Source organism: Drosophila serrata, unplaced genomic scaffold (assembly GCF_035046125.1).
Source record: "Drosophila serrata isolate PLE 108 unplaced genomic scaffold, ASM3504612v1 contig_320, whole genome shotgun sequence".
Taxonomy (NCBI): Eukaryota; Metazoa; Arthropoda; class Insecta; order Diptera; family Drosophilidae; genus Drosophila; species Drosophila serrata.
The window spans coordinates 98,646-220,279 of NW_028257218.1; the positions used below are offsets into that span (position 1 = coordinate 98,646).

Consider the following 121,634-nt stretch of genomic DNA (forward strand, 5'->3'; position numbering starts at 1 on the left):
AAGTGAATTACTGCAAAAATATGCAAAATATTTAAATTGCCAAAATATTCCCCCTTTTTGCGGAGCACATAAATAAGCGTTCACAGATGTCAAGGGAGGCCAAGGGAATACCATAGATATTCAGATGCAAAAGCCAAACAAATGTAAACTCGCTTTGTAGTTTATTAAAAATTTAATAAAGTGCAGTCCACAAAGCGATGATTGAGGGAAAATGGCAATGAAGGCGGAGAGGAGAGAGTCCATCGAACAAGTAATATCCAAATAAATATGCTATTGGCCTTTATTGCATTTCAATTTTGCTATCAAAGCATCATCATCCTTAGACTCACCAATGGCCATGAACACAGAGATTCGAAGTTATGTTTACTGCCGATTGTCGAGGGAACTCCGTCGGCAACACGGTATTTTGTAGCATTTAAATGGAATTTAAAAAGCATTCCTGCTCGGCATGGAAGTCCAGAATGTGCTCAGGTATGCTGACACAAATCCTGTCGCAGGCAAGGAGCAGGTCGAGACTGTGACCTGCAGCTGCCTTCTGTCATCTGATTTCTTTGCTCATTTTTCAGATCAATAAAAGGGCATAGAGGCTGCAGGAATTAGTATAGAATGGCAAAGATTGTTTAAATGCATTTTTAAGTGAATTTTTCAATCTATAAGGGTTAGTTATAAGCGACTTGGGGAAACTGTTTGCTAATTGTTTAAGCCTATTTGGTTGCCTTTCCATTGCAAGTCAAGGGAATAGTACAGTTTAAATCGCTACAAATTATTACAGATTCAGGGTAAGCATAAAGAAAAGTCTCTAGCCCGAATTCAACATTTTTCAGATATTTTAAGGATTGTTTTTATAAGAATTTTAGTTCTGATGAAGTTAGTATAGTATTTACAAGATATTTAAGCCTGTCATGGTTTGATCGTAACCTTATAACTAAGATATCTCATTATATTTCACCTAATACCTAGGATTATCTATGAATTTCTGTATTAAACTCCAATATAAACCTATCTAAAACAGTCATGTTTTGATCTATACATTATATTTTTAAGATATCTCATTGTATTCCACCTAAGATTTTCTACAAATTACTGAATTAAACTCCAATATAAACCTACCAAAAACCAAGCAAGTTTTACTTTAAAAAAGTAGACCAAGTTCCTTGCACATAGAAACCTACCATGACAATGCAATCCTGCAGATAATTGAACTTCACAGCAAGGAGCCACCAGGAAACTCATAGACAGAATCAAAATACAGATCCCGAGACGGGAACCCATTTTCATTGTTGTTCCAAAGACAAAATCAAAATCCAACAATATGGCAATAAACGTATTTTCGTTATAACAATGCAGTTGACCTCTCCGTCGATCCTTGGCCACCAGCCCATGCAAACTGTGTCCGACCGCATGCAATTTTGTTCGGTTGTCGATACCCAGGGCCTGGCCAATAGACCCTGGGACCCCTAATGGCCAATGGGGCCGGGACACGATAGCCACAGCCACAGCCTCGGCCCAGGCACAGCCACAGCTAGAATTGTGGGGGTAAAGGGAAGAAGGATCCAAAATGGGACAGAGGAACAGTGGGCGGCGCCCAAAAATGTCCCTAGGTGTTGGCCACATGGGAGCCAACTGGACGCATCTATTTGTATTTTGTTGCAGGACCTGCTCTCAATGGGCATATCCCTTACATTTCCGCCCGACGACGGGGGCCCAAAGGGTGTGTGTGTGGGTTAGGTGTCACGCAGGACATCGAAAAGGGACTTTTATTGAAAATTTGCAATGGCAAAAATTCATAACTGCAACAGAAATTGTGCACTGAAGAAAAATTACATCTATAACATTGAAAAGAAAATAAATAAAACAAAATTGCTTTATTCTTCAACTCATCAAAATTTAAAATTTGTTTTAAAAATAACTTGAAATTTTCTTATAGCAATCCTACAGCTTTCCCTTGTTTTTTGTTTTGTGTAACATTTGGGTTTTCATTTTGAAATCAAAAATGGAAAGGCCCCCAGGCCTCGAGCCGGATATACTCGTTGAGTGGGACTCTGACTCCGCTTTTGCAAAACACACAGAATTATTGAGTTTTTGCGAAATCCCAAGCAATACGATTGCGGTGCTAATTTTGGCTGCCAATGCTTCAGTTTCAATCACTCCCGACTATATAGTCTCTGCCTCTGCCTCCGTCTCTTATATCCGGCACTTGGTTGCCTCGTCATTGACTTGCTTCGATTACCGCCCGGGGAATCTAATCAATGGCCAGTTGGCCAAGTGGCCAGCCGGCCGGTGGCTCTTCACTGAGACCCACTGAGAAATCAGTTAGTTTCAGCATGTCGTCGTGGGTTGTCTCCACCACCGAGCTAAGGGATTGCGGCACCACTGGTGCATCCACCTCATATCCGCGTCGTCGCCACCAGCGTTTGATCCTTATGGTGTGGCACAACCTGGCGGAGAAGTGTCAAAAGTTCGGGAACCTTCTCAGACGCGAGACGAACAAACCGTTGCCCAAAGAGCTGCGACGATCGTTACGTCTCAATAAATCGGCGCGTCGAAAAGGCTATAACAGCTGCGAAAGCGAGGCAGATAAAAGGTATTATAGAAGTCAAGAATAAGTATATTCGTAGAATACAGAAGAGTGGCTAGATAAGCCCCAATATTTCCATTGTTATTGTTTACCTCAAGGTTCGCCTATGTACACAAAGCTAGAGTGGACCTCTATGAACTAAGGTGTATGGTCTTTAGGAGATAAAGCATTAGGAAGGCGATTTTTATATGGGAATAAGGCGAAGAAACTTAAAATTTTCCTTATTTTTATTTTAATCCTTTCAAAAATATACTTCATATCAGATTTACTTAATAACTAACCTATTTTAATAAGAAATAAATACCATTTAAAGTAAATGTCCACACTGCGTATGAGTAATAAAACTATATCTTTAATTTAAATTATTGTAGGGGAAAAAAATAGGTAGAACAGTTCAAAGTTTTTAATTTTAAAATATATCCGTTTTAGTTGATAACTAACACAATTCAATATAAAGAAAATACCTTTTAAAGTCTTTAAAGTAAATGTTCACACTGCGTATGAGTAATAAAACTATGTATTACAGTTTTACTAAGTATTAAGTCTAAATCAAAAATATAACTTTTATACAAAGCTAATACTTAGTTTTTTCTTTATTTTAGAATAGTTAAAATATAAAAAAAACATATTTTATTGAAGTTTAATCCAAAAACAACTTAATACTAATTTTATTCATTATTTCAGATTAATGAAAGAGCGTCTTAATGACCCCGCCTACATATCCGTTCGCATGGGACCTGCCTACGACTATAGACCCTCCAACTATTGATTGATCAAGGAATATATGTGCATTTATATATAATGCTATAAGGAAACGTCGAACTTCGAATTTAAAATGCAAAGCATTTATCTGTAATGTTAAACGCTCGCTGTTATTGTTAAGTTTCTGTTGTAAACTCGTTTATTAAATTTGTGCTTTTTTACATATTTTACAAGCATGTCGTAAGCTCTGTCACAGCTGATAAAATCCAAGAGCTTTCTTAGCTTAATTTTTCTCTTTGGTCAGCTTATGATAAACCTGCTCTCTTTAGCCTCTAGTTCACAGCCGGTTCTCTTTGCTACGCCCACACAAAAGTTTATTGCCCCGCTCACAACAAGTGGACGTGTCTGTATACCCTACCAGAGCGAGTATATAGTTTAAGCCTTAAATATATTTGGTTGTTACTTCAAATTAATTAATTTTTTTTTCAGGTTCATTTAATTATATACATTTATTTAACTCAAAAACTGGAATATTTTTCGAAATAAGAACTATAATAGTAAAACTTTTTGGGGCCGTTATTTGAAGTATTTCTGTAAGTTAGGAGATATTTCTTACATATTAAATTAAAAATAGCTGATTTAAAAATGTAGACTTATAATAGGAATAGGAAGCCTAAACACAAGTAGCAAACATATTTATTTGAGTTTTAATTGAGTTTTTAAATAATCAACAAATTATTACATAGTTTTACGTCCGTTATTCTTTTTCTATTGCTTTCTTCTGTAAATTTCACCTTGGTCTAAACATATAAAGCTTTATATACAAATTACAAAACAACGTTTAACAATTCGAAATGTGTAGAGCATTTAGTTTTTGTCGTGACCTTTGCACCAATACTAATTCAATCCGTCTGTCACTCTCACTCTCAGCTGAACACTCTCTCTCTCTCATACACTCTCTCTTTGGCTCTTACTCAGTTGTCTTCTACGTCACGGAAAGCGTTATCTTCGCGGTGTTTTTTGTGTGGCGGCCGCTTAGAGTGAAAAACGTGTTCGACGCGGAAATGACATTGATAGTGAAATTTTAACCGAATTTTACGGGAGCGTGGTTACTTTTTATTCGGCCAGCAATCGAACCTGTTACAAAAATTCCAAAATTTTAAATTTTTGTTTCGATGCAAAGTGAACTTTGATTGGAGCAGCATTTTCGATCCGCCTCTAATTAGTTAATTTTAACCGCGGTATCCACGGCAATTAATACAATTAACATAAACAAAGAGAGCAGTTCACAATGAAGCTCATTTCCACAATTGTTTATTTACTGGTCGCTTTCTACAAGTTCTTCAAGAAATTCCTGTAAGTGGATCTAATTATCTAATAATATCAAGGGAGTGCCTTTGTTTTTTTTCGTCTGGGTGTGCCGTATCCTTTGTCCTTTTTTGCCTTTCATTTTGCAACAACAACAAATCTTTAAGCTTATTGATAAAACAACAACGGAGGCAGGTCGCTTTTCGATGTTTTTCATGAGTAAAATTTCCTTTGTTTAGCTTTTCCGTCTTGGTCTTTGGTTTTTGTGTTTCTTTTCCTTAGTCTTTCTTCTTTTCTTTTTGTTTATTTGGTTTGTGTTTGGACTTGCAGTTTATAACACAAAAATACAAATTTGCTCCAAGCCGCCGATGAGTGCGAGCGAGAGAGATAGATAAGTCAAACCCGCCATTGTGCGCTCTTTTCTTCTCCCCTTCTCAGTATTTCTGACTCTCATTGCTCTCTCTTTCACTTCCTATCCCTTGTTCTCTTCCCCCCTGTTGACGCCATCGCATGTTTTTGTTTGGGTTTGAGGTCGCTAGGAAATTGGCTGTGCTTGGTTTTTGTTCCATATGGGGAGACTGGGGTCTTTTGCATGTAATTTACTCAAGTGCCCTATGTGTTTCCTTGTGAGTGTGCCAGGGTGTGTGCCTGTTTGTGGGCTGATGACAACAGAAATGGTTTTTTAATTACTATAACTGTTCTTTGTGTACCCGAGCTCCGAGGGCGTTGTGTATATAATTCTCAACAATCACAAAAGATCTGTTCTGATTAAAGTAAAAAGCTCTTGTCAGAGAAAGAAAGCCCGTAATATAATCACAAACAACCGGAATTTACCGATTTTAAAAGATTCCACTTCTTGATAGTAATAATAAGGATTGGAATATAACTTGGTGAATGAATGCTTATAAGATGTGTTGCCTTTTTAAATTATTATTATATCTCTTCCTCTTCCAATCAAATATTAGGTTTTAACACAGCGGGATCTTTAAAGTTTTAAATCTATAAAATAGGTTTTACGTTAACTGCGGTAGTTTTAATATCTCTTTGGAATGCCCTTTACGAATCCCCAAAAAGTAGGCAATAGTTTTCGATATGCAAGTTTAGCAGGACGGAAAGTTGATTAAGTTTTTGTGACTATAATTACGTTTTAAGTTTAAGCAAAACAACCCAAAGTTATTATTTTTAATGTATAACTTACTATTTTATAGTCTATTAAAAAAAAAATTTTAAGTGAACACTAACATAGAAATAGCATTTAAACGTGTCTGTTCCATACCGTGTTAAAGTCCATATCATTTTTAAATCTTAAATTTAGGGAAATTGCCAGAGAATAATATAATCCTAAATTTGTACTTCAAACATAGCTTCTCTTAAATCATTAAGTTTTAGCATCGTCCTTAATTATAAAAATTATCATGATAGTAAAAAACATTAACTGTTCATTAACCATTCAAAAATTAAATAATTAATAAATAATCATCTTTCAAAAATAGTATATCTTAGAAAATTAGAGTTTTTAGAACTACCTTAGAACTACCATGATAAGTACAGCTTTTCAAATTGATCATGATTGATTGCCGAAACCTACCCCAAAGTTGATTAAGTTCCGAACACCACCGGAATGACTCAATCATAGACTTCTTATTTATAAAATCATCAAGCCGTATTATGTTTGTTTGCTATGAATTATTTGAAAAATCCCACTGTGCTAAGAATATAAACAAGCATGAATTTAAAAACAGTTCAAATTCCAAAATTAATAACATTTAAATGTTGTCCATGGATTTATATATATTATCTGTATGTAACTTACTTATTCATACTTTGAGTGAACGGCACGCGTATTTCGTTTTTACTGCCCATTTTGATAAGATCCCTAAATAAAGTCTGGCCAGAAGTGAACACATGATATTCAGAATATTTATATTTGTACATACATAGATTGCTCATTATAACTATGTATATAATATAGAAGATGATAAATGTAAAAGCGAACTTTATACCGAAGCACTTGTAGAAGGCCGTCGTTGGTCCACTCGAAATCCTTATCTAATCGGAATGGCTAGACCACTGGCTGCGAGTAATAAAAATATTATATGCCATGGAACTAAATAGTTATATTCCCTACCTCCTAATCTCCAGTGACCTTGACAGGCCAACTGGAAGCGGGTTTTGCGAGAACTACGCAAATGCAACTGCCGCAAACTAATTGAAACCAACTGGATCCAGGAGACGTCACTTATTTCTGCATTCCCCCGCATTCTTATCAACACTCTGTAAATAAAAAGAACCCGTGTGAAGGAATTATGCTGAGAGAAATGTTTTCAAGTGACACCTGCTAATAGCTTCTGTTCTTGATAAGATATATGCACACATGCACACACCTTAAACCAGACACAAGACCAGACACACACGATCCCCTGTGTCATTGGCATTGTTATCAGCGCCAATTTACAAGTTGTTCCCGGTTGACCCACTCAGGCTTCACAAAGTATGTGTGTTGGCATATCAAGTGAGTCACTTGATTGACGTCTTCAAGTCTTTGTTTTGGGCGAAAGTGTTTGGGAAGCGCCTTTGAGTAGTGGCAAAGGTTGCTTTGACATCAAATAGAATTTTAAGTAATAGAGGAAGAACCATTTGGAATTAGAAGGTCAGAGAATTTATTTAAGGGATTTAAAACGAATAGAATTCGGAAGATAAGCTATAGACAAGACCTTAATCATTTTATTCCTTTATATGAATATTATATTTATTTATTTAGTAAAAGTTGTGCAAATTAAAAACCAAAAGAAAACAAAAATTAGGCGAGGGAGACAAAAACCTGATACTTAATAATCCAATGGCTCCGATATTTACCATTGTACTCAATTATATATGTTTGAAATTTTATTAACTTTATCTCCTATAGTTTCTGCTTTTTCTGTTTCTATTCAATACGGAAAGACATATTTGAGACTCTACGGTACCTAAAAATCCTATTAACCCTTCACTTGTTACATATATAATATATAACATACATATATAATATAATGGTACCATTGGGCACCAGGTATAGTAAAATAAATTTGTCTAGGTATAGTAACAGGGAACCTTATAGATACCAAGAAAAAAAAAACTTATTATCTACAAGTAACTTAAGAAAATATTTATAGAACCAAAAACCTAATGAGACCTTATTTATTATAAATGATATAATGTATACTAGGTACATTATTGGTTCTACGTATAGTAACCTGCTACCTTTTGAATACCTAGTAAAACTAAAATAAATTTTAAACTACAAATGGCGTAAATTAAGAAAATATTTTTAGCAATGAACCCTATTGAAACATTATTTATTAGCTTTCCTTTAAATCATGTCCTTTAATCATGTTTTCATCTACTTACAAGCTAATGCTAAGCGAAACTAAAATCCAAAAGACCCCCAAAAACCCCAACTATACAACCAAATCTCACATATTTACACTCGTGTTACATAGACCCTGAGAGAGCTTGAGCCATTGAACTTATTTCGATAATGAGGTGGCGAGCGTGAGAGTGAGAGGGTTTCTCCCTCATCGATTGTGCAACTGTGCCCAGACAGAGAAGCGTCTACAGAGAGGGGGATCTGGGGGGAGATGAGGGGTTCTCTTGGCGTTATCCTTATCAGTAGCTGGCGAGAGCGAAGAACTGAGAGCGGTGTTGGTATAAATGGCGCAAAGCACGTACCATCGAGTTTAGTTCTTTGCAACTCGCCGGAGCATTTGAATCGCTTTGAATTTCGCGCGCAGCAGATCCCATTCGATCTCGATCCGGGACAGGCCTCCGTGGGCAATTTGGACTACTTTCCATCATAGAGATCGATACTTAACCATGTGTGGTAGTGCCTAGTGCCGGCTGCAAAATGGTGAGTGTATCATCCAAAACCATTTGCCCCACTGAACCACTTGCAAAATGCTACACAAAAACCTTTGGGGGCCACAAAGAACGGAGGCGAGAAGTTCCAGCATTTTCGTGTCCAGATGGAATCAGCTTCTGCCGGCGTGGAACCAGTTATTTCCGAAGCCAAGCCGACGCGATATTCTTCCATATACATATAGTGGCGCATATTGTGTCCCAATCTGTCGCTAGGCAGTTGTATAACAACAACAAAAAAAAATAATCGCAAAGCTCTAGCAAAAAGTGTTTAATATATGTGCATACCCTGTAATGGGTGAGATAGTGCCCTAAGGAAAGCGGATATATTTGAAAGGCGAGGGTGTTAGAGGATAATGTTTGCCAGTGTCAGAGTTCTTACAATAAGGGTTTCTTAAAACAGAAAATATATATATTTAAAACAAAAACGAAAACACAGGAATATTCTTAAAATAAAGAATAAGTGTTTTTTTTAATGAACTTTATACTTAACATTTGAGATTAAGAAATAAGGAAATGCACCCTTAAAATAGTACTGGATATTACCTTAAAATCTATTTAAAAAGGCAAATAATATGGTGTTATTAAACCTATAGTTTAAAATACTATTGTTTATGCAATTGATTTGTGAAAACTTATAAGAAAAAACCTTAAGTCATAGAGTTTAGGTCAATGATCGATTTTTCACAATTATTTCAATCAGTTAAACCCTTTTATTACTTTGTATACCAAATGGTTCATGCAGGTCATCTGATAGTCGAGCATTCCAAATGTTTGAGTGTGAAGTCTACTGATAAGCTTATCAATTTGCAGGCGTCTCTCCCTTTCTTTTTCGTTTATTATTATTATTATATTTTTTTTCGAACTTAATCTATATCAGATGCTCGATCGATGCCCGATCAGCCAGCGAGAGCAGGTGTCAGGCAGCTATAGCTGTAGCTGAATATAATTACAATGTATATTAATATATATATTGGAATATATACCTTTTATCTCTCCCACGAGGGTTATGCCTGTCATAAATTCAACAGACCTGTTGCCAAGTTCATGCTCTCCTCAGAGCATCACACTCACGTACATATAGCCATATAAATATAACTCAATGTCGGACGCTGCTCTTGTTGATTCCGCTCGACTTTCCGCAGTGCATTGCCAAAAAAAAAATAAAATAGAATAGAATAGAAAACAGATTCGTAGACGCGTTGGTAGAATAGTCACACCCGCGGAAGGGGAAGTAAATATAATACTCAATTAGTGACATATCGAAAATTGATTCTGGTATGTACCTACATATCTAAATAAATAAACACTAAAGTAGAGCAAGTTCAATATGAGCTAAGATCAGCTAAGCAAAGATCAAGAGAGTATATTGTTATACATTGGTATTTATTGGTTAAAATGAGTTAATATAAATCTGGTGATTTATATGGTTCAAGTATAACTTATTTACTTAATTGTTTGTTGTAGATTGTTTTCTGGTAATTTATTATTATTAAAACATATAAATATTATAGATGGTATTTTAAGCAGAGTTTCCATCGTGTAAATTTAAAGTAAAAATACAAATCCATTGCCTACTTTTAGGCAGTTGCTTAAGAACAATAAATTAATTTAAAAGTAAGAATTCCTTTCTGTTGTATAAATTTATCAAAAAAATCAACAAATTAAAAGGTTAATTCAATTAAAATGCAACGCAAGCCTTCCCAACTCATATTCCCATTTTGCGGAAATGAATAAAAGTCAATAGGAAGGTTCATTCAATTCTCTTTTTGTTTATTAGCCAAATGAAGTGCAATCAATTTGTTCTTGAATTAATGCAAATCATGAAAGTGCATAATAATTTATTAGCTACAAATTAGCATTGGCTGTGTTTTCTCTTCCCCTCCTGTTGGGGAACAAACTGAGGCGTAAAATTAATTATGTCTGTGCGAATGCCAAGTGACAGGCAGCTGACATACTGTGTAATTAATCAATCGTGGCTGATTGGAAATTGTTCTTTATTTATCTGTAATTGCTTGTTTGCGGAATAAGGAATTTCTTAGCTATTTTATAGAGAGAGGGAGAGAGAGAGAGAGTTTGAGGTCGACAAACATTTTCTTAAATGATTAAAAATTGACTAATTTACAGGAAGTACTTGCTTTAATTTATATTATTTGTAAACATCATTTTTGAAATATTTGCAATTATTTGAGTCTTATTTTAACCTTACAACAGCTGCAAGTTCAACTGAAATCGTGTTCGTTTGTTACGCTTTCGAAATAATAACAACTCGCATTATGTTCTGATTCATCGGGTCAAGTTTAAAGTCAATTTGAGTCGATGAAAGTATAACTGGAATATATAGCTTATAGTAGTAGGTAGTATAAGTCACAGCCTCTATTTGGCTAATAATAAATTTGACATTTTGGAAAGTAATCAAACAAAATGTGGTTTGCCTTTATGCGAGTGATTGAATCCAACACAGCCGAGAGAAGCGGACGAGAGGAATGTTTTAAATTTTGTATATTTCACTAGTCTACAGAATTTGCATTATTTTTTTACAGAATATTCTACAATTGTATCTAAAAAATACTGCATTTGTTATTGCATTTTTATGATATAGAAAAAGCAAAAGCAAATCTAAGAAATAATTTAATTTGAAAGTCCAAGATGTAGTGCTTAAATTATAGGTAGCACACTTTCCAAAAAGTATACAATCTTCAAGCTTAAATAAATATTCCTATGACAAGGAATTGTTTGTAGAAATATCTCTTGTAACTAAGATTAAATATTATGTTTTATTAAACAAACATTTCTTGTGTAAACCTGTGTTTACCTATGACTATGAACAGCGGCAATCTGTCTGCTCGCTTAATGAGAAATGGAGAGCGCCGCGGATCAGGGAACTGAGCGGCAGCTGGCACTTGATTGCCTCGATCTCGGCTAGAGTCGGCCAGAAAAGATATAAATAAGGAAAAGCAACGCACGCGCGTATTAATTGTTCGCTATTCTAAACGGCTGCAAGTGCGCTCGGGTAATAATTGCAAAAAGAAAAATACAAAAACATTACGCATACGCCGCGTGGTCAATGAACAGTTCAAGTTTTCTAAATCGAAATAAATGTCAAGTGAAATGGATAAAAAGAGCGGGATACAGGAAAACTATGGCCATCGTCGGCAACCAGCCTTGGGCAAGGCCATGCCAGTAACAGCTCTCCTCCTTAATCTTCAGCTGGATAATGTCGATCCAAAGGATTACAGGCGTAGTGGCGATGGTGGTTCCGAGTTACTCCAGGAAGAGGATGAGAATCCACCGCAATTCTTTAGGGTAACCAATGACCCACCTTCGCCCAATGGTGGGGATTCCCCGCCACCCAATCATTACTTGGACAACCACCAATTGGCCGGAAATACACAGGCAGAGGATGTTCCCTGCCGGAATTGCCTGCAATTAGGTCCGGATCATTTGACCGACAACGGTTCGGCCATTAATGAGATGTGCCAGCGCTTGTGTGGTCCCCAATGCAGGCAACCACAAGGCCTCACGCTCGCCGGTTCTCGCCAGGATTTCCTCAGGCAATTTGAGATCGCGGAAGCTGTGGCCAAGACCTCGGCCATGACCTCCACCGTTCAGATGAAGCAGCGTCTGGCTGTGCGTAAACTGGAAATCGAGAAGGAAATGGATGTGGAGGGGGATGTAGATGTAGATGTAGCTGTAGATGGGGGCGTGGCCAATAGCAATCTTGACCAGAGTTCCGCTGCAGCTGGAGACAAGGTGCCGCCTGCGATCGTTGAGTTTGAGCCGCCCCGCGATCTGCTCTTGTATCTGGTGAGGTGAGAGACTGGTATACGTACATATTGCGTAGTTGTACCTGAAATCTGGCACATACAAAAGCCGACCGGACTGCCTGTCGTGCTTATAAATCAAGTTCATGGCTGGCAGCGTGTCAAGTGTTCTTAGCCGAAAACCTCAAAGCCTCAAAGCCATTTAGCGGCAATCTGAAAAGCAACAACAAAAACTACAACAAACAACGACGTGCTCACTGAAAGCGACAAAACCTAACCTTGCACAATTTTCGCGAAAGTGATCATGGCAAAATGTACAGGGTTGTCGCTATAGTTTTGTTTCAGTGAAAGGAGAAAAATGAATTAGTGTCGGAAATTGCATAAAATATTATAGTATATAAAGTGTTTCTGAAGATGAAATATAAAATAATCAACTGGAAAAGAAAAGCCAAGAGATGGACTAAGGGATTAATATTTATTTATGTGCATTCGGTGCATTTTCTTTTACAAGTAAGATAACTAATTTGGTTGGGAAGTATATATTTCAATTTTATATTTCGTTTTTAAAATTACCACATATTGAAGCGTGAAAGTAAAGGACCATAAATGGGGAAAAATGGTCTAAAAATACTTTTAACTTTTTTATTGTTTAGTGTTGAATTAAAATTCCCAACAGGGTCTAGCTCAAAAGAGGTTATAACAATGTTATTAAGCAAAAGAGCTACTGATCACAATCCTTCAAGGCTCAGAAACAGATGTGTTTGGATGTGTTTTTCATTGACTGTCGCTTTTTAATGAATTTTGAATGAATTTTTATGAGATCTAGATAAAAACAGCAAACAATTTTTCGATATATGTATATTACATAAAAATCTATGGCTAAAAAGAAAGGTTATTTATTAGACTTCAAATTATAAGTTATTAGCTCTGTTTCAGTATTTACATTCTTTACATACTGTTCTTGTTTTAAAAAAGGTCAGTCAGACAAAAAAAAATTTTTTTTCAAATCAAAATAAGAATAGATTTTATATTTTCAAGTAAATATTTATTTAAAAAGATTAGTAGTTAAGCCCTGTGATAAATAATAAAAATAAATACACCGAAATTGTATAATTATCCCTTTTTAGGGACATTTACAAGTTGCAAAGGTAATAAATTTTAGCAAATTATGATGTTTGCTAAAATATTATTCAAAATAAATAAATACATTAGAAAAAGCAGTGTATAATTAGTGTTACTTTAGTTGAGCTCAAGAAAAGTAGAGATATATGAACATAGTTCACCGGATGACTCGATTTTGTATTATTTTTGTTGCCAATTTGGTAAGCTTATCTAACACACACAGCTGGGAACTTAATGACTTTCCATTAAGTGCGAGCCCCTTCATAAGTGATAATTAAGTTTCAATCGTATTAGCGTAAATGAAGTGAAAAGATCCTATCAATGAATATATATATGTACTATATATGGAATAATTGCATTTGGGTCACGAACGCGTCTGATAAGAGCCCCGAAAAGTGACACGTGCCTAATGATTGCATCAAGTTTGAACATTCCATAACGAGATTTTGTGTACATTTTGCAAGTGAAGTTCAGTTTGAACTAAACCCAATACTTTTCTAACCCTATTATAATATAAAATTCATTTGCTTTTCTAGGAAACACAGATGGGGCCGCGTCTCTTTGACATTGCCATACTGACACTTAATATAAAACATTTTAAACTATCGTAATACCTAAACAAAGAGTTTTCGCGGAAAAACTAAACAAAGAATCCCAGAAAAAGGGAAAAGCTGAAATCGTTCTAAAACTGAAAGTGATACTTTAAAGATACATTTCAAAATGGAGTTTCTAATGAAAACATCGCGTCTGATCGTCACATCGAAGACGTTCGCTCGACGTGTGGCCGTGCCGATTCCCAGGTAACAATCTTCCCCCAAAAAAAAAATCGGATGCAGATATATAGATACAGATACAGATACAGATACCATACCGCAGACGGGCGCAGAACTCATTACGCATGTAACTGCGTTGCTGTATAAATTCTGCAGATACAATTGTATCTTTTGTCTGTCACATTTGCATTTGAGAACATTTGGGATTCTGTTTAGTGAAACAGCACAGCGGTTCATTATCTAAGGATGCTGCTGGCTGTATTTCCCTTTCTTTTTTACTCGTTTGGAAGGTATTATAGGTTTCTCCAGCCTTTTAACATTATTAAGTGAATTAATTATTAGTATTACCAGTGAATATATAAACTTTACATTGTGTATTAAGTAATTGAATTGAAAAACTAATAAAAATTGAACTAATCAGGGGAGTAGATGTAATATTTCTATAAAATACCTCGCAAAATTAGTTAATTTTGAGTCAGTCATATATACTTTGGTCTACCGAAATTTCCCTACTCTCTCCCCCGAGGCAAACACTTTTGTTTTCATTAAACTAAAATCCCCCATCTTCAAGCATATTCTCCATACTTTCGCATAAATGTTTAACAAGCTGTCAGAATGAGAATCGGAATCGGAATCAGAATCCGAATCGTTCTTCTGCTTAGCATTTTTCGCGCTCTCGCACGCACGTGAGCCGTACTGATCTTGTTCTGTTGTATCTTGCAGATACATCTCGTATGCGAAATACTCGTTTGTGCGTGCTCTGCCTCTCTGTCACACTCACCCCTGTGGGGGGTTCTTTCTCCTTCTCTCTTTCGCCCGTTCTCTGCCCGGCAATGATCTCTCTAATAAAACCCCGCACTTCGTTTGGCATTCAGTTTCGCCAAAGTCGCTTGCAAGCGCACCTCGTTCCGACACATTTCGGCTTCTCCCAAGATCCCCCCAAGAAAAAAATTTCCCATCAAAGTTTTTGAAAAAAATCATTCCCAAAGATCCTTTCGGTCCTGCTGCAATGGAGCAAGCCCTGCAGATGAAGCGTGCCAATAAGGCTCCCTGCAAGAACGACCGCAAGGCCTTCCTGCAGAAGGTGATGCTGACCAGGTGAGAGAGAGAATGATCCAAGATCCGAGCCAAATGCGAGGTGATTGATTGCGGTGACAGGCCGACGAAACCCGTAAGCCCCAAATCCAGTCTCCATTCGCGAATCGCGATCCCCAACGGGAACTGGTTTCGATCTGATTCGACTTCGATCCGATTCAACTTCGATTTGATACGATTCTCGCGGGAGCAAACCAGACCAGAACAGCTGCGAAGCTATTGACCGAGCGACATTTTTCACCTTTGTTTTTATTTCGATGGATATTCGCGTGGGCGGGCATCTCCCAGCATCTGCCAGTACTTCCCCCTCCAATCTCTCCTATATCTTCTATATCTCCCCTTACCCATCAGTGATCTTCTTGGAATGGATGCATAAATGTAGATAGTTTTCGATTCTTAATCAAAATATAAAATTTAATAAGCGATTTGGAAGCTACTCATCTTAATTAAATCGGTTATAGATATGTTATGTAATAAAAATAGGCTTAAGGAGAACTTTAATGAGTATTCAAGACTGCTTTCTTTGGTTGTTTTAGTATCATTTATTAAATATTTATTCATATATATTAAATAAAAATATTTCAATTTATTAATTTATCGCAGTAACTCACAGTTATGTGTCACAAATTCGTTATATTTTACATTTCGTTTATTAAAACCAGATTTCTCTTTATTTTCAAAGTACTTAAACATATTTTAATGTTGTAACCAAAGTAAAGAATAATTTCTTTATTTTTTGTAAATAAAGAAAATGAACATTGTTGAGAATTTGACTTACAATTTATTAATTTAATTTGGTTCAATAATTTGAAAACCTTATAATTAACATATTGTTGAGGTACTTTTAACCCTTGCAAGGTGCCATAAAGTACATATATATTTATGTATATTTGATGACTAATTTTAAAACCTAAAAATATAAAAAAAATCCCTAACAATTTTAAAACATTTTTCTCCCTTACACAAAACACAAAATGAAACAAAACAAATTAATAATTTATTGCAGCCTAGTGAAAATGGGAAAATTTTATACCAGTCAGCGTCATAGTCATAGCCTATTCATTTTCAGCATTATACTGAGAAAAATTCTTTATAGAAAACCAAATGCGTTGTGAGTACCTTAAAAAACGTTGTATATTGAAATGTTTTTGCTGTTGTTATTTTGGTGTTGTGTTGCTGAAAGTTGTTTGTTTGTTGCAAGAAGCTTTAAGTTGTTTTTTTTTAATCGATTGAAATGCCAAATGAAAACATGGATAATAGCAATATATAATATATAGCAGATATCTTTGGTATGGCAATATAATCGAAATGTGGCAATAAGCACGTTTGCTTAGCTGAGTTTTCTCCACTATTATATACAATTCAAAGCTAATTGAATTTCTTGATCGATTCCAGAATGGGCTCATTCAACTCGGCGCCAAAGATCAACAACGTTGACTCGCAGGACGATGGTCTGGAGTTGCCCACAGGATTGAGCACAGCCGCCCTACTGCAGCATGTCCAACAGTTGAGGAACAATGGAGGCCTAGAGCAATCATCGCTCCTTACCCGTGGTTTCCTGAAACCGCTCCAAACGAGCGAAGATGTCACCGATGGACTGCGATGCCTGAAACTCAACTCTGTGTCGAGGGGTAAGGTTGCATCCTTGTGTCCTATGGTGGATAAATTTCAATATATTTCTGCAGTTTGCAGTGCACCAGTTGAGGGCGAGGCCTCGCAAATTATCCGATTGCTGCAGTGGAACATTCTCTCACAGAGTAAGTATCAATTAGAAATTATTTTAATTATTTATACTAATTAAAGATGTATCCCAACAGCTCTTGGCCAGCACAACGATGGCTTTGTGCGTTGTCCTGAGGAGGCGCTCACCTGGGAGCATCGCAAGTACCTGATCGTCCAGGAGATCCTGCAGAATCAGCCCGATGTGATTTGTCTGCAAGTACATTCATCCCCCCACATTGATATCTTAAAAACAGTAGTGCTTTAACCCAACTTTTATATTTCCAAAATCAGGAAGTAGATCACTTCAAGTTCCTGCAGACCGTCCTGGGTACTCAGAACTATGCAGGAATCTTCTTCCCCAAACCGGATTCTCCTTGTCTGTACATCGAGCAGAACAATGGACCAGATGGCTGCGCAATTTTCTACAAGAGCGACAAGCTTCAGCTTCAGGGCTACGATACCCGCATCCTTGAGGTGTGGCGGGTTCAAAGCAACCAGGTGGCCATCGCTGCTCGGCTGCGATTGCGCTCCAGTGGTCGCGAGTTCTGCGTATGCACCACCCACCTGAAGGCCCGCCATGGCGCTCTTCTTGCCAAGCTACGGAACGAACAGGGCCGGGATCTGATCCGGTTTGTGAAACAGTTTGCCGGCGATACGCCACTCCTGCTATGCGGTGACTTTAATGCGGAACCAGTGGAGCCTATTTACGCCACCATCCTCGGATGCGATATGCTCCGACTGGGCAGTGCCTATGCGGATGTGAAGGTTGATCGCGAGAAGATCCTTGCACAGCCCAGTGAGGAAGTCGGCGAGTTTGTAGCAGAATCAATGAAGCGGGAGCCACCCTACACTACCTGGAAGATACGCGAGGAGGGTGAGGAATGCCACACCATCGATTATGTCTTCTACACACCCGAACGCCTTAAGGTAGGACTCCAAATCCATTATATATCTTTTAGAAGAATTATTTTCTAATTTATTTCAACTCTATATCATCTTTTAGATCAAAAACTGTCTGGATTTCCCAGCCGGCGAGCAGATTGGCAAGAATCGCACGCCCAGCTTTCAGTATCCTTCGGATCACTTTTCCCTGGTCTGCGACTTCGAGTTGCTCCCATCGATGGACAACGGAAAGGGCAGCGAAAGTGAAGGTGAAAACGGAACGGAATCGGAGGTCAGCAAACATGGATCCATTCAGTAGGAGCTTCCAGTTTCGAAATTCATCAGATTAGAAGTTTCAATTACATTACATCGATTGTGATATTAGTTGTTAGATACATTTTAGCGTCATAAACGAGCGTTGCACTGCAATTTGCAGCTTTTACAAATGATAATCCAAAATTCACAATAAATAAAATATATAAGATGGATGAAAGTAAACAAATTTGCTTTTAGTGGGCTTTGTTCGAAAAAACGGCTTAACCTTCGATTAACAAACTGAGGTAAGTCATAGAGATGACTTATTTATTTATTAACAATTACATTTAATTCAAATTTCATTTTATACAAAAATTATGAAAAGATATTTAGATTCATCCTTTTTTACGGCAAATTGGTGCACCTTATTTTCCCGTTGTGAAATATTTAATCTCTAACGTGGCCTACTTTCAGGCGAAATGTGAAGAACTAATCCGTTTTACGTTAGCTAATGCCACAGGGCGTATACATGATTTCTCAGCATTATAAATGCCCAGAAAAACAACACAATCTGAAATCGTGCTATAAATTACCCAAAATCGTCACAAAATAACGCCGTGCTTATAAATGACATCCAGGAACGAACAAATGCAGAGCATTTAACCCACCCAGATTGGTTACGTAACACAACAAAATATCATTATAAATATATACTTTACATGTATTTAGCATAAAACGATTTCTCACACCATGTTCACACTAGGTTTTAATAGGTATAGCTGCCCCGCGGAGAACTTAGAGCAGGGCCAAGATAGCGGTCAGCACGAACGAGGTGGCAACCATTGCATAACCGGTGGAGTATACCTCCTTGATCTTGAGGAAGCGCCCGGTGTCCCACAACAGGTGACGGATGCCGTTGGCCGTGTGGTAGCCCAACGGATAGGCAATGATGAACTTAATGGCGGTCAGTGAGGCGGCGCTCAGCTGCAGACCCTCCACCATGGTCACGTAGTGATTGATGTCGTGCGATGAGATCAGGGCACCCAATCCCAGCGCCCAGACACCAGCGCCCAGGGCCAAGCCAGTACCGCGATGCATGACCGACAGCAAGGAGGTCAGCTGTGGCTGGTAGATGCTCAGATGCGGCGACAGCTTCCTGCCCAGGCGCTCGTTCTTCTCAAAGAAGCTCTCATCCTTCTGGGTCGATCCCACGGAGACCACTTTCAACGACACCTGCCGGTTGGCAGCGGCCATCTGGAGGCCCTTGCGCAGCGCCGGCGAGCGGATGAGCGAGCTGGAGAGTGCATACCTGCCAAATCGGTTTTAAAGTCAATGTTTTGGTAATGCTAGTGCAGAAATTACGTACATTTCCCTGTTTTTCACTCTAACTTGTATGGGTGAGACCGTATTTTAATTGAGCGAAATGGCCACAACTGGTGCTGCCACTCCTCGATGTTTAACCGCCGGAACTGCCAGACTACCCAACAGTTATTTATATATTTTGTATTGAAATTTTTTAAAAGTACGGTACGGTGAATGTAACACATTTTTTTAAATCAGTCTGAAAGATATAGAATCAAATAGTTTAAAACGACTGCGCTTGTATGGAGACACGAAATCTAAAATACTAGAAACGTTCTGATGGTTCCTGACCACACAGTTTTAGTATTTTCAGAGCAGCGTGCGACTACAAAAGAATACAACATTTAATAAAACAAGTTGTTCTCGACTATTTATATAATTATAGAACCCGCCATGAACAAAAATGTGTGAAGAAATGAAATCAAAAGTTTAGGAGAGGTTATACATTTTATATAATTAAATCAGTAAAAGCAAATACAATACAAATATTACAAATGCAATTTTGCTTGAATATGCTAAAATTAATACTAAAGAAAAAATATTTTTAAGGCTATAAGCTGGTTGGAAATTTCAAAAGCTTTTCCATATTTAATAATGCCAGATATAGCCTGAAAAAAGCTAAACTGGCTGGAATTAAAGTGAACTTCTACTGATATTTTTGTTATCCAACACTGTAATTTTGAAGAGCCGCAATCAACAAGTGTAAGGAAAGTAATGCGTTAAATCTTTATCTTTGTTTAATTTACTGTAACCAGAACCATGAGCGTCCCAACACTTGATTCTGAAGACGACGATTGGTTTAACCAGGATGAGGATGAGCTCGTCCAGGGTTTGGAGAACAAGGTAAAGCAGCAGCAGCGGGAGGAGAATGAAGAGCACATAGAATGTCATGAGCCCAAAGGTTGGTACTTCCCCGTTTTTTAATATCGGCGCTTGCTCTCACTTTGTCCATTTTCAGTGGGGAATTACCTAAAGAAGCTGAATCTGGAGGCCAGTGCTACGGATGGGGGCATCAAAGTTGCCGCCGATCGGTTCTCCCTGACTGACTTCACCAAAGGCCTAAAGATGTCCCCCATTGATATGTTCTTATACTTCTTCTCCGAAGATAAAGACTTGTTTATCAACCAACTGGCGGCCAATGATAGCTTGAAGCGTGTCTCCCTCTTTGTGGAGGTTTTGAAGTCGCTCTGCCAACTGGAATTGGGCGGCTTCGATTATGTATTCCTCTCGACTTTCGCCCGGCAGTCAGTGCTGTTGGACAAGATCAAGCGTCTGCTCCTGACCCTGCTGGCAAAGGCTTCTGGAGGGAAATGCGATGCCGAATCGGAACCGATCTTGTTGGGAAACATGAAGTGGTTGCTCTTGCGGGCCCATAAACAAGGGGTTCTTGGCCCTGGAGGGTACGAACTGGTGGATCTCTACAAGAAGCTGGCAACTCTCTCAAAATGCGAAGCGTTCGATGATCTTGAAGCCTTTGATGGCACTCTGTCGGCAAAAGGTGTAAAGGAAGAGATCTACCCAACGTTGGACCAGTTCCTGGGGAAAGAAGACACCAAAGAATATTCTGCTGTGTCCAACAATGTGGAGCAATACATAAGAAGGCAGCGGCAGTTGCTGTGTCAAGACTTTTTAGCTCCATTACTGGAGTTTGTGCAGCGGCTACGGTCTGGAGATGATAACAAAGAGCTGGAGCGCCAAGGCCTTCTGTGGCCCGGGACGACTTTAGTCCTTAATCCCGAGTTTGCCGAGTCGCAGCGTCACAGCCTGGTATTTATAAGACTAGAATCTCCAAAGGACCGCAAGAATATAATGATAAACTTCATAAAAAATATAAAATCGGGCGCCTTGCTTTGCCTTACAACGAGTCTGGACTTCGAAGATCTCATCCTGGTCAGTGTGGGCTACACAGAGCCGAATATGCTTAACAAAGGACGCGTAAGTAATTGAAATATAGTTCGTGTAACCATATTTCGATTTTATCAATTTTTCCTTTCTCAGCTGAGTGTCGAAATTATCAGGCAGTACAACATCGGCAAAATCTACGATCGACCCCTAATTATGTTTCAGACGCCAGTGTTTTTTGAGCCATACCTTAGGGTTCACAATTACCTGAGCACCTGCAGCACAGAACACTTTCCCATGCGTCGCTATATTGTGGAAGGAGAGGTTTGTAGCTCAGATCCTCCTGAAATAATTTATTTTATTATTATATTATTAATTATTTAGACGGACATACGACCGCCAGTGTATATTAAGTCAGGAGCTAAGCTTACCCTTAATGGGAAACCCTTTACACTGAATAACCTTCCGAAGGATTTGCCATTCAATGAGGGGCAGCAAACAGCATTTACTGATGCTCTACAGAGAGAATTCTGTATTATACAAGGACCTCCAGGCACTGGAAAAACGCACCTCTCCGTCGAGTTGGTCAATTGTCTGATACAGAACGCGAGGGCTTTGGGCACCGGTCCCATAATAGTGGTCACTTACACCAATGACTCGCTGGACAAATTGTTGGTAAAAATATCGCGATACACGACGGAAGTTCTTCGCTTTGGCAGTCAGTCGCGAGACCCGCAAATAGCCAAGTTTAACGTGCGTACCATGGTCAATGTGGAGTTGGTGCCACCACGCCTGAAACGGATTTGGTGGGTATTAAACTGTGAGTACAAGGAGAAGTTCCATAGATTGCAAGACCTCCTTACCAACTTCGATGGCAGCGAGGAGAGCTACCAACAGACTTTGGTGGCCCAGCACGAGCTGCAACAGGTGACCGAGCGTATTGAGACACTGCGCACTGTGTTTCAGTACTTTTTGGCCAGGAACAAAGATCTGCTAGCCATGACCACCACATGTGCTGCTCGCCTTAACTTCCTGTTCCGACTCCTGCAGGCCAAGTGCGTGGTCTTCGAGGAGGCGGCTGAAATCCAGGAGGCACACATCCTGGCCTGCCTAACGCCGCACACGGAGCACGTGATTCTCGTCGGCGACCACAAGCAGCTGCAACCCTACAGCGGCAGCAATCAGGTGCCTCAGATCTCCCTCTTCGAACGCCTAATTGTGACCGGTATGCCCTTCAGCGTGCTTAATACGCAGTACCGAATGCGTCCGTGCATTGCCCAGCTTCTGGTTCCGACCATTTATGACAAGCTTATCAGCGCGAACTCTGTAAATGACTACGAAAATGTTCGTCTCATGGAGCAGAACTTATTCTTTGTGCAGCACAGCCAACCGGAGATGCAAACAACAGACATGTCCTTTGAAAATCCATACGAAGCTGAGATGATGGCAAAGCTGGCTGTGTTTCTTGTCGCAGAGGCCGACTACCAGCCCAGAGACATTGTGATCCTAACACCTTATAATGCACAAATAGAGTGCATAGTGAAAAAGGTTCGTAAAACGCCAAAGTTGTATCGCTTTTACATAATGATTTTAATCCGTTACAGCTTCCACGAATATATCGCACGGGTGTCAAAGTAGCCAGCGTTGACAGTTTCCAAGGTCTGGAGGCCAATATTGTGCTGCTCTCCCTGGTCCGCAGCAACAAATCCGGTCAAATCGGATTCCTGCGTCAACCTAATCGAGTGTGTGTAGCTCTTTCCCGAGCACGCCGGGGACTGTACATCATCGGAAATCTGAAGATATTGCAGCAAAGCTGCAAAAATCTTTGGACACCAATAGCAAATCGTTTGACGGAGAATATGGCCATTGGCGAGGCATTTCCCACAATAACCAGTGCCTAAATTGAAAATGAAAAAATAAAAGTTATGTACATTTGATTCTCTCTTTACTTTATTTACTTTATGGTGAGTGGGTTTCGATGAATGATGATCGCCTCCCGCCGATGTGCGGCGCATCGTTTAAATCAGTTTACATAATTATCATGTATACCATGTGTCCATGGATACTTATTTATACTTTTCTTTACGACATTTATTTTGTATTTGCTGCACGCATATATGTACATAGCTTATATTTATATAAGATCTCTTTTTAGGTCTACATATGCACAATAGTGGTGGGTGTTATTTAATTAATTTGCCATAGTATCCGAGGGGCGGAAAGTTAGGTAAGAATAATCTCTTCTGTTCTCCTTACAAGTCTCCCAAGTAAAGCTTCTCAGTTTTTGCTGGAAATTAAATACAATTTTAACTTAAGGTCAGGTGACTTCTGGTTAAACCTCAAGTCGGTATCAATTTCGCGATATATTATCACTTTCGGCCCCAAAAAGATATTAATTTGATTTTGTAACATCCATACAGACGTACCCTCACGTGAAGGCCAGTCTATCAGTATTAAGTGCTATATTTAATGTTTTACATTACAAGAATCGGCGCTGTATTATCAACTAGTTACAGGATCTACTTTACTTTGCACATCCGGACAGTATCCGGGACGATAATTGTGTGAGTTCTGTTGTGTGGCTCGAATAGTATCTTCTGTACACATGTTGTAGGTTGTGTTCCTTTCTATCGGCTTACACAGTATTTAGTTTGCTTGTTTAGGTTTCTTGTTTAATTTTTACACATTCTATTTTTACTTTTCACTTAATGCTTAGTGGGTTTTGGGACACTTTTGGATATTCCTCTGGCTGCTAAACGATTTATGTATGCAAGTGTGCAGATTATATGTATATGTACGGATTTATTATTCGATGAAAACGTAAAGTTGATAAAATTAAAATGAGAAGAAGCGCGGAAGAATGAGTGCAGCAAGTAAATGATATATTCCTTCCTATTACGATTACGATCCTAGCGAATGAATGGGTGGTTGCATCGGTGAACGCACTTTGCGATCCAGCGCACAAAGCAGCGAAGCCTCCACAACGTCGTCAGCTTATAACTTAGGGTTCTGAGGGGGACAATGGTTGTTTGGATTGGTTTGCTTGGTAAATGGACTTGGAGGACCAGGGGGTTCGAATTCGTATCTAACTCTAAAACTGAATCTTGATGCGAGCAGAGCGCCACGTCAGTTGGGAGAGGGATGTGTGGCGGATGCCGGTTTGTCGTTCGGCGGTTGAGTAGGATTGCCTGTCTTTCTCGCTGGTCCGAGTGCGGCTGCCAGACGCTGGCTTCCGCTATTGCTGCAGCTGCGTCCCCTGTAGCCGCCTGGTATCATGAGGCCTCCTAAGCCGCCGCTGCTTCCGCTTCCAGTCCCACTCCCGCTCCCAGTTCCAGGCCCACTGCCGCCGCTCCCCCCACCGCTGGCGACCGGTGTCCGAGAGGACGTCGGCGCCGTCGTCGTCGTCGTCATCAGGGTGGTGGTGCTGGTGGTGGTGGTACTGTTGCTGGAGGTGGGTCTGCCGCGCCGATTCTATTGCTACCGGCGATTGATCAGCCCGTTGGGGGGCGCCTGCTGGCTGGCCGTGTGCATCAGCTCCAGCTCAACGAGGAGCGGAAAGTGATCCGAGGGTATGTGCGGATGGGGGCACCCTACTACCTTGTTTTCGCGTAGCCAGTCGTTAGAGACGGGTCCGAGCAAACCCAACGGCACCATTCCCGTCTTCGTATAGAAGATGTAGTCGATGATGCCCTTAAAGTCAAACGTGTAGTTGGTGTGCGGCATGATGTCCTCGCTGTAGGCGGAGGCCAGCTTGAACGAGTGCGTGAACTCGTTGGTGTCGTTCGAGAGCAGCCGCTGCAGGCACGACTTGTAGCCCATGTCCTTAAAATCCAAGTGATCCATATTGACGCGCCCCTTACCGAGGAACTCCACCACGCCCGAGTCCGGCAGCGAGTTAAAGTCGCCGCACAACAGCAGCTGGACGGCGTTCGAGTCGTTCTTGTGCCCGGGCCGGAAGCTGTGACTTGCCTCGTCGATGATCGTCTTCAGCTCATTGCTCAGCATCATCGTCTGGATCAGCTTAACGTCACAGAACTCCGGGTCCCAGTGAATGTGTGCCGTGCAGACGAGCAGCGGCTGCGAGATCTGCGTCACCTCGGACATCGGTTCCCAGGCGTTCTCCTTAACCTTGAGTAAAGCAGCCAGGCCTATGTTGTCCTTGGGCATCACGCGGTTCAGCATGTTGTCGGAGCCCTCGGCATTTGCCATCGCCAGCTGGTTAAACTCGATCAGGTGCTCCTTGATCAACGTAAACCTGCATACGAGGAACATTCAGCGTTAGCTCACCTACTTTTTATTAAATGAACATTAATGTGACGACTTACTTTGACGCCCTGAAGAATATCGCACAGCCGTCGACATACTTCCGCTCTAGCTCGGACATCGTCTTCGCTCTCGACTTGGGGGAGAAGATGCCCTCATAGCCATCGTTTTTAAGCTCCGGCAGGAAAAAGTGATAGAACTGTTCCGTCTCGATCTCCTGAAGACTAATGATATCCGCCGCGTAGTGCCGAATTTCGTCGATGATGGACTTTTTCCGATACTCCCAGCACAGCGCCCACGATGGACAGTATCCGTACATCTGCCGCGTCGCGTACTTGTCGCAGAGTACATTATAGCACATGACCGTAAAAATGCCTGAAAATTGATAAAATTAGTTCAATGTCTGTCGATTTTATGGCGTTAAATGATCGAAATGTTTTTAATATATCGAATTTACTTAGTTTCATGAAAATCTGGGTATAAATTGAAAAGTATTGATAATAAATAATTAAAATTAAAACAATAAATTAAGTAAAACTCTTCCTAGTTTATTACTTTAGTCGATTATTTCGATTACTTAAAGATAAAAACCAAAGAATGATAAAATCGATAAAGATGTGACAGAAAATATTATTAATGAAAAAGTCCTAAAAACTAATATTGAAAAGTAACTAAAACTCTCTGCAATTGTATATTTTAAAAGATTTATAACTTTTTGTTATAATTTTAATCAAATATAAACTTTGGCAAAAATTATTGAATTGAATTGAATTATTGATTATTGAAATAAGTTTTCAAAATTAATGTACATAAGAAACGAAAACTCCCACTAAAGTAAATATTTCTACCAAATCACTTATCACTTATGGAAGCTAACTGGGGCACAACTACAAATGGCTAATAGTAATTTCTTAATTCTAAATATAATTTCAATCAAATATAAACTTTGACCAAAACCCTGAGTATGGAAATAAGTTTTCAAAAATAATGTTCATAAGAAACGAAAACTCCCACTAAGATAAGTAAATATTTCTACCAAATCACTTATCGATGGAAATAAAATGGGATTAGTTTGTCAAGCTAACTGGGGCACAACTACAAATGGCTAATAGAAAATTCTTGTTGCTGCCGGCTCGTTGGGGCCACTAAGAGTCTTAATTACAACTTACAGGCTGGTCGCGTTTTGTTGGGCTTGGCCAGTGGCAGCCAGGGCCTCTGGGGCGGTGGATTGACGGTAACTGCAAATAGAAGAGAAGTCACGGATGCACGGTTAGTAATAGACCAGTGAAGGCGAGATATTATGAAATTATCACTTGGAACACACAAAGTCACACACAAGCACACACGCATACCGAAAGCCGGGTTTAATCTCCTATAGCCCAGTGACACACTGCGATGGCTCCCCATCCGTCCATCCACGTTCTCCCACAACCACTTTTACCCCCGATTCACCCGAACCACTCCCCGCTGGCGGGTGCTAAAAGTTTGCAAGCGGTGAAAGTGACATGCACAAGCAATCAAATCGCTTCCGCCTTTGGCTATGCCCCACCGCAATAGCACCACCACCAGTCGGTCAGGTGTTGCTCCGGCCTTTGCATATGCCAAAGAGCAGTGTCAGTCAACTAGCGATGTGGGGTAAATGTGGGTACAAGCATAGATAGCATTTAAATAATAAGTAAACTGGGGGGATCTTGGGCATGAAACCAGAATCAGAGGCGTATGCGTACCTTTCTGAATCCAGTACCTTGGCACTGGCAAGAGATCTGGTAAAGTGTACCTTACCTTCACTGGTGGCGAGGTAACCACTTACGGGCACACTGGCTCCTCCAATTTGCTACGGGCTCGGAGGCAGGGAAGAAGCTGCGGTTGACTTGAGACGTCTGGGAGTAGAACGTGCGACACTGCTGATGGCCCGGATTGGGCAGGAACTGCGGGTGCAATTGCATATACGGGTGTGGGAGCAGGGACGGCAGCAAGTGCGTGCGGGACTGCTGGTACGGATGGGGGTGCGGATGCTGGTGCTGTTGGAAGATCTTGCGAACCACCCCCCCGCCATTCATCGTGTTGGTAGCCGTCGTGTTGGAAGCTTTCCAGCCTGCGCCTATAGCAACATATTTCCGCAGAGAGGCGACTTGGCGCCACAATGTGAATTTGAATTTTCAACTCTTCGCTCTCCCTTGCTCTCTTGCCACTCTCGCTCTCTTCTAGCCAGGTCCCTCTCTTCTCGCTCTCGGGTCACAAAGCAGCGCTCTCCGCGGGTCTTTCGCTGATTTGTTTTGTTTTGCTTCGCAGACTTGTTGATTGTTTTTGCATTTCTTTTTCCCTCTGGTAATTTTGTGCAAACGGACGGACGGCAACGTCGTCGACTAAAAACTTTCACTTTTTAATAAATTTTGTGATTTTTGTTCATAATTTTGTTGTTGCTGTCGCTGATGTTACTGTCTGCGTCTTGTTTTGTTTTCGGTTGTTGCTGTTTTGTTTCGTTTTTATTTGTTTTTGTTTTTTTCGCTGACAGCCTTTTTAATGACTACATTAACACAGCTTTGATTGCATTTTAATTGTACAATTCGTTTTTTAGGACCCACTCCACCTATTACCACTCTATGGCTGCTCTTTAATTATGCAAAATGGTTATTTAATTGGCACGGGCGCAACAAAAATTGCAGAAAACTGAGTCACCGCAACATGCAAAGCAACGGTAAAAGGATGAAAAGAAGATCAACGTAACGTGTATGCGTGTGTGTATGTGTGTGTGTGTGTGTCGATGGGAGTAAGTATTAACTAAAGTGGGAGAATTAAAAAACAGACAGAAAGACTTCGACAACGAACTCAATGCCAACTATTGTGGGCAAAATAATACCCTTACCCCCCATCACAGGTACATATTAGTGGTGGTTGCTGGCGACAGTGGGGCAAATGTCATCGCTATATAAGCCAAAAAAAAATGAAGCAATTAAAAAATAAGAGACCCGTGATTGTGTCGATGACACACACGTCATCCCTAAATTACGAATTGCAAACTTTAAAGCAGATTCTAAAATGTTTAGAACTAGAAGGTTTTACGTTTTATTTTACATAAAACAGAATATTTAATCTCAAAGCCTTCGAGGTTTTTTTTCCCCCACTGTAAGTGTAGGTTAAAGGTGTTTGGGGCGCACTTAAAAGTGGTAATGGTGAATTATGAAACTTTTACCCAATTGAGTACGCCCACGCATCCACTTAAAACTTCCGTCCGTAGAGTGGGCTGCCGGCTGGTAAATAATTTCACCAAATTTGTGAGTGATTACCCCATTCGACAGGTGTGTAACAAAAGACGACACACACATCAAACACTTTGGGAAAACAAAGCGATCAACGAAATTTTAAAGCAAATTTGTACAGCCAGCGAAGCGTGCCACACTTTCGAAGGTGCCGGAGGAGGTGGCAAGATATGGATTTCGGAGCTTGTGGTTACTCCAGAGGGCAGTTGAATGGAAAGTTAACGACTTAAAAACTAATCAAATACAACTAAAACTAAAACTGCATTTAGTTAATAGATTTTTCGATTTTCACTCATAAATGGAATAGACTATACGACGTTTTTTTTAAATATCTATTAGAATCACTATCAATAAAAGTATTTCGTAAACTCATAGGAATTACTAGGATAAGCCTTATTACGGCAATCATGTTTAGTTTTCTATTACTTAAAAGTGTATTTAGTAAAGTATTTGTAAATCACTTTACCATAAGGATTATGTTAAGACGAAGGCTTTTGAGTCTCAAAGTAATATAATTATTATGAAATTAGAAAGATCAGCTTTATATACTGACTCCAGATATAGCAGTTTACAAAGCTACTTTAAATAATAGCTGAGTTAAATATTGTATCTAATTTAAATATTTTGGTTATCTCTTAGAACATTTAAACCTTTCTATTTTTTACAATGTCTTGATCCCGATCCCAGCCTCAATTCTACCTCCGATCTCAATCAATTGTTTAGTTCCACCGACACACAATCAAGATTATTAATGGCCTAATGGATGCATATCAATTATGTTTACTCTCTCTTGACACGGTTAAGTCAAAGTTGTGCCATTGTGGATGATGGTTCAATATTCCTGATGTCACGCCATGTCGTGTCGCGGCCTATGTGCCTCCCACTCTCCAGATTATGGAGAGATTATAGCCCCCCTTTCTCTTGATTTTTGGTTCACATTCCCCCCCTCAGGGGGCACCACTAGAAACCCCTTTCTTTCCAAAAGTTTTCATGGTCGCTGCTTGCTAGCTGCATTTGAAAACAAAAAGAAACGAAATGAAATACAATAGCGATAGCAAAAAAAAAAATAAATAAAAAAAGAGAAAAAAACAACTCTCAGAGACAAAGACAACAAACAAAAGTTCGAAAGGCAAAAACCCAAGTGAGCGTATCGAAAAAGAAAGTGAAATTCAAATTGAAATTTGGTGCGATTAAAAACGCCAAGAGGCCAGGCCGATGCAGAGGGAGCCTGTTTGTTGTGTGTGTTTGTGTGTGTGTATTTGTGTGTGTTGGTGTTGGCCAACAATTTCGTATGCACAACATGCTTGAAGATCGAGGAGGAGGTTTCGGTGTGGAGCGCAGAGTGAAGTGGAGGCCTGCTCCGAATAGAAAACAAAAGTCAACTCGCCACTTGCCACACTTCTTCGAGCACAGCAATTAGATAACTTGTTTCATTGCACCAGTTTTTTTTCCTAACAACAACACCACCAGCGATTGACTGCCAATGTTCAATGGCGTTCAGCAGCAATCGCAAGTTGCAAGTTGCAGGTTGCTGTTTTCTGTTTTCTGGCCGCGATGACTGGTATTGCCTGTCAGTCCACTTTGATCGCCATTGCCATCGTCGTCGCCGTCGTTGCGATGCTTCCACTTTAAGACAATCTGGCATTAAAATCATAATAATGAAAGACAATTTAAGGTGCACTTCAGGCACTCCAAACACACACGCACGAGACAGATGCGATCAAAATATTAGCACAAAAAAATATAGTTCAAAGTAATGGATAATATTTAATATATATTGGAAAAATTGATGCTGTAGATTTAAGTTTTCATATATTCATAAGTTACAAAAAGCACCGATTGATGTGTTGCCAGAAGCAATATGTGTTGCTCAACATTTTCCCAGCAACATTTGTCTAGAAACATTTGTTTATAGATTTTTCCAATGTAAATTACAGTTTTCATACACCGTGCCCAATAAAAAAAAAAACAAAACAGTTAGATATTGAGTCAGTTCTTTATAAGAAAATGATGAAATAAAAGATTAATATGGGTAAACAAAGGAATACCAACATGTATGTGTTGGCAACACCAATAAATGTTGCTCAACAGATTCCCAGCAACACTAATCTAGAAACATTTGTCTTGTCATTCCGCAATGTTAATTTATAGGATTCAATTCTTTTACATTTGCTTCCATATTCTAAACATTAATTGCAGTTTTTCTTATCAATCTATACTGATTTATGAATTCCCTTTTGCTTACTATGAAGTTAGAATCTTGTAAAACTTTGACAAAGTGAAAACCCCTTGAAATCTCTAAAGTTTTGACCGAAACTGTGGGGTCCATGTCCATGCATATGGATATATGGATGTGTCTGCGTGTGGGAAACCAGTTGGACGGCATTTGCCGATGCATTTCTTGCACTGGCTCCACACACCAATATCGCGGCTGATCGTGAGCGCCATATATATTCAAAAGACTCCAATTGTGCTGCGTCACATGGAAAATCAATTGAAAATGTGCGCGCACAGTGATTATGCACAGGCGAACGGATGACGAGTGGCAACAGCCGAGGTAGCTCCGGCATCGATAGAGCACCAAACATCCCAGCGCCACCACCGGTACGTACCATCGACAGTCGAAGTCGAAGTTGGAGTTGCAGACTCTGGCGTGGGCTTTCTTTCCACAGAGCTATGTATGTGGTAGGAACACACAGAAAAATCGTTTTTATGAAGTAAAATTAATTATTTCTTATCGTATTAGTTGAAGAGGTCACTAAAATGTAGTTAAATTTAAGCAAGGTTTGATATTAGAATTCTGTACAATTCTTTAAAATCAATCTTGAAATGCTGGGTACATTTTTCCGGGTGCAGGCTGCCAAGCAGGCAGGCATGGGCAGCATCTTCGTTGGAGGCGGCAGGGGCAAGCTCACGCGATCGTCCGACAATGCCGCACGCTGCTCGGTTACGTTTATTTTTCTTTCGCTGATCCACTTTTAAATCTTTGCGCGCACTCGCGTCGCCGTCGCAGTGGGTACTTTCTCTCTTCCGCAGATGGAAAGCGGCGACGAGACAACTGCCTACTGCCTTCTGCCTGCCGCCTGCTGACATTGACACAGCCTGTAATGGGCCATCCAACTATGCATCCAATCCAACCAAGGGGCGTCCAGCCAAGACCCACAGCCCGAAAGAAATTATCCAGCAAAGCTCCACACACTCGCACAAAGGGAGTAAAATCGAATGCATCTCGCTCTCTATAGATCATGATTTTCAAAATTCCAAGCTTAAAGCAATTCTTGGTTATCAAATGTATCAATTTTTATAACTTCGAAATTCGAAATTCTTCAACAAATTATTTAAAGAAATACGCTGCCTTACATTGAGTGAAATTTGTATATTTTATAGATTGTATAATGTTATAAATAATGTTCCTTCATATTTCAAGCAGCTATAAAAGGCCCAAAAAATGTTTTCTCTTGAGTTTCGCTTTTATCAATTGGACATATTCGGTTATAACTGTCTGGTGTTTTTTTTAACGATCATTTTTGGCGAAATTGGAATTATTCAAGTTTCACTTTTTGAGGAACTAATAAATTATACATTTCGAACTTTTTACCTTAGTAACACGATGGTTTTTTTAACTGCATTTTTGCAATAGAACTTGGAGAAATTATTCGTTTTTTGGTTACTTAAGCAGGAAATACTTTTTTTCCCCCGGTGCAGTTCCCTGGCCATAAAACTTTCTAACCATTTGCACTTCCTTTTACGCAACAACAACCTTGATAAGCTCCAGTCAGCCCCAAAAAAAATAAAAAAAAAACAGAGAGAAGAAAAAAAAACACGAAAATGAAACGAAAACGAAACGAAAACAGGCTGTAAGCTCACTTCCGCATTTAAAACAATAATAAAGGCGAGACGAGACGATAACATTTCCGATTTCTGTTGCATATTTATAAGAAATATGGGCCAATTATGCGAATTACTCCACAAAAGGCACACACAAAATAAAAACGGAAAAAGCTGTGCCATGACAAAGCACAAAATAATACGAGGCATAAAGCCAACAAAAAAAAAAACAAAAAGAGAAGAAAAAAGTTCACATTTCGTAACCGAAATAACAGTTAACATTCACAAAAGGCGGACAAACGAGGTGGAGCTCCAAATCGTCAGCTGTTTTTTGTTGCTGTTGCCCTGCCTATTATAATTTTTGGCACTAATATCATCATCATCATCATCGCGTCGGCCACTTCTTCACTCCCAATTGCAGTTATAAATACCGGTTTCGCTATATAAATAAACCATTTCAGCTTTTTTAACCTTTTTGGCCGTTTTGTCATCCTCAGCAATACTTAAATGGAGGCGAAAGCCGGGTATATTGGGCCAGAAGGGCCCAAAAATAGAGAAGACTTCATTATAACAAATTCTCATTATTCATTGATAAAATTAATCATACATTTTAAAATAGGTTTTAAAATAGGTTTTGGAAAGTCGGTTCTTTGTAAAATAGTAAAGTTTTATTAAAGAAAGAGTCTTTGGCTGAAAATTATATTATAAATACTTTAAAATAACTCAAAAATAGTTTTCATATAATCTAGATTTTTTTTATATTTTTAAAAACAATTTTGGTTTTCAAAAAAAGTTACAATTAGCCATTTATGTATTTATAATAATTTCATTAATAAACAACCGATATCAAAGTGAAACAAAGTCAAGAACGCACATGAGGATCCCCTCCCTGAGATTCAACGCACTTAACGTTAATGTTGCATTATAATTCCCAATAAGGTCTAGCTGAAAACTGGTTAAATTTAGAGTTGGATCAGTAAAAGGTTACTGACATTAATGTTAATGTTAATTAACCAGGTCAAAAATCTTATATACAGAAATATTTTTAATCTTTAAAGATAACAGAAAATTATCTTTAATTGACTAATATTTGATATTATTAAGATGACAGAAAATTATCTTTAATTGACTAATATTTGATATTATTAAGATGACAGAAAATTATCTTTAATTGAGTAATATTTGATATTAAGATGGAAATATTTTATTAGTGATTATTTTTCTGTTCCTAATTTTTTATACAAAGTTTCTTCAACTTTTAAAGGGTAACCCTAGAGTCGCAATCTTTAAACATTTTCCTGACACTTCCTCATTCCACTCTTAAATTCGGCATGCTCCACTAAATCGGCAAACGTTGTGGGAATCGATGACTCCGCGATGCGTTTAAAATGCATTACAAAGCACAAAGTGTTGTCATAAAAATTAAATTAAGTAAAAGCCGAAAAAATGAGAAAAGGGCTGACGAGAGGTGGGGAAGGAGATCAACTGACTTAAGCCAATTAAACGATTAGGTAACAGCAGCAGCAGCATCGTCGTCATATGCAGCACACACAACAACAACTACAAGAAGAAAAAACTCGTCATGAGGCAGAAAAGCGGCAATAACAATATAAAGCCCAGACGAGTCGAGTTATAAACCTACATAGAGCCACAAAATTTGTACAGACAACGGTGGCCACTCTGTATGCTCCGGAGTGGCGAACGGAAAAAACTAAGAAACAGAAACAAAAAAAAAATTAATTCATGTTGTGCTCATTTCGTGAGCGGACACAAAAAAGGCAGAAGAATATGTTACAACAACATAGTAAAGTTGGCTATAAAGTCCTACAATCTGAATACCCTTTACAATTTATCGGGGTTTATATTAAACATAATTGTAACATTTATATGATATAGTGGTCCAAGTTGGGATAAAGTGTCTTTTATAATAAAAGAATAACAGATTCTTGTATGCTTAAAAGGGATAGAAGAAAGTGGCTAGATCGACTCTACTGTTGACGCAAATAATTAATACAACATTATAAAGAAGAAAATGACTCTTTGACTGCTTTGAAAAATTTAAAATAAAATTACGATACCCTAAAAGGGTATAAAAATATATTTAATTCACATTAAAAATTGGAATAATTAATATTTTTAAATTTCAATGCTAGTCTTAACAATTCTAGCATAAAATTAAATTAAAAAACAAAGGGTTTAGAATATAATATAAAAACTACTACCTACTATACAAAACAAAAACAAAATATATTGATTGTGGAAAATAGCCAATTTTCTTGCTTCAAAATGGCTCCCACTTTTGACACCGCTGCCCATCTATGCTTTTAATTCATATTTTAAAGATTCCTCATCTTGTACAACATATACCCCACTCTGAAAGGGTATAATAGGTTACAACGACAGCACAATCCGCTCAGAAAGGCCAGAAAGACATAGGCATTAACACGGCCAGCCATAGCCCTTTGGCTGCACTCCGTCCACTTGATTTATGGGTCCAGATGTCCAGCGTTCGCGCAGCTTCTTTCTTTCCAAGGAAGTTTACGTCACAGGCGACATTAGACCCCGCCTCTCCCGTTCATCAAATGATTTCATCATTTGAGGCTGCAGCCACGCATTGCGAGAGAGATCTTGTGGCACTGGTAAATGTGGATAAATGTGGATGTTCTAATGATCGACTGACCATTCTCGTAACATGTGACCTAATCAAGATCGATAGTCTTACAAAGGCATTGGAAAAAAATGCAACCCAATTAAATGGTTCTGTAATTCTGACCTAACTAAGTTTTTGCATCAACTGAGCGTTAAATAATCAAAGAACGCTATGACTGGCTTTCTTAGGCAGTAAATCGTCAAGGTGTTAACTTAATAGGAACATCAAAATCATTGTTGCATCAACATAATAATTTTGAGAAAGAATTGGACCGAAATCTTCACCCAAAAGGGGAACAAAAATTTTAATGAATTCTTCTTCTGTATCTTTTATCTTCACAGACAATCAAATTTACACATTGCTCAACATGAACTCTTATTTGCTGCCACCGAAATGATTCAAAAAGCAGAGACTGTGGCCCTTCATCTCGTGAATAGTGTTGATATACTACAGCTAATGGCCCAGACAAGTAGCAACCCGGCGATTGTCTGTGAAAATCTTAAATCCGAGTCAGCACGAGAATGGCTGAAAAGAAAATCAACCAACAAAAAAAAAAATAGAAGGAGAGAAAAAAGCAAACCAACTAAGACGACCCAGCGAACGAGTAGACGGCATTAAAAGTGGAAAATAAATGTAATAATGACATTTGTGGCCGTTAGGAAGTTGGATTCTTAACTGTTTGACATTTTGCGTAACCTTTTTCGTAGACATTTGGCCTTTATTCGGATTAACCGCTTTTTTTTTGGGTCTGTGTACGGAGGAAGTTGAGATAGGAACTTGGGCAACGCAGAGGGACGACGACAACGATGATGATGATGATGAACTACTGCCGGTGCTGGTGCTCATGCTGAGGTGTGTGTGTGTGTTTTTGTGGCCCACTGAACTGGCCAAGTTAATTGGAAAATAAAACTTTCAATTTCATGGCGAAATGCTAATTTCTAGCCAAAGAAAAGTCTACTGAAAAGACAGTAATTCGTTAGGGAAAAAGGGGGACAGTAAGCAAAAGTAGCAAAGTCAGTTTTCCTTCATTTCGTAAGCAAGTGAATACCCTAAACAATAAATATTAAAACAGTCTAATAATAATAGTAAAACTTGTTAAGGTTTTTACAAGTAAGAAATCTATAATGTAATTGATAAATTAAAATTAAAAAGCAGATTCTTTGTCAATCTTCCTGAAATCCTCTTTTAAGAATATTAGGCAGCATAATGTGAACGAAAATAGGGAGTATACAGCAGAATATGACTGAATGGAAGATGCCCATATTATTATTATTATTATTCTGATTCTTTTAGTTTAATTATGCTTAAATTAATAAAAAAAAAACTTGAATAAAACAGATGAAAAAACAATGTTGCAAGGAACATGCTGCACAGCAACCAAACAAAGGCAATGTTGCTAGAAATTTGTTGAGCAACACCCATTGATGTTGCCAAAAGAAATTGAATATGTTGCAGAAGTTCAACATACAAAGGAATTTAAATTATCTGAAAACTTTATGTTATCCGATTTTAGTGATATTTTTTACATTATTCTATAGTAATTTTTACTTTGCAGAAATTTGAGTGATAAAACTTAAAAAACAAACTTGGTCTGCATGCAACAAATATGAAAGAAGTTTGGTATTCTTAGTTTTTATAATCTCTGTGAAATGCTGCTTTATATGGATCCATACACGGGCTTGGCTAAATCAACACTGATGGTGATGATATATTCAAGAATATATTCTTTATGGGGTCAGAGATGCTTCCTTCTGCCTGTTACATACACTAAAAACTAAGCTATTATACCATTGTAGGTTAACATGTATTCAAATTATCATTCAAATAAAATAAATTAAATAAAATCAAATAAAAACCCAAAGTATACTGATGTTGAATATTAGTTTCTATGCAAAAGCCGGCACAAATAGAACGACAAATTTGGAATACCCAGGCATCAGCGAGGGAAGGTGAGGAAAAACAATTAAATTTCAGACGCTAGAAGGAAAAGAGAGAGAGAGAAAAGGCTGACAACGCTAAGAAAGATGGCCCGCTTCGTTGGCCAGCGGCAAATATCTATGGTCTATGGTCTATGGCTGCAGCAACAACCAGGCAGCGAGAACAACAACGCGACGCATTTATTGACGTAGCCAAAACACATTAGCCACCGTTGTTGTTGCTGTTGCTCCCCTGGTGGTGCTAGCTGTGATGGCTGATGGCGCAAACAGTGTTGCAAATGACCCAATTGTCCACTGACCCACTCAACGCCGAACGCTCCTCTCGTCCGCTGTCCGGGTCCGGAGTGGTCCGAGTTCGGACCTCCAGAGCTTTGCCGTTTGTTGTTGGGAAAGAAGAGCACTGCAGAGCAGAGGCGAGCTGAAATCGAGCCGGAAAACTGGCGTCTTTAGAGAAGTCAACTTAACAAGCAGTTAGACCTCGCTCAGAACTCCAACTCCAAGCAAAATGAGGCCCTAAAATGGAGACATTAATTAGCCTAATGACGGGCACAAAATGCCCAGAAATTAATTTGCCGGTTACGGTTATGACAGCGGTTAATCTTTTTGCGAAAGCCGGCAACTAGAAGCAACCACCAGAAGATTCATCCAGGTGAAAGGTGGTCAGCCAGCAGAGAGGTTCCCACTTGGCATTTGCTATTTGAAATCTCGGTGCAGTGGCAAGTTCAAGTGCCGCGGCTAATGTTTGGAAAGTTCATTTTCGAGTAGTGCATCCATCGAAAGGGAGCCGGGGGTATCCGAGGTGTCCAAGTGCTTTTGGGCCTACCTCGATTCTGTTTGCTTTTCCGGCTCAAAAGTCGACTCAAACGTGCCTCATTAGAAGATGCGAGTTGTGGGCCTTTTCGACAATAGTATATCTTTGTGTGTGTCTTTTTTTTGGGGCTATCAAAACAGCAATCAAGTTCTTTTTGTTTGACATTTTTGTTTACACTTTTTATTGAGTTCTCGTTCGGGCTTAATCAAAATAAATAAGTTACCCATATTGTGTTTGGTGTGTGCATGGGTTACAAGCGATGAGAGAGGGGTGTTATCTTTATAGACTATATTTATTGTTATTTGTGCAAAAACGATTTATGCTTACACTATACGAGAGAGCGCACACAACAATACCAACTAGTGAAAATATATATTAATTAAATAAATTAACTTTGAGTGGTAATTTCTATCTGGGGAATGGTAACACAAACTGCCTGCCTCTCTGCCTGACTGCCGGAACCTGCTGCCAATGGAAAATCTGTGACATTTTCCACAGCAGCAATAGCAGAAAATGCTGATGCCGAGATGCTGAGACCAAGACTCTGAGCCAACAACACACGATTCCAGCCAAGTCAGAGTCGAGCAGAGCGGAAAACTTCAAGCAATTTCTGTGCGCGCGTTGTTCGTGAGTTTCTTTTAATTAAAAAGAAAAGAGAAAAAAGGCGAAAACTTTTACTCGCCAACTCCACAACACAACTAAGCTAAGCAGGTAACTAGGGCTGCTCTCGATTTTCAGATTTAGATTTTATGCTTGGCGATCATCTCAGTTGAAATTAATTGTGCACCAGATTTTGCTACTCTCCTTCGGCTGTTTTGGGCGCAATGAGTATCTTAACTCGGAAACATAACGCGATAGATAAACCCCATGAATCTAACTAAAAACTGATGAATAATTCTATGGGAAACAGATGAGTGTTAGTTCTCTGCTGCAATGCATTTCAGAAAGACTTTATATATAAATGATTATTGAATTCACTTTACTCTGAACAAAGATTGATTACTGTTCAGTTCTGAAACGCATTGCATATACAATTTTGTAACAGACATTTAAGAATCTAATAAAACCACCAGAGATCCTTTCTATGTGCTCCTAAGGTTATCCTAGACCCTAGCCAAACTTATCAACTAATAAAAGTTCACGTTGTAGCGCTTCGATTACATACTAGGTAAAAAAACCAAACCGACTAAACCAAGTTAAGGAGAACCCAAAAACTATATAAAAATACACACAACTAACATGTAGGAACGTGGCTTAAACTCAAAAGATACCAGCTAACACATGGACAAGCCAAGTCCCAAGACCCTTGGGTAGGTTTCTTTCTCTCCTGGCTCCTATGGGAGAGATTACGTTAATGCACAAATAACAACGGCAATTAAATGTATGTGTAGGGGCAGATAGAGATACATAGATATAGTTATAGGTTCGCACACGATTTCTACAGTTTCTTCTTCTTTTTGCGCCACTAAATCTGCATAAGAGTCGCACCACTACCCCGTAACCCCCAATCTCATACTCCTCCTCCGCATCTGATGTGGTCTTTGGCAAAAAGAAAAAGAAAAGAAAAATGTGTCTTAAAAAATACAGAAATACAAAACGCCGCCACCGCCGCGCGCAGTGAAAGTGAAAGTTGAAGTGGAAGTGGAAGTGGGATTCGTAGACGGAATCGGAGTCGGAGTGTGTATGTGGTATGTACAGGGTTTCCAAGTCCCAAGTCCCCAGTCCCAGCCTGTCTTCATAAGGTTCCCATTTAGTTGGGATCGCTTCCATCCATCCGCCTGCCTGCCTGGGCCCATTTGGTCAACTCGTTGGCCTTTTGTTTTTCGCTCTGATGATCGGTGTTCGTAGCGGCGTCGGAGTTGATGATGATGATGTGATGATCGTCTCACATGTGCTTTGTGCCCATTTAATGGATTTTCTTCTTTCTTCGCTCGCTTCGCTGGGATTATGCAACTTGGGCTTGGGTTTGGTTATTGGTTTTGGTAGAAACTCCCAAGTGCTTTCGGTAGACTCAAATTTCCCAATCAAAATCCGCCCACGCGCTGGAACCTGGGACTTGGGCCGTTTTCATTCTTCTTCGGCTTCGATTTGATTTTCCATTGTCGTCGTCGTCGTCACGAGATGGTGGAAAATGCGGGCTTCAGCTTACCCACCGTGCCCAGTATTAGCCTGGCGGGTGTGGCCCGACTGTCTGGGCCCAGTTTGGCAGCTGCCACTTGGCTGTCATCGTGGCTGCCACCTCCGCTTGCATTTGGATGCCTTCCTCCGCGCCACACCAAGCCCAGGCAGTTGTTGTTGCTGCCGGAGCTGCTGCAGCTCTTGGTGGTGCTGGTATTATTGTTGCAATCCACGAGAAAATCCAAGGCTGTGGGCGTCACATCCGTCAGATTCAAATGCTCAAAGTTAAAGACGAGACCCGAATCGCAGCTGTGGCTGCCAGCACTATCCAAGCCACTGTCACTGGCTGCTCCCGATCCCGATCCCGAGACAGAGCCAGATCCCAGCACCGCCTGATCGGCCGCATTACAAGTCTCGATCAGCTTGCGCGATATCTCATTGAGGCTTTCGTCCAGCAGGGTCTCCGCCTGGGCGGAAATCGAGGAGGAGGAGGCGTTGCCCAGTTTCCCGCCTCTGAAGCAATTGCCAAACAGATCGTTGGCTATGTTGATCCCACTCAGGATATCGCCGTAGCCGGAATCATCGCTCAGGCACTGTGAGGGCGTGGTCACCGCATTCGGGTGGCTCCGCTGGGATCCAATCACGCCCACTATATCCGCCCGACTGCTATCCCCGGTGATGGGTGAAAATTCCTCCGTGGTCTCCTCCTGCAAGGCCAAAGACGACGATCTAGGCAGGCTTTGGCTGCAGATGGAGCTGTCACAGGAGCTATCCGAACTGTGCGTGGATGATGTAGAGGAAGTGGAAGTGGAGGACTCCTTGCTGCTGCCACCGCCCTGTTCGCTGGACGAGGCATCAGACAGCGAACGCCGGAGCGGATAATCCCACAGAGAACGCAGCGGATCACATTCGCGGCAGAAACAAACGCCGTGCGTGTGATCGTGCTGCAATATCCCAGGCGGCAGGTGATAGGATCCTCCTGATCCTCCTGCTCCAACTAAATATCCCTCGCTCTGATTGTTAATCTTGGTTTGCATATCCGACTCCATCTTGAGTAGCAATCCGTTGCCCGGCTTGCGATCCTTCTTGCGTCGCTTTCGCGGCTTGATAATCCTGGGCAAACAGGTCTCCGAAGGTGAATTGCCCTGATCCTGGCAGCTGGCACCACTACTTTGTGGCTTCTCCTGGCTGCTGCTACTGCTGCTGCTACTAAGCACTGGCGGTGCCGAGTTTTGGTAGCGCAGAACTCGGGATTTATCTGCCATCTTGAAGCTGGGACTGCTCATTGCTTGGTAGGCACTCCAATTGGGCGGCCCAGGATGCGTATGTGGGTGGTGCGGATGATGATGATGGTGATGCTGCTGCTGCTGCTGCTGCTGCTGGATGTGTTGATGTTGCTTTCCATTCTGCTGTAGCAGTGGCATTCCCTGGGCATGCACTGCCAGCTGGGACATAGAGGCTCCGCCCGGTGGCCATGCTTGCGGTGATTTGGGTACGGATTTTCTTAAAAGACGCTGACGCTGGGCAGGCGACAAGTGAGTGGAGGCATTCGAGATGAGCGGTATGCCGGCACACTCATTGATCCGCTGCTGGTTGACCACGCCGCCGTAACCACCTGGTTGGGCTTGCCCCGTTGCCGCAGGAGCTGAAGGCCAGCTGGGCGCCTGGTGACCATGGTGTAGTCTGTAGGCCGGAGCTTGGGAAGGATTGGGTGTTGGTGCTACTGTCTGGACTCCGGGCCAGTGACTCAGCGGATGATGCTGCTGCTGCGGCTGCGGTGGCGGTGGCTGATGGTGGTGATGGTATCGCAGGGGAGCGTAGTTAGATGCTGGTGGTGGTGGTGGCGGTGCAGTGTCTGGTGCCCTGTAAACGGCCACATGCGATCTCATGCTCCGGCCGGTGGCTGCTGTTGTCTTAATCCCAAACTGAATCCTGTCGGCGGATCGAGTCGATTGCACATCACTTGGCCGCTTAATTCGGTTGGCTTTGCGGCGCTCTGGGCTTTGGCTACTTGACTCAATGGTGCATTTTGGTTGGCCAACAAGCGAGCGGCGGCGACTCCAGCGCAACGAAATGAAAAGCGAACGCCGAAGCGAAACTGGGACACGAGTTACGAAACAACACACTCTGCGCAGAAATCAGAGGTGGCGGCGCATGCGCGAACGGAATACGAGTCCGAGTCCGAATCGAGAGCGACGGTCGCGAACGGGTTTCGTGGCTTGGAAAGCGGCTGGAGAGCACAACAGTGGAGCTAGTGCGTCCGCCTTGAAGCCAAGCGAGCGGCAGACTGAAGTCAGCTGCTGCTCCGATCGACAGCTTGGCCCGGCTAACAGTAAAAGCAGTTATGCTCCCTCACGAAAGCTAAGCCGGCTCTCTCTCTCTCTCGAACGCTCGCTCGATCTCTCGCTCTCCAATGTTTGAGGCTTTGCATGTCGAGGTCGTGCCGTTCTTTCGACCGCCGCTGCCAATTGTTGTAATTGTAATTGTTGCATTCAATTAAATATTTTTAATTGTTGCCTCTGCACATTATGTTTTTTTGGCATTAATCGGCAGCCGTGAGTTTGAACTTTAATTATGTCTCTGCAGTGACTGGTTTTCAGACTGGATAAGCCTGGGAAACACCATTATTTTTAATAATAGCTTAAACACTAAACACCTAAGGTCAAAATCTGCATTTACGGTTTTTTATGGTTTTAAAAACAAATCAGAGACATGTTCTTACAAGAAAAATAAACTAAAGCCACGTCCTGACTCTAAAAGTCATTAAATCTCTGCCCGACGTCTGCCTGCACTGACACAGAATGTCAACAATAAACAAGTGCTTTGAAATTGTAATTTCGTAGCAAATTGCGGATATTCCTTTTGGGTTATTACTTAGAGAAATGCATTTTTATTATTTCAATGTTTTATCTGTCCCCGAATGCATTATATCTACAAAAAGTATCCTAATTTTAAGGTCTTTTTCATGTTAAAAAACCTTTCTCATTTCATGGTTTATTATATTTTATCTCTTTGTAAAAATTAAATAGAAGTTAGCGACGCTTTATATTTGGTTAATTTCTAATACAAAATAATAATGTTAACACAAGGTTAAAGAGATAAAATATTAATGATTTCTGTAGATTAATATTTCAAAATTGAAGTTTACAAAATGATAATGAATTTTGAGAACACTTTTTAAACAAGTTTTAGTGTTTTTACTACAAATATAATTTATTAATAAAACAAATTTTTCCTGACGACCTATATATTTAAAATCCCAAATATTAAAATAGATCCAAATTGTTTAACTATATCCTTCTATATCACACAGGTTTCACAGAAGTTATCCCTAGAATAAAACCTAAATAGACAATTTCTTCAGAAAACTAAAGCTAAAATCCTATTTGTCTGAATGTCATGCTATAATCAAATGCTGGGATCAAAAATTCACTAAGTTATTAAATTAATGAACTTGATCAGTTGATAACAGAACGATTTCGATGATTCTTTGGCCTGCTATGTTGAGATACTATAACAAAGTAGAACGTCAACGTTAAATTTGTGCAATTCCGATAACGTCCCAGTAAATCGAGGAGCACCAACCCGGAGTGCAGTGTACCCACCAAAACCCATCACATAGTTAACGCTCCCAAGCCCACCCGAAGATTCAACGTACAACTTTCTCTTTTCGGAAGCCTTTTTCGCGTGCTTTCCTTTTTACCCCACACTAGTGCACACACATACACACGCATATATATCTGGTGTTCAGGAGATGCTCACGCACAAGCAAACACAGACACTAGAGGCAAAAGATATTGGCGGGGGGTGGTACTCACATGACAAGTTGTCCAGCATGTAAGTGAGCAGTTTCTGCGTGCCATTCGGCTCGTTGTAGATGTTCATGAACTCCTTTTGCAGTGGATTGCCCATGAGGCCCAGTATGACGAGGTGAAACAGCTTGCCGATCTCGTAAGGCAGCACGCGCAGAAAGTTGTTGTTCAGCAGCAGTTCCCTAAAAAGGAGAATACATCGATGGAGTGAGGGCGAGTGTGAAAATCTGGATTGAATTTGCAGTGGTCATTAGCGGGGTTACGTCTAGACAATTGACAATTTGTATTTCTTCACAGACATGATAGACAATGTCTTAGGCTTTAAGGATGTGTTCTAAAAACACAAAGCATTTAGATGATTTCTAGAGACCTCGGCAAAACGTAACCCGGCTACCGCTAGCACACTCACCGCAGCTGGATGAGTTCGCCAAGCTCGGCGGGAAGACTCCTCAGCTTATTGCCGGACAGATCCAAGGTTCTTAAGCTGATGAGCATGCCAACATCGGCGGGCAATCGTAACAGCTGGTTGTCATTCAGATAGAGGGCGGTCAGGTGCTCGAACTCCCACAGTGAGGGACTGATATTCCGTACGCACCCTGCACAAAAGACGAGGGTATAAATGTATCAATGCAATCTTATCTTTGGTCAAATGGTACACTTACCCGTAATTTCCAGACCGCTCCAATTCGTCTTCTTGCCAGCGGCTATATCCTCCTGCGACAGAAAGATCTGCTGCCTCCGATTCGCGCTGTCGTATTTGTCTTTGTTACGAGACATTTTATAGTGATTGCCTGTTCAGGATATATGTACGTTCGAAAGGCATTATTAGTACGACTCTACTTGGTGCGAGGGAGGTAAAAGCTGGATTGTATCAAGGAAGTTAGGGCTCATGTTAGGAGACAAAACCTCGCTTAGTCTTTAGCTTATATATGTAAGTATTTATATAGTTAGGAGAATTGGAATCAAATCATAACCTTTCATAATAACCGCCTGATGATAAGCGTCTCTGCAAAATATTAATAAAGTGGTTTCAATTATTATTATTCATATTAGTAAACAAACGTGGATGGGGGGTTGGTGGTTTTTGGGGATCGTAAAACATAAATCATAATTAACCCTTCAAATGGAAGAAAGCAAACAGTTTGTTTTATGTATAGCTGAGAAACAAAAATTGTCAAAATAATAGATTTTTACTATACAAAAAAGTTGTATTAAAAATTTAGTTAGTAATTTCCAGAAATCCTTCATTAGATCTTCCGGTCTTTAAAATTTTAACTTTATGCTTTTAAGCCAAACTAAATGCCAAAAAAAGTAAATAGGAAAAGCCATCTCAGGGCTCTGTTCTCCGATTCATAATTCAAAAATCAAACAAAATTAAATATAAATATTTCCATTGAAGGGTTAAATGCAACCGAAAAGGACTTTTTGCAAGCGCGCGCAAAGTGCAAGCACACATACACACAACACAGACACACGCGGAAAGAGAAAACACAGAGGACGTACACACACAGGCAGTGTCCGGATACAGTTAGAAAAGGAGAGCGATTTGGCGAATGGCGTAGGCGGGCTAAAGAAGAAGAGCAGCAAATGCGTTGGCGGATGTCGCATATTGGACAATGGACAATGTCAGGCATTCGGCCGGACGTCTGAGCTACAACACCTGGTATTACCTGGCTGAGCTTAACCTTTGGAGTCACTTCCGATCGTCTTAGTTCACCTTTGGCAGGAAGTCACCGCACTCGGATTTAAATTTACTTGCCGCCTCTCCTCCTTCACGCGCTCTGCCTCTCTCTCTCTCTGATATCTGCACGTAAATTACTCAATAATTTCGAGAAAATAAAGGCAATCCGCAATTGCTATTGACCAATGCGTATCGTTGGAGTGAAGCCGACTGTCCGACACACTGCAAATTTTTGTGATTTTCTAACGCTTTTTTGTTTTCGGTGCCTTTTTGTTTTTTGTGTGTTTGTCGAAACAGAGGCGACGACGATTCTTGTGCTATTCCCCTACTCGTTTTTGGGCGCTCTTTCTTCTGCTGCGCCTCTCCGCTCCGCTTTCCATTTATTTATCGCGCGACTCGTTTTCATCGTTGTTTCTTGTTTTTGTATACATGGTGGGCCGCGGAGTTGCCACTCGGTTTATCAGTGGATGCGTATCACGGGTACTGAGTAATTTACAGCCGAAACTCGGTGCTTATTTTGGAATCTCAGCTGTGGCTTGATTTTGAAATAAATTGCCAGGTATCCGTTGTGTGTACATCCGATTGAATGTGCTTTTAGTCAAAACAAAACAAGCGCCCACCCATACACGTACGCCAATCGCACACACACACTCACACACACACAAGCACGCACAGACGGCCACAGGAGCTGGGTTAAAAACACGTAGATTTCGTACTGTTTGCTTTGCTAGCCACTTTTTTACGTCAACGCTCTTTGTGGTGTTAACTTTGCTTCAATCGCGATATATTTGCCAAATTTTCGGTGGATTTGCGAATTTGTGATCCGCTGCTGCAGCTATGTGTAAACTCTCGTTCTCCGCTTTCCTTCGTTTTCCATTTCTCTTTTGTGCGCTTGTTCTGCATACGCGGAATGCCCACTCGCTGTCTATCGGATATCGCGAAATTTTGCTTTCAGGGCTGGCAACAATCGGCTAGAAAATAACTGTAGGGAAAAAGCCAAGGAAAAAATACAAGTTTGAGAAGATCGACAGTGAATATCATAGTTAGCCATTTTAAAATGTCTGAAAGGGGAGATCCTGGGTAAATTGTTTTATTGAACTGTATTTAAGAAAATAAGTTGTATGTTTAGTTTTTTGCCCCATTTTCCGTTCATGTATTTTGTGGCCTACAACTTCATTTGGAATTCATGCCAGTTTGGGTTTCATTAAACAAATAAATATATGTTATCCCTGTTGCGACCTATCTTTAAAAATAATCGCCAAAAAGTGTTTTCACTGTTGCGACCTATCGTTAAAAATTATCGCCAAAAAGTGTTTTCACTGTTGCGACCTATCGACAACAAGTTTGGCCGCGAAAGAAAGAAAATCTTAATATTATTAATTTGGTTTTTTAATTAATCCTATGTGGGAATGTCTAGAACGGTTATTTCGCAGCATCTTATCAAATTCCTCAAAGATGAGGAGCAAATGGTATTGCACGCCACCACCGACTCAGACAGGGAGGACGTGATGAGTATGTACCACAAATCGGTAAGAGCTCTTTTGACTTTTTGGAATTACTGATTCGATTCCTCTACTTACGCACAGAAAATCACAGTAGATGACATAATGCGGGAGTACACCCCGGAGGAAGTGCGGATGCTGTGCGAGCGCACCAAATTACGGGTACAGATGTACAGAATGAATAGCGTGTGGGACGCCAAGAAGAGGTTCGACAAGAAGAAACGGTTGGAGAACAAGTCGGAGAGGTTTGTGAACCGAATGCTTGTAAAGGCCCATAATAGGAAGATGGTTACACCGTATTCGGATCTGGAAAGGGAGAAATACAAGGAACTAGCCGCCTGCCACACGAAGAAGGATAACAATGTGCGTCTAGACCGTTGGCAGCGCCAGCGCTTAAAAGCGCTAGACCGGTTCAGTAAAGCGCCTCCTGCTCCTGTAAATGTCTTGAGCAATAGCAGCTCGGAGTCGGAACCCGAAGCAGAAATGGCCACGCAGTCGCCAATAAGCTCTTCCGAGCCTGCTCCAGCTCCTGTAAATGTCTCGATCAATAACAGCTCAGAGTTGAAACACGAAGCAGAAATGCTCACGCAGTCGCCAATAGGCTCTTTCGAGCCTGCCCCAGCTCCGTTAGAATCCCAATCGCAATCCCAGTCGGATGAGACTACTATGAACGATTTCATCCAGCCAGTCATTCCGCCGCCTGCTCGTCAACCCTTGCCGGGCCAAGACAGCGACCAAAACCTGTGGGGCATAGGCGACTTTGATGAAATGGAAGAATCAGAAGACAAGGGAGGCCCACCCGCTGCAGTGGCAGAAACACAAATGGACATATTTGATTGGAAGGCAGCGGCACAACATATTAACTCGGAGAGTCTTTCGATGCAGAGCATTGTGTGTACACAAAACACGGAGCCCGATTACGATACATTTGGCACCCAGGTGGTGGCCGCATCTACCCAAGATACTGTGGAGAGCCAGCCATTCTATAAGTAAAAATATTAGCATTGTTCTTTTCCTATATTTTAAGTTACTAATATTACTCTTTGTAAAATTTAAGTTTTTGTTTATTTATCGTGCGTTTGTTACGTGAAGAAATATATAAAAATTGCGTTAAAAACATGTCTTAATGTAGAGAAAATGATAAAATGATTAATAATAAAACCTTAAGCTAAAATACGAGGCTCAATTCTAGACTATATACAACTACTAAATCTAGGACGACACGACATTACGCAGCCGGAACTGTACACGGAGTTGGAGTTACAACATTTAAAATGCTCGATTTTACATAATTACGCTATGTACATCTATACAGTTAAAAACTAGCTCTAAACATGGTCCCACGGGGCGACGACGTGGCCGGGCAGTGGCAGGATCGGTAGCGGTAGCGCTAGCGGTGGGTGCTATGGGAAGTGATCAAACAGGAACTGTTCCATGAACAGCGACTCCGAATGCTAGTTGGACGAGTTTTCGCCCGGCTCGCTAACAGCAATGGTCATCTTGGTCTCATCACTGCTGTCCGCCTCAGGCTCCTCACCGTCGTCCATCTCATCCTCGAGATCCTCCAGATCTTCGTCCTCGTCCAACTCTTCGTCTAGTTCCTCTTCGTCGTCCTCTTCGGTCATTTCACCATCCTCCTCATCTTCATCCTCACCGAAACTGTCGCCGCCTCCGCCACCGCCGGTGCTGGCCTCCACAGCTGGCAGTTGAACGATTGTGGCACCGCCAGGCGTCACAGTTGAGCCCGCAACCGTGGCCGCTACGCTGGAGGCTCCACTGCCCGTGGCGCCCGCTCCCCCGCCGCCGCCGCCGCCCGGAATCTCGATCGTCATAATGCCGGTCATTGTGCTAATGCTTTTGGGCACATTGGAACTCTTTCCCTCCTGCTTGATGCTCAGCTCGATTAGCTCGACGCCGGTGCGGCTCTTGAAGTGCGTCTTGATGTGCTTGGAGAGGTGATCGCTGCGCATGAATTTCTTGTTGCATTCGCGGCACTGGAACCGCTTCTCGCCCGTGTGCGTCCGCCGGTGGCGCTGTAGCTCATCGGAGCGGGTGAAGCGTTTGCCGCAGAACACCCAGGAACAGACGAACGGTCGCTCGCCGGTGTGCCACCGCAGGTGCGCCCGTAAGTGGGATGTCTTGCCATACACCTTCTGGCAGCCAGGGATATGGCAAATGTGCTGCCGCTTTTTGTCCGAATGCTTCTCACCGTCAGTGCAGTTGGGACAGGTGCAGGCCACTCGCTTCAGCCGGGGCTTGGGGTCTCCAGTGGCGGCTACTCCACCGCCGCCTGTTGTTCCTCCACTTCCACCTCCAGTCGCCGCACTGACGTTTACATTTAGATTCGAGGCAGGCGTTGGTATCGCGGTTGTGACACTATTAGTGCTTCGTATGCTGGCTGTCCCACCTCTAGCCGGTGTGGCAACAGTGACTACCTGGCCACCGGTCACAGGCGCTATCGAAATCTGTGAGCTGGGAGCGGTCACCAGATTGCCTTTACTCCGCGTGGGCAACGCCACAGGGATGGGTGGCGGAGCGGCAGGCGCCGGCTGAGGCAGGGCTGTGATCTGAATGGAGGCTGGTATGCTCAAGTTGGACAGAGTATTGCCTTCCGCGTGAAGGAACTTGATCTGTTGCGGTGAGGAGGTGTTGTTGTTTGGCGTGGATGCGGCTGATGGGCGATTAACACTAGCCGTGGTGTTGGTGGCGGTGGTGGTGGGTCCAAAGGTGTCCGGTGGCTCTTGCTTTATACTGGTTATCATTTGCGTGGGACTCTGCGGTTCCTGCTTTGGCATCACCTGTGCCTGACTCTGTCCCTGCGCGTTCTGCACATGGCCTTGTACCTGCGCCTGGGCCATTGGCAGTTGGGTCAGTACCTGCTGGAAGTTGGCCGGCAGATTAGGCGGCAGTTGGTTCGCCTGAATGATCTGAACTTGGCCTAATCCGGGGATATTCTGAATCGGCAGCGCTTGCAGATTAGGCAGCTGCATCTGCGCCGGTACGGCAGCGGGTGTGGGGGTCGGTGCCGGGTGTGCCGCCTGGCGGAGCTGGGCAGGAATCACAGTCAATTGCTGGCCCTGGGCATTGGTGATGGTTATGGGCTGGTTAGCAGGAATTTGTCCTCCTGCTGACGCTTCATTGATGGCCTGCAAGAGTTGCTGATGTTGCGCCTGGACCTGTTGTTGCTGCTGAGCCTGTTGCTGTTGCTGGGCCTGCTGCTGTTGCTGCGCCTGCTGCTGCTGTTGTTGCTGCTGCGCCTGCTGCTGCTGGACTTGTTGTTGTTGCTGCTGGTGGGGATTCTGGATATGTATGATATTGGCGTTGGGCGGCAGCTGAGGATATGGCATGGCCAACTGCACTTGCTGAATCTGCCCGTTGGGCGTCACAATTTGTGCGATCTGGGCAAACTGCGGTATGATCTGCATCTGGGAGGCGGCGGGCACTTGCAGAGATTGGGCCTGCAACAGGTTCTGCAGTCCTCCACCCGCCGCCGCTGTGGCGGCTGCCTGGACGGGCACGTGAACCGTCTGGTAAACGGTCTGTCCGCCGGCGGTCTGGACGGGTATTTGCACCGCCACCGTTTGCTGCTGCTGGGGCACGGCCTGCGCCGGAAACTGGACCAGTTGCGGACGCAGCTGCAGCTGTCCATTCTCCAGCTTAATGGATTGGCCACCGCCGCCCAGGAGATTGGAAATGTTGCCTAGCAAACCGTTGGCCGCTGCCACCGACGTTGGGATTTGCAGATTCGTGCCCGGAATGGTGATGCTCCCAGGTAGCTGGCCAGTTGTCGCGCTATTAGCACCCCCTGCTCCCGCTGCTCCAGTTCCAGAAGCTGTCGCCGCAGTCGCCTGTGTCTGCTGCTGCACCACCTGCTGCTGTTGCTGCTGGATGAGATTGGTGACGGGTATTTGAATGTTCGTGCCCGGGATGCTGATCAGCTGCGTCTGTTCTTGCCCCAGACCGTTGAGTTGCTGCAACTGGATGCAGTTGGGTGCAGCAGGATTGGCAGCTGCCATCTGAGGGGCGCGCAGTATCTGTCCGCTGGGGGTGATGAAGGCCTGCTGGCCGTTGATATTCACCGCCTGCGCCGTGGCCAACTGTGCGTTCAGGTTAGGTATGAAGATGGCTTCCTGGCCATCGATATTCACCGTTTGCATAGGCATCGGCTGAACGATCTGGAACATGTTCTGTGGCATTCCGCCCGCCTGACCGCCGCCGCCGGCAAACTGGTGCGGCATCTGATGGATGTTGATTATTTGTTGCATGGTGGGCGCCCCTCCGGGAACACCCGTCTGGGCCTGAGCGGCTACATTGGACACTGCATTCGAGGGCGCCGCCGCTTTGCCAGTAATGTTCGTCACCGCGGGCGTGGCTTGGGGCGCACTGGTTGTGGCCGCTCCGGCGGCACTCTTGTACTGTAGCATGGCAGCGCTTTTAATTGAGATTTCAGCAGTCACCAGTGCCTCTGGCGAATCATCTTCACTTTTATAGTTGGTCCTCAGACGCGCAAGGCTCCGCGGCGATTGGGCGGCATTTTAAGGGAAACCTTACAAATAGGGACATGTGCACAGAAGCCCGGGGGCCGACGTTAACAGACAAACACACAAATATTACGAATTTCGGTAACAATTTCGCGTTGCGGCCGAAATAGCGAGATTTTATTTAACTTTGTTTTGACAAACACAAACGCAGAAGAAGAAGTGAGAGCCAGGGCAGGGCTGCAATGCGCACTTTATCGATAACATCGGACTATCGATAGGGCCACCACGATAGCAATAACAAACAAAAGAAGAAGGTGGAAGAGAGAAAGAGGAAGAGCGCTGGAAAACATAAGCCAGAAGAAGATTGTATTTTCCTGGCAAAAAGCTTTACGCATTTAGCCCAAGGATCACCCTTGCATCATGGAGGTCGACCAGATGCCCCTGGCCGATGTGGTCTTTGTCATCGAGGGCAGCGCCATCAATGGCGCCTACATCAACGAGCTAAAGACCAACTACATCCTGCCCACCTTGGAGCACTTCACCACTGGCTCTATTGACGAGCGCGAGTATTTGATTGCAGAGCGTTTTGCCACGCTATACGGGATCGTTGTGTACCGAACCGCCGCCAATCTGCTGGAACCCGTCTGCACCACCTACGGACCATTCCTGCAGCCCCAGAAGGTAATGGAGACGATCGAACGGCTGCCGCTGGTGGGCGGCGGCATGGAGTCGTGTGCCCACATGGCCGAGGGATTTGCTGCGGCCCACGGCTGCTTCGATGACATTGGCGAGCGACGGCAGATGCTGGACCAGACCAGCGTCCAACGGCACTGCATCCTCATCTGCAACAGTCCCCCGTATCAGATGCCCACCACCGAGTCGTGGAAATACCCCGGCAAATCCTGTGAGCAGCTAGCGGCTCTTTTCAACGAGCGCAAGATCAATCTCTCGATTATTGCGCCGCGAAAGATGCCGGTGCTCTTCAAGCTCTTCATGAAGGCGGACGGCGATCAGCCGATAACCAGCAAGAACTACGCCAAGAATATCCGTCATTTGGTGTTGCTCAAGGGCTACAGCCTCAAGGAGCGGGCTCCTAGTCCCAATAGCATGGCAGCCCAAATGGCAGCCCCCAATGCTGCCCAGGCTGCAGTGCAGCAGCATCAGCAACAACAGAATCCGACGGGACAGCAGCAAGCTGGTCCAGGCATTCCCATGGACACTGCGCCCGTCCAACAACAGCAGCAGGGCAACCCCCAGCAGCAGCAGCAGGTGATGAACATGAACATGCAACAGCAGCCAGGTCCGAATTCCCAAGCGGGCCTGCTCAATCCCCAGCAGCAGCAACAGCTTATGCAGCAACAGCAGCAGCAGCAGCAACAGCAGAATCAGTTCGTGCCGAATCAGATGCAGAATCCCAACTTCCAGCCAAACGTGGGACCGGGACAAAACCGATGGATGTATCCCAACCAGCCGGGGCAGGCCCGACCGCCCTTTATGCAAGGCCCAGGCAATGTGGGCGGCGTTCAGGGTCAAAGTGGTGGCATGCAGCTGCAGCAGCAACAGAATCCCAATTCTGCGTTGATCTCGCGTATTACTGCGCCTCCGCCCAACCAGACGGTCAGCTCACTGCAGCAGCAACAACAGGCACAGGCGCAACAGCAGCAGCAGCAGAGGATGCAGATGCTCAACCAGCAGCAGATGCTAAATCATCAGCAGCTGCAGCAGCAACAACAATTAGCCCAGCAGCAACAACAGCAGGGCAATCCCAATGCTGGGAACAACATGATGCCGGTATCCAACGCGGTATCCAACATGCCCAATCCCCAACAGCAGCAGCAGCAGCAACAAGTGGGGCAGCAAACAAATGCCCAACAGCAAGGCAATCCCCAGCAGCAACAGCAGGCGAATCCGCAACAGGAGCAGGCCTCCCTAAGGGAAAAGATCTGGACGGGAGTGCTAGAATGGTCGGAGAAACCGAAAACCGACCCACAGAAGATACCTCACGCTCTCCAGTGCACAGTGTGCACCAACATAAAGGACGGCCAACCCGAGATCAAGGCGGAAAACTGGCCACCAAAGCTGTTCATGCAGCTGATGCCCAAACATTTGGTGGGCAATATTGGAGGCCAGTTTTTGAAGGACTCGAAAATGGTGGTTTTCCGACCCACACCCGGCGAAGCTCTCGATTCACTGGCCAAGATGATGACCTCTGGATACGCTGGCTGCGTCCACTTTTCCCCGGTTCCTAACTCGCCCGCTTGCGACCTCAAAGTGCTCATCCTTTTGTATACGCCTGATCGGCAAGCCTTCCTTGGCTTCATTCCCAATAATCAGGCGATTTTCGTGGAGCGTCTGCGCAAGGTTATTCAGCAGAAGCAGCACGGTAACATACAGCAGCAGCAACAGCAGCAAATGCTCCAGCAGCAGGGCAAGACCCCCATGGAGCTGCAGCAACAACAACAGCAGCAGCAGATGCAGCAGGACAACTCTCAGCAGCAGCAGCAGCAGCAGCACTACAACCAGTACCAGCTCAATATGCAGATGGGCGGCGGAGGCCCCGGGGGCGGACCCGGGCCAGGTCCCGGCGGTATGCCCATGCAACAGAACCAAATGCAAATGAACATGATGCAGCAGCAGCAACGAATGCCCCTCGGCGTTGGCGTGGGCGTTGGGCCTGGTGGTGTCCCCAATCCGAATCTTCAGCAACAGCTTCAGCAGGTGGCTCCAAATGTGGCCGCCATGCAGCAGCAGCAGCAACAACAGGCGCAACAGCAGCAACGAATGGTGCGCCCTATGATGAGCAACAACAATCCCGGTCTGCGCCAGCTGCTGCAGCACCAAACCACTCCCGGCAACCAGTTCCGGCCACAGATGGGCGGCCAGAATCCAAATCAAATGGGAGCGGGCGGCCCGATGGTCGGCAACCGCAACTTTGACGACGGCAGCTACGAGTTTATGTAGGCTCCTTGGATACTAGGATTACTCTACTCAAATATTTTGTAATGTATGAATCAAGCATAAAAAGGTATTTCACAGATATGAATCAACTAATGTTAAGCTCTAAAAAAAATTCTAGAATCCTTCCTAAACCACGGTCGGGTAAAGTAAAAACTAGAACAGGTCGTTAAAAAAAAGATGCCGATTGACATAGAAAGGAGGATATATATCTATATTCCATTCGCAAATCAGAAAATGCATTAGCCAGCGGAGGACTTGAGAGCACCGGCACTTAGCTTACGATTTTTAATTTGGTAGCGCGCCTTGTAGCCCTCCTTGTCAGCAGTGTACATGGTAACTGTGTCCGTGTCGGTCTTCTCATCGTGGACCGAGTAAGAGCCCATCACCACGAGCTCCTGCTTATCAGTCCCGGGGTTCATGATCACCCCAATTTCCTCTCGTTTGCTTCCATTGGGCTCTTCGGAGCTAAAATTGCCTAGGGGTTTATTAAGGCAATTCCTAAATAAACTTCGATTGGACTAACCTGAAGCGGTAGCCTTCTTCGGTTGGAGCCTGATTATAGAACTCCGTCACTATTTTTGGATACAAGTCATCTAGGAGGCCCGCTGAGCAATTGGCGGTAATAAAGGCAACAAGACCGATGAACATTAACTAGGAAGTTGGAAAAAATATTTTATACTTTTAAGCGCTTTACAATCTGTGTTAAAACTCACAAACTTAGCGGACGCCATGCTGATGCACTACTGGTGAGTCTGAAACAAAAAAACCCTTTATATAAAAAACAAAAGTCAAACATTTTTAGTACTATAATATTGAAAACACGCACAGTGATGGAATCTATTATCAACTTATTGGTCACAACCGGTCGGTTGGCCAAAAGTCGTTGTTTGCTTAATTCGGGGGACTCTAATTTGTTAGATATCAGGCAGGAAGAAACCAGGCAGACATAGCTCACTTAAATCATTTATCACAGTTTTCACTTCTATGTGAATCCATATTAGGTGTTAGCCTTGACATTAGTTTTGGCAAATCCCAAGTACAACATTACGTTGAAAACTAAAAGCTAGCTTAAAAATCTAGTTGGTTATCTAAACCAACTATATGTATATTATTTCGACCCAGTAAACAAATAAACTGCATAATACTGGCTGTACAATTGATTATTTTTAAATATAAACATAATTTTTGGCGTTATGGCACAGAGACTAGTTAGTTTAGAAGAGTCGACTGGATCGACTCCTCTTAAATTAAAATGCAGAAAATTTCAAAAAATTTAAAAGCTTAACAAGTAAAATAGAAAATATATAATTATTAATACAACAGTAATTTAATTATAATTTAATAAAAGAACGGCATTTCCTTATTTCAATTCTTATAATGGAGGCATATATTCTTCAAACTCACTTTCTCAGTGTCTGCTTAATGCAAATGTATAATTGAATTGAATATCTGAAAAATTTATTATGTCGATAAATTAACATTTTAAATAAAACAACAATACATAACATCTTCTTGTCAAACATTTTCAAAAATTCCCATTAATCGCTACAAAAAATAACAAACAAAAAACAATTCAAGACTTCGGAGAAGCTTCTCCCCAATTCTCCGGATTCAGTCCGAAATCATTACAGAGAAGAGATTTTATTTGATACAAACTATAAAAGTTTCGATTTAGGACTAATTCTAAATGGACGATGTGGCGTAGTCGGCGGGGAATTTAAAGATGTGCTTGCCGGTGGCCTGAACTGAGGGCAGCAGACCGGCATTGGGAATGATGTTCCACGAGAGGTAGAGCGACACGTTCCGGTTGTCCTTCAGGCCGTTGCCATCGTCCCAGAAGTAGTACTTGGTGTTCAGGTTCTTAAAGTCCAGCACCGCGTTCTCGCCGCGCAGTATGATCTTGTCCCAGAGCACCACTTGGTTGAGCTGGTTGGCCGGCGTCTTGTACTCGGCGGTCAAATAGAGGAACAGCTGCTTAACGTTCCAGTTGAAGATGTCGGTGAGGTTCGTCTGCAGGTCGAAAGTGATGTAGCCGAGGTCATGCTTCTCGCGGGAGGCTCCGTAGTCGGGGACATTTTTCACCAGCACCCGCACCGTGTTGATGTTGGCGTCGGTGCGGTAGTCCAGAAAGACGGTGGACAGGAAGCAGCTGAAGGTGAGGCAGGCCAGGACACTGAGCGTGTACGCCACCGTGGCGTTTCCGCGGGTCAGAACCGTATGCATCGCTAGAATCACTTGTTCCTAGTCGGCAAAATTTGACCACGTAGTTAATTTGTTAGTGGAAGAAAATCCTACGTACGAAGTAGAGCTGAGAAAATTACGATATCGAGACTATCGACGTAGAGACATTTGGCGGCACCATCGACTATCGCGATACTATAGAGAATTATACAAAATGCGGTCGTTTCGAGTTTAAGAAACAGCATAGCGAATGCTGCTGCACTTTGCAGTGCATCTCTAAAGCAAAAAAAAGTGTACAAACATTTTATAAAAGGCGATAGCATTTTAATCCGGCAATCGAATTGTAAAAATTAAAAAACGTCGATAGACTTTTTTACATCTACCACTTCGTAGCTTCGTAGGAGTAATTGTGCAAATGGTTTAAAGTTTCTAAGCTACAAATATAACAGTAAATATATACTTATACAGTAAATATTTATATATACGGTTTAAAAAGCTATCGATATGTAAAGTAATTTCTAAGCCAAGTGGCAACACCCAAAAGAACCAGATCGTTCTTTTGGCCGTTGCTAGTTCAATTCAATATCCGGGAATAATATGGCGATCCGAAACTCTGACGATAGACAGAGAATTTAACACTGCTGAAAAATTGATTAATTTGCTATAAATTTAAAACGGTAATACGCGCAAATATAGCCAAACTGTTGGCGAGCGTGTGCGGCACGCAGTGTGATAGTTTTCAGGCCTGTAACGGCGGTCAATCGGTGAAAATCCGCTTCGAAATAGTGGCAAAAAATTTTTTCCTCAGTCGCTCTGCTATTTTCCACCTTCGTTTGCGCGTGCGAAGGAGATGGCAACAGCGGCCCGACTGGCCGCGTCAGGGCATCGCGTGCGCGCAAGCGAGACGAGGCTATCGACCAAGCGACGGCATACGCCAAAGTCGAAAAGTGATTTTTTCTTCGTTCGTTCGGGCGAAGTCGAAACTGCTCGAATGGTTTTATAAATAAAGTACGGCAATTGCATATGCGCGAAAGTTATTAATCGAGCCAAGTGCAGCCATCGATCGACCGTTTGGTGGTGTCGCCGCCTGCGATTATATAAATAGTGAAGCACGTTGCCTTGCCCCGTCTCCGAAGTCCTAATTGCGCATCGATTGCCTTGTCTCTGCAAATAAAAGACAAGGAGCGAAATAAAACTGAAAATAAAAGTGAATTATCCCCCGCTTTCATTGAGCGTTTGCCTCCTCAGTTGTTTTGTTTCGAACCTGAACAATTTTCTGTGTAAAAATGTGAATCAGTCGGTAGTGGGCATGCTGGGCAAGGGAATGGGAATAGAAGAATTAAATGCGAACGAACGAGTGTGCAATGGTAAAGTGAAAGAATGCTCAGCGTTGCCACACCGCTGTGTCCGCCCGTGCATGTGTGTGTATGTGAGAGTGCGAGGTGCCTTAGCTTGCCTGTGTTTGTGCGTCTCCGACCATCGCCTATATACGCGTATATATATATCTGCATATATATAATCCAAATCCTAACAATATCACAAAATCAATAAAAACTTAGCAGGACCAAGTACCGTTACTTATCCGCTTATTTGTTGACGTGTTATTTTTTTATGTTTCAAAATAGAAAATGGATAATCACTTTAATAAAACCATTTAGCACTTATTAAAGTGATTATCCCTTTTTCGTATATCTTTTACTCATAAATTTATTGTTTTGTACACGCTTTTTGAAACGTAATCTTTAAAAGGACGCGCACATTGAGAGTAAAAGATACGAGAAACAAAATCTCCTACGAGAGAGAGTAAAATGAATAATGATGCGAAAAATCATGAATGCGATGACTTGAATAATCAGGGCTCCACGGCTTACTTAAACAAAGCAACAACTAAATCTACAACCAAAAACAATCCAACAACAAAAGCAACAGCAACCGCTGGCAAGAACAATACCAACAACACCACTAACAACAACAACAACAATAATAACAATCAAAAGCCAAACAACAGACAGTTCAATCACAACTTACCTCGAATTGCCGCCGCCGCTAGGCATCCGTTAGCCGCCGCTATCCTCAAGGCCACTAGTGGCCAGCGGAAGTTCGTGCCAGCGGCCAAGAATGAGCCACTGACGCAGGGAGTAGCAGCAGCCACCACAACCAGCAGCAGCACTAGCTCCAGCTCGAACTCGAGCTCGGCAGCTAATCCCAGCGGCAGATTGAAAGTTAACAGCAACAGCCACCACCCAGCCACTGCCAAGATGTCCGGTACCAGCAGCCAGGCGACGGCCACGCCCACGCCGCCAACGGCCACCTCAACCACCACGACCACAACGAACGCCAGCGGCGCCTGCAGCGGCACGCCCACAAGCAGCAGCGGCAGCCCCAGCGGAGCGAGCGGGAGTGGGACCATCAGCGGTACCACGGTCATTGCCAATCCTGCATCGGTGTCCACCACTGCCGCCGGCAGCGCTGCCAAGTTCCGGGCTGCCGTCGCCTCAACGCCCAGCTCAGGAACGCCCGCGCCCTCACCTGCTACCGCACCTGCTCCTGCACCGGCGCCCAGCTCCAGCACCGCCACTGCTGCAGCAGCCGCTGTCGCCTCTGTTTCCTCCTCCTCGAAGAAGACACGGGCGGCTGTGGCCGCTCTCAAGCGACAGGTAGCCATGCAGCAGCAGCAGCCTGCTTCGTCTGGAGCCGGCAATACACCCAACTTGACCAGCAAGGATTCGGCGCATTTAAAATTCGCCGCAACCACTTTGCTGATGGGCGCCGCCGCTGCTGCCGTCGATAGCAACGCTGGCGCTGCTACCGGTGGAGCGGGAGCTGTCGGTGGAGCCCGCGGCATGTCCCTTAATCCCGCCGTGGATGTGGCCAATGCGGCGGCAGTGCTCAAGCAAAAGCTTAAGGACGCCGCCGCAGCCGCATCGGCGTCCGCCTCCAATCGATCCGCCTCGTCGTCCATGTCGTCCAACGCCTCCTCGCTGTCGTCATCGGTGGGCATCGTGAATGCCATCTCGTCGGCGCTGCAGAACATCATCACGCCGGGCACGGACACCGATACGGAGTTCTATCCCCAGCCCGTCACCACTGACCTGTCCGAGTCGGAGGAGGAGTCTGTCTCAGAGGTGAGTGTTTTGCACCCAGGCTCCAATAATGATTTACCCCCTATTCCCATACGTAGTTTTGATGATTCCCGTTTTGCTCTCGCCTAGATTTCAGCAAAGTTTGCATCTTTATCAGATTTGATTAATAGTTGTTTTTCAATCTTTACTCATCACTTAGTAAAGTATCAATGCAATCAATGAATGCATTTATTTCCACCGATGATAAATAATATTCCTTCTTCCGGTCATAAAAAAAACTTACTTCCTCTACGCGTGTGGTCTTTTAATTGAGTGTTCTCGGTTGGTTTATTCGTACGATCCTTAGATGTTTACTGATTCCTTAGTACTTTGTAGAAATATTAAACTATTCGAAATAAACAAGGTCGATAAGATGCTTTGATATTATGTTTGTATTGTTTGCTATGTAATACTCGTAGTAACTTGTTTACGATTATTTAATACATGTGTCTAGAACAATAATTAAAGAATTGCTCATTTAAGTGTTGCTTAAAAGTATAAATATTTTCAAGAATTTTTAAAGAACTGCATAGGTAAATTATTTAAAGTCTAGAAAGGACTACAAAATTAGTTTAACTAGGGAAAAATCTCTGGTTCCGAATGAGGTTAAAAATCAGGTTAGATTTAAACGGAAATCAATAAGGGGAAAAATGATCATTAAATAGGTAACTTAATCACACTGCGCACAATATAACACATGATAAGGTTTCATCAAAATAGACGCATATTGTTATCAGAGCTGCTGTCGCAATACACGTTGTATTCCAGCTAAATCCACGCCTGCCGATGCACAGATTCAGGTTCCATGTTCCCATTATATCAGGTGTGCTGGCATTTTTATGGCAGGGAAATACCTCGAAATCGAATTGATCGTTGAACATATTGTGTGCTTGCAGCGAGATACTTTCATCTCTCCTTTGCTCTCCGCTTCGCTCTCTCTTGTGCTACGCGTGTTTTAAGTAGTGTGCGTTAGTGAGGCCCTTTGCTTCTTTAGTGTAGTGGTGAATGATTTATCAGCTGTTTGCTTGTTGGCGGCTGTGTATGAATACTTTTTTCTTTGTCTAGCACACGCCTACATGCGCAAAACCGAAATGTGGAAATGCGAATAATATAAAAGTTCTGTTTATGCTAGTCGATGTCGAATAAAAACCAAAGGTCATTGCTTCGTCACAGGATTATCATTATCGGTGTAATTATTGTAATTGACCCAACCCCGACCCCGCTCTACTCTATAGTCATTTGTTTAGTTGAAATTACCTGCAATATGTACATACATATATACATACATGCAGATATATACATACATACATATGTAATCTTTTTCGGGTGCTTTCGCGAATTCTCTTTTAAGCAGCGTGACAAAGATGTCCGTTAACTGTCCGGCAACTCTGGCCGCAGCCGCTATTGCTACTTCTTTCTAGCTGCTATCTTTTGTTGTTGTTGCAGCAACAGCAGTAAAACTACGTATGCGAAGCGAATAAAAGGGAACTAGCAGAAATAAAAATATTATAAATAAGAGTCAAAATAATAACGCAAGTTGAGTTTAACGAACTTTTGCCAATTTTCGACAGGAGACACAATTTGCAGATTATTTTGCAGTGGCGTGCAAACATTTTACGGTTGATTTTCTTTTTCACAAATTTACCCACACACACGTACTTGCACTCACACAATACAATGCCAACGAGAACAAACGAACGGGCTGCTGTTGTTGAACTCGTTCATGATGAATTTTTGTTGTATTTTTTCCTCTGTTTCTGTTCTTTGCTGATTCTTTTTTTTTTTTTTTTTTTGGTTTCGTTGCTGCTCACTGCTTATCCGCTTGGTTATGTTCTTTTATGTTCTGTTCATTCATTAAAGGTTAAGCAGACAGCACTTGACCTCGTGGTGGAAATGTATTTCGGCAATATTTTTTGCATCTTCGTTTTTGGTTCAATAATTTAAGGCGTGGGCGTAAGCACACGAATACGCACAGATGCACACATGCAGACCTGGCGTGGCTCTCCCCCTTTCCGACAATGTGTGCGTGTGCCGTATTTAAATCGATGTACGAACTGCACTACGTTCTGACTCATAAGTCTTTTAAATGTATGAAAACCAAAATCAATTTGAAATATTTTATACTAGTTAAAAGAAAAAATGTAGGAAAGGGAAAACATTTGGGTGCCCATTCAGACAGAGGCCAAGAAAAACCATCTCAGAAAACCTGTAGTCGGTCGGTCGATCTCTCAGTGGAAATCACCATGTAATTATTTGTTGTTTGCTAGTTTTCGGTCTCCTCCACGTCCACTTCTTTGCCTGTTATCGATAACTACATTTTTGGCCACTTATCTGGCAACACTGTCATTCTTATTTTAATTTGACAGTTTTAGTATTATTTACTGTATTACTTCTTTTTTGTAATTGTCGGTCGTGTTCGTCGGACATTTGTCGTCACATTTGTTCCTGTTGTTGTTATATTTACCCAAAATACGATTTAATTTAAAAATTGTGGTTTTTAAAAACGTCGTGCCAAGAGTCACCAAAACTAGGCAATGATAGCCATCACATGGCACTTGGTCCGTACACTCTTACTGAGATTGACCAAAAAGCTGACCCGGAGTTCTCGATGCCGCATGGACCGTCTGCTGCAGTTCTTCGTCGATGTAAATTCTTGCCTAGTCCCGGAACAAGCTTTCTCTTAACTTTGAACTGTCTCATTTTTGTCTGCTCTTGCGTTAATTTTTATGATTTATGTATGTTTCTTTCGTTTCTCTTTATTTGTAGATCCTATTGGCATTCTTGTGTTTAAGGCCAGATCTCCTGGTAAGTTTCAGTTTCGCGTTATAACCCCCGCTCCCCCCTACCCCGCATCGCCAGAAAAACGAGCAATAATCAAAAAATTCAAAAGCTTCAGTCCAAACTAACTCCCGCCACCACACAATGATTGATCGGTTCTTAACCCAACTACTACTTCGCTTCCTCCTCGCTCACTTACATCCCTAGAGACACTCACATAATCACAATACTTTGTTGCTGGCCTTAGACAACAAGAATGTGCTCTACTGATCAACTATAGCTATAGCTTTTCTAATTCGTAACTTCCAGCTTTTATTTGTAGCCAACTGTTAATACTCACACCCCAGTTCGTCCGTAGAAATACATACTTTTAGACAGGATAAGACTAACATATCAAAATGTACACCTCTCTCTTGCAGGATGATATTCCGGAGTCGGACCCCGATAGCTGCCCGCACGAGGGCGAGGTTCGCGAGGATGAGGATGAGACGGAGGAGGAGTCGGAGGACTCAGACGAGTCTGACGGCGATGACGAAGAGGACGAGGAGGAGATAGGTGAGTCTCTGGTATCTGTCGTCTTAAACCCCAGAACTATTATTTAAATTGTGTTCTGCACTTTCCAGATGTGCTGCAGGACAACGATGCTGACGATGAGGAGATCGACGACGAGGACGAGGAGGAAGATGCGCCCTTTTTGTTGGACGCCCACAATAAGCGATCGAGTAATCTCACCGCCCTGCTGGAGGCCGCGGCCAATGAGAAGGCACCCGTCCTGCGCCACGCCACCCATGCCATTGATGAGACCAAGCAGGCGCTAACCAAGATGCGCTGTGCCAGCAGCCCGCGCGACAAGAAGTGAGTTTTCTATGATGTTCGCCAAAGGATTGAGCTAACCTATCGTCCCTTTTTTTTAGCAGCAGTGGCTTCTCCCGATCCCTGGTGGCCGCCTGCACGGATAACGATGTCAATACGGTGAAGCGGCTGCTCTGCAAGGGTAACGTTAACCTGAATGATGCCGCTGCTTCCACGGACGATGGCGAATCTCTGCTCTCGATGGCCTGCTCGGCGGGCTACTACGAGCTGGCTCAGGTATGTTTCATCCATTCAACAAACCTTTTCTTATTCTCTTTGGTAATTTCGGGAGTAACACCCTCATAAACTAAAAAAAAATGTGTCTATTAAATTGCTATATTTTGTCATATTTTTTGCAAAACTAAACATTTATTTAGTTTAAAAAACGAGACAAGTTCGTCGTATTGGCACGTGAAATTCTCCCACGATTGAACAACAGCTGAGCGCTGTGGTTGCCAGTCTTCGTGCGAGCCCCTGCGTCGCACCAAATGGTGTTCGCCAGTGTGGCAACTCTACCACCTTCGCACTCGCTGCTGGCGTCTGCTTATCGATAAATACCATCGCAGGAGCATTCGCAGAGAAAGATCAAGAAAACTAGGCAGCAATTTCCCATTAATAACCTTCCCGCACATTTACACACGGTTCACGCAACTTAAACGCATTTCGTGCTGTCTCACACACAGGTTCTTTTGGCCATGTCTGCCGCCCAGGTGGAGGACAAGGGACAAAAAGATTCGACGCCGTTGATGGAAGCCGCCTCCGCGGGGCATTTGGACATTGTGAAGCTGCTCTTGAGCCACCATGCCGATGTGAATGCCCATTGCGCTACCGGCAATACCCCGCTCATGTTCGCCTGTGCCGGCGGTCAGGTTGATGTGGTCAAGGTTCTACTCAAGCACGGCGCCAACGTCGAGGAGCAGAACGAAAACGGACACACGCCCCTGATGGAAGCCGCATCCGCTGGCCATGTGGAAGTGGCAAAGGTAAGAAAATTCATGTTTTCGTGTGCACCGCAGCGACTATGCTATCTAAAAAAAATGATTATATTCCGAGATTTGAGAATGCTGCTGGCACCGACCCGCGACCTGAATCGAGTTACTGATTGGTTTGGGCAAGATGCCAGCGGTCTGTGATTTAGTTTGATCTTATCTGATTTCGTGCATCCCATTTCTAAGTTTGCCACGTAATTTCCTTACTAATTGGCCATCGGTAATTATATTCTTCTTTTAGGTGCTGCTGGAACATGGAGCCGGAATCAACACCCACTCGAACGAGTTCAAGGAGAGCGCCCTTACTTTGGCCTGCTACAAGGGCCACCTGGACATGGTCCGATTCCTGCTGCAAGCTGGTGCCGATCAGGAGCACAAGACCGACGAAATGCACACCGCCCTAATGGAAGCGTCAATGGACGGTCACGTTGAGGTGGCGCGGCTGCTGCTAGACTCGGGTGCCCAGGTGAACATGCCGACGGACTCGTTCGAGTCACCTCTAACGCTAGCCGCCTGCGGTGGCCACGTTGAATTGGCCACCTTGCTGATTGAGCGCGGCGCCAATATCGAGGAGGTGAACGATGAAGGCTACACTCCCCTAATGGAGGCGGCGCGCGAGGGCCACGAAGAGATGGTGGCGCTACTGCTTAGCAAGGGAGCGAACATCAATGCCACCACGGAGGAGACGCAGGAAACTGCCCTCACCTTGGCCTGCTGCGGCGGCTTTAGTGAGGTGGCTGCCTTTCTGATCAAGGAGGGCGCCAATCTGGAACTGGGAGCCTCCACGCCCCTTATGGAAGCCTCACAAGAGGGACACACCGACCTGGTACGCTTCCTGCTCAAGAACAAGGCCAATGTTCATGCCGAGACGCAGACGGGAGATACGGCCTTGACGCATGCCTGCGAAAACGGCCATACGGATGCGGCTGGCGTGCTTCTTTCCTATGCAGCCGAGCTGGAGCATGAGTCTGAAGGCGGACGAACGCCGCTAATGAAGGCCTGTCGCGCTGGACACCTGTGCACCGTTAAGTTCCTCATTCAGAAGGGCGCTAACGTCAATAAGCAGACGACCAGTAATGACCACACTGCCCTGTCGCTGGCCTGTGCCGGTGGGCACCAATCTGTTGTGGAACTGCTCCTGAAGAACAACGCCGATCCGTTCCACAAGCTGAAGGACAACAGCACCATGCTGATCGAGGCCTCAAAAGGTGGCCATACGCGTGTTGTAGAGCTTCTATTCAGCTATCCCAACATTTCGCAAACGGCGGATATGGCAGCGGCTGCGAACGCTAACCAACAAGCGGCCGCTGCCGCCGCAGCTGCAGCCGCCGCCGCTGCCGCAGCTGGGTCCAATCAGATGCGTCTGCAGCAGCAAAAGATCCTCCAGCAGCAGCTACAGCATCAGTTGCAGCAGCTCAACGCTCCCCCCGGACTGCACGAGCTATCTGAGGCGGCGCGAGCCTCCAACCAGCAGCTGTTCCACCAACAGCAGTTCAACAGTACCGGCAATGTCTCCACTAACATCGTGGCCCTGGGCACTGGCGACTTTTTGGACGCCGGCGAGCTGCAGTTGACGGCGACATCGTCGGGCATGGGCGGCGCCGGAGCAGGTGCCAGCACCACCGGTAGTGAAGCTGGCATGGAGGAGTACGGAGAAGTTGGAGGCATCGACCTAACCACTTTGGGCGCCCAGCAGCAGGAGGGCCTTATTGCCAAGTCGCGACTGTTCCACCTGCAGCCTGGCTTTGAGCAGCAACAACAGCAGCAGCAAACACCTCAGGCCGGGCAGCACCCATTGGTGCCGTGCAAGCATTTTGACCTGGACATGGAGCACATCAACTCTCTGCAGCCGCCTCAGAAGGCGCCACCAGCTCCGCCAGTGCTCTTCCACACTGTTTGCCAGCAGCCTGTAATGCAACAACAGCAGCAGCAGCAGCCATTGCCACAAGGTCAGGCCAAGCTAAAGGGCATGCTGCCGAACAGGAATCGTGTGCTGAAGTCTGGCGACGTGGTAGAGTTCATCGAGTGCCCGATGGATCAGCAACAGCAACAGCACTCCGAACAGGTTCGTTCGCAACCCCTGGGAGAGGACGGAAAGTCACCGCAGTTCGCATGTGCTGGAGAGGATCCACGGCTGCAGCGACGTCGCGGTTTCATGCCAGAGCTGAAGAAGGGCGAACTTCCGCCGGATACAACCAGCAGCAACAGTGGCACTGACCCCAACGAGCTAGCACTGAAAGGTGAGCCTAACTTCCTTTGAGTATAAATTTTATAAGGATTTCCAATGATTATTTATTGCCAGCAGGAGCCGAAGCAACAGCCCTGGACAATAGCGGTGCTTGTGCCCAGAGTTCAGCGGTAAGTTAGCCTTGCATTCCCAACCAGAAGAAATATTTTCATGACCTAATGTATATGCTTGCAGCGAAACTGTGGTGGAGCCGTCATCACACACTCCTCGGAAGTGCTCCAGAGCACAGCCATTAGCGACAGGCCCAAGGTGAAGGCTACCAACAAGAGCAATCGGAAGCAAGCAGCCGCAGCAGCTGCAGCAGCAGCGGCGGCAGCAGCAGCGGCAGCAGCAGCAGCCCAACATGCTCATCAGGTGTTGCCAAATCTGCAGCAGAACCAGATGGTCTCCATTTACAATAACTTGGTGAGTAGTTTCCTAGTTACCAAGTGACACAAACCACATGTCCTTCTCTCCTATTTTCACAGCAAATGCAGCAGACACATTTGCAATTGCAACAGCATCTTCAATTGCACCATCAACGAGTGGCTTTGGATAATGCAGCGGCTGCCGCGGCAGCAGCAGCGGCAACTTCATCGGGTAATCCCGTGGCCTACTCCAATTCACCGGCTTCGCCCCTCGCCTCACCAACTGGCAGCGGCAATTTCGTTGACCAGCAGCAGCAACAGCAACAATCCTTGGATGTGGCCATGCAGCGCAAGACGGCCATGGAGGATTTCCGCGGCATGCTGGAGACTGCGGTTAATGGGTCGCGAGGTAGGAAGGACCCCACCCTGAAGCCAAAGTTGAACTTTTTCAAGGACGGCTGGCATATGGTTGGAGTGCACAATTTCTTTGGTGATCAACCCAAGTCGCCCACAGAGACACCGCCAGAAATGGAGGAGACCACCATGTCACCAACTGAAGGCGATGATCGCCTTGGGACAGAGCCTCGAGCCGAGATGAAAAATCTAGCCACACTTTGTTCCGCGGCAGCAGCGGCCGCTGCCGTAGCAGCAGCTAATAAGGATCCAGATGAGATTAGCACAGATCTTGAGAGCGATGGCGATGAAGATATCGAAGTTGCTGCCGATGGCGCAGAGGGCGATGAGAATACAATGCCGCCCGAGCCCATTGCGTTGGCCGCTGCTCTCCGTGAGGATGGCATCATTCTGGAGGAGGAAGAGGACGATGACGACGACGAGGAAGACGAGGAGGAGGATGATGATGAGCAGGATACCAACAGCGGAGATAACATCGATAAGCTTAACTATGATGAAGATGATGCTGATGTCGACAATGATGGAGAAGTTGATTACATTGATGAAGACGAAGGCGCTGCCGAAGGCGAGGAGGGAGAAGAGGACGAGGACGACGATGAGGACGATGAGTTCTTCTTGGATGTGCCCGTTAATGATGAGGGAGCCGCCAATAACAACAATAACAATAACAATAATAACTCAAAGAGCAGCAGCAGCAGCAGCTCACTGCCTACAAAGCAGCGCAAAATGGCTACACGATTGGAGAACTTGATCCTTACCTCGCAGACCTTGTGCGACTTCCCGCCCGACCTCACCAATTCGGAGCTGGTGCATGTTCTGCCCCAGATAAGCAATCTCAAGGCGGCGGCCAGCAGCAATGCCGCCCTGAACAGCGTTCTCCAGCAACAGCTGGCAGCTGCCACAGCAGCAGCAGCGCATGCCAAGGCAGCTGCCGTGGTCCACCAAAAGCAGCAACAGCTCCAGCATCAGGTGGACGGTGGTGATCAGCAGCAATGTGGTATGTTTGCAGAGCTGCAGCGATTAATGATATATCTTATTAAACAAACTCAATCCCTACTATTGCAGTTGACGATGATGGCAGCGCTGGAACCAGCGAGCTATATCCCGGTTTGGAGCACTTTGCCAACGATGGCGAAATGGAGGATATATTCCAGGTACGTTTAATTTTTATACCCTTGCAGGGTATTATAATTTCAGTCAGAAGTTTGCAACGCAGTGAAGGAGGCACCTCCGACCATATAAAGTATATATATTCTTGATCAGGATCAACAGCCGAGTCGATCTAGCCATGTCCGTCTGTCCGTATGTCCGTCTGTCCGTTTCTACGCAAACTAGTCTCTCAGTTTTGAAGCTATCTGAATGAAACCTTGCAGTTAGTCTTCTATATACTCTCACTCGTATATATGTCGGATTGGGCCGGATCGGACGACTATATCATATAGCTGTCATAGGAATGATCGGAAAATTTTTACAAAAAAATTTTTAACTTTTTCAGTTTTCAACAGAATGTGATCAAATTTGAGATATAGCCATTTTACTATACTCTACAATTTTGTATAAAATTTTATGAAAATCGGACAACTATATCATATAGCTCCCATAGGAATGATCGAGAAATTAAGACAATTAAAAATTATAACATTTTCAGTTTTCAACAGATTTTCATCAAATTTGAGGTATAGCCATTTTATATCAGTCTTAAATTTTGTGTACAATTTAATGAAAATCGGACGACTATATCATATAGGTGCCATAAAAACGATCGTTAGATGTGGAGAAAAATGCACATCTGTGACTGTAAAACTGCAAATATAATATGTAAAGGTGACTGAAATGAAAGCAGGTATTACTTCATTGTTTTTTAACATAAATAAATATAATTTATATTGTTGGGATTCCAAGTCATAGAAGTTCTATCTTCAAGGGTATATAAACTTCGGCGTGCCGAAGTTAGCTTCCTTTCTTGTTCTACTTTCTTTAAAACACTATCTTACAAAATATACTTTCTTAAAGGAACTGGCAAGCAGCCTTAACTACCCCGAGCTGGCCGAGTTTAGCCTAAACCAGATGTGCAAGGGTAGGTTTGCCGGAAGCTGGGCGGCGGCGGCGCAATCGTCGGCAAAGTGGCCCGGCCAAGAGCAGTTGGTGGGTGTTGTCAGATCGCCGGGCGAAGTGCCGCCGGATGCACAGCAACAACAGGCGAATCTCGTCCTGCTGGACTATCCTATGCGGCAGAATATCCCACTTGACCAGCGACTTCTCGAGGCGGATGAAATGCACCTGCAGGTGGGTTCTGCCATCCCCGGTATTCCAAATTTTAGATATTTACGTTCTCGTATATTTTAGCAACATCAACAGGCTCCGCTTTCGCTACTGCCCTTTACCGCCACAGACGATCAGCAGCAGCAGCAGTTGCAGCTACATCATCCAGCAGTGACCAATGCGGCCGATTTCCATCAGCAACAGCTCGCCTTGGAGAACGATCCGGAGCTGAAGCAACAGATGCAACAGTACTCCAATGCGCGCATCATCAAGGCTGTGGCTGCACACCAACACCAGCATCAGCAGCCGCCTGCCACCAACTTCGTGTACAATGTGGAGAGTGGCGACAAGAATGCGCCGCCAGTGCAGCTTCTCTTCCAGTTGCCGCCCAACATGTCCCAGCAACAGGCCGTGGGAGAGCCTCTCACCGAGCAACAGCAGCAGCAGCAGCAACAACTGTTGCACGCCGAGCAGGCCCATCTTTTCCAGCATCATCGAACCGGCGGTCAGCGTGCTCCCACCCAAAACGAGTTGGAGCAGGTGGCCCAGGAGCTGCTGCTTCAGCGTAGTAGCGGTCAAGCGTCAGCCGGAGCGCCCTTGCCACTCAAGCAAAAGCACTTTAACCTGCAGGAACAGCTGCTTCTCCATCCGCCGCCGCTCATGCAGGCGCCCACCTGTGTCCAGCATCAGGTAAGTTATTGAAGCTGCCCTCTCGCTGTTTATGCATCCTTCTCATGTGGAATCATTGATCTTTTCCTACTAGGTGGCCACACAGACGCATCCTGCCTCCGTGGTGGTGCCGCAGCCAGCAGCAGTTGGACAGTATGCGCAATTCGCCCTGCAGCCTCCACAGCAGCAACAGCAACTGCAGCAGCAGCAGCCAGGACAGCCGCAGAATGAGCTATCGATTTGGCCAATGGGTACGCCCACACCCACGCCCAGCAGCGGAGTGAGTACAACCAGCAAGTCGATGCCCGGTGGAATTGCCAAGAAGGCCATTGACAAGCAGTCGCGCAAGGATCGAAGATGCTCTGGATTCCGGCAAACGCCAGCCGGCAGTCAAGGTAAATAGAAGGGAATGACCCATAAGTATGGACATCTCTAACCTGATCAATTATCAACTTCGCCCCACAGTGAACACCAATCAGCATCAACAGCCCCAGGTAGCAACGGCCCAGCAGCAGGCGCAACTACAGAACCAGTTGGCCGTGGCGACCCCTGCATGCGTAGACAAGACCATTGAGATTGATTCGGAGACCGAGTCTAATCATGATACCGCCCTCACACTGGCATGTGCCGGCGGGCACGAGGAGCTCGTTGAGCTGCTTATCAGTCGGGGCGCTAATATCGAGCACCGGGACAAGAAGGGATTTACACCGTTAATCCTGGCCGCAACAGCTGGACACGACAAGGTCGTGGACATTCTGCTCAAGCACAGTGCCGAGTTGGAGGCCCAATCTGAGCGCACCAAGGACACTCCACTGTCATTGGCCTGCTCAGGCGGCCGCTACGAGGTGGTGGAGCTCCTACTCAGCGTCGGCGCCAACAAGGAGCACCGCAACGTGTCCGACTATACTCCATTGAGTTTGGCGGCCAGTGGCGGCTATGTGAACATCATCAAGCTGCTACTCAGCCACGGAGCCGAGATCAATTCCCGCACTGGCAGCAAGCTAGGCATCTCACCCCTCATGCTGGCGGCCATGAATGGACACACGCCGGCGGTGAAGTTGCTTCTGGATCAGGGATCCGATATCAACGCCCAGATCGAAACGAATCGCAACACGGCCCTGACTTTGGCCTGCTTCCAGGGAAGGCATGAGGTCGTTAGTCTGCTGCTGGACCGGCGGGCCAATGTCGAGCACCGAGCAAAGACGGGCCTCACCCCTCTAATGGAGGCTGCCTCAGGTGGCTACATCGAAGTGGGTCGCGTACTGCTGGACAGGGGGGCGGATGTGAATGCTGCTCCAGTGCCCACCTCTAGGGACACGGCGCTGACCATTGCTGCCGACAAGGGCCATCAAAAGTTTGTGGAGCTCCTGCTGTCGCGGGGTGCCAGTGTAGAGGTAAAAAATAAGAAGGGTAACTCACCGCTCTGGCTGGCCGCCCATGGGGGCCACCTGAGTGTTGTAGAGCTCTTGTCCGATCACAATGCTGACATTGACTCACAGGACAATCGGCGTGTCTCCTGTCTAATGGCTGCCTTCCGTAAGGGTCACACCAAGATCGTTAAGTGGATGGTCCAGTATGTGTCACAGTTCCCCTCAGACCAGGAGATGATCCGTTTCATTGGCACCATCAGTGACAAGGAACTGATCGACAAGTGCTACGACTGCATGAAGATTCTGCGCAGCGCCAAGGAGGCACAGGCCGTCAAGGCCAACAAGAATGCATCGATTCTGCTGGAGGAGCTGGATCTGGAGCGGACACGCGAAGAGAGCCGCAAGGCGGCCGCTGCCAGGCGTCGTGAGCGCAAGAAGAAGAAGAAGATGGAGAAGAAGGAGGAGAAGCGGCGTCAGCAGCAGGGCAGCGGTCATGGAGGAGCCGATGGAGACGACCAGCAAGGCGACGATGACGATGCCAGTGACAAAGACGATGATTCCGACAAGGACGACGAGGATGAAGAGGTTGGCCCGCCAGCCCACGCCGCACGAGAGGAAGGTGACTCTGGCATCGATCAGGGTTCCTGCTCCAGCGGTGACACCAAGGGAGCTGTCCGCCTGGGTGTGGCTCAAACTCTGGAATCGACAGCCAATTCCGGTCAGGGAAAGAAGAGCAAGAAGCAGCAGCAGCAAAAGAACAAGTCTGTGGCAGCTGCAGAACCAGTTTCCACTCCCACTCCTCCGGCTGTCACATCCGTTTCAACCAACACCACCATCAAGGGCATCTCAGTGAAGAAGCAACCACCGGCGGCAGTTGAAAGTGTCGTCAAGACGTCACCTTCCACACAACAGGCGGCGACGGCGTCGGGTCCCCTAAAGCGCCAACTGGAGGTCAAGAAGGAGGAGACGTCGTCTGCGAAAAAGAAGGAGGAGAAGACGACCAGTTCGGCCAGCAGCAACAAGCGCGAGAAGGAGAACCAGGCGCCCAAAGAGGTGTCACTGCCCGCATCCAAACAGACTCAATCCAGTAACACTAGCAAACTCCAGAGCAGCGAATCTGCGAGCAACATTGGCAGCGCCAACACCAACGCTCCAACCTTAGCCACCCGCAAAGAAGTGACCAAACCTACAGTGTCACAAGCTATCAGCAGCAGCGTCAGCCTGAATCCGGCAAAACGCAGCGAAGTTGATGGATGGAAGGAGGTGGTACGGAAGAGCAGCACACAGCAGACCACTGCGTCGGTGGGTGGTTCCAGTGGCGCGCCTGCGCCTGTGACGGCCAGTGCCAGTTCGGCGGCCAGCTTGCAGCAGCACCATCATCCGCATCACCATCACTCCGCCAATAACAGCACCAGCAACAGCTCGAGTACCCTAGGTGGAGGCACTGGTGCGACTTCCGCGTCGTCCTCAGCCCCCGAGATGACGTGCAAGAAGGTGCAAGTGCCGGTGAACGCCATCTCCCGGGTGATTGGACGAGGTGGAAGCAACATCAATGCCATTCGAGCCACCACTGGTGCTCACATTGAGGTGGAGAAGCAGGGCAAGAACCAGTCTGAGCGTTGCATCACGATCAAGGGCCTGACCGATGCCACCAAGCAGGCTCATATGCTCATATTGGCACTCATCAAGGATCCGGATGTGGATATTCTGCAGATGCTCCCCAGGATTAACAGCAGCATCAAGCAGACGGCCAACGCAAGCGCTTCAACTGCCCCAATGGCCGTCGGCACATGGGACAATCGAACCGCTGCCGGCGTAACTGTGAACAACTTCTCATCGGCGGCGTCCACAACCTCGACTTCCTCCAGTTCGTCGGCAAGTTCCACGACAACGGCGGGAGGTGCAGCCTACAGCAATGCGCACAAGCAGCAGCAGCAGCCACTGCACGCACAGCCCGTGAAGGCGGCAAGTGGACGTGTCTCCGGTTCTGGCAAATCGAATGGCACCAGCTCCAAGTCGTCGGGATCGGCGTCGTCGGCGAGTGCATCGTCCGGTTCTTCCCGCGGACAGAATGGCCGTGGTGGCTATCTAAGCCAGCAGCAACAGCAGCAGTCTGGACGAAATGCCGGCGGTGCCACCTCCTCGAATGGCGTGTCCAAGGGCAGCAAGAGCTCTGAGGGGTCGTCCAAATCCGCGGCGTCTGCACAGAAGAGCACCATATCTGCCCAAGTCAAGTCCTCGACAGTGGCTCCTGGAGGAGTACAGAACTTTGCCAAGGCAGCGGCGGTCACGGCCGCTTCTTCCTCACCCAAAAAGGCAGAGGCAGCTGGAGGAGCTGGCGCTGCTGTGGTCCCCTCGGTTGGCGGGCGCAGCAGTGGCGTGGTGGCTCCCTTTGGTAGGGGGAAACCAGTCTCTGGGTCAGGCCAAGGAGGCGCTTCAACAGCGGCAGCTGGCCACGTCGCCCAACTGGGTAGCGGTGGCAATAACATATTGGCTGGACCAATTGGCACCTTCAATGCGGCTGATGTGGCCGCCGTGAATGCAGCCGCCGCCGCAGCATCAGCAACATCCAACAGCAGTGTAAAACCCATAGCTCCGCCCAGCAAGCGAGTGGGATCACCCATCCAATCACAACAGCAACAGCAACAGACTCAACAGCAACAGCAACAGACTCAGCAGCAACAAGCACCTGGGTCGCAGCAACAGTTACAGCAACAACAGCAGTCCCAGCCACAGCCCATGCAGCAGCAGGCACACCAGCAACAGCAACAGCAGGCACAGACCCAGTCACAGGCCCAGCAGAATCTGGTGATCAACACGAATATTCTCAACGACTTGATGGCGGCCAGTGCAGCGAACACGGCCAGCGATAGCTTCAGTGCCCAACTGGCGGCCAAGCTGTCGAGCGCCTATTCCCTGTTCAGTGACTACCAGCAATCGCAGTGGGGCAAGCTTGGTGATCCCGGCGTTGGAGGAGGAGGAGGTAGCGGTGCGGGACCTGTTGGCGATATGCTGCCGCAGGCGGATGCCTCTAAGGCGCCTGGATACAATCGCAACATCCTCAGTTCACCCGTGGGCAGCTCCAAGGCTTCGTCGAATCACTCCACCTCACCACCGGTAGGCAATGTGATTCAGCAACAGCAACAACAACAGCAACAGCAGCAGCAGCAGCAGCAACCCCAATCTAACCAGCAGACTGTGCAGCAGGCCCTGAACATTATCACCAGTGGCGGAGCTGGAGCGTCTGCACCACCGGCCAGGTCGCCGTTAGTGGCAAACAACGAGGTGAATGCCACAGGAGTTGTCCAACAGCCCTCCATTAATGGCACGCAGAGTGGTCTGGGAGAGGCGGCGCCCGCCCATTCACCGGGAGTTATTAAGCCGCCAACGGCCACGGCTCCCATTCAGAGGCATGTTCCCATGCCGATGTCCACCTCGGATGCTGGAGGACCACCTGCATATGGAGCGATTGGTTCCAATCCGGCCAGCGGCGGAAATGTAGCGGCCGCCGCTGCAGCAGCCGCCGCCGCCATGATCGATCGCCAGCAGCAGAACCTGCAGCGTCTGATCTATGACAAGGTGGGAGCCTCCCAACAGCAGCAGCAACAACAGCCACAGCCGCAGCTCAACTATCCCATGGATCCCTCGTCCTCGCCGTACATTGTGGATAGCAACAACATGCTTCGCCTGAATCCGCGCGCCTCTGTCTTTGGTCAGGGCAACAAACAGCCGCCGCCGCCGCCGCAGGGTGGAGCGCCGCAGTCGAATATGTTTGGAGGCGGTAACCAGGGACGACAGCCCCCGGGAGCAGGTGCTAGGCAGCCGGGAGGAGTAGCCGGTGGGCAACGCTGGTATGGAGGCACACTGGAATATCCCTCGTACACGGGCCGTGATATCCTGCATCTGGAGAACGGAGCTGGCGGCGGAATGGCGGGCCTAGGCTCGCCATCTGCCATGTCGCCGAACCATGACGACATCCGCAAGATGCCGCGCCCCATTGGCACGGAACGTGCTGCCTCCTGGAAGTTCAACAACTTCAACGTAGCCGCCTCAGCTCTGAGCATGGACGACGCCCTGTCGACCGTCCTGCCACCTTGGGCTCACGAGCCGAAGGCCCAGCCGCCAGGTTTGCAACAGCAGCCCCCGCCTCCACCCCAGTCGCAACAGCAGCAGCAGCCTCTCAACTGGCTGAAGCAGCAGCAGCAGCAGCAACAGCAGTACAGGCCCTATAACAACGGGCCTTATCCGCAGCAGCAGCAGCACGAGCAAATGAATGTAAGTTTCAATTGTCTTGATCTCTCTCGGACTGGCTCCTTAATGTATCCATAAATTGCAGATGCCCATGGACTACCACAACATGCAGGCGCCGCCAAATATGAGCCAACAGCAGCAACAGCAGCACGTCAACCTGATGCCCTCTTACGGCTTTCAGCATTTTGTGGGCGCCCCTGGCGCGGCTGATATCTCTGCACACATGCCGGACAAGATGGAGGTGTGGGATCACCACGACAAGCACGTAAGTCTATCAGGATTGTTTTCCCAAAACTCCGAGAAATAATACAAAATTCTATAGATGCCCTGGACCAACTACACAACCAATTGGTCCAACTGATGTCCGCCCAGTGACATTCTAAGTGAAGATCTTTTTGATGCCTGTCGTTCGAGCAACTGAATCGATCAGCTGTGGCCCAGAGAGGTCTTCCAAGTAACCAGGACGCAACAGAAACAGCAACAGTAGCAGCAACAGCAGCAGCAGCAGTACTAACTTGAACATCTAATCACTGGTTTGAACCAAAAGCAAAAGTGAAGGATTATTGAATTAATTCGTTTCCAATTCGAACTCTCACTCTCGGCTTCTTCCTCACTTTCCACTTGCCACTTGCACTTCCAAATTAAACCTACCAACGCCATCAAATCTTAACGAAGATAATCCAATTGCTTAGATGCAATTTGGCAGTGTTCGTTTTGTTCATGAGATGGATCCACAGGTGCCTGCCCCCCTCGCCCCCTCATACACAATACCAGAAAAGAGAAAAGAAAAAACGGAAAATGCGAAAAAGCGCGACTAAAAAATGTTCGCAATATATATTATTTATTCTTAAAATGTATTGAATAATTTTTGAAGCAACAAGCATGAAGTGAAGTTATTGTTTAAAGCTTATCCTTTTCTGTATACGTGTGTGTCTGTGTCTGTGTGTATGATGGACGAGCGGAAGCGAACACACGCACTTCCTACCTCTCCGCACCCCAAACACACACACACACACTTCCCCCACAAAAAACACAAATACATTTATTTTTAAGCTTAAAGTCAGTCTTATAAATGAAACATTAAATTGAAATGTTTAGCGTCAGCTAAGGAGGTACACACAGAGAAACATTTAATTCAAAAACAATTATCCATAATTACATCTATATATATATATATTTAAAAACATTAATAAAATGGCAAGCAAATGAATGTCCAAATTGTAAACCTTAGGCGCACACTTTTCTCTCCCTTGCCCCGCCATCCCGTTTCACTTCACGAGGAGCAGGAAGCCGGAGACTAGAAAAAAATATAAGAAAACTGAGGTGACCGAAATTACTTAACCATTAAACGATTTAAAATTCTCTGCGACTTAATAACTATACATGCGAATGATAAAACAAAACCAAAAACGAACGAAAGAAAGCCTGGAAAGTGACGATACAACAACGTGAGAGGAGGAGCAGGAGGAGCTTAGAGCAGCTACATTGGAGTCGGAGACGGAGTCTGTCCTCCTCATCCTCCTCCTCTCGACCCAAGCCCCCAAAAAATGTAGCTAGTAGAAATTGAAATTGCTTAAATATCAACAACTGATATACCAACAACAGATTAGACATTTTAATATTCCATTTACGAGAACTAAACGAGATATGATGGTGACGAGGCGGCAGGCGGCGCTTGCTAGCCATCTCTTTGACGCTTTTCCGACACTGCTCATAGACGTACATACATAAATATATATATACCTACATATATACCTAGCGAATAGCATATGAGATACATACACAAATTTTTATTTCGTCGAAAGCTAAACTAAACGAAACAAAACTTAACGAAGATATGTAAAGACACACTTGATAAACACTGCTGCTTGCCTCCGATCGATCGATTGTCGATTATTCAGGACACAGGCAATTGCTTTGTAAAATTCTAGAGAAAAATAAAATCCGATGATGCTTGAGAATATGCATATTGCTTGGATGACAGCTATGAATTACACAAAAACACACACACCCACACTATGTATGAGCAAGCCACGCATGCCCCGCGCAACACGAGATCCCTATATACACACACCCAAAAGATATATACTTGAACGATAATGATAACGATAACGATGAAAGTGAAAATACGAAATAATATAAAATTAAGTGAGCATGAAACTACTTTTTTTTTACTTTTCAATGTTTTAGCTGCAAGCAAATAATAATGTAATGAGAATGGAGTTGTTTCGTTTAAGTTATATCATAAAAGGAAATTACGAAAAAGGTACATAGCCGCCGCAACTGCTATATAAGAACCACAAAAACAAACCCCCGACAGGATCTTTATTATTCTTGAACACACAAAAAACACAATACAACCGTTTTTGTTGACAAACGAAAAGATGAAATAGCTGAAGAGAAGCTGAGGTGAGGACACAACACAGCCGTTATATAAAGATGATGCATCCATCATCCTTAATTGAGACATGAAAGCAAAGGCAGAAGCAACAGCAACCGCAAAAGCAAAAGCAGAAGCAGAAGCATACTGAATAAATGTAGAATTTTTTTCAAGCGAAAGAAATTGAGGATTCACACACATAGATTTATTAATTTAAATATTTAATATAAAATATATACTTCAAATATGAAAAGTATGAAAACACAACAGCAAAAAAGGAAAAATGAATGCAAAGAAAAATAAAAAAACTACATATATTAAATACACACGCATACTATATGAGTATACTACGGATTATTATTACTCTTATAATTATTATTATTGTATTGAAGGAAAAATATAAAAGAGAACATTAAACAGCATAAAATAAAAAATAAAAAAACTTCCTGCTTTCCTTATGGGGGTTCCAACAAGCTTAGCCTCGCTTGTGTAAATTAAAAATATAAATCTTTGGAAACAATTTGTATTGGAAAATCTTTATGTGCTTGAATACAGTCTTGGCAATATAAAAAATTTTTACAGAAAAAAATAAAAAATATGCTCCTTTTATGGTTATATATAGATTTGTGATAGTTTATTTGTGAACTCTTGAAAAATGTTTAACATTTCTTTGATCGATTCTTTATCTCAGACAAAAGGCTCGATGGTGAACTCTACCACCGAACAAGGCGTGGTCAGCTCGAAGGCCTGCAGCACAGTGGGATGCAGGACGCCAATCTTACCGATGGCCACGTTGTCATACATCACATTGGCGCATCGACCGGGGAAATAGCTAGGATCTGTAAGAAAAATAAAGTCATATAAACGTGCATCCTGGTGAACCCTCAATTAAAACTCACCCTCAGTTGCCTGGAGGTAATAACCTTTGGTCACGCTGCCCGTTTTCCAGGGCACCGATAGCAGCTGCATCACTCGATCTAGGAGTCCATGGACCACCTCGAAGCCAGCAGTTTTATTGCAATTCACAGCACACACTCGTCGCTCATTGCGGGCCCCCACTTCGGTGTTTTCATCCGCTATCACAACATCGCTGATCTCGAAGAGCTTTAGTGGCAGAGGCATCTTGCGATTGGCCACTATGGTCTTGAGAAGGCCAGGCAACAGGGTCGTGCGCACCACCTGGAACTCCAGAGTCTTCGGATTACCAATGTGGACTGCCGGAATGGCCTCGATGGTCTTGTTCAGCTTACGACCAATGTCATCGCGAGAGCAGAGCGTGAATGTCAGGGCCTCCGTAAATCCTGCCTGGGCCACTTGTTCACGCAGCTGCTCGGTGAGTTTGTTAAGGGGAAACTGCTTGGCTATCTGCATGAAGGCCGGCAGGGACTTCTTTATGTTATTGTAGCCGAAGGCAATGGCTATGTCCTCGTAGATGTCGCAGGCATGGATGACATCATGTCGCGTGGGCGGTATTTTAACCACCAGCGAGTCCCCGCCATCAACCCTCGCCTCCAAATACATGCGGGTCAGCATATCCGCCAGCTTGGCCGCTGGCTCCTCGATACCGATGTAAGCATTGGCACGCTTCACCGAGATCCGCTCCTCACGCACTGCCAGCTCAGGATAGGAAACCACGCTGCCATCGGGCTGCACCACATCGCAGGGTTCCACAGTGAACTTTTGGGCACAGTGCTCGGAAAACAGGCACACGATGGTGTCCAGCACCACTTTGGCCTTGGTGAGATCCGTGGCCGTGCACTCGATGAACACATTCTTGGTCTGCAGCGAGATCTTGGAGTGGTCGCCGTTGATGATCGGCGGTAGAGAGACCACCACACGGTTGGTATCGTAGATTACCGGATACACCGGCGAGTCCCGAATGATAGGCAAGTATTGCTTCAGCTGTGCGTGCGTGGAATAAAAGTCCATCAGCTGATTGCCGTTCATCTCCTGCTTCTGGTTGAGCGGTACAAACTTGATCTGCTCAGGCGCCAGAGCTTCGTAGCTGAAGGGACCCTGGATGGTGTCCAGGTCGTGGGTGCCGATGGCCACCAGCGTGCGCTTGCGGGCGATGTTCTGGTGCAGTTTGTCCTGCAGATCAATGAAGCTGTTGTACGAGGCCTTCGTGAAGGTGACATTCCGGAGCACGGCGGCCACCGCGTGCGGACGGATCTTTGCCGTCGAAGGGTCAACCTTCAGTACCTGACGCTTAGCTGGCTCCACGAACTCAAACTTGGGTGGCTTGAGCCTAAAGTGAAATGGACAAATGTCATGTCCACAAATCAGAATTCCATTAAGTACTCACTTTCCCTGGAACACTAGCAGACCCGTGACCAGGCCCTCCAGGCACAACAGATCGTACCTGTTGGCTGGGATGTCTATTCGGTAAATGATTTCCTCGCTAGCATCCGCCGCCGCCGTTACATCGCCCTGCTCCTTGGTCAGCATCTGTTTCTCCGTGGTCTGCAATGACAATTCAGAATATATTACTGCATGGTCACAGTCTAAACAATGGCAGATCCTACCACTTCATCCAGCTCCAGACCAAAGGCGAAGCACAAATCCTGGAACTCGTCATCGGCTGATGCAAAGGGGTAAACATTAGTCTCATTTGCTTGGCGACAACGTGATTACACGTGGACTCTTCAAACTCACTGTAAGTCTTTCCCAACGCCTCGAAGAGCAGGTCACGTTTTACCCCAATGGTAGGCATGCTGACACGGTCACTTGTTTGTCCCAAGAATTGTAAAAACCCGGATTTATTTATTTATTTAATTCTTGGGCCCTGCCGCAAAGTTTCGCTCGGAGAGTATAGAGTGGACGGTTCGCTGGACTAATGGCAGTTGGTCGCACTAAATAGCGACAGCGTTGCCATCTTAATCAAAAGAATTACTTCCAGTATTTTGACGCTTGTGTAAAAAAAGCCGGCTGGTATTATTTAAAGATAATTTCGCGGTCACACTGCCCGGCAAAAAATAGCGCGAAGATTTTGTACGGCGGAGAAAATTTAGTGAAATTTATATAAATATGAGCGGACGCAAACACAGAGGCTCTGAAAATATGGAAAACCTGTGTCCCGTCACTCGGTAAGTGGACTCTTCCACTGGTATAGCTCTCTGTTTATCCTCCGACCGCAGCAGTTGAAATTGTGCCTGTGACGTTCCACATATGTACATAAGTATGTGTACTCGGAGTGAAGTAAACGAGGTCAAGAAAGTGACAACTAATTGAAATTGCTGGCCCGGGTGCTTGACCCTAGTTCTGATGCAAGCGGCAACTAGACATGCACTTTTTAATTAATCCCCACTCTCTTCCGCTTTGCCGCCGTGTTACAGAAAACGCTCAACAAGTAAAAACGGCGCTGCCGCCGCTGCTGCTGTTTCGGCCGCTCTTGTTTCCGCCACGAAATCGGTCAACTACGAGCACCCATCATCGCCATCGGCACTCACCTATGAGGCCCTCGAGGAGATGGGCATCGGCATGCTGGACTCTGAGGAGAGCAGCTCATCCGCCCTCTCGGCCATTGCGCTGGCCGTTAGCGCCAGTGCTACCAGCGACGACAACTCCAACGAGATGACCCCGATGAGCACCAATGTTCTGCCCATGGCACACCAGTTGCAGCAGCAGCAACGCCTGAGTCTTAACTCAACGGCCGACACTACACTGGACAGCAGCGTAAGCGGCAACACTACTATCGTCGAGGACGCTCAACAGCGGGTGCTTCGGCAGTCGGCTGAGAAGCTACAGGCCCTGGCACAGGCTAAGCGCACGGCCCTAGGCCCAGAAGGTGGCAGCAACTCGAACTCGCCCAGCAAACGCTTCCGAAACCCCCTTACCGCCGTAACATGCAATAACCAGAGCGAGTCGCTGGCTCCGGTGAATTTCCAGCCCTCCACCAGCAGGCTGGCACAGGTACGGCAGGCAAATAAGTCAGCGGCATCACCGCCACCGCCGCCAAACCGCCGAATTGTGCCTGCGGCCGAAAGCTTCTTTGTGTTCCGCACTCCTTCCATGAGTGCCCACATCAACAGCGGTATTAACTATTTTGACCGGCTGTCGGATGAGATACTGTTGGGTATTTTCAAGTGGCTACCAAAGAAGACGCTCCTGCGAATGGCCATCGTAAGCAAGCGCTTCAACCGCTGCTCTCGTGACGAGACCTTGTGGTCACGACTGGATCTTGGTCTGCGCACGTTTCGGCCGGGGGCTCTCGAGCAAATTATGCGTCGGGGTGTCCAGGTGCTGCGTCTCGCCCAGACAACGGTAAGCAGATCAGCAGATCATCTCGGTTAGAAGTGCTTTCTGTTTTATCTTTTCCTTATGCAGGTCCATGAGCCCGCTTTCACACCTTCGGCAGCTCCGTTCAAGGCTCGATTGCAATATCTTGACCTGAGCATGGCTGCCATTAGCAAAAGTTCGCTGCGCACGTTATTATCCCAGTGCCGCCAGTTGAAGAAGGTAAGCCTCGAGAGCACAGAGCTTGATGACGACATTTGCGCAGAGATTGCCAAGAATAAATCCCTGGAGGCGGTCAATCTGACCATGGCCAGCGGCCTCACTGCCAACAGTGTGCGTGTGATGATGGAGTCTCTTACGAATCTGAGCAGCTTAAACATATCGTGGACGGACCTCAGTGCAGATGCTGTGACTGCACTAGTCGCGAACATATCCCCCAATGTCATTCGCCTGAATATTGCCGGTTGCCGGCGGGTCCTCTTTGATTCTCGTGAGTGTTTGCTGGCCAAAGTTCTTGGGTCCTGGACCTCATGCTGTCTTTCTTCCTTAGATGTGGCTACTTTACAGAGACGTTGCCCCCAGCTGCTGGAGCTTGATTTATCTGACTGCAATAGCCTCACCCCAGAGGCCATTCCGGCAATTATGAAGTTCAATATGCTGGAGTATTTGTCCGTTTCACGTTGTTATCTTATTCCCGCTACTAGATTTATGTGAGTTGAATGTGGTATCGACCATGAGCCGGGTAATTATTTCTTAATTGATATTTTGCTTCCAGCGAACTGAAGGGAATGCCCTCACTTACCTATTTGGACATATTCGGGATGCTGTCGGATGCTGCTATGGAGGTCCTTGAAAAGCAAATGCCCAAAATGGGGATCAACAAGTTCATACACAGTTCGGTTTCCCGTCCGACTGTGGGAACGCGTCGCACCTCCATCTGGGGTTTGCGCACGCGAGACTAAATCCAAATCCTTCCACTCTACTCCGCTTCGCCTATGCCTACCGATTCGCATTGGTTTCGCTGCGTATGCCACCAACACCGCCTTACGCAGCTTTTTATTCTCAAGTATCAACAACACAAACAATCACATTTTGCTGTTAACATCATGTTGGTCCTGCTTCATGTTTGGTCACTCATCGGGCTCGCTTAGCGGAGCAACTGGGGTCTCCCACTCCCATTCATCCCAGGCAACACAGTTCTTGATACTTTCCATGAATGCCGAATCGCTGGGACACCGCACCTCGACGCCGGCCTCGTTAAGTGCCTCGCACTTCCAGTACGCAGTGGGGTCCCAATCGTTGCGGAAAACCCCAATTTCCAGTTCCGCTTCGGTCTTGCAGCCTGGACGACCGTTGCCGCTGTAGGCCTGGGCAAGTCCACAGGATACCACGAGGAGGGCGCAAAGGGCGAGCTGTAGTTTCATCTTGTTATTCTTCAATGATGGTCCGCTGGGGGATCTTGCACGTCTTTTATAGGCGCTGCAACAGCACGCTAAAGTGCACTCACTACCAGAAAATGCTTTTATAAATTGGCATCAAAGTAAACACACTCGAAACAGCTAGGAATAGATAACGTTTTCTCTTTAAAACTAAATTGTGTCCATGAGTCATTTGGCTTTCCATTTATCAATAAGTTCTTTATGTTTAAATTGTATTCTATTCTATTCTATTGAAAAATATATATATACATAAATAACAAGTGCCTATTTAAATTTTTTAAAATGAGCTTTTTATATATGTCGTAGAATAAAAACACACACTATATTTGTTCGGGTACTGGAATTATACCACTAACCCTAAGTTATTTAGACCACTTTCTAAATCCGAATCCCTAATGGGCCCTAGCAAGATTATGAATATAACAATTATAAAGATATTTTTTCGGCCTCTGGGCATTATCGTTTTGGACACGTGTAAAACGGACCTAAGAATCAGATAAAAAAGAGATTAAAAAATTGCATTTTATTGCTGTTGTGTTTGGAACGCATTGAAAATGCAATAAAATTAAATAAAATTGACACTTGATGTTATAATACACTTATAAATATATTATATTTACAGATAATAAAATTTATTTTACTTTTAAATGTTTTATATTCAGTGATTCAAAGATTTTAAATGGATTTAAAAATTATATATATTTTTTTTTGTATTTGGAACGCTTTGAAAAAGTAATAACTAACTAATAATTAACTAAAATTGACACCTGATGTACAGTGTCTCAATAAATTCTCCTGCTGATGTTTAATACACAAATAAACATTATATTATTTGCAAAATACCCGCGAGAGTATATTCATATTTAAACATAACGAATTAACACAAAAAATAAGAAAATAACGATTAAAGGGAACAAATATCGATATTTATGATCTATCGATATATCGGAACTACTGCCAGCGCTATTAAAAAGGCGTTTGGGATTTTAGCGACATCCGAAGGCGTTTTTGTTATTTCACGTTATCCACACGTAATTTCGGAATTTGCTGCAAAAAAAAACCAAGTTGATAATTGATTCCTCACTTTAAGCGCTTTAAAGTTTGTGGAACAGATCCACTGCTTTGAGATGGACGAAGAAACGGTTCCCAAGCAGCCAACGGATAGGCGTGTGGGCGCTGGAGGCGACCTATCTGCGGGTCCACCCGGCGTCGATGAGAAAAGCGGAAACGAAAAGAGTGAGGACAAGGGTGCTGCGGCGGGTAAGCGCGGCAAATCTAGCCCCCGGAGACGCTCCACATCGCGTCGCCGCTCCACATCCCGCGGTCGACCAGATTCCCGCAACGCTGCATCGCCGCCGGCCACGCGGCGTAGACGCTCCGTATCGCGCTCGCCTTCTCCCCCGCGCCGCGGTCGCTACGACTCACCGGACTATGGCCGGTATCCACCGCGCCGCCGCTTCGACCGCGATCGACGCCGCTCTCCTGACCGTCGGCGTTCTCCACCACGTCGAGGCAGACGCTACGGACGCTCCCGCTCTCGCAGTATATCGCCGCTCCGACGAGGTGGACGCGGGATAAGTCCCGGTGGTCGTTGGTCGCCCAAGAAGAAGCCAGCTTCGCCACCCATGCCTCCGCAACAGGGTGGACTCTCGCAACAAATGGCTCCCGGCTACGGCGTCATGGCTCCACAAATGTATGCCACGGGACCCTACGGACCTCCGCCCGATGTCTACGGGCACCAGTACGGAATGCCGCCGAACGCGTTTTCAGGCCAGGGATACGGGATGCCAGGACCGCCGCCTGGGCAGAACGATTTCAGCACTGGATATGGACCTCCACCTACCGGAGCATGGGGCGTGAACGGTGAGTGGTTTTTGGACTGCAGAAAAAAGAACCTCCTTAGTGAATTCTTTGGCATTGCAGAGTACGGCCAACAGGTCTGGATGCCACAAACGCTGGCCGGAGTGCCGCCCTCGGTTCCAGTACCCGAGGTCTTGGCCCCACAACAGCTCCAGCCGCTCGATACTGCGCCTCCGGTGAAACAGCACGAGGAGGAGCAGAAAACTTCAGCGCTGGACGGCGCAGGTTTGCCGGCTCAGGACGGTAAGTGTGGAAATGAAATATAAAGCGGTCATTACGAAAATTCACATGCAAACCTCTCACATTATGTTTTATTACTGTTGTCATGTATACACACACTTGTCCTTGTAACTTAAAAGCGCGCAGAAAAGAAATAATGAAAACTCTCGATTGTAAAGTATATCTGAGAATATACATAACTAGCCAAGAACTCATGCCGGCTGTCCCGAGCGAGGGTTTAAAAATTGTCATTCCGTTTCGATTAGAAAGCGCATTTTAGCCGTTCTTGTGTAGCCGTAGTCGAACGTGGACGCCCGCCGTCGTCACCCCCAACAAGCACTCTTCAGCCCCAACGAGGACAGGCCGAGCAAGCAAACAAGCGAGGCAGTCAGATCCGAACCCATCCGGCGACTGCATCCATGTGTGTGACTACTACTAGCCGGTGAAATGCACTCGAGAGCGCATTTGTAAATGAAATTTGAACTTTAATTTTCTTGACGAGAATGCCTACTGATCAGAATCCATCTTTCTATCCCCCATCTATATAACTACCATCGAACGAACGGCAGCCGTGGCCCAAGAAGCGGAGAAGCAGAAGGACGAACTGAAGAAGCAGCGCTCAAACTATGTGAAGAAGGTGACGATACTCAAAAAGGAAATGAAAGTGCTGAAGGATCAGCGGGAGGATTTGGCCTCCGGCGAAGCGCCGCCGTCGCCAACAACAAAGAATTTTATCGAGGAAAATGATCGCCTGCAGGTGAGGAATTTAACTGCAACTCAAAATCTGTAATTATTAATTTTAAATTATCTGCAGGTGCAAATTAAGAAAAAGCTGGACACCATCGAGAATGTTATAGACATGCTGAACGGTATCATTGGCTACGAGGATCACGATGATGATCCGCCCAAGCCCAAGCCCCATCCGAAGCCTGCACAAGATCCGCAGAGTAGCCGATCGCACACCACCACTGACAGTTCTGCGGACACCTCAGAATCCAGCACACCATCTGGCAGCTCATCTGAATCGTCCTCCGAGGGCGAGGATGACGACGACGAGGAGAACGGTGACAAAGACGGCACACCCACGAATCGTCTTAAGAACCGAGCCATCAAGTCGATGAAGTCAAAGCAGCGACACGGTGAAACGAAGTCAACAGCTTCGGCACAAAACTACAATTTTGTGTTTTTCGATCCCGAACACCATTGGTGCGAGAGCTGCTGTGTGTTCCCGAAATCTGCACGCGACTATCTGAAGCACTTGCATGGCGAGGAGCATATGAACCGTGAGACCATCGAAACACCATGGCACGTGGGCATCGACCATGATCCCTTCCCCGTATACGAAAATGCGCCGGTCAAGCGTGTCCCTGTGCGAGGAATGCACTTTCTGGTGCCGGCCAATGCTTGGTTTTGCAAACTCTGCAGCGTTTGGATTGGTGATCTGCACTGTGCCTCGGCTCATCTCAAGTCCAGGCTGCACTCAAATAAATACGAGGTAATTTTGATTTGGTTTTGGATTTGGATTTTCTGGATTTAAAAGCTATAGAAATGTGTTCAGTTTAAAATAATGTGTAGTAGTCGTTGGGCAGTAAGGTTACGAGATCCTTTGACCTGCAATTTTTGGCATTTTACTATTGAATCGCAGGCTTTGCGTTCTACGTTATCCAAATACTTATTTCCTAAGTGAAGTTCAAGGGGAAGATATTGACTTTTACTTCGAATTGTGGTTGTCTTCAAAAATGGGAACTAAATTTCAGAGAAAACTTAAACGCGAGGTGTGTGAGGTATTTTTTGTTTTTTGGTGGAATAGGAAGAATATAATTAGTGCGATTTTTCAAATTAGTTTTTATAAATTGATAATGACGTTCCCACAGCTGAACATTTACACATCATGGCTCAGAAATTTAAACGTAGACATACCTGTGTGGAGGTCCTTCAAGCTTTGTTTTAATTTGTTTGTGGAGTTTATCTGCCTCATGACTGGTTTTCCCATGTAGATTAAGCTAACTTAAACAATTGTATTCCTATTTTGTAAATATTAAAAAATTCTTGATATGTTTACAGCTTTTCATTAATCAGAATCCCAACTATGAGGCCGAACGTCACGCAAATCGTGAGCGGGCCATGATACAACAAAAGGGAAATGATGACTCCAAGAACAAGAAGGGCAGGAAGGACGACGAGAAGGGCTCCAAGAAACGCAAGAAGAAGAGGTAACGATTCGTAAAATAGTTTAGTGCCTCATTATATTTATTTTCTCTTCGTCTCTCGCAGTGGTGATAAGAAGAAAAAGAAGCGTAAGCATGGGAAAAAGAGCAAGCGTAGTAACAACGATGCCAACAGTTCATCGTCAACCTCCGAGAGCTCTTCGGAGGAGGACGAGAAGACGCAGCAACCAAAGAAAGGTCGCACCGAGGAATCATCGAGTGGCCCAGCAGACAAGCAGGCTACTAATGCCCCCTCCATACGTGTGAGCATGCGAAAGCAGGAAGGCCCATTGGCAACATCCTCGAAGCCGGAAGTGCCTTTGCAGTCGCTGGCACCGCCACCGCCTCCAATCATTAAGGATTCCATAAACGCTTCAGCCCGTGGTAAATGGACATCGGCTTCCGGCGAAGAACAAAGGGAGGACGAAAAGAAACGGGACGAGGCCATGATGCAGCAGTGGAATAATGTCCAGCCGGTAATAAGCGATAGCGAGAAGAAATTGTTAGAACAGCTCAAGGGACGGCTGAAGGGCAAGGGTCCGCGTGAGCCCGAGGACAACAAATTGGTGATGCCGCATTCAGCCTTTGCGGCTGAAGAAAAGTCAAAACGCGGAGGCAGCCGCCGTTCTCGCAGTCCTAAGCGGCGTAGCCCCTCACGTAGCAATAGTCGCGGTCGCTTCGACAGAGATCGGCGGGATCGGGATCGAGATCGGGACAACAGAGATCGTGGTCGGGATCGGGACCGAGATCGAGATCGCGACCGCGACAGGCGTCGCTCGCGCAGTCGTTCGCGCAGCCGCGGTCGAAGGCGCTACTCTCGATCTCCGTTAAGGGGAAGCCGGCGAAGTCGATCCCGTGACAGCCGACGTCGAAGAAGCCGCAGCCACTCCGAGGAACGTGTGGAGCGTCCAGTGGTTAAGCATTCCGAGTTCCGGCCACGAACAGTGCCCGAACGTAAGCCGGAAGTAAAGCGGGACAAAAAGGATGCCGAAAGTAAGCTGAAGGCGGCGGCGAAGGCAAATGCAAACTCCAATGCCGCGGCAGGAGGCAAGAAGCTCCCCTTCATCGGCAAAATGCCAGTATTCAAGAAGCAGCCAGTGACAGCTTCTAGCTACGATGCTGCTACTGCGGCTGCGTATACCAACGGCGTTTTGGGAGCTCCTCCGCCGCCACCACCACCGTTGGGTGGACACCCAGCGGATCAGCTAGCCGTTAGGCAGCCCGCCCCGACGGCAGCGCAGATACAGATGGCCATGATGGAAGATGCATTCGGAAACGCTCCTCCCTTTCATCCCGACGCTGGCATGATGGTGGACTACGATGAGCTAATGCCGGATCCTGTCCAATTTGCCCACTTGATGACTACCTGCCCGCCTCCACCGCCGCCGGGAGAAGGATCCGAGGGCGAAGTGCGTGACCCAGAAGATGGTGAAGAGAATGAGAACAATGAAGGTGATGAAAACGACGTTCTGCCTCCGGGCATAGACGAAGCTGAATCTGATCTGGTGCCGCAGCCTCTGGATGCCGCGGAACAACCGCGGGACGGAGAACTGCCCAAGGACCTGGCCGCAGCCCTTGACATCATATTCCCCAGCGAGGGAGCAGCACAGGAGGCAGCGGATGAGAGCAGCCAGCAGCAAATTGTGCCTCAAACTATCACCACCATCGTCGAGGACGAACCAGTGCTCAGTGAACATAACCTTCAAGACTTGGCCAAGCAGGGGATCCATCTCGTCACCATCGACGAGGCAGAAGCCTCGAAAGCTGTCATTTCACCAACGATATCTAATGAGGACACAGCTGAGACACAGAAACTGAACGGCGCCAAGTCTGCCGTAGCATCAACAGACCTCAAGCAGTTGGTGGAAGCGGAGGACATACCGATGCCATGCTCTCCCGTACCGGTGGTCATCGAGGAGACAACGAGTATGACCATTTCTGTGAAGGAAGCTGATGTCTCAGATATACCAGAGCCACCGTCATCACCTTCAGGCAGTGAGAAGCTGCGTCGCCAGGCAGAACTGGACGAGTTGGCCATGCTGGGCATCGACAGTAATGACATGGCGGCACAATGTATGTAGAATTAGTCTCTCTAATCGACACATTACATTTCAATTTAATCACATTCACTGCAACATGTTTGAATCTTACTTAATACTATATATATATATATATGTCTATACAATCCCCAGTTGTAGATGCGTTGTAAGGTTTGGTACTGACTTTGCCACCGGCAAATGGGACGCTGTTGGATTGATCCATCATCGATTGACACTTTGGGTTGGAAACAAGGAGTGGAACAGTTTTAGTTTTTAATTTCGACACCTACGTATGAGTGTTTATGTGACGGAATGTTTTAAATAAATGCGCATATATGTATGTAATATATGTATGAAGGACACTAGAAATTGGGACGGAAAAGTGTTGTTCTTTGAATAATAAAAAATGGTTCCAAAAGAGGATTGTAATAATGCAGAGACGGAACGCCTTAAATTAGGGATCCTTCAAATGGATGGATACAATGAACATTAAGTAAAAATTTCTATCCCGAACTTTGACAATGATCTTCATCTACAGTAGGATATCAAGATAACTCTATAAACAGGATAATATGGTAATCCCAGAAATGCAGAAATGACAAATAAAGTCTTCAGCTAAAAGTAAATTAAATAGATAAAAATGTATTTTACTTTTTAATCAAATGGCACTTAACAAATATAAGGTTTACAATCTATACAATCTAAGACAATTCTTTGACCACTTTTATCTCAGTGGTTGCTGATCATTCTCGATTAAATATCGTCTCTCTATGCTAACTTTTGATTTTTGTTCATTTCAATAGGTACACGTTTTCTTAGTTTAAATACTCTCAGAAGTCGTCATCTGCCAATCGTTGTACTCTTTCTGATACATAATCAATTAGTTATTACATAATACGAGGTTAAACTCTGTTTTTTTTTTAGATTTTTAGTAACAACAAAAGTGTAGGCAATAAATATAGTATTCGGTTTGTGCGAGTCAGTGAAGAACACACACAAAATAAGAATGAACTCGCGGTTTTGGATGTCAAATTTAGTTTTTTAGAAGCATGTTCTAAGCTAAACAAGTTATGCGCAGGTTAATGAGTTATAAATAATTTTGAAACGAAAGGTGTAGTAGTGTCGGCGATCCTGCTGCTGCTATAAGTTAGTGACGCGCACAGTCTGCCGTCGCTTCTTCGAGTCGGGGGCGGATAGCTAAAACTATAAGTCTGTAAACGGTCCTCCGTCCGCCACGCTGAATTTCGATGCCAGGACCGACGCCGCAGTTGGAGCTGGAGCTGTGCTAGACGCGTTAGGTTTCAAGTCGGATGATTGGCTGGCCACCACCTGGGCGCTTAGGTCTTTAACCAATTTTTCAAGGCTACAGTATTGTCAGTTCAGTACAAGAGTACGTCGAAAGAGAAGAATAAAAAATGCAGAATACGTAAGTGATTTGAGATTAGTCACCGGATTATAATTAATGAATGTGTTAGGTTGAGTGATTGTTGCCATGCATGCGATGAGCTTAAACGGTGCTTGGTTAGTTTGAGAATATATAGAACAGAGCATAGACTACACCCACGCAATTATACGCTGATTTGCCTCCTTACGTGCGGCGGCCGCTTCGCTGAGCTCCCGCTTGAGCTGAGCGTGCTCCTTCTTGCGCGGCAGCAATGGCGGAGGCAGACCCGGATTGACCTGATCCGAAATCAGGGCAAAAGTGGGCGGACTTCGGACCGTTTGCTGTGGTTGCGGAAGCGTTGATGCGGGCGTATGCAGGCCATTGCTGCGGGACTCGTTGCTCGAACAGGACAGCCGCTTGGTGGCCACCGATTGCACTTCATTTTCCAGCTGTGCCTGATCCAGTTGCTCCTCCTCCTCCACCTCGTCATCCTCCTCCAGCGAGTGCGTGGCTTGCGTTGGCGTCTGGTGCAGTGTTCCGTAGTGCAGGTTGAAAGACTGCGCTCGCCGTGGCCCCTGCACTCCCCCACCATTCGGGAATGGCTTTCGCGACCCACGCGCCCGATCGTTCTCATAGATAGTGTCACGATACGACGATGCTTGCCGCTGGTTATAGCAACCGGCCAGGGCCTGGCGCAGGTATTTGTTCTCAGCCTCCAGATGTGACAGCCGCTTGTTTGTCTCCTTTCTCTCCAGTCGCAGCTGCATCACGTGGGACTAGCGGGTGACAACAATATATTATTTAAATCTGTAGAGATGGACATGATAAACCTTACTTACCTTCAAATCATCAATATCGCGCAGAATTCGTACATTGCCCTCGTTTAAGGTCCACTGCCGCTCTTCGACCATCGATTTGACACTGGGCAAAGAAAGGATATTAATTATTTCAGTGGATATTGGTAGAGCCTTACTCCTTACCGACTTAACATGGCATCCTCACGTACGCGCGCCGCCTCCTTGACCTCTCGCACCACGTCAGTCATCATGCCAGGACTGTAGGCGCCTGGAAGAAATTAGATTGATTGGAAACGGAACGATTAACATTGACCTGCCAAGCCCGCATTGATCGGAGGTGGAGGTGCCGCATATAAGTGTTGTACCTGAATGGAAGGTGGGCGCCGGGCTGTGCGTCCCGCCCAATCCGCTGCCAAACACCATGGGTTGACTTTGTGTGCTTAATCCGCTCAAGCTATCTCTACGGTGCCGCATACCCCCCATGCCAGGTACCGCCCAGGCCTGGCCGCTGGCAGCTGTTGCTGCTGGGTGCTTTAAAGCTTCGATATCGACTGTGATTTGTTGTGTTTACGAGTGCAATATAGAGTACATAGAAAGAAGGGCAAGAGTGGACAACAAAGAGACTAAATTAATTGGTAATAGCAATAAATACAAATAAATACAATACAAGAGAAAGGGAGAACTATAGCCATTCATAGCAAAGATAAAACTGGAGCAGAGAAGTATGTACATAGCTGGGGATTTGGGACAAACCTTTCGTTTCATGCAAATTCCTACATATCTTGGAGTTGGTGTCATGCAATATGTTTATTTGCTCCATTAACGCCGCAAAGAACTTGTTCTGCTGCGCCAAATCGCAGCCACTGCCGCCGCTGGCATTGCCATTACGGCAGTCCGGCGTGTTCTGTCCACTCAACTTGGAGTCGTTGGAGTCCGAGGGGTTCAGCAGACAGGGATCGCTGAATCGAAACCTGCAATTAGAGAGCGGTTAACGCGGCTATTAGATGGCTTACATCGTAGATAGACTTTTCTTACTCACCCTCGGCTGAAATTAGGATTGCTTCCGCTGCCATCTAACACGTCCGTGGAATTGGGCTCGTGCTCGGAGCCAGGGCCACCTGCCCCGGCGCCCATCATGTTGACCAAAGGTGGCAGGCTGGCGAACTCCTGGCCACCGTCGGTGCCATAGCCCATACCCATGCCGTAACCGTTGAGGTTTTGGGGTGGAAAGAGCATCGGATATCGATGGCTCAGCGAGCGCGAATGCTATTTTGTAGAGAAGGGAGGGTCAGATTGCTGGGCAAGGCTTGCGAAATACGCTTTCCCTAATGGCTCCTACTCACGCGCTGTATACCCAGGCTGAAGGGCGTGCCCGTGCCCATTCCATATGGCTGTGAACGCATGGGAACTTGCTGTTGCTGCTGTTGTTGTTGCTGCAGTGCTGCTGCAGCTGCTGCTGCAGCTGCTGCTGTTGTTGTTGCTGCTGTAGTTGTTGCTGCTGCTGCTGCTGCTGCTGCTGACTCACAAACATTTGCTTGTGAACGCTGGCTGTGGGTGGTATAAAGTCCAAGAACTCGGACGATGACGACAATTGGGCATTGGTGGCGTCGCGTAAACAGTTCTCCAGCCAGGCATCCAAATGATCCTTGGAGTAGCTAAGGCCGGATCGGTTAATCTGGCTCACAGCTGCTGGCGTTTCGGTTGTGGAAGCTGTCGAGGAGGCTGCTCCGCTGCGTGACTTGAGTTTCTTACGCTTGGTGGCATCCAAGGCTGAAAGAAAAGGGGAATGGGAATGTTAGAATGTTAGATGACACTCGGATTTAGAAATTAATCGACCTTACAGCTCTCCATTTCCAACTTGGACGAACTGGAGCCTGGCATTGCAAAAACGCAAGTGACTCACGTTGAGCGATCGAATCGCATTGGATTCAAGTCAAGTCGAGTCGACTCGAGACTTTGCCAAGTTATTTCAGCCCACAAAAATGTCGCGGGAGCCGCGGTCTCAAAACGAGTTTTTGCGGCTCGGCTCGCTCATTCGCATTGGTTACTCAGTTGTCGGATTTGTTTTGGTTTCTGCTAAGTAAATATTTGGCTTTGGGCGAAAAACGGCTGTGTCTATGCGACGATTTCCATTTCCCGACAGGTAAGTTTACCCAAAACTATTTGAAGTTTGCAAGGGAAATCGGAGAAAGAGTTTACTTGAGAGTGCTGGCTCGTGGAAGTCTCACTTTGCTCTGTACACAGAGGGCTCTGAAGCGGACTCTCGATGGCATTCCATGTTTCCCCCAGGGACACTTGGTTAAAATTAGCACAGATCGGCATAAGGACGGACGCTGGTGGTGGTTGTTGCTCTTGAAGGAGTGGCATGGCTTCGCTTCAATTCATATCATCAGCAGGGATGCTAAGGGCTGGCTATAAATAGCCCAACATTGAATTATAAACGGAAGTCGATCATGATGGTGGTTGATGTGCTGTGGTCAAGGGCTCTTCCAGTGCCCTGGATATCTTATTGGGGGTTTTCCTTTCAGTTGTCTTTTCTTATTCCTCAAGTCAAAATGGGTTTAAAATATGTTTGAATAAATTCATTCGATGTAGAATTTTGAAGTCTTTTTGAATTCAAGACAATTCTCCCAACAAATTGAAAGGAACAAAGATACCCCTTAAAAAAGGAAGTATTTCTAATAATAAATTATAAAAATATGAAATGATATACGTTAGGTGGCTTGTAAAGTAATTACTTTCCGTTTCAAGTTCAGAAGCAAACATTTAAAATAACGATCATTGTGTTGATTAACTATTGACGTTATTTTTTCAGAAACCTAACAAATGGCCATTAAGGAAGTCGAATAATACCAATACTAGATATATTTGCGCCACTCTTACGTCTATAAACCGTTTAGTACATTGTTCCAAATTTAAATCGCGTTCACATCACCTAAGTATCGAATTTCAATGCCAGATCGCGTGTATAGATTTCATAACAACCAAAAAGCCGCAATTACATCAATCAGTGACCGTGAACACAGGCCTATTTAGAGGGAAAAGCTTCCCGTTTAGCCAAAAAAAAAGTGATTGGAAAACCTAAATTCCATTATAGAACTAAAACGTTTGCCAATTTTAGAGAAGGTTTGGGTTTTCATTTGAAATTATATAAATTAAAGAACACACTTAAGTGGATCCTCGTGGTATCCATGGGACTCTTAAGTCAGGGAAGTAAATATATCTATTTAGATATAAATAGCCACCATTTGAATAAGAAAGCGGAAGCGAAAGTCGCATTAATATAAGATAATCAGAGATGATTTACTGTATGGTCAGCTCTATTTATAAACCGTTTCATGCTCAACGTATAGTTTAGTATTCATCAAAGAAATGGATCATATCCGCCTGGCCCCCGGACCATCAATCAAGAGATCAATCTGTTAAGAGGAGTCCCACATGTACGAGGTGTTTCTGTAGGCGTCACATCGCGTGTGGAACAGTGGCACGTGTGGCAGTGTCGAATTAGCACCGTTTAGACCCTTTCCACTCCACTTCCTGGCTACACCAAGGATCCTTCTGTGTGTGCTCACCTCTCTGTGTGCTGGTAGCGCCCACGACGCCGGCGACATTCTTTTGGACGACAGCGACATTGCCTGGCGTCAAGTTCGCCACCTCTTCGCCAGTGGATTCCAAGCCTTCTCCGGTGCTTCCTCCATTTGGATTCATCTCCATTTGACTTGTGGTCGTCATTTCTTCACGCAAAACGCTCACGTCGCTTCTGTAATGGCAACAAGACAAAGAACTTATTATTTAACGTCGTTTTTCCGTCGTTTCTACGATCCAGCAGGCACTCTACCATGAAGCACACAAAAAGCACATACACAGAAATGCCAGGGAAGCCGGGAAAGATGTTTGAACTGCACCTTCTTGTGCAGTCGTCAGGGGAGTGAACGAAGAATGACTGGGCACTGGACAGGGAATTGGCTCTACTGGGAGCAGGCAGGCAGCAGAAAACATCAAGTTACATGTGCAAAGCCGGAAAACACCTGTCCGTTTTCACTCCTCCTCCGCAAGCCCTGCCCCTGCGGTGGTGGCAGTCTCACTGCTCTCTCGTAGCCGTGGCACTGCACAACCATTCTTTTCATTTTATTGACGAAAAGTAAACAATTGTTTTATAGACAAATGCCTTTACCCAAGCAAACATTATGTTTTGCACAGGTAAATATATATAGATATATGTATGTACGTGTATATGTTACACATGTTTAGTTTAGTTTGTGCGCGGTCAAGGAGGATTGCTTGGTAATCAAGGAGTTCAAAAAGTGTGAGCGGTAACTAAGTATTGCCTGACTGTGCACAGGAATTGAAAGGACTGACGTGGACTAAAATTTTGCAGAGATGAGAACCTTTATCCTCTAGTTTTAAGAACATTACGACTTGTACACGGTTAATCTATTGGCACATGCAAAGATAATAAAAATCCCATCATATCTGCTATTATTTAAATATATTGCATAATTATTTGTAGTAAGATAAACGTTTTTATAGGAGAGCAACTAAAGTTAGTCTTATAAGTTTGGTCTTTAAGAAACTTCCCTTAAAAAGTGTTTAATGTGTTATATAAGAAATTTGCCGCATATTATAGATACTTTGAAAAGCATTTACAAATTTTCTTAAAACAGATACTGTAGAACTCCTCCCAAATAAGACATTTTGCGGTGAGCACGATATCTCTCAATTGGATTATGATTAATACAAAATTAAATGGACTTCGTTAAAGCAATGAATGAATAAGAAAATAAAACCTATAGTCTCTGAATTGCTAGCAATATTTTCGCACAGTGTAAAGGTCACAGTTGTAGGCCGTTTAAATACATTTTCCCTTTAAGTTTCTCATTCATTAATTCTTTGGGAAAGTTGAAAACATTTGCATGTAATCAAGAGAGTCGTAAGAAAAGTTGAATGCCTGTTTTGTCTTTAATGTTTTGTATCCCATTTACGACAGTGTAATTGCCACTTATATACTCTTCAACATATGTACATACATAAATACATACATTTGTACATATATCAATCTTTGAGTTTTATGATACGAAAACACCACGAGCGTGCGTCTTTCAGGAAAATTAACAGAGCGCTGCCACAGTTTAACGCTTCGCTTGCAGCAATTATGCAGGAACAAAGTGCTGGCCACAGTGGCAATGTACATATGCATCGCATTATCTCGATGTTCTCAGCTTGGCTTTAGCTTTTCCCAGCTGTCCGATTGAATTCACCCAAGGGAAATAAGAAGAAAAAAGGAAGCCGTTCCCAAGGAAAGCTAAGCGCCGCTTGGTCTTTACTCGCAGACACGGATCGTTACTTGCAGATACGGAGATACAAGATTCAAGATGATTGTGGGCCGAAATCAAGTTAAGGATTATCCAGCCCACTCGACCCAAAAGATACTCTTTTCAATTAATTTGAGCTTTTGTATTTTTTAATGACTCAAAGCAAGAGTTTTCATTATATCTTTGAACTGACTTTGCCGAGGAGGGGGCTCTCTTCCAGCGAGCGGGGAAATGCAAATCAGCAACAGCTCGTTTGGCAATTAACTTCAACTAGTTTCGCATAGATATAAGACACCAAACATCCGTACATAAGATATCCGCACACAAGTGGTCAAAACTCTAGGAAACTTTATCTTGCTATTTTAAAAATTACATTTTAATATTTCTAAAATAAGCTTATTGAAAGGTCTAGTCCACTGATAAATTCCACAAAATTGTGGAAACGTTTAAATTTCATTAAAAACTCTTATAATATTAAAATTTCTGGGTTTCTAGCCATGAAACTTCATCAGTACTAATTTTCCTGATAAGTTTACATGTTAACACTTTGCTTGGAGATATTGAAATTTGTCGCTGAATTTGTACTTGAGAATTTGAGTTGCATGTTTATGTATAAGAAAGTACGAATAAAAATTGTTGGTTATCTTCAAGAAAAATATGTTAATCATTCACATTAAGGGAATTTTGGAATATAAAAAAAACAGAAAAGAAGTTCTGGGCAAAACCTTATTAAATAAAATGTTATATTTTTTTAACTTTTCTGAAAAGAAAGTTCTACTTGTTATTGTGTTCCTATAGTCTTGACCTAATGTGTGTCTGTGAAGGCGTATATTTATAGCGGCAGACACCAACGAGCGCCAAAGTTACACAGGTGCCTGTGCCGGGCCTTGGCACTTCGTCGAGTTGAAAGTGAATTGAATTTCTGCCTTTGGCCGGCGCTTGACGAGGCGAAAGGCAAAACATCATCAACGCGAAATGGAAATGTATGCCAACAACAACAACAATAACACTAGCGATGCCAGTATCTGGCGTTTAATTCAATTTGTGATAGAGGAAGAAAATGTCTGATATCATTCCCACGATAAGCACGAATGCCGGAGGGAGCATAAGCTTGAGAAATCTACAAATGGAATTTTATAACCATTTGTGCATAAATATTTAATGATAAATTTATACAATTTCTTTTTATCTGTTTGAAGTTTAAAGATTTCATAATAATATAGAAATTGTACGAAATTGTAGGTATATCCTTGACCGTTTCACGGATAAAAGAACCCCAAAAACAAGGCAAAAAGTCAAGGCTACCCCTGGCCACCGCAGGAACCTGGGGACTGGAATGATGACATAAAAAAAGGAACAACTACTGTGCCGAGTAAACATGAATGCATCTGTGTATAAATAAACTCAGTGTAAGCAGTGTAGCTTTTTAACAATCTAATCTCGCCCACGCAACTAGAGCCCCCGTAAAATTACGACCTCAAGATACGTTTTACGGTCCGCGTCCGTGACTCCGCTCCCAGTTGAGAGCAGAATGGGAACGACCGCGGCATTGACATCGGTGCAGAGTTTCACTGCCGACTGCTGCTGCTGCTGCTTAGTGCCCCTGAAATCTTGCCAGCAAGGTGAAACCACCGAGCCCGTCCAAAAAAAAAAAAGAAAACAAAACAAGACACTCGCTACTGGCAATCCATTTTTGGCCCAAGTTCTTGGCTCTCGATGCGCATGCCGCACAGAATGGGTTACTTGTGAGGTGGGAAAATTTATGAACACTAAGAGAAATGAGATATATTTGGAGTTTATATAAGGGGTACATACTGATCATATTATAGATCAAACCAAAAATAAGGAAAGTTTTAATTTCTAAAAATCTATAATACATTTTTCGCTGGAGATATGTATAAATCTGTTGAATATCCAGTAATTATTTATGAACAATTTTGTATTTCATTGATTATATTTTGATTCTCCAAATTAAGGTTCAGAAACGGGAACCAAAAAAATTCATTTATTATCAAAAAGGGAAAATGGATCAAATTATCTTTATACCTTACGAAAGACTTTGTCTTGAACTTCCAGCAGAAATAGTGGACATTATTTATTCGATTAAGAGAAACATGTTTTGTTCTAACCATTGATAGTTTGCTACAATATTCATTGAATACCTCAATATCAAGTGTTTTTCAAGAGGATAAAAGAAAGGAAAATTAAATTCCTATTTCAGATTATTTCTATAAATAATATTCTGGTCAAGACATAATAGTCTTTTTGAACACAATTAATATTACTTTTAGATAATATGATATCCATAGGAAAAGTTGGAAATTAATCTAAAACCTATACAATCGATCTTAATTATTATTTCTTTCGGTGCGACAGCTAATGGAATATGAGCGTGCAAACTGCCTCTGGCTGGGAGGGAGGCCCGTGGTAGGAGCCTAGGCAGTCGCAGTCGGTTCACCCAAAATGAAGCATCCGCTAACCGGTTTTACTCCACTCTCGAAACCCCAGAGACGGCCTGTGTATTGACCTTTTCCATTCAACAAATTCAAATGACACCAATAAAAACAAAGCATCAAAGACGGGACGGAGGCGAAGACGAAGACGAGGATGGCAATGGCGATGGAGACGCCATGCACGGCGGAGTCACCGGACGCGATCAATGACTAAGTGCACGCGCGGAGGAGCGAGTCGATTGGCTTGGTTTGTTGACCCGGGCCAGAGAGCACTCCACGGACCAGCTGTGCGAGATGGGTGCGGAGGCTACGTCCTCCCTACCCCGCCGCCTGGCCGGTCACATGCTCCGTTTGGTCAGGCAACGACAACGGCACGAGTGTGGGAAACACGCCTATCGAGTTCCCAAACCCAGTGCGCTGTGTCTGGGGAGCAAAAATGAAAAGCGAAATGGCTGCAGATGACGTCGTCGAATCGGCTTCGCTGTCTTGCAGCGGCTTCCCAAGGTTTCCCCCGAGTCACACTGAGCTGAGTTTCCACCGCTAATTACCGGAGTTGCTGTTGCTGCAGCCCGAATTCCGTAGCCGCCTGGAGCGGCCCACTAAGCACTGTTTACGCGCGTTCGATGCTAATTAGCTGATGCTCGTTACTGCCCGTAGCTCCAAAAGCATCTCAAATCCGCACACACACGCACACTCGCGTTGGCAATTTCCAATTCTTTTGCGTCACGCTCGGCTATTGAATTGTATCGAGTTTTCGGGGGGACTGGGCGCGGGGGCGTTGTTGCGGTTTCGCATTCGCGTCAAAGTTTTAGAGGAGCTTTGCAAGTAGTTTAAAAAGTAACCGACAAAAATAGACTAACTAACTGGCCATTGTTTTTTTTTACTTTTGTTTTGTTTTTCCGTTTTGTTGAAAATATCAAAATACCTGATGCGATTTTTTAGAAATATTTGGAAAATTTTATTTGGTCACTCTGAAATCCACAGCTGTTACTTAACATTTTACATCTTACCCGTTTTTATAGTTATTTGACACGTTTATATGTTAAAGAAGTCTGCCTTTTGGGGTCGAATTCTCTTGTGTAATGTAAAATTCGTAACATAGCCGCTCTCTTCTCTCTCGGGTGTCGGGTCGTTGGTGTTTTTTTGTATTTGTTGATATTTTGTTTCTGGTTACTCTGAATTCCGAAATTGTTATTTACCATTGTACTATACACTTTATGATATCTTACACGTTCACAGATACATATCGAATTCAGATGTATAATGTAAAATTCGTAACATACCCGCTCTCGGGGGTTAATCGAAATGTCACTGTCGATACAATACATCGATATAGAAAAATATCGATGTTTGTCAACATACTTTAAAAATTCTAAGGTATGGCAATAATGGGAAGCAATTGTTATGGTCATACTTTATTTGCGCGGCTTTTTTGAAATTTAAGACACGTTCAACATTTGATGCTTGCTTTTTGATAAAAACTTGTCCTTAACCGATTGGAAAAAATATTAGCAATAATATTATTATTTCGAATGGTAAAACTCATAGATTATTATAATTTAATAATAACAAAATTACTTTCATAAAGTGTAGTCAGATTTTTATTAAATTATAAATAAAATTGAAAAACAATACAAAAGGCCATATCTCAAATAAGATGAAAATATCTTGAAACGCATTTTTTTAAAACTTAAGAACAATTTTTAAAAAATGTAATATTCATAAGAAGTTTTTTCCTAATAAAGAAATATTTTAAATAATATACCATTACCACCATTATACCACTTATGATAAATTTTCTCGTCTTTTTTTTAGCTCTAAAGAGGTTTAAAAATAAAATTATAGGGTGAATATTATTTTGATATTCCATTTAAACAATGATTAGTGTGTCCATTTTATAAAATTTTTAGTTTAACTTGGAGCAAGGTCAAGTTAAATTTAAAAAATTAACTTTGCAGAATATAAAATACCCCAATAAATTAGGAATAAAAATATAGAACATAGTTTAAGTTCCATTTTGAAAAGAAAATAAATATTATAAGCAACAGTTGTTACTGCGATGCATCTGTCAGAGCAAAGCTTTTCCGAGTGCTTTATGTACACACCATACTTGGGGTTGGAGGGATTAAGCTCGTCGTCAGTGCTCGTTCGGGAGTCGAGGCAGTTTTCCCCATCGACTATACGGGCAGCTGCTCTGATCGCAGTATAAATATATAAATCCCGTTTCCAATCCTCGTTATTATTTTTTAGCAGCCCGCTGTCCGCTCCACACGGAAGTTACTAATTACAGTTACCGAACACAGCGCCGTGAAACCGCAAAAGTGACTTTAAAAAAACCGAATTATTTTATTACTTATTTAATTTCGAAACAATTCGGTGATAACCCTAATTTTCGGTTGTGTTAAAAGAGTTAAAAATAGTTAAAAATCGGGATTTTGGAGTGGATAGCCAGCCATATCAATTAAAAGAGAGTTACTCATTGGCTGCGACTCGTACCCATTCATTGTCCTGCGAAAAATCGATTTCAGTTATCCTGCGCCATTGTGCTGTCATATCCCGAGCTTTCGCTTTCGTTTTGGCTGTCGCTTTTGCTTTCATATTGAAGTGAAAACAAAAACGATTGGCGCCTGCTCCTGGCGCAATGAGGTCCTTGTAGAGTGCGCTGGACTCGCCACAACTCCTCGCATGAGCCAAAATGATTGTTACGTCCACTTCTGGCCTGGATAGCACTCCTACATTAGGTATGCCTCTCCATTATACCCCCCCCCCACCATCCCTATTCTAATTTTCTTTACCATTTCGTCCTGTTTTTGTTCCTCCGGCAGGCACTGTCGAGGTGACCACACTTTTAGGCGCCTTCTTTGGCGTTCTGGTGTTGCTGCTTCTGCTGTTCCTCTACATCAGTCGCAAGTGCTGTTTCCACTATCGCCATGCCATCAACTGCTGCGACGAGCGCCACTTGGCGGCCAAGTGTGTGCAAAAGATCAGTGAGTAATATTTGAGTTCTGGCCGGGATCGGGACTAACTTCCTGTTGCTCTTTGCAGCGCGCAAGCGGCGCTACGAGAACACCAGCTCCGATTCCGAGGAGGACATCCTCCGCCGGCTCCGCTGGCACCAGCAGCATCAGCTGGTTGGCAGTGAGAAGTCCGGTGGCAGCTATGGCATGGGGCTCAGTCAGGCGAATCCACTGACGGGTCACAGTTTCAATTACCATCAGGCCGGCGCTGACCTGCAGCGTGTGACCGTGACCCGTGACCCGCTGGCCATCGCCGAGAGGGGCAAGGTCGGCATTCCCTCGTCACACAGCGAGTGCAGCTCGAATGACTCCATGGAGGCATCAGTTGACAGTCACACGGGCATCTTGACAACGGGCGACAGTAAGGGTGAGCATGGCCAACGTTGGGGTAGATGGGTTTACCAAATTAATGGCGACATCTTGACAGCTTCTTACCCGTTGGCCACATCGTTCCGGAATCCGTATGCGGAGCATCGGGCCAAGACCCAGGCACTGAGGTATCAGCACAGGGTCGAGGTGGTGCGGCCACCCAAGTTTGACAAGGAACGGGATAATGTGGTGATGGTGCCGCCTTTAGCCGGCAGTAACATCAATAACAACAACAACAACTCGAATGCCACTAACAACAACAACAATATCATCAGCAGCAACAACAGCAATAATAACAACAACGATGACGTAAGTGCCAATCGAACTGGGAATCCCCCATTATATTAGTCGGTCAGAATCACATATCCTTTAGAGGGTGAGAGGGAGTTATTCTTCATTTAAAACTGGTTTTTAATCTATAATCTTTAATCATTGTAATTTTTTAATAGACCACCGATCATTATTTAATATATTTTGATTGTTTAATTAATTTTGTGTATATCTTATGGGTTTGAATAGTTCTGAATACTTACTAGCTTCTTCAAAAAGCAGGAGAAATTTTTAAATGCTCATAAATGCAGAGATGCTTTTCTTAGAATTAATTGCCACAATTCAAAAGTTTATATTGAATTTTAAAATAACTTTATTTCTAATCAAAATAAAGGGTTTCTTTAATTTATCTAAAAAAGAATTGAAGTAATAGATTACTGCTACAAAAATCATTGGAAGCATGCGATCATTGGAGATCAGTAGAAATACTCAAAATCATTAGGAGAATAATTAAGTTCTCCACAAAGAAATCGTATATAAAGATTGTAGATCAGAGATAAATGAAAACTAAATAAATAATTTAGTTTTAAAGTTAGTGAGAGGTTATAAATATAGAATCCGAAATATAGAATCCTTTTAGTTCAAGAGGATTCTCATAAAAAAATGATTCAATCGAGATAAACTTCTGAGACCTAATCCATATATTTCAACTCCCTCCAGGAACCCCTTTTCGACACCAGTGACCTGCGATCCATCCGATCGGACGACATTCTAGTGGTCGGCGGCGATTCGAAGGCCGCGTCCGCTCCCCGAGGACCCATCGAGTTGGAGCTATCGTTGCTCTACGATGCACCGATGCGGAAGATGACGGTGCATGTGATGCAGGCGAGGAGTTTACCGCCACTGGCCAGTGGACAGCCGACGCACACGCAGGTGCGCATGTTGATGTTGCCCAACAAAAAGCAGAAGCACAAGACCAAGATCCGCAGCGGGGAAAATCCGCAGTATATGGAAAGCTTCCTGCTGCACCGCGTCAATCCGGAGGACGTGAACAATATGGGTCTACGCGTCCGCCTGTACGGATGTGAGCGGCTGCGGAAGGAGCGGCTTATTGGCGAGGCCTATGTGAGCTTCGCCACCGTGGACCTGGAGCTGGAGACGAATCTGTGGTTGCCGCTGGAGCCGCGCAACAACTCCTCGGTGCTGGGCTCCACCAGCGACCTGCTGAGCCTTGCCCGATCGGAGAGCGCCGGATCCACATCGTCCATGCAGCACGGTGGCGTCTCGGAGCTGCTTCTCGGCCTGAGTTACAACGGTGTGACTGGACGTCTGAGTGTGGAGATCATCAAGGGAAGCCAGTTCCGTAGCTTGTCGCTAAACAAGGCGCCGGACACGTATGTGAAGATGGTGATGGTCAGCAGTATTGGGCAGGAGATCTCCAGGGCCAAGACCTCTGTGAGACGGGGCCAGCCCAATCCGCTGTTCAAGGAGACGTTCGCCTTTCAGGTGGCGCTGTTCCAGCTAAACGACGTCACGCTGATGATATCTGTGTACGCCAAGCGGCACATGAAGAAGAACGAGATGGTCGGTTGGTTCAGCCTCGGGTTGAACTCATCCGGATCCGCGGAGGTCGCCCATTGGGCGGACGTGTGCGAGATGCCTAAGGGTGAGATGCTTGCCCGGTGGCACGTCCTGGTCGACTCCTGATTCGAGCAGCTGGGCCAGTCCTCGGGACGCAGCAGTAAGGCTCTCCGCAAGCTGGGCCTAGCTGCGTTCAAGGATCGGTCCGGCGAGAAATCGGCATCAAAGGAGTCGCATCCGGACGACGAAGAAGGCGGCGATCAATTCCCTGCAAACAATGCGGTTGCAGTCGATATTGAGCCGGGCCTGGAGCTCGACTTTGTCTAGATCTTCGAGTCTGGACTCTGTCTGGAGCGATCAGTGTTTGTGATTTGTTTTTACGAGGGGCGACGTACGCGACGCACCCGAACCACGGTGAGACCCACCGGCCGAGACTCGGGCTCGGTTCGGTCGGATCATCTGCTCGATTTGGCCCAAACTGGGCCACAAAATATTTGTAATTTGGAAACCATTTGGCCCACGTCTCCTCAAGGGAGGGAGACGTGGAAAAAACACAAAACTCAAAAAGAGAAACTAGAATATCGAAATTTTATACGCAATGGCACGGTGAAGTGCATCCAAGTACTTAACTTATTACTCGAAATTTGAAATTTATGATTGTTTGTGATAAAAGGAATATACTATATATAAATAACAGACGGACGGAGTGTCGAATTTTTGTAATTAAAAACCTTTCTGCATTCTTATCTTCAAATATTAAGCCCAAAATGTCTTTTAAGACTAGCACTTTTTTAATACCAAACAAAATATGAAAAACCAAAGAGAATATTGAAGATAAATAGGGACAATTGTAGTTGATACTAACATATAGACATCATACCTGCAAACTAACATAACTAATTACCTTGTGATTTGTGAGCAAGAGCCATTGCATACATTACACCCTACATCAGCATGTTCCAGAGCAGGGGGAGAAAGATACATAAATATCGAGGTACCTTAGAATTCAAACGCACAAAGATCTATTGTACAACCGAAGGGCAGTTGAGGAGCAGCTAAAGTTGATAAAGATACAGTTAGACTCCCATAAATTAAAGGGAGGGAAGATACATATGTAGGTGGACGGATTTTACTAGAGCCCAGTTGGGTCGGAAAATTTTGGAGTTGGCTTGAAGAGACGCTAGAGAGTCGCTCGGGACGGTGTTTATGCATACATAAGTATAACTTATACACGAGAAATGAAAAGCTTTAATAAATATCGGAACTAATTTATTTTTTAATTCAAGTTAAATCAAAGAACCCAAAACGTCAAGAAGAGAACTACTCGTATTAAGCCACATTGCAATGCTCATCGTCGCGCAGCAAGGAACTTAATATTAATTTTTACGTACAACATATGGATGTGTACTATTTTATAATGCATAGTATTTATATCTTTTAACAAATCTGTATGTTTTGAGTGTCGAATAATGTGTGTGTTTGTTCGTTCGTTGTTACAACAAATGCGATGATGATGATATATAAGCCTAAATCTACTTACAACCCCACTTTGGATGGAGCGACTGCTGGGTGACTAATCCACTAATCGAAGGCACTAAACGAGACAGTATTACACAGTTCCAAAACTTAAGCGGTAGCCCCAAAGTGCGGACTTAATGTCAAGTATTTCAGACTCTCTTCTGAGTAGACTCTCCTCCCTCCATACAAATTGAAAGCAAACAAAGTGATTATTTTTTGTGAAACAGATTGCATATTTCTACTCTTCAATTTAAAAAACAATTCAATTGTCATTGTTGATTATCAAAATATTAATTTTAATATTACATAATAATTGCCACTTAAAGAATAAACCAATATTATATAAAACAATCGACCTTTACAGCCTATCACTACGTCCTTAATCTTAGCAGTGGGAGACTCTACTCTATTTTCTACGTTTTCGCCTCACCTTTCTTGCATTTCCTGAGTAGTTGTCCTCGTCATCACTATCCGTGGTTGGCTCTTGAGTGTCCTTTGAGCTGGAACTGGGAATAGATTGTGCGTCCCACTCCTTACGCAGCTCACTTAGCATGCCCGGCGTGAGGAGACCCTGGGCGAGCAGTCGCTCGGTTAGCCGACCTCGCGATGAGCTGGGTAAACGTGGCTCCTTAACATAGGTGACCGCGCGGCGCACTGTGTAGCTTGGCACATCTCCGCCCTCCTGGCTGGCCTCGGTGTTTTTGAGCAAGCGAGTTATTTGGAAGACGCCCTGCTGTATTATTTCGTCCAGTTCCTTCTGAGCCTCTCTTACATGCGCCGCTTCGGGGAAGAGATCCATGAAACGGTAGCTACAAAGAGAAGCAATATTTAATATTTTGGAATATCAAAGTTTGCGATGTTTTCGATATTCTTGATCTAGGTCCTCAGCGGGAACCCTTACCTTAACCATAGATACAGATCCATCACATCGAATACGGCCTCAAGGTGGACCAGATCCAGGATAGTCTTTGGCAGCTTGAACGGCCAGCCGCAATTTCTTTTGACAAAGTCAAATGTGATCGGCTCGTTGCGGCTGTACTGCCGAGCTATTTTCAGAAACATGGAGCACACGAAAGGCATCTTGCGGTTAATGGGGGCACAGCAGAACACGTAGCGTGCGCGTAAAGGCAGCGGAACATGCTGTATCATTTCGGCTAGGAACTTGAAGTCCTCAATGTTGCACATAAAGTAGAGTGAGTCGTCCACAGTGCAGAGGTTCACGAATATGTCCATTAGGTTGCTCAGCGACGAGTTGGGCAGGTGGTAAGCGTACAACTCTATTTGATCGGCCGTGGGATGCAGGCCGGCCTGCTTCAGCGGCTCTGGAGTCTGTGCTAAGATGCGCTGCAGAGTCTGCAAGTCCTCAGGCTTAAAGGTGGTCACATAACCGTGCTCCCACTGTGTGCGGAAGCGGCCCGCTCTGCCTGCTATCTGAAGGGCCGACGACACTGAAATGGTGTCGATTTCTCGCTCGCCTCGCTCATTCATCGTGGGCTTGACCAGCGAATAGAAAATGATACGCCGAATGCTCCTGCAGGAGAAATTCGTGTTGAAGCGGACTGAGGTATAGGTTAAGGGTTTCGATGTGTTTCACTTACAGATTTAGGCCCATGCCTATGGCATCTGTGGCTACCATCACTTTGCAGCTATTCGCTGGATCATTGAACTTGGCAGCTTGAGCGAGTTTGGTGCCAGGAGGCAGGCCTCCGTATATAACGGCTACCTCCTTGCCCCTGAAAGAATAATAAGACGTGAAACTAATGGGTCTCAAACGACTTGGTATTTTTAACTTACCTGGCCTCGATCTCTCGCGAAACCGTGTATATATCATGTTTACTAAAGCACACTATACAGTCGCCTGGTACGACGTTATCCAACGAACCCAGAGCCGAGGTCTCTACCGTCAGCTCCGTTAGACGTTCGTAGCGCCTTACTTCTACTGTCTCCCCGGTAGTTTCACATATCTTTTCCAGCAGCTCCAGGGAGCCAGCTTCCCCACAGACGTGCACCTCGTCAGCGATAAGACCCAGGAATGCCCGCGTCCAAGCCCAGCCCCGCTGCGGGTCTCGGATCTGTTGGATCTCATCAATAACAGCCACCTCATCTGTAAAAAAGAATAAGTTTTAATGGAAACATCCCTGGACAGGCCGGATAAATGGACTCACAAGGAGTGTTAACCGATGTCATTTCCACGGTGCACGCCACATGGTTGGCGGGCGAGCCCTCGCCGATACCGAATTTCCGCTCCTCGCCGGTGACCAGATCGCAGGGAGTGCCGCGTTCGTTAGCCTTATTGTACACCTCGGTGGCCAGTAGTTTAAGGGGCCCGCAGTAGACGCCAGAGCTGGCCGTCAAGAATCGCTCCATGGCGTGGTAGGTCTTCCCGGAATTAGTGGGTCCAGCATGAAAGACGATCTTACGGGTGATGGCACGGGCATTGGTGTACCAGTTGGCGGGCTGGCGCAGGTCAGAGATCTTCTTCAGATCATCCATACAGTCCAGGTGGGGAAACACGGTCTTTGCGTGTCGCAGGAAGTAGGGGAATATGTCGTCAATGTGTCCCGCTCCCTGAGTAATATCGCTAAAGACGATGTGCAGATCCACGGGCAGGTTATCCGCCTCTATGCAATAGCGTCGGAACGAGCCAAAAGCCTGCTGCTGCAGATAGGCTGTGAAATGGGATAACAACGGAAAGTTGAGACGACGCAGTGTCAGCCAGAAAAAGGTAATTCCTTACCGTCCAGTCCGTTCTCGCTACACAGCGACTTGATTTCGCGGCGCTGCGTAAACTTGTTGAGTATCTTCAGCAGCTCCGACTTCTCCAGCTTGCCCACCAGCTCGGAGCCCACGTCCTCGGCGTCGGCATTGGCCTGGACCTGCACCGGCTTGAAAAGCGCGGACACGTTCACGTTGTCATCCTGTTTCTTCCGGGAGAGCAGTGTCGCCGCCCGGTGCAGCCGTCGCATGTCCGACACGGTCCCAAGGCACGGCCGCCGGCCCAGCAGGCTGATGCAGCGCCTACAGTTCTGCATGGCTCCTTGAGCTATGGGGAAACTAACACGGTTTTAATTCACAAAATTTGCGAAAATAAACTATTGAGAACCCACGTTTTCCCTCTGATATAACAGAGCGGCGGTGCAGCTGAGACTCAGCTGTTTGTACAGCTGAGCAGCGTTGCCAGATTGGTACACTTATATTTAATGGTTACACTAGGGGGCAAAACTATAGTACCAAATAATTTGCTTCTTATATTACCATATATTTTTATACCCTTGCAGGGTATTATAATTTCAGTCAGAAGTGAAGCAGTGAAGGAGTCATGTAAAGGATATTTATTCCTGATCAGCATCAACAGCCAATTCGATATAGCCATGTCCTAGTCTCTCAGTTTTGAAGCTGAAAGAAACTTTGTAGTTAGTCTTCTGTATACTCTCTCGGAACGCGTTGGATCGGACGACTATATCATATGGCTGCCATAGGAATAATCGGAAAATTTTTGCAAAAAAAATTATAACATTTTCCGTTTTCAACAGAAATTTATCAAATTTTAGATATAGCCAATTTATATTATTATAAAATTTTGTGTACAATTTTATGAAAATCGGACGACTATATCATATATGTAGCTGCCATACAAACGATCCCTTTGATGATCCTGTGAATGTAAGTGTAATTATAATATGTATAGGTGAATGAAATGAAAGCAGGCATTACATAATTGTTTTTTTTTTAACATAAATATATATAATTTATATTTTATTCAATTCGAAGTTCTATCTGCAAGGGTATATAAAATTCGGTGTGCCGAAGTTAGCTTCCTTTCTTGGTCTTTACAAAATATATATGTATATTTACTATTTATAATATAGGCACACCCTAAATTTGAATTATTTTTCTTAATTTTGAAACCCTTCAGAACCCTTATAAAAACCACAAGTTTATGCTATAATACTTCTTTTTATTGAGATTTTTAAAATCGTTTTTGATATTTTTTTTGTTTGTTTTTATCTTTATATCACACGTAACGTAAGTAATGTAGTAGATCTTTTAATGCTGTCTTAAGTTACTAAATCTAAGCTGATTGCAAAATATATTAAATCACCTTCGTCTACATGTGCCGAATTTCGAAATTTTTAAAGTTAACAAAATCGGGTTAGGAGAGGGGTTTTTGTGCATTCAAAACAAAAAAGTTTCTTCCCTTAAAATTAGAGAACTAACAAGTTATTGCAGAATTGGTGTTGGTTTTTTCTTTCGTTAAGTTTTTAATTAAGACTAAATGTACATATTTTGCATGCTCTTTGTATTGTATAGGGAGGCGTTAAACATTAGTATCTCAATTCGTTTCAGTAGACTAACCTATATTTGTAAATTACGAGTATTGCGAGAGTCAGAAGGGGGATGGTGTTAGTCAACTAGCGCTTTTTGTTACTTAGGCGTAGAACGTACAACGAGTTAACAATGGTGCAAAATGATTTAAAATACAAAGATGGAAAAGACTATTCCACAAAAGCCAACTTAAAACGAGTGTAGACAGTGGGGCGGGACGACGCTAAATTAAATACGATTTAAATTACAATTAAAGTCTTTGAATACAATTTCAATTTAACCTTCTGTTCGATTATAGGTTTCTCTTTTTTCTAACACAATCTCGAGTCTTGTTTGTTGCTTTAGCTGGAAAATTGGCGTAGTTCAGTTGCAGTTATAGTTTATAATTCGATAGAAATCGCTTGTAAAAAGTCATTTGTTTTCGTTTTGTACGTTAATACCAAAGTTTTCTTTCACTAGCTTCAGCAAGCGCCTGCGTCTGCATTAGTTTCGGTAACATTTCGCGTTTGGTTTCGAAATATCAGGGGCTCCGGCTCTGCATTCCTCGGCATACAATTCGTGTTTTAACTCTAATTACAATGTACGGGTTGATGTACGTGGCATAGTTGTTAATTGTTATTTGTCTGTTCTTAGTTTGTATTCTTTGTTTGTTTTTTGTTGGTTGTTTTTATCTTCTTTTAAACTTTTTTGTTTGTTTTTTTTTTTGTATATATTTCTGCGTGATATTTTGTCGTTTTTATAATGGGTTTTTGTAAAATACGATTCGTTTGCATTTCGGTCGCCAGCATTTGGAGTTGAGTTTTAATCCAGCTTTTTCTTGTTGTATCTAGTAATTAGATAATCGTGTGCTGTGTTTCGAGCTAATTCCTCCGTCTGCTCTTGCTGCTCAACTTGGTCAGGATATTTCAATCTCAATCTCATTAGCGGAACTTGTTTTCTTCAGTTTTTTCTTAGGATTTTTTCGCGTATGAGGTCCACGTGTTATGGGGCGGGATGGTTTGTGATTCTGTGGTAGGCGGGCAGGGATAAGAATGAGCTGGCTTTACGAGGCAGGGAAGTCCATAATATGACTTCGCGGAATGAACTCATCGGCCATGGGGTTCAGAACAGACTTTTCCACATTACACTGACTTTTGGGCAGTGCGGAAAGCGCTGTGTTCTGTTCTTCCGTTCTGTAGGGAAAGCGGTACGCGATTAGTAATGTAATGACACATAAATGACTACCAGGTGGTAGCCCAAAACTCACTTGGCCTTTTCCCAATCGTTGATTTGCTCTTCCAGCTCGTCTTCGATCATGGCCTCGAAGCACTCTTGCATGATCTCCTCCTCCTCCAGGCGTTGCAGTTCCTAAAACCATAACCATTTATCAAACAATTTACTTCAAAAAATGGATATATGGCAATCTTACATTCTTGTCAAACTCCTCCTCGTTCTCCATCCACATATATTCCGAGAAATCTGGCTCATCGTCGAAATCTGACAGCGACTCGTCGTCGTCCACCACGTAAATTATTTGATCCGTCCAGTCAACAGATGGCACTTTTAATAACATTTCTGAAAAGAGTTTATAATTATTTAAGATCTTTTTTTTAAAAGAGATTACAAACTTATATTTAAATGGAATTGCTTAAATAAACCTATAGAAATCTTGTAATATGAACATCCTAAATACCATACAAATTATAATGTTATAAGCTCTTCTCATTCAAGTTTAATTTAACCAAGTCAAACTGTATGTAAATGTTATGATTATATATTCTACCGGCGACCAGTTGCGTTGTTTTTCTAAAAAACCGGTTTGCCGACAATTGTCTGAGATAAACAAAACAGAAATCGCACCACTACAGGTGGAGTGTATTTGCACTAATACCTATTTGTTTTTATAAATACACGAACATTTTCTCTTTTCTTTTTGCGCACCGTTTTTTTTTTTGTTTATACGAACGATGTCTATTTTTTGCGTTGTGGTCGCGGCATACAAAAATTTAAAAACAAAATGACTCAGCTCGAAATTGCAAAAGAGCGAAAAGAGACCCAAATAAGTGGTATCGCCGGGCATCTGTACATATGGATTTCGACTCAGGTCAATGTGAACTTGCGTCGATTGGCTGTTAAGTATATACAATATCAGTTCATTACTCGTATCAAAAAAACACTCGTTAAACAATTTACGGCGTCTAGAGGTGCTGTTATCAACTGAAACAAGCAGAACGGGCAAACGTGTGAAATAACACGAAACTCGAAAGAGGGAATTTATGCAAAACGCAATAAGCCAGTCGGCGGCGCCGATGATCGTCATCGGGTTCACGGGCGTATCTATTAACTTGGCCGACTCTGTGTTGGCGTCTACTTGTGTCAATCGTGGATTTTATTTTTTACATACAGATTTTTTTATCTTTACCTTATTCTATTGACTTTTGTTTCTTTACTTGCCAGAGTAATTTTAGAATTCAGACGAGCAAGTTAAATTAACTATTTGCAGCTAATATTCTGGCAGCCACTGTGCCGGCGCTTGTTTACTGTTTTATTTAGAGCTTGTGTGTGGGTGTTTGTCTTTGGGTGCGTGTTGCTTAATATTGTGTTTACGCCAACTATGGTTATCGTTGATAGCTTATCTTGAACTTATAAATAATTGAAAAAATTTTTCCTTCTCGCCTTGTTTACAAAATTATTTATAGAAATCAGCTGGCTTTAATGATCAACAAAACATTGGCAAATATAACTTCAGTTGGCAACTCTGTCAGCCCTTTGTTGGTGTACGTGCCAGCGCTCCCACACACAGGCAGAGCTACCATATTTTAATCGAAATTGCGAAAATTAAAATGTATTTACACGGCGGACACGACCGAATTCATGCAAGCATTAACTAAATATGCATAAAACACAAAGGAGGTAAACACAAGCGCAGGCAACACACACATACACAAGGAAATTGTTTATGCAAGTGCGCTGGTGTTGGTTCGGTTGATTGAATGAACCTCCCTCAACCCAAAAAACAAGAAAAAAGCGACGGCAATGATAATAAACACAACACGTATTGCTCAAGGTAACAAGTGTTTAAAGTTTAAACATTAATATTCTCGCGGTTCAAGTACTTGGAACCTGGCCTACACACACACACACACACACACACAATTAAGTCCATACGCAATGGATGCTATGTTTCCGACGCTCGGCACTTATCGATTTGTCAAGAAGCAATTTAAACAGGCAGCACTAAAGAGATGTTGTGCTTGTGCTTTTGCGGAAGCGCCAAAAGGCAAACGAAAAATGAGGAAGCTGTTTCTGATTTCCGCCTTTCTTTCCTCTACCGCTGCTTCTGCTCCGGTTGAACAGCTTTTTCCTTCCCCGATCGAATGTCTATATTTCCTGCGATCAAATGTGTACTCACTTCCAATCTCGAGAGAAGTTTGTCCAATTTTCCTGTTAATTTTTTGAAGCTTCTGCCTCTGCGACGTGTTGTTGTTGTTGCTGATTTACTTATTTGGTGGTGATGATTTTCTATGCTGCTTGTCGTTGCTAATGGTAGTTTTAGTCTTGCACTGAGAATTTTAACGTCATAAAAAATGTGAAAACACAGGCCAATTTAGTGTTGCATCCAGGGAGAAACCACACGGAGAATTTTGATATATCTATTGCGAAAGTTATTCGAGTAAGTCCTGTGTGCTGAGCAGATACAGTGAACGTCAAGCAACCGAATTGAAATGATTTATAAAGCAAGTATGCCAAAAATATACGTAGAAACACACAGCTATCGATAGGTTCGGCAGCGATATCTTCTCACGGCAGCTACGCCGCCATACCATCGGTCATCGATAGGTCTATATTTTCATAGCCTCGTAAAATGTAATCAATTTAAAAAATTTGAGTAAAGCGAAAGGGAATGACAATTGGAAAAGATAAAGTAAGCCTGCTATTGACGTAAATGGAATGCTGGGAGTGTCAGTGTTGCATAGTGCCGAAACTATCGATATCAGAATTGAATGAGGTGCAGTTCTCTAGAGGAGTTCTTTTTCCCAGTTTGTTTTCAAAAGATTATATTTTACACTAAATTCATAAACAGTGTTTAAAGACACAAATAAATGGTTTATATTTATATACAAATGAGAAAATAATTTTTGTTGAATTTTTTTAAGATAGTATATTGTTTTAGTTTTAATTTGCTTAACTTTATTTTAAAACATTCCTTGTTGGCAGTTACCAATTTTTCTGAATTAAATAATTATTTTAAGAATACAAATATTTACAATTACGTTAACCGTGACACTTACATGCACATCTCTAGATACCCTTAGTTGATAGATCGATAGGTATAGAGAAAAATACGCTTTATGGCGCGCTTTTTAAACTCAAACACGTAAAAATATGTATAGTAAATATAAGACAAAGGCCTAACTAGTATTTTTTTCGGAAGACGAAGATCTCTCATTGGTTCCGCAATTGCGTGGATCCCAGGGCTGCAGCTTAGTACTGCTGCACAGTCCAAACACAAGCATAGCCATTGTGTTGAAGGCTATGAGAGTGGTCAGTACCATATTCCATTCCTCCTTGCTGCCCTAAAGTTATTTAAATTACAGTGAAAATGTTTCGCAACAAAGTTAACTATTTATATGTATATCTTACAGTATGCACCAAGGCGGCGACGAGATACGGCGCCAGAAATCCAGTCAGATGAGCCAGAGCATTGGCTAATCCGGAAAGAAGTCCCGCGAACGAGGGGGCAAAGTAGAGTAGTGTGGGCCAATAGCCACTGAATCCCATATCCGTGGAGGCCATCAGGAGTGTAAACATTAGCAGAACCAGAGTCTTGTTCCCGCAATCAGCCAGGATAATTATCCCAAGAAATGAAGTCGTTAGGATGCTGCCTGGTAAGAAAAACAAAAGTAAAACATACATTACAAAATATAGTATAAGGCATTTCGACTCGATCTAGAATAAACTTTATTAAAAAGTTTTACTCATTAGTCACATTTGAAAAAAAAAAACATGATAATCTTTCAGACTTCATTAAAGATACATTATAGCATTTCTAACGGATTTATCTTACAGATTCCGTACAGAGTCCGACGCATGCAGCTCTGATCAGGGCCGAAGCGTCGCTCCAAGTAGCTGCCTCCCAAGATGCACAACACCTTCGAGCACATCCCGCCCAGATACGGGGCCGCGGAGAGGAAGCCCACCTCGTTCAGGTCATACTCCATGGCTTCGCTCATGAATCGGGGCATTAGCAGCGAGATCACCAGAAAGGTGTAGCAGTGGAACACGTGAGTCAAAACGAAAGCGTATGCCGGTAGAGCGGTTAGCAGGCTCTTCCAGGGAACACTCACCACCTGACATCAGAACATTAATAGGTAATTAATAGACATAGAAATAAACTAACTTACCTGCGGTGCCTGAGGCTCTGGAGGACTCTTTCCCTGTCTGAGGTAGGCCACCTCCTCATCCGAAATACGGGGATGCTGTTCCAAAGTGTCATAGATGAGCCAGTTGCAGGCAATGCCAAAAAGCAGAGTCACTGAACCCACTACAAAAAAGGACAGTTCCCATCCGAAGTTGCTGAGATAGCCGGCCACCGGGAACACTATCATGGATCCCACCAACATGCCACTGTAGGCGAAAGACAGCAACGCCGTGCGCTCCGTGGGATGAGCCCAGGTGACGAACAGTTTGTATACCGACGGATTTCCACAGCCCTGCCATTACTTAATTAAGGAGAAAAATATACGAATTTGCTGGAAACTAGAACATACCGCCAGCAGGCCGCACACCACCAGATCGACCACAGTCGCCTCGAAGCTGTAATGAGCCATTAAAGGGACCAGGATGTAGGCTAAAGCCTGACAGATTAGGGATACCATGAACAGCACTTTGCTGCTGCATCGATCCGCCAGGTAACCGGATATCAGAATAGAAACCACATAGCCGTAGTAGTATACTCCGGGAAACGCCAGCTCCTGGTTACGGGACCATGGTAAGTCGCCAGTCTAAAAGATATGATTTACGGATTTTGATATGTTAATTAACTTTCCTATTATGGTCTGTTTTTACTAATTAATTTATAATAATAATTAAGCGTCATAAATTATAAATACAAAAGACACATAATTGTCATTATCTAAACAAATAAAATAAATTTTAATTGTTAAGGTGAAGGTTTACGATAGGCAGTTGTAATTTGTAGTTGTTATTTTAGTCACACTTTGTACTAACGGACCCCTCGTGTTTTTATATTTACTTTGACGTTTAATATTATTCGGTGAAAACATGTAGATTTCTTTCTGTTTCATTTATATTTGCCTTTCAATGGATACCGTCTTACCTCTGGCACATGAATCGCTGTGTTCAAAGCAATCCGAGAGCCACCGCACCGGCTTGTAGCTGTGACATTACTCGCAGCCTGGAGAGCCTGTTGCAGTGCATCCTCCGGCCGGGGTTTGACCATTCTCAGGATGATCAGGCCGAGCATGTTGCGTATGGCTGCCTGAAGGCTGGTGGCTATGAAAGCGCACACAGCGTAGGTGAGCCGGACGGATCCCAGGAGACCAAAGGTGGTGGACACATGCGCCTCCGAGAGGCGGGGCAGGGTCCACGACCTGCTGCGGGTCATGATGCACAGATTTTACTATTTTCAAACATGCAAATACACTAAATACAGAGATGGGAAAGAAATCTAGAGGTAAGCAACGAAGCGACTGATTGGAAATGCGACGTCTTGGCAACTGCCAGTTCTAGTCGATCGCTTTGGAGATGTAACAAAAATAGAAAACAACGCGAAACTATGTGCAATTTGTCACGATTTGTCGACTAGATTAACGTGGCGTGGCTTCGCCAAAATATGGAACATGAATTTATCTGCCAACTGTAAATGAGACACATGTAATTGGCAAAGGTGGCGATAAGAGATCGCCGTGAAATTGAAGCTCGGAAAGCTTAATCATCGACAGCATGTTTTGCTTTCTTTTTTCTTTGTTTTTCTCCCCCAGCTGCCAAAGAGCTTTGAAGTTGTGTATTTCAGTGGTTTATTTTTTAAATATTAATAATAATAATTAAATAATGATAGTGAACGGGTGCCCTTCGGTTGCAAAAGTAATTAATGACTAGCATAGAGCTCGCTTATAACAGGAAAATAAAATTTTAGAGAGAAGTGGTACGTGATTGCAAAGCAATTTGTTAGCTACAAACTTGTGTGTAATTGGAATCAATTAATAATTAAAATAAATAAGGAATTATATTTAAAATTGCAATACCTTTATTAATAATTATGATTGTCATAATGACATGTTTTGAGGCTTCTCTAGTGCCTTTTGATATTTACAAATCCTGTCCATTATTTGGCCCTCTAAGCTAGTTGGGCCATCTTAGGGATTCCCCCATAGATTGCTTACAAAGATGAGGAAATAGAAAAACAGACAAAAAGGCAAACACAGTGAAAGCAATCCCAGGTAGAAAAAAGTTGTAAACAATGATGGGTTTGTCGTACATACTAGCATATATGTACGAAGCTCGTCGGAAATCGTTTTTCACGTTCCGATTTGAGCAATCAGACTGATGGTAGAGGTGGAGGAGGAGAAGGAGGAATAGGGGGTGATGAGAAAGAAGTCTGGTCAAAGTGCACGCTTTGGCCAAGTCCACTCCTGACAGGCAATTGGCTTTCGCATGGCCCGTGTCAGTTGCAGTTGTGCTTCATATATGGATTCGGATTGGCAACACGCTGCACATGGCCAAATGGATGCACTGAAAATATAATAATTGTTCAATTATGACGGCTATAAACTAAAAACCTTGTGCTTAAATTACCTACAAGTATTACCTGATTATATTTCAAGTATATAAGTAATACCAAATTTACAACACCAGATCAGTAATAATTTTCTTATTACAACCTTAACTGAATAATTATACAAATATTTTGAAAAGATTCCGCTGTTCTTAATGTTATATTCATTCATATAAAAGGTTTTTCCTTAGTTTATTGTTAAATTTATACAAAAATGTAATATTTCTTATTTCCAAGTCAATTACTAAGCTATCTGGGCTGATTGGCTATATCTCTGGTATCTTCAAATATATTTTCTTCAAATAAAAGCTTTTATTCAGTTCTTTTTTATAAAAAATATTATTTAATGAGCCCTAACCACAAGCTTGTTGGTTGTTTCAAATAGTTTTTATTGTCAAAATACGAACTAATTCTAAATTATATATCGAGTCTTTGAATTACTTCCCAACGTGTTTGTTGGCTTTATAATTATTAACAACTTCGTATATATATTATACAATGTATAAATATTTTCAACATTGTGTACTTAAAATTCTAAATATCAGAAGCATTTAGATCGCATGCAGTTAATCCATTTATTTTTTCTGACATTTTTAAAAGTGAGTACTGCTAACACATAAAAAAGTATGACTTAATTACCAGCATTTTTTAAATATCCAAACGAATATAACAAGTGAATTAAATCAGTGGCACTGGCAAACAAAATTTATGTAAAAATAAGGAAATAGCTAGGATAGGATATTATTATCCTGAACAATGGTTCTATAAGTATTTTTTTATTTACAAAAAGTAGTTTAATTAAAATCAAATATTACTTAATACCTTTCAAAAATCATAAAAGCAACTCACTGAAACTAAATTCTTAAAGACTTTTCAAACTGATCATTTCTGTGAGACGTTTGTTTAGGAATTAGCAAATATTATTCCCTATAGTTAGTGACATATTCGATATAATATTTTTCTACGTATTCCCAACTGCATTTGGCAGACAAATGCACTTTGCTTATCTGGCTGAACGCATCGCTTATACTCATTGCGCCGTGTGTTCTATTTTTCGCTCCGCCTGCACTATGTTTCGATTAAAATTGTGAATTTTTTATGAGGCGCGCATGTTAGTTTTCGTTGTTTTTGTGATGTTCAGTTGTTAGCTCATTTGGCATGCATATGGGGGAGGTATTTGGGGGAGGTATTTGGGGGAGTAGAGTATACGGGTGGCACTGGCACTGGGACGCTTTTACATATTTACCGACTTTTTGATTGATTTTTTATTTATAAGCCGCATATGTCGTCCCATTCGAGCGACCAAACTTCCCGTCCTCGTGCCCCACTTCCCATTTCCTTGGATTTTCCTTCTCAGGTTTGCTTCTGCTATTTGCTGTGAGCGCATATGTCGTCCATCGACTCTCGAGGGCAATGCATTGTTTGCATTTGCATAGCCAACATGTTACCTTTAACTGAGCCGCTGAACGTTGTCCTGGTCGCGTGTCCTGCTGGCCAGCAAAACACTTTGTTTTTGGTCTAAAAATAGCCATGTCGGCCGCCAGGGAGCGGAGGTTTTTCCGGGGCAACTCCAACAAATTTCCACACTCACCTGGCCGTAAAAACGAATGTTGTGTACAACGTCCATGACTGCATGCTTCGCCTAAAAACTGAAAATGACTAAATTTAACACCAGAAATAAGGAGCAACACGCTCTTTGTGTGAGCAACTACTGACGGGATTGGCTATAGGGAATGCAAGAATTTTATTTTTTGAACTTTGAGCCTCCTTAAAGTGTCGTCTGGTTTTTATTTCTATCTTTTTCATTTTAGTAATTACCAAAATCTTTTGGTTTCATTGTATTTCTTGGGCCCACTGTCTTTACAAGACTGGAGCCATGCTAAATAAGTTAAAGGACCTTTTCATAGCATGGAGAGCTGGATGAAGTCAATTAGAGGGCTGATTAATAATAAATGATTGGCACAATAGTCTCTGAGTGGCGATTTGTGGTTATACATATGGACAAGACTCTGCTCTTGGCTCTGCGAGAGGTCCTTTGATGGCCCCATTTGCCATCTGTCGTTGACCACCAACAAAGCCAGCACGTGAATACCAGAAGAGGGCTGCCATATGAACATAACTACTTGACTTAATATTCTCCATTTGTTTCCAGCTGTGCAGTCGCGTATAAAAACTATTAAATAATCGCACATTTAAGTGGTACCAGTTCTAGGAAAAACAATATCTTTTAATATATGGTCACTTAAGGACAATTTGATTTCTGTTTACAAAAGGGATAATAATTGCTTTATATAATTGTGTAAATCTTTTTATTTCCTGCCCCAACCAAGTTATGAACCCTATTCTCAAAATGCTTGAGTAGTTATC

General features: G+C 44.0%; 21 protein-coding genes and 1 long non-coding RNA gene across 50 annotated transcripts; 9 read left to right on the top strand and 13 right to left on the bottom strand.

Annotated features, from left to right (window-relative positions):
* The first annotated feature begins 2,152 nt into the window (after window positions 1-2,152).
* LOC110188044 (uncharacterized) lies at window positions 2,153-3,505 on the top strand. Its single transcript, XM_020957594.2, has 2 exons — window positions 2,153-2,584; window positions 3,263-3,505. The coding sequence occupies exons 1-2, from the start codon at window positions 2,250-2,252 to the stop codon at window positions 3,345-3,347; spliced, it is 420 nt and encodes a 139-aa protein (XP_020813253.2). The 5' UTR covers window positions 2,153-2,249; the 3' UTR covers window positions 3,348-3,505.
* A 2,906-nt stretch (window positions 3,506-6,411) lies between these two features.
* On the bottom strand, window positions 6,412-6,857 carry LOC147642956 (uncharacterized). Its single transcript, XR_015272739.1, has 2 exons — window positions 6,717-6,857; window positions 6,412-6,662 (listed from the first exon to the last, which is right to left on the bottom strand). It is a non-coding gene; the product is annotated as an uncharacterized LOC147642956 (long non-coding RNA).
* Window positions 6,858-8,818: 1,961 nt separating this feature from the next.
* Window positions 8,819-18,342, top strand: cu (NADP/NADPH phosphatase nocturnin). 2 transcript variants are annotated; one of them, XM_020957723.2, is made up of 6 exons: window positions 8,819-12,294; window positions 16,632-16,867; window positions 16,922-16,993; window positions 17,054-17,175; window positions 17,250-17,885; window positions 17,962-18,342. In XM_020957723.2, exons 1-6 carry the CDS (start codon window positions 11,582-11,584, stop codon window positions 18,157-18,159), a joined length of 1,977 nt encoding a protein of 658 aa, XP_020813382.2. In that variant the 5' UTR covers window positions 8,819-11,581; the 3' UTR covers window positions 18,160-18,342. The 2 variants fall into 2 exon arrangements, with proteins under 2 accessions (XP_020813382.2, XP_020813385.2); XM_020957726.2 differs by lacking the exon at window positions 8,819-12,294 and adding an exon at window positions 14,568-15,239.
* Window positions 18,343-18,795: 453 nt separating this feature from the next.
* On the bottom strand, window positions 18,796-19,696 carry SdhC (Succinate dehydrogenase, subunit C). The gene is made up of 2 exons (XM_020957736.2): window positions 19,462-19,696; window positions 18,796-19,404 (listed from the first exon to the last, which is right to left on the bottom strand). Coding segments are annotated over exons 1-2 (516 nt in total). The 5' UTR covers window positions 19,464-19,696; the 3' UTR covers window positions 18,796-18,890.
* Window positions 19,697-20,041: 345 nt separating this feature from the next.
* LOC110188133 (NFX1-type zinc finger-containing protein 1) lies at window positions 20,042-23,236 on the top strand. The gene is made up of 6 exons (XM_020957721.2): window positions 20,042-20,159; window positions 20,213-20,358; window positions 20,416-21,392; window positions 21,456-21,623; window positions 21,684-22,847; window positions 22,904-23,236. The coding sequence occupies exons 2-6, from the start codon at window positions 20,217-20,219 to the stop codon at window positions 23,198-23,200; spliced, it is 2,748 nt and encodes a 915-aa protein (XP_020813380.2). The 5' UTR covers window positions 20,042-20,159; window positions 20,213-20,216; the 3' UTR covers window positions 23,201-23,236.
* twin (CCR4-NOT transcription complex subunit 6-like twin) lies at window positions 23,228-46,583 on the bottom strand. Of its 5 annotated transcripts, none has more exons than XM_020957731.2 (8): window positions 46,376-46,583; window positions 44,953-44,984; window positions 44,641-44,769; window positions 44,388-44,574; window positions 43,985-44,160; window positions 26,732-26,800; window positions 25,625-25,937; window positions 23,228-25,554 (listed from the first exon to the last, which is right to left on the bottom strand). In XM_020957731.2, the coding sequence occupies exons 2-8, from the start codon at window positions 44,957-44,959 to the stop codon at window positions 24,777-24,779; spliced, it is 1,659 nt and encodes a 552-aa protein (XP_020813390.1). In that variant the 5' UTR covers window positions 44,960-44,984; window positions 46,376-46,583; the 3' UTR covers window positions 23,228-24,776. The 5 variants fall into 5 exon arrangements, with proteins under 5 accessions (XP_020813390.1, XP_086693684.1, XP_086693685.1 ...); XM_086837558.1 differs by having other exon boundaries at window positions 45,649-46,527; XM_086837559.1 differs by lacking the exon at window positions 44,953-44,984 and having other exon boundaries at window positions 45,649-46,532.
* Window positions 38,200-43,789, bottom strand: LOC110188137 (uncharacterized). Its single transcript, XM_020957730.2, has one exon. The coding sequence runs from the start codon at window positions 42,053-42,055 to the stop codon at window positions 40,163-40,165; it is 1,893 nt and encodes a 630-aa protein (XP_020813389.2). The 5' UTR covers window positions 42,056-43,789; the 3' UTR covers window positions 38,200-40,162.
* On the top strand, window positions 46,429-48,335 carry cav (caravaggio; the record flags this gene model as incomplete). The annotated part of the gene is made up of 3 exons (XM_020957734.2): window positions 46,429-46,527; window positions 47,093-47,188; window positions 47,246-48,335. Coding segments are annotated over 3 exons (1,104 nt in total), but the record flags the coding sequence as incomplete, so codon positions are not given.
* Window positions 48,198-51,869, bottom strand: Spps (Sp1-like factor for pairing sensitive-silencing). Its single transcript, XM_020957719.2, has one exon. The coding sequence runs from the start codon at window positions 51,583-51,585 to the stop codon at window positions 48,616-48,618; it is 2,970 nt and encodes a 989-aa protein (XP_020813378.2). The 5' UTR covers window positions 51,586-51,869; the 3' UTR covers window positions 48,198-48,615.
* Window positions 51,870-51,923: 54 nt separating this feature from the next.
* LOC110188134 (mediator of RNA polymerase II transcription subunit 25) lies at window positions 51,924-56,107 on the top strand. The gene has a single exon (XM_020957722.2). It carries the CDS (start codon window positions 52,063-52,065, stop codon window positions 54,601-54,603), a length of 2,541 nt encoding a protein of 846 aa, XP_020813381.2. The 5' UTR covers window positions 51,924-52,062; the 3' UTR covers window positions 54,604-56,107.
* Window positions 54,785-55,331, bottom strand: LOC110188141 (uncharacterized). The gene is made up of 3 exons (XM_086837543.1): window positions 55,314-55,331; window positions 55,124-55,251; window positions 54,785-55,065 (listed from the first exon to the last, which is right to left on the bottom strand). Exons 1-3 carry the CDS (start codon window positions 55,329-55,331, stop codon window positions 54,840-54,842), a joined length of 372 nt encoding a protein of 123 aa, XP_086693669.1. The 3' UTR covers window positions 54,785-54,839.
* A 65-nt stretch (window positions 56,108-56,172) lies between the features above and the next one.
* On the bottom strand, window positions 56,173-56,877 carry Spase22-23 (Signal peptidase complex subunit Spase22-23). Its single transcript, XM_020957170.2, has one exon. The coding sequence runs from the start codon at window positions 56,821-56,823 to the stop codon at window positions 56,284-56,286; it is 540 nt and encodes a 179-aa protein (XP_020812829.1). The 5' UTR covers window positions 56,824-56,877; the 3' UTR covers window positions 56,173-56,283.
* A 429-nt stretch (window positions 56,878-57,306) lies between these two features.
* Window positions 57,307-78,905, top strand: mask (multiple ankyrin repeats single KH domain). 16 transcript variants are annotated; one of them, XM_020957169.2, is made up of 19 exons: window positions 57,307-57,458; window positions 58,531-59,906; window positions 62,670-62,708; window positions 63,101-63,236; window positions 63,305-63,536; window positions 63,596-63,770; window positions 64,217-64,516; window positions 64,764-66,762; window positions 66,825-66,880; window positions 66,945-67,175; window positions 67,238-68,528; window positions 68,597-68,685; window positions 69,545-69,817; window positions 69,878-70,483; window positions 70,557-70,857; window positions 70,928-71,856; window positions 71,962-76,107; window positions 76,169-76,348; window positions 76,406-78,905. In XM_020957169.2, exons 2-19 carry the CDS (start codon window positions 58,590-58,592, stop codon window positions 76,442-76,444), a joined length of 12,339 nt encoding a protein of 4,112 aa, XP_020812828.2. In that variant the 5' UTR covers window positions 57,307-57,458; window positions 58,531-58,589; the 3' UTR covers window positions 76,445-78,905. The 16 variants fall into 16 exon arrangements, with proteins under 16 accessions (XP_020812828.2, XP_020812826.2, XP_020812827.2 ...); XM_020957167.2 differs by having other exon boundaries at window positions 70,928-76,107; XM_020957168.2 differs by having other exon boundaries at window positions 66,828-66,880; window positions 70,928-76,107.
* A 162-nt stretch (window positions 78,906-79,067) lies between these two features.
* Window positions 79,068-81,428, bottom strand: beta-PheRS (phenylalanine--tRNA ligase beta subunit). Its single transcript, XM_020957149.2, has 5 exons — window positions 81,119-81,428; window positions 80,989-81,044; window positions 80,769-80,926; window positions 79,363-80,711; window positions 79,068-79,302 (listed from the first exon to the last, which is right to left on the bottom strand). The coding sequence occupies exons 1-5, from the start codon at window positions 81,174-81,176 to the stop codon at window positions 79,151-79,153; spliced, it is 1,773 nt and encodes a 590-aa protein (XP_020812808.2). The 5' UTR covers window positions 81,177-81,428; the 3' UTR covers window positions 79,068-79,150.
* Window positions 81,415-84,398, top strand: Skp2 (S-phase kinase-associated protein 2). The gene is made up of 5 exons (XM_020957150.2): window positions 81,415-81,549; window positions 81,799-82,726; window positions 82,790-83,189; window positions 83,250-83,409; window positions 83,475-84,398. Exons 1-5 carry the CDS (start codon window positions 81,491-81,493, stop codon window positions 83,659-83,661), a joined length of 1,734 nt encoding a protein of 577 aa, XP_020812809.2. The 5' UTR covers window positions 81,415-81,490; the 3' UTR covers window positions 83,662-84,398.
* Window positions 83,706-84,123, bottom strand: LOC110187714 (uncharacterized). The gene has a single exon (XM_020957151.2). The coding sequence runs from the start codon at window positions 84,121-84,123 to the stop codon at window positions 83,830-83,832; it is 294 nt and encodes a 97-aa protein (XP_020812810.1). The 3' UTR covers window positions 83,706-83,829.
* Window positions 84,399-85,097: 699 nt separating the features above from the next.
* LOC110187627 (zinc finger matrin-type protein CG9776) lies at window positions 85,098-90,832 on the top strand. 7 transcript variants are annotated; one of them, XM_020957029.2, is made up of 8 exons: window positions 85,098-85,169; window positions 85,229-86,001; window positions 86,062-86,241; window positions 86,787-86,974; window positions 87,032-87,712; window positions 88,282-88,430; window positions 88,492-90,497; window positions 90,617-90,832. In XM_020957029.2, the coding sequence occupies exons 2-8, from the start codon at window positions 85,266-85,268 to the stop codon at window positions 90,631-90,633; spliced, it is 3,957 nt and encodes a 1,318-aa protein (XP_020812688.2). In that variant the 5' UTR covers window positions 85,098-85,169; window positions 85,229-85,265; the 3' UTR covers window positions 90,634-90,832. The 7 variants fall into 7 exon arrangements, with proteins under 7 accessions (XP_020812688.2, XP_086693689.1, XP_086693690.1 ...); XM_086837563.1 differs by having other exon boundaries at window positions 85,119-86,001; XM_086837564.1 differs by lacking the exon at window positions 90,617-90,832 and having other exon boundaries at window positions 85,119-86,001; window positions 88,492-90,609.
* Window positions 90,833-91,085: 253 nt separating this feature from the next.
* Window positions 91,086-101,359, bottom strand: LOC110187628 (uncharacterized). The gene is given in 11 exon segments (XM_020957032.2): window positions 91,086-91,826; window positions 92,028-92,623; window positions 92,687-92,768; window positions 92,828-92,912; window positions 93,010-93,195; window positions 93,398-93,615; window positions 93,684-93,910; window positions 93,988-94,080; window positions 94,083-94,414; window positions 96,217-96,404; window positions 100,958-101,359. Coding segments are annotated over 10 exon segments (2,139 nt in total). The 5' UTR covers window positions 96,377-96,404; window positions 100,958-101,359; the 3' UTR covers window positions 91,086-91,666.
* A 1,117-nt stretch (window positions 101,360-102,476) lies between these two features.
* Syt14 (Synaptotagmin 14) lies at window positions 102,477-107,515 on the top strand. 2 transcript variants are annotated; one of them, XM_020957194.2, is made up of 5 exons: window positions 102,477-103,150; window positions 103,235-103,396; window positions 103,455-103,793; window positions 103,854-104,104; window positions 104,786-107,515. In XM_020957194.2, the coding sequence occupies exons 1-5, from the start codon at window positions 103,105-103,107 to the stop codon at window positions 105,770-105,772; spliced, it is 1,785 nt and encodes a 594-aa protein (XP_020812853.2). In that variant the 5' UTR covers window positions 102,477-103,104; the 3' UTR covers window positions 105,773-107,515. The 2 variants fall into 2 exon arrangements, with proteins under 2 accessions (XP_020812853.2, XP_086693694.1); XM_086837568.1 differs by having other exon boundaries at window positions 102,500-103,150; window positions 103,455-104,104.
* Window positions 107,431-110,346, bottom strand: Suv3 (Suv3 RNA helicase). 2 transcript variants are annotated; one of them, XM_020957172.2, is made up of 7 exons: window positions 110,272-110,346; window positions 109,902-110,207; window positions 109,330-109,833; window positions 108,959-109,268; window positions 108,763-108,897; window positions 108,066-108,695; window positions 107,431-107,973 (listed from the first exon to the last, which is right to left on the bottom strand). In XM_020957172.2, exons 2-7 carry the CDS (start codon window positions 110,194-110,196, stop codon window positions 107,571-107,573), a joined length of 2,277 nt encoding a protein of 758 aa, XP_020812831.1. In that variant the 5' UTR covers window positions 110,197-110,207; window positions 110,272-110,346; the 3' UTR covers window positions 107,431-107,570. The 2 variants fall into 2 exon arrangements, with proteins under 2 accessions (XP_020812831.1, XP_020812832.1); XM_020957173.2 differs by having other exon boundaries at window positions 109,902-110,218; window positions 110,272-110,330.
* Window positions 110,347-111,101: 755 nt separating this feature from the next.
* Paip2 (polyA-binding protein interacting protein 2) lies at window positions 111,102-115,431 on the bottom strand. The gene is made up of 4 exons (XM_020957414.2): window positions 114,882-115,431; window positions 112,899-113,044; window positions 112,737-112,837; window positions 111,102-112,662 (listed from the first exon to the last, which is right to left on the bottom strand). Exons 2-4 carry the CDS (start codon window positions 113,040-113,042, stop codon window positions 112,533-112,535), a joined length of 375 nt encoding a protein of 124 aa, XP_020813073.1. The 5' UTR covers window positions 113,043-113,044; window positions 114,882-115,431; the 3' UTR covers window positions 111,102-112,532.
* Window positions 115,432-115,605: 174 nt separating this feature from the next.
* Window positions 115,606-118,381, bottom strand: LOC110187695 (sialin). Its single transcript, XM_020957130.2, has 6 exons — window positions 117,810-118,381; window positions 117,241-117,474; window positions 116,875-117,183; window positions 116,538-116,820; window positions 116,114-116,355; window positions 115,606-116,046 (listed from the first exon to the last, which is right to left on the bottom strand). The coding sequence occupies exons 1-6, from the start codon at window positions 118,095-118,097 to the stop codon at window positions 115,882-115,884; spliced, it is 1,521 nt and encodes a 506-aa protein (XP_020812789.2). The 5' UTR covers window positions 118,098-118,381; the 3' UTR covers window positions 115,606-115,881.
* Between the last annotated feature and the right edge of the window lie 3,253 nt (window positions 118,382-121,634).

Coding starts and splice junctions, on each gene's coding strand:
- mask (XM_020957167.2), top strand. CDS start 58,590: ATGAATAATGATGCGAAAAATCATGAATGCGATGACTTGAATAATCAG. Junction 59,907..62,669: donor AGGAGGAGTCTGTCTCAGAG/GTGAGTGTTTTG, acceptor CTTTATTTGTAG/ATCCTATTGGCATTCTTGTG. Junction 70,858..70,927: donor AACGCCAGCCGGCAGTCAAG/GTAAATAGAAGG, acceptor TTCGCCCCACAG/TGAACACCAATCAGCATCAA.
- LOC110188141 (XM_086837543.1), bottom strand. Junction 55,066..55,123: donor GAAGAAGGCTACCGCTTCAG/GTTAGTCCAATC, acceptor AGGCAATTTTAG/CTCCGAAGAGCCCAATGGAA.
- Skp2 (XM_020957150.2), top strand. CDS start 81,491: ATGAGCGGACGCAAACACAGAGGCTCTGAAAATATGGAAAACCTGTGT. Junction 82,727..82,789: donor TGCGTCTCGCCCAGACAACG/GTAAGCAGATCA, acceptor TTCCTTATGCAG/GTCCATGAGCCCGCTTTCAC. Junction 83,410..83,474: donor ATTCCCGCTACTAGATTTAT/GTGAGTTGAATG, acceptor TTTTGCTTCCAG/CGAACTGAAGGGAATGCCCT.
- LOC110188137 (XM_020957730.2), bottom strand. CDS start 42,055: ATGAGATCGCATGTGGCCGTTTACAGGGCACCAGACACTGCACCGCCA.
- LOC110188133 (XM_020957721.2), top strand. CDS start 20,217: ATGAGCGTCCCAACACTTGATTCTGAAGACGACGATTGGTTTAACCAG. Junction 20,359..20,415: donor AGAATGTCATGAGCCCAAAG/GTTGGTACTTCC, acceptor GTCCATTTTCAG/TGGGGAATTACCTAAAGAAG. Junction 22,848..22,903: donor TAGAGTGCATAGTGAAAAAG/GTTCGTAAAACG, acceptor AATCCGTTACAG/CTTCCACGAATATATCGCAC.
- LOC110187627 (XM_020957029.2), top strand. CDS start 85,266: ATGGACGAAGAAACGGTTCCCAAGCAGCCAACGGATAGGCGTGTGGGC. Junction 86,002..86,061: donor CGGAGCATGGGGCGTGAACG/GTGAGTGGTTTT, acceptor TTGGCATTGCAG/AGTACGGCCAACAGGTCTGG. Junction 88,431..88,491: donor AAGAAACGCAAGAAGAAGAG/GTAACGATTCGT, acceptor CGTCTCTCGCAG/TGGTGATAAGAAGAAAAAGA.
- LOC110187714 (XM_020957151.2), bottom strand. CDS start 84,123: ATGAAACTACAGCTCGCCCTTTGCGCCCTCCTCGTGGTATCCTGTGGA.
- beta-PheRS (XM_020957149.2), bottom strand. CDS start 81,176: ATGCCTACCATTGGGGTAAAACGTGACCTGCTCTTCGAGGCGTTGGGA. Junction 80,927..80,988: donor GTCTGGAGCTGGATGAAGTG/GTAGGATCTGCC, acceptor TTGTCATTGCAG/ACCACGGAGAAACAGATGCT. Junction 79,303..79,362: donor TTACCTCCAGGCAACTGAGG/GTGAGTTTTAAT, acceptor TTTTTCTTACAG/ATCCTAGCTATTTCCCCGGT.
- Paip2 (XM_020957414.2), bottom strand. CDS start 113,042: ATGTTATTAAAAGTGCCATCTGTTGACTGGACGGATCAAATAATTTAC. Junction 112,838..112,898: donor AGGAGGAGTTTGACAAGAAT/GTAAGATTGCCA, acceptor TTATGGTTTTAG/GAACTGCAACGCCTGGAGGA. Junction 112,663..112,736: donor AACGATTGGGAAAAGGCCAA/GTGAGTTTTGGG, acceptor CTTTCCCTACAG/AACGGAAGAACAGAACACAG.
- cu (XM_020957723.2), top strand. CDS start 11,582: ATGTCAAGTGAAATGGATAAAAAGAGCGGGATACAGGAAAACTATGGC. Junction 16,868..16,921: donor ACTCAACTCTGTGTCGAGGG/GTAAGGTTGCAT, acceptor ATATTTCTGCAG/TTTGCAGTGCACCAGTTGAG. Junction 17,176..17,249: donor CCGATGTGATTTGTCTGCAA/GTACATTCATCC, acceptor TTCCAAAATCAG/GAAGTAGATCACTTCAAGTT.
- LOC110188044 (XM_020957594.2), top strand. CDS start 2,250: ATGGCCAGTTGGCCAAGTGGCCAGCCGGCCGGTGGCTCTTCACTGAGA. Junction 2,585..3,262: donor GAAAGCGAGGCAGATAAAAG/GTATTATAGAAG, acceptor TCATTATTTCAG/ATTAATGAAAGAGCGTCTTA.
- twin (XM_020957731.2), bottom strand. Junction 26,801..43,984: donor CATGCTGGACAACTTGTCAT/GTGAGTACCACC, acceptor TTCTATTTGCAG/TTACCGTCAATCCACCGCCC. Junction 25,555..25,624: donor ATATTCTTCAGGGCGTCAAA/GTAAGTCGTCAC, acceptor CCTCGTATGCAG/GTTTACGTTGATCAAGGAGC.
- Spase22-23 (XM_020957170.2), bottom strand. CDS start 56,823: ATGCATACGGTTCTGACCCGCGGAAACGCCACGGTGGCGTACACGCTC.
- Syt14 (XM_086837568.1), top strand. CDS start 103,105: ATGATTGTTACGTCCACTTCTGGCCTGGATAGCACTCCTACATTAG. Junction 103,151..103,234: donor GGATAGCACTCCTACATTAG/GTATGCCTCTCC, acceptor TTCCTCCGGCAG/GCACTGTCGAGGTGACCACA. Junction 104,105..104,785: donor ATAATAACAACAACGATGAC/GTAAGTGCCAAT, acceptor AACTCCCTCCAG/GAACCCCTTTTCGACACCAG.
- Suv3 (XM_020957172.2), bottom strand. CDS start 110,196: ATGCAGAACTGTAGGCGCTGCATCAGCCTGCTGGGCCGGCGGCCGTGC. Junction 108,696..108,762: donor ATAGGCATGGGCCTAAATCT/GTAAGTGAAACA, acceptor TTTCTCCTGCAG/GAGCATTCGGCGTATCATTT. Junction 107,974..108,065: donor GATCTGTATCTATGGTTAAG/GTAAGGGTTCCC, acceptor TTCTCTTTGTAG/CTACCGTTTCATGGATCTCT.
- Spps (XM_020957719.2), bottom strand. CDS start 51,585: ATGCTACAGTACAAGAGTGCCGCCGGAGCGGCCACAACCAGTGCGCCC.
- LOC110188134 (XM_020957722.2), top strand. CDS start 52,063: ATGGAGGTCGACCAGATGCCCCTGGCCGATGTGGTCTTTGTCATCGAG.
- LOC110187695 (XM_020957130.2), bottom strand. CDS start 118,097: ATGACCCGCAGCAGGTCGTGGACCCTGCCCCGCCTCTCGGAGGCGCAT. Junction 117,475..117,809: donor CAGCGATTCATGTGCCAGAG/GTAAGACGGTAT, acceptor CATATCTTTTAG/ACTGGCGACTTACCATGGTC. Junction 116,047..116,113: donor TCGCCGCCTTGGTGCATACT/GTAAGATATACA, acceptor AAATAACTTTAG/GGCAGCAAGGAGGAATGGAA.